At 49.5% G+C, this 111,181-nt stretch overlaps 4 protein-coding genes across 9 annotated transcripts; 2 read left to right on the top strand and 2 right to left on the bottom strand.

Annotated features, from left to right (window-relative positions):
* Nucleotides 1–7,963: 7,963 nt before the first annotated feature.
* On the bottom strand, nucleotides 7,964–14,705 carry GPR108 (G protein-coupled receptor 108). 4 transcript variants are annotated; one of them, XM_087425622.1, is made up of 18 exons: nucleotides 14,560–14,704; nucleotides 13,698–13,817; nucleotides 12,831–12,881; nucleotides 12,547–12,623; nucleotides 11,702–11,826; nucleotides 11,536–11,597; nucleotides 11,367–11,435; nucleotides 11,169–11,273; nucleotides 10,774–10,907; nucleotides 10,597–10,672; nucleotides 10,007–10,080; nucleotides 9,799–9,916; nucleotides 9,571–9,701; nucleotides 9,422–9,465; nucleotides 9,121–9,170; nucleotides 8,831–8,914; nucleotides 8,600–8,724; nucleotides 7,964–8,190 (listed from the first exon to the last, which is right to left on the bottom strand). In XM_087425622.1, the coding sequence occupies exons 1-18, from the start codon at nucleotides 14,677–14,679 to the stop codon at nucleotides 8,118–8,120; spliced, it is 1,638 nt and encodes a 545-aa protein (XP_087281748.1). In that variant the 5' UTR covers nucleotides 14,680–14,704; the 3' UTR covers nucleotides 7,964–8,117. The 4 variants fall into 4 exon arrangements, with proteins under 4 accessions (XP_087281748.1, XP_087281750.1, XP_087281749.1 ...); XM_087425624.1 differs by lacking the exon at nucleotides 14,560–14,704 and adding an exon at nucleotides 14,350–14,397; XM_087425623.1 differs by lacking the exon at nucleotides 12,831–12,881 and having other exon boundaries at nucleotides 14,560–14,705.
* Nucleotides 14,706–16,807: 2,102 nt separating this feature from the next.
* Nucleotides 16,808–25,342, top strand: TRIP10 (thyroid hormone receptor interactor 10). 2 transcript variants are annotated; one of them, XM_004441238.3, is made up of 14 exons: nucleotides 16,808–16,889; nucleotides 18,067–18,182; nucleotides 18,271–18,327; nucleotides 19,124–19,271; nucleotides 19,357–19,419; nucleotides 19,610–19,714; nucleotides 19,805–19,933; nucleotides 20,541–20,687; nucleotides 20,797–20,991; nucleotides 22,428–22,537; nucleotides 24,125–24,257; nucleotides 24,476–24,618; nucleotides 24,700–24,821; nucleotides 24,934–25,342. In XM_004441238.3, the coding sequence occupies exons 1-14, from the start codon at nucleotides 16,866–16,868 to the stop codon at nucleotides 25,080–25,082; spliced, it is 1,641 nt and encodes a 546-aa protein (XP_004441295.1). In that variant the 5' UTR covers nucleotides 16,808–16,865; the 3' UTR covers nucleotides 25,083–25,342. The 2 variants fall into 2 exon arrangements, with proteins under 2 accessions (XP_004441295.1, XP_087281747.1); XM_087425621.1 differs by lacking the exon at nucleotides 20,541–20,687.
* On the bottom strand, nucleotides 25,240–35,850 carry SH2D3A (SH2 domain containing 3A). Its single transcript, XM_087425620.1, has 10 exons — nucleotides 35,790–35,850; nucleotides 32,914–33,050; nucleotides 31,281–31,630; nucleotides 30,863–30,924; nucleotides 28,819–29,306; nucleotides 28,591–28,706; nucleotides 28,256–28,430; nucleotides 28,056–28,167; nucleotides 27,088–27,273; nucleotides 25,240–26,251 (listed from the first exon to the last, which is right to left on the bottom strand). Exons 2-10 carry the CDS (start codon nucleotides 32,980–32,982, stop codon nucleotides 26,091–26,093), a joined length of 1,719 nt encoding a protein of 572 aa, XP_087281746.1. The 5' UTR covers nucleotides 32,983–33,050; nucleotides 35,790–35,850; the 3' UTR covers nucleotides 25,240–26,090.
* A 2,422-nt stretch (nucleotides 35,851–38,272) lies between these two features.
* On the top strand, nucleotides 38,273–97,904 carry VAV1 (vav guanine nucleotide exchange factor 1). 2 transcript variants are annotated; one of them, XM_087425619.1, is made up of 27 exons: nucleotides 38,273–38,828; nucleotides 71,635–71,751; nucleotides 72,257–72,315; nucleotides 72,436–72,504; nucleotides 72,818–72,926; nucleotides 73,020–73,115; nucleotides 74,115–74,183; nucleotides 74,369–74,472; nucleotides 75,059–75,158; nucleotides 75,903–75,998; nucleotides 76,243–76,311; nucleotides 76,626–76,712; nucleotides 76,817–76,902; nucleotides 77,262–77,394; nucleotides 77,720–77,829; nucleotides 78,536–78,637; nucleotides 78,879–78,976; nucleotides 79,062–79,084; nucleotides 79,259–79,304; nucleotides 81,647–81,783; nucleotides 82,131–82,196; nucleotides 86,038–86,069; nucleotides 90,090–90,206; nucleotides 91,499–91,586; nucleotides 93,520–93,634; nucleotides 94,981–95,129; nucleotides 97,598–97,904. In XM_087425619.1, the coding sequence occupies exons 1-27, from the start codon at nucleotides 38,625–38,627 to the stop codon at nucleotides 97,649–97,651; spliced, it is 2,535 nt and encodes an 844-aa protein (XP_087281745.1). In that variant the 5' UTR covers nucleotides 38,273–38,624; the 3' UTR covers nucleotides 97,652–97,904. The 2 variants fall into 2 exon arrangements, with proteins under 2 accessions (XP_087281745.1, XP_004441289.1); XM_004441232.3 differs by having other exon boundaries at nucleotides 38,275–38,828; nucleotides 94,978–95,129.
* The last annotated feature ends 13,277 nt before the right edge of the window (nucleotides 97,905–111,181 follow it).

The following is a 111,181-nucleotide window of genomic DNA, read 5'->3' as shown; positions in this document are numbered from 1 at the left end:
CGCTGAAACTCATAAATCCTCAGACTGCAAACTCCCAAATCCTGTGACATCCAGACCTCCGAGACTCCACATCACCCCATACACAGAATCACTGCATACCCCACGCACTCTAAACCTACAGACACCCAGTTCTATAAACATCTGACGCCCCCATCCCACAACACCTGAATTCCACACACACCCAACCCATAAATACTCAACCTCACAGGCAGCCTGAATTTATAAACATCCCGACCCCTCATCCCTGCATCCACAGACACCCAAATGCACCCTGAATTCTAAAGCCACCTGTCCCCACACATGCCCACTCCTACTTCAGAAGCAGCCTTATGTGGGGTGGCGTCGTGACTACTTACAAGGGATCCCCCTGGGCCAGGGAGACGCTGCTCAGCAGAAGCAGCAGCAGGCTGGGACCTGAGGCAGGCCCCATGGTGCAGGGTCGGTGGAGGGACAGAGGGACAGAGGGACTGAGGGAGAGCACGGGGAGGAGTGAGCAGAGATCTCTGGAAGCCTCCTTTTATCCTCCTCCTCCCTCTAAGCCCAGCCCTCCACTCCCTGTGGCCTCTTCCCTCCCTGGGACTGCCCCCAGATTTCTCAACGCCATTTTCTAAATTTTTCAATCCCTGAGGCCAGCACAGCCTGGGGTAAATAACCTGAGGGCATGTCCTCCTGCAACATGAACACAACTGCCCCCTGCCCTGGACTCCCTCAGGTTCAAGGCCAGCTGGTGATCAGGGACCTTTCCCTGTTACATCCACTTTGTAGTGGAGGAATACTCAGGACCAGAGAGCCCCCCACCTCAGATATCTGGGCCCGGCCTCCAGTCCACTTGAGACCATGCATTTATTAACCAACTCTTCCCATGAGTCCATCTCTATGCGGGTAGCTAGAGTTCCACTTCCATGCTGGGCTGGGGGTGGGGGACAGAGTCCAGCACAGACACTCCTGGCCCCATGGAGTGTCTTCCCCAGGGGAGAAGAAGAACTCTGCTTCTTGGAGGGTCAGGGAAGGCTTCGTGGTGGAGAGGACATTTCAGCTGGGCATTGAAGTATGTGTAGGAGTTCACCACCCAGACAGGAGCTCGCTTTGCCTACCCTTCTCAAGATGCCTGAGTAGCTATGATGGTTAAGACAAGTCCTCATTGAGGAAGGTCCCCATTGCTAGCTTTTGTATCTGTCTTACATCAACATTCTCTTATGATGTTACTATTATTATAAATTGTATTTAATTTTGTGTGTGTGAATAGATGATATATTCATAAGGTTCAACATCTAAAGGGTATAAGTAGATATACAGGAAAAGGGAATCTTCCTGGCATTTTTGCTGCCAGCCATCCAGGTCTCAGATGTGACCAGGTAACCAAATGTTGAGTTTCTTTGCAGAGGTATCTTATGCCTTTACAAAGTTTTGCAAGTCATAAAAACCACTATCAGCACGCTCTATATACTATTCTTCTTTGTCTTCCTGGGTTACACCTTGCTTTTTTTTAAAAAGTTCTTTTATTGAGGTAATATTAGCTTATAACATTGTGTAAATTTCAAGTGTACATTATTATACATGAGTTCCTGTATAGACTGCATCTTGCTCAGCACCAATAGTCTAGTTTTTATCTGTCATCAAACATAGGTGCCCCTTGACCCCTTTCACCCTCCCCTGACCCCCTTCTCCTCTGGTAACCACTAATCTGTTCTCCTTATCCTTGTGTTTGTTCATCTTCCACACATGAGTGAAATCATATGGTGTTTGTCTTTCTCTGTCTGGCTTATTTTTCTCAGCATAATACCCTCAAGGTCCATCTATGTTGTTGCAAATGGGATGTTTTTTATGGCTGAGTAGTATTCCATTATACATATATATATACCACATCTTCTTTATCCATTCCTCAGTTGATGGGCACTTGGGTTGCTTCCACATCTTGGCTATTGTGAACAATGCTGCAAGGAACATAGGGGTGTGTAAATTTCTTTGAGTTGTTGATTGCATATTCTTTGGATAAACACGCAGTAGTGGGATAGCTGTATCATACGGTAGTTTTTCTCTTCTTAATTTTTTGAGAAATCTCCATACCGTTTTCCATAGTGGCTGCACCAGTGTACATTCCCACCAGCAGTGTATGAGGGTTCCCTTTTCTCCACATCCTCGCCAACATTTGTTATTTCTTGCCTTATTAATTGTACCCATTCTAACAGGTGTAAGGTGATATCTCATTGTAGTTTTGATTTGCATTTCCCTAATAATTAGTGATGTTGAACATTTTTGCATGTGCCCATTGGCCATCTGTATATCTTCTTTGGAAAAACATCTGCCCGTTTTTTGATCAGGTTGTTTGTTTTTTTTGTTGTTGAGTTGTACGTGTTCTTTATATATTTCGGAAACTAACCCCTTGTCAGATATATGATTTGCAAATATTTTCCCCCAGAAAGTGGTTTCTCTTTTCGTTTTGTTCATGGTTTCCTCTGCCTTGCAGAAGCTTTTCAGTCCGATGTAGTCCCATTTGTTTATTTTTTCCCTTGTTTCCTTTGCCTGAGTAGACGTGGTATTCAAAAAGATATTGCTAAGACCGATGTCAAAGAGTGTACGGCCTATATTTTCTTCTAGGAGTTTTATGGTTTCAGGCCTTACATTCAAGTCCTTAATCCATTTTGAGTTAATTTTTGTGTATGGTACAAGAAAATGATTACTTTCATTCTTTTGCATGTGGCTGTCCAATTTTCTCAACACCATTTATTGAAGAAACTTTCCTTTCTCCATCGTATGTTCTTGGCTCCTTTGTCAAAGATTAGCCATCCATAGATGATACCTTGCTCTTTCATAAACGATATACCTTAGAGATTATTTCATATCAGTGCGCAGAGAGCTTCCTTGTTCTTACAGGCAACTGCCCCATATTACATTGTGTGAAAGTAACCAGCTTCCTGCTGGCGGACAGACAGACTGCCATGGTTACAACCCACACGCTCTCCACTGAGTTATCTTGAGCGTGCCTCAGTTTCCAACCCTGACACTTATTAGGGGTGTCAAACTACTGGTAATCACTCTGACCTTCACTTTGCTCGTGTAAAATGGGGTTATAACAGCACCAACTTCACAGGGTTGTTATTGCCATGAAAGGAGATAAGCCTGGATCAAAATCTGTAGGATTAGTAATCTTGCTAGATACCGCTGAATTCCCCTCCATAACTGTATTGATTTACATACTTGCCGGCCCTGCACGAAATTGCCAATTTCCCCACTGCAAAGCTTTGGATCATTGCCCCAGTGTCATTTTAATTTGCATCTCTCTGATTCCCAGCAAGGTTGCGCATCTGAGGTAGGGAGTGTGTGAAGTCCGTGGTGTAGAGGGGAATGGGGTGTGTGTGGGGGGGCCCTGATCCCTGGACGGCTGGTTTCCAAAGCCCCATCAAGGGGTTAACAGGGAATTGGCCTGATTTCCTGTAAGCAGGGCTCTTTTACTGGCCTTGCCCTCATGCCTGGGTGGGGGAGGCCTGGAGAAACAGAACAAACCTGGCTTCTGTCTGCTTTGATTTCGACATCCTTTCTTTGAAAGGAGGAGGAGGAGGCAGAGTGGAAACACCTGCTTGCTCCCCCGAAGCATGGGGATTCAACTTCTGAAATGGGGGGTGTGGTACCTGCCGGTACTTTATTCTGTTTTCCTCTCCCATAGCCCCCCCAAACCCCATCCCATTTCCTGGTCTCATTATAGCCTTAAGCATTTGGGCTCTGTGGTTTGAAAACCTTGAGAGAGAATTCCTGCGGCCTCTGTCTCCCTGCAAGGTGGGGTTCTTCCTTTCTCTGAGCCTCAGTTAATCCATCTGAAAAATGGGACTGGGGGTAGTTTCTGCTGTTTTGACACTTAAAGGAGCCGAGATGCTTGGAAGACCCTGGGCTCAGAAGGAAGGCTCATGCCTACAGTGCTGGAGGTCTGGGAAGAGTCCTGGCCCTGACTTCCAAGGACTGACCAGAGGGATGCTGGCGAAAATGGAGTAAGGCCCATTGGGAGGGGAGGAGGTGGCAGGAGGAATTCTTCATGACTTTTTCCTAGGGGATGTGCATTTGTGCCCAGAAGTTTGGGAGGAGGATGTTGGGAAAGATAAGCCAGCAGAGGAGAGAGAGAAGGTGGCTGGGGGGACGGGACTTCCAGTTAGCAAGCTTTTGGGCGTGGAAGGCCAGGGAGGAAGGCTGCCTGGGATGCAGAATGGGATAACTGGGACCTACTTAGTACAAAGTATACATAGTCACATGCCTGCCAGATGGCTATAATTAACAAGGCAAGAAATAACAACTCTTGGATAGGATGTGGAGAGAAGGGAACCCTCCTACACTGCTGGTGGGAATGCAAACTGGTGCAGCCACCATGGAAAACAGTATGGAGATTCCTCAAAAAATTAAGAATAGGCCTGCCATACCATCCAGCTATTCCACTGCTGGGTATTTATCCAAAGAACATGAAAACATGAATGTGTAAAGATATATGCACCCCTATGTTCATTGCAGCATGATTCACAATAGCCAAGACTTGAAAGCCACCTAGGTGCCCATCAAGGGACGAATGGATAAAGAAGATGTGGTATATATACACAATGGAATACCACTCAGCCATAAAAAAGGATGAAATCTTGCCTTTTGCGACAACATGGATGGACCTTGAGCGTATTATGCTAAGAAAAACGTCAGAGGCAGAAAGTCAAATACAGTATGCTTTCACTCCTAAATAGAAGATAAAAACAAACACACACAGAGAGACAGCAATCGGATTGGTGGTTACGGGGAAGGGAGGAGGGAAGAGGGTCAAAGGGATGATTAGGCACAGGTGTACTGTGATGGATGGTAATTAGTCTTTGGGTGGTGAACATGATGTAATCTACACAGAAATCGAAATATAATGATGTACACCTGAAATTCACATAATGTTATGAACCAGTGTTACCTCAATAAAAAAAATGACAATGGATGAGAAAAAAAATTTAACTAGGCACCCTATATTTTGTCTGACAACCCAAGCTGGGGTGCAAGGAGAGGCTAAGAGGAAGTGGGGGTGATTTCTGGGTGTGTGGGGGGGTCCAGGCGCCCCCCTCCCCCATCCACCCCTGCCTGGGTGCAGTTATCTCCCTGCTGCACCCTCGCCCCCTATCCTTTTCCCACAGAGGCGTGACCAGGCCTAGGAACAGCAGGGACCACCCCCCTCCCTCCTGGCCCCCCATTTCCAGGATGGGGTCCTTGCAACACTGCTTTCTGAGGATTTCCAATCAGGTCCCATGACCAGGCCCCCTCTCTTCCCGCCACACAGCCTAGGCTTTCTCTTTTCCCCAGACTCATTACTTATTAACTCTCGGGTAACTTTGACCTGGTTGAATCGATTCATCTGCCCTGTGGCTCCTTCCTCGCCAATGCCTCAGGCATATTTAGCAGAGGCCTGGGCACAGGGTCCCCCACCCTGGAGACACAGTGGGGGTCAGAGCTTTTGGTTCCGGCTCTGTCTTCTCCCAGCCTCATTTCCTAATCTGTAAACTGGACATTCACAGCCATGGAACCTCCGTCTGGGTTGGGATGACAAGCCGGTGGCACCAGGCAAGCAGAATGCTCATCCTCATGCCCACACACAGTGAGCGCTGGACATGGTTGAACCGTATTTTTATTTTTACAAACACCTGCCTCGTCCCTCTTGCCTTATTTTGGTGACAGCCCCACCAGACCTCCAAGCCAGCGTCCCTTCTTCCTCCCTCTCCCTCACCCCGTGTCTAGCCCTCGCCACCCCCTGGACTGTCTCTCCCAGATAATCCTTCTCTCCATCCCTGTAGTCCTTGGCTTCCCTGCGATAGACTCGTGTCTTCCAGTTCATTCACAGCAACTGCGGATTTTTTTTCTAAAACACACTTTTGTATTCTTTTCACAAAATTATGATGTATAATACACAAATATGCGCTAATGACAGTGAACGTCTCTGTGAGGCTCAGTAGCAGCATCTTGTCAATTTCATGTATCTTAACTTGTTTATCCCGCAAGCTGTAGGTGCTGTTACTACGCCCATTTTACAGACAAAGAAACTGAGGGCTTTGGCCACTTGCCCAAGATCCTCTAGCTGGTAAGAGCTGGGATTGGGACCCAGGCAGCTGGGCTCCAGAGTTCATGCTCCTAAATGGTATGTGTTTCCGACGCTACTGTAACAAATGACCACAAACCACAAACACCTATTTACTATCTTAACAGTTCTGGAAGGCAGAAGTCTGAAATCAAGGTTTCAGAAGGGCTGTGTTCCTTCCGGAGGTTTTGGCAGGGGAGAATCCGTTCCTCACCTTTTCCAGCTTCTAGATGCCGCCTGCATTCCTTGGCTCATGGCTCCTTCCTCCATCTTCAAAGGTCCTCATTCTAGCCTCTATTTCCATCCTCCCTCTTACAAGGACCCTTGTGAAGACATTGGGACCCCCTGAATGATCCAGGATAATCCCCCATTCTAAGATCTTGAACTTAATCATAGCTACAAAGTATCTCTTCTCAGGTAATGCAACATATTCACAGGTTCTGGGTGTTAGGATGTGGACATCTTTGGGGGCCATGACTCTGCCTACACCAGCATGTACGTGGAATGAAACATCCACCCTGTATGGCCACGTCCCTCCCTGCTTTAAACTCTTCCTTGGATCTTATGGGCCCTGGTGTGAAGTCCAGGCGTGTCTGCCCGTCTTTAGGCTTCTGCCAGCTGCCCTTGACCTCCCACTGGCCCCAGCCAGCTCAGCAGTGGGATTGCGAGCTATTCCGGGTTTCTCTGCCTTGCTCGCATAACTTCCTCAGTCTGCAATGCCTCCCCACTTCCTTCTTTGGTTGCTGGGCTATTTATTCATCCAGGCCCCAGTTAGACTTGTTTCTGTCTGTAGGAAGCCTTGACCCCAGCCCGACTCCCCACCCTTGTGCCGTGCCTGCGGCCCCCAATGAAGAATGTTTCTCAGAGCCCCAAAAGAGGTTCTGGGTGATCTAGTTAAAGGGTGAGGTGGTGCTGGGGAGAAAATGCATCTTGGGAGCCTCTCAACAGGCGTGTACACAGGTGTATCTCTAACCTGAGGTCACTGCTGGATTCAGGGCAATCCTTGAAAGATCAGGCTGTGTTGCTGGGCACTAATGCTGATAGATGATACTCAATGACTTACGGGACCCGCATTTTACATGCAAGGAAACAGAGAGGTTAAACGACATATCCAGGGCCACACAGCAAATGAGGGCAAGGTGGAGAGGTTTGGTGGCAGGGAGTTTAGGCGCAGCGGGGCAGTGCACACCGAGGTAAAGAACAGCTCTGGAAACAGATGGCCAATGTTTTGAGTCCTGAGTCGCCTGCCAACTCGTTAGCTGTGTGACCTTGAGCAAGTTACATAGCCTCCCTGTGTTTCACAGGCTTTTTAATGAGTTATGGTCCACAGAAGCCTTAGAATAGGGTGTGGCATATGGCAATAGTGTTACCTACTATTATGTATACTCTTCAGCCTGAGCCACTCACGTGTCTTCGAATCGCCACTTTTTTCTCATTTCCAGTCTTTGGCCACGCTGTCCCCTCATCTGGGCCTGTGTCCTCCCCCCTCCCCACTGTAAGCCCCTTGAGGGCTGGGATTGAGAGGGTCTTAGTCACTGCTCTGTCCTCAGCACACAGCATAGGGCCCAGCACACAGTAGCTGCTCAAATAATATTTATTGAATGTGTAAAGCAATGGATACTGCAACCCCCACTACCCTCACTCCCCCACCCCTCACCCCCACCCTCCCAACCCTCACCCCTCCCCGCGAATATGGGTTTCTAAATTGTAAACACACCCCTGGGTTAGACCTCAACCCCCAGAAAGGCAAGAAACCAGGATAGCAAAACACATTGGTCATTACTGTATAGCTGCCTCTAGGGGGAGGTCCCCGGGTGAGGACAGGGCTGCCCAATACCTGGGGGTAAGAGGCGCTGTCTGTCTTTTTCTGAACGGGCTCTGGGAACTCAGGTCCCAGGGCTCTGCGTGCCGTTGGAGCACCGGGTCCCCCCTCTTCCTCCCCACACACGCTTTTGGGAGAAGAGCTGGAGTGAGGAATGTGTGTGCGGAGAGGAGGACGAAGGAGGGTCAAGGAGGACTGTCCAAGATGGGGAGATGATCACAATAGCTCCCGTCCACTGGCTGATTGGTTGACTTTGGACAGGCCTTCCCGGAACCCAGAATCGGTCATTCTAAAGGCAGAAAACAAGGAGGCGATCCAGAAGTTGAGGGGCTCTAGGCCCTATCCAGTTGGCCCCACCAAATCCACCCTCCAGCCTCCTGGCCCCGGCCCCTAGCCCTAGAGCTGCCCACGCTCTGCTCTCCACCTCCAGAGATAACCTGGCCCCGCCCACTCCTCCCCAGAGATGCCCCGGCCCCGCCCACCATAACCCCGCCCCTGTTGCCTACGCCCCGCCCACTCCACCCCAGAGCTCCCTGGGCCCGCCCACCCTGGCCCCGCCCCTGCAGCCTCAGCCCCGCCCCACCCTGGCCCCGCCCCTGCTGCCCCAGCCCCGCCCACCCTGGCCCCACCCCACTGCCCAGACTTTGCCCACTCCGTCCCCAGAGCCCCCCAAGCCCCACCCAGCCCAGGGAGCTCACATTTCCGCCACCTGCAAGTCCTCCTCGTCCTCCTGGGGCAGCTGCAGGTAGGGGTTGTCGCCTGCAGGCTGGAACTTGTAGCCCGTGAGCACGAAGAAGGCAAGAGTGGAGACCTCCACCAAGAGCTGGGGGGGCGAGGGGGCAAAGCGGGAGTGTCGGGCACACACCCCCTCGCCCCCACCTTCATTGTCTGGCCCACCCTCCCACCCCACCTGGGGCCTCCAAGCTCACCTGGTACAGCCACTGCCACTGGAAGGGCATGGCCACCTGCAGCAGGATGGCGATGATCCGCGTGAAGTAGACGTAACAGATGACCTGCAGGGACACGGGTGGGAATGGGGCCAAGGGACCACCAGGGCGGTGAGACCACCAGGACCAGTGGGGATGCCTGGGGTGGGGGCCCGGGGTGGGCAGAGGGGCAGGGCTCAGAGGGGCTGCAGGTGGAGGAGTTAGGTGGGGGTGCCAATGGGCTGGTCGTCTCCCCCCAGAACTCCCCTCACGAGTGAGAATGGGGTTCCTACCATGACGTAGTAATGCCGGAAGAGCTTCAGTTTGGCTAGGTTCACTGCCACTGAGGGGTGGACACAGAAGGGGACTGTCAGGGGAAGGAGGCTCAGGGCAGGACGAAAGGGAGAGGGGTGGAGGAGAGCTGGGGACAGGGAGGACGTTTGGGGGAGTGTCCACGAGGCACAAAATCTGGAGGGGAATGTCCAGGGCACGGTAGAGAGGCAGGAGGGGACAGTCAGGGGGGAACGAAGGGACATCCAGAAGTCAGCAAGAAGGGCCTGGGAGCACAGAGGGTCCCGGGGAGCAGCGCCTCACCCTTTCCGTCGGTGCCAGACGCGTCCTGGAGATGCCGGATGGACCTGGGACGGGGTGGGGGACACAGGGTGCGGTCAGCACTACCTCCATCCACCTCCGCGGGGGGCGGGGTCTCGGTCTCCAGCTGGGGTCGACTGCGGGGTCCTCACCAGACCACAGGGAAGAGGATGGCGCCGCAGCAGATGAGATCCACCAGGAAAAAGATCTCCTTCCAGAGCCCGTAGTCGCTGGCGCCCTCCTCGCGGGACTCGATGACGACGTAGGCCACGTTGGCCAGGACCTTCGGGGGCGGGGGCGGGACGGGGTGGGGTGGGTGGGCGTGCCCGACATGCGCGCATGCGCCATGCCCGCCTGCCCGCCCCGGGCCCCATCCGCACCTGCAGCGGAATGACGATGCCAAAAATCTTCTTCTCCTTATCGGACAGGACGTACTTCACGAAGGCCCAGCCGGAGCCGATCAAGGCGATGGTGATGAAGAGGAGGGCGCCCTTCAGTCTGGGGGAGGCAGGTAGGGGGTGGTGGATGGGGGAGCCCAGTCCTCCGCTGCCCGCCTCCCCCACCTGCCGGGCACAGAAGGGCACTCACAGGTGCGTGATGTAGTGCATGACAGCGAGGCCTTCGATGGGATGGCCCTGGCTGTTGATGAAGTAGTAGTTGATCTGGAGGTGGATGGACGGATGGATAGTCAGACAGATGGGCAGGAGGGTGGGCGAGCGGGTGGGTGCCGGTTACAACTAGGTGGGTGGTGACGGTTTGGCGACATGGATAATCACTATGAGATGGGTAGTCAGGAAGCTGAAAGAACTAACAGTTACGATCAGGATGGCGAGTGGACTCAGAAAGGGGCAGTTACAGCCAGAACAATGGATGGACAGACCGCTGGACTGGGGGACGGCCAGTCACGGCTGCAGCAATGGAGGAAGGTCATAGTTGATGGATGGGCAGTGCGACAATGAATCGGGTGGACGGTCACAGCTGGACAGAAGGACAGGCAGAGAGATGAGTTGGACGGACAGTTGGACACAATGATAAAATGGACGGACACGTGGGCAGTTGGACAAATGGAAGCCCCAAGTCCAGGGTCTGTAAGGATTTGGGGAGTGGCCTGTATGGGCTTCTTCCTGGACCCAGAGACCCCAGCCCGCCCCCTCGTGCTCCCGGCCCGAGGCTCTCACGCTGTGGAAAAGAAGGGAGATGCTCTTGGTGAAAGCCAGGGCCGCCATGAGCCAGTGGATCTTGAAGACCTTGTATCTGCCAGAACGGACAGAAGGGGGTGGGGGAACATCAGTCAAGGGCAAGGATGGGAGAGTCTGAAGAGGGGAGGTGGGGAACCCCGGGGACAAGGGCATTACGTGTTCTTGCAGAGGATGGACACCCAGAAGATGCCAGCAGCCAGGAAGCAGGCAGACATGACCATGTAAAGCTTGAAGAGGGGAATTTCCGCTGCCGACAGGAAGCCCTCGGGGTTCTTCTCCCGGATCATGACCTGGGGAGGGGCCAGTGGTGGGCGGTGGGGGTTGCACGGTAGCTCTGGACTTGCAGACCCTTGAGTGTGAGTCCCCAGCTCTCCCACTCTCTAGCTGGGTGACCCCCTCTCTGTGCCTTAGTCTTCCCATCTCCCAAATGGGTATATCAACATTCATTTCATAGCACAGCAGCAAGGATGATCTGAAGCAACTAAAGTCTGCGTGGTACACCTGGCCTATAGTTAGCGCTCCATTAACCTGCTGCTGTCTGCTTCACTCACCGTGATGTTGAATGGATGCTCTCTTCCTGGGATCAAGTTGTAGCAATTGTGGAAGGTGAGGCTGTATTGGCCTTCCTCGGCCCTAGAGCCAATCACCACGTGGAACTGGATGGTTGGGGGGAGACAGGAGAGGAGGCCTCAGCTTGGGGGCCCCTGCTCTGGGGAGAGGTGGGGCAGCGGGCGCTCACAGATACTCACGCTGAAGTTGTAGGAGTTGTTGAGATGGCCCAGCCCCAATATCAGCTCCTTGTCCTGCCCACTGAGGTCCTGAGGGGACAGAGCACCTTCACTGAGCAACATCCGGCCCCGGGTTCCCACACGCCCCCTGGGGTAGCCCTTCCTCCCACCTGCCCTGGCTTCCCCGAACCTGCTGGTCTCCTTGAGACGCTGTGGGTTTTGACTTGTCCTTGTCGAGCGTGGTGTTGGTCCCTGTAGGGGACAAGTGAATGAGTTTAGAAATGGCCGGCAGAGGGACAGCAGAAAAATGGGGGTACACGCAGAGCGGCCCTGCCCACACAGCCAGCCTGACTCACCGCTGTCCACCTTGGGGGAGATCATGTGCTCTGGCTTTGGGAGCCCTGGTTTGGGGGGCGCTTCAGGGAGGAGCCCAGGAGAGATAAACAGCTTCTTCTGCTCCCCATACCTTTGCACCTGGACCCTGGAGTGAGGGTGGAGGGTAGGGGAGGAAGAGACTGGGAGACTGAAGGCTCAGGTCAGGCACACCACCTGTGCCGAGGGACTCAGTGGCCCCTCGGGCCCTCGGGGTTTCCTCTCTGGTGTCGGGCTGATCAGTGGTCACAAAGTTCTAGCATTTGGGCACCAGCCACTGAGATGGCTGCCACATCTGTGCGCTGCCTGCACCAGCAATTATGTGTCATTTTCCATGACATCGACTCCCTCATTCTACTGAAGTACAGAAAACGCTGATACACACAGAGAGGCGACACGGTATCACTGGACCCAGGTGCCAGGCTGCCTGGGTCCAAATTCTAGTTCTTGGGTGTCCATTTTCTCATCTTTAGAATGGGGATAAGAGCAGTAGAAGGGATTGACGAGTTGATGCCTGTAAAGCTCGCAGGACACTGCCTGAAGTGTAGGAAGCAGCAAACAAGTGTGAGCAACCGTTATTAATTCTCACAACACCCCTGTGTCCGGCTCTTCTGTTCTGAAACCCAACACTCCCCGGGCACCCCTTCCCCCTCTCCCTCCTTCCCAGAAGGTTTGAAAGTGAAATTAAAAAGTGAGCAGCTTTCTTCCTAAGGGTGCCAAGGTTCTTTCTGGCTGGCGTCTCCTTTCCACCTGATCAGCTCATGGGGGTATTGCATCAAGGGAAACTCAAAGGATGGATCTTTTGGGGAGCCCCCCGCCCCCAACTCACTGCAGATCCTTGGTGTTGATGAGGAAGAGAACCAGGAGGTTGGTACTGTTTTTCTGAAGAGGACAGACTTCAAGGTCCTGGGTCAGGGGAGTGGGCGAGACGGAGCCTTAGTTAATTCCTCCCACTGCCTAGCCTCACCCTGCTCCTCCCCATCCTGCAAGGGAGGGTCTCTTCCTGCTTCGCCCTCTGGGAAAGAACAGGGGCCTTTGGGTTCCAGATGCAGAAGACGGACAACCCTCCCCCCAAATCCCAGCCCCGCTTTGCTCCCTCCCCCCTCCACTCACTGAGTAGGATTGAATGCTGCCAGATCGAACCCGGGTCAGACTGAACCCCACCTGACATGTGGGAAGAAAAGGGAAGGATGTGAGGAACTCCAGTGGAGACCCCCCCCCCCAAGCCACCTCTTTCAGTATCAATAGAAACATAATCTCGAATTTACTGACCACCCACTATGTGCTAGATTCCACATTCACTCACTGAATTTTCCAGCAATCCATCCTGTCCCCGGCCCCCCAAGCCCCTTTAACTCCTCACCATCCTGTGCCACTCAACTTGGATGTCACTTCATCAGGGAGACCTTCGCTGGTCCTCTGGACCTAGCCTCCCCTGTGTTCTCCAATTAAAATGTTGATGTAAAAAAAAAAAAATCAAAAAATAATAAGATAAAAGTTGCTGGCTTCCTGCCTTGGGCTGTGGAATCCAGCATACTTGAATGTACATCCAGGATCTGTGACTCTGAGCAAGCCACACACCTCCGAGCCTATGTAAACACCTCTAAGATTGGATTTACAGGTGTAAAACTGTCAGAGCATCCTTGAGAGGTGGCTATGTGGGAACAGACCCATGGAAATTGCTTTGCATGGTACCTGGTACCCAGTGGATGCTCCATGAATGCTAGCTACTCATTTTGCCTGCAGGAATTGGGGCTGTCTTGTTCACTGGCATGCTCTCTCTCCCCCACCCCACCCCAGCTCAATGAGATATTATTATTCCCATGTTGCAGATGAGGAAACTGAGGCTCAGAGAGGCCAAGGGACTTGCCCAAGATCACATGAGTGAGAGGCAGGGCTAGGATGTGAATCCAGAACTAGGGGGGCCTCGGAAACTTGTGCACCTCGCCCTCTTCCAGCAAAGTCCTCAAAGCCCCTCACCAGTGGCTGCTTCTCTTCCGTCTTCTGGAGGCCCAGCTGCAGGAGGCTCATGTCCACCTCCAGGGAGCCGTTGGTGTAGAAGCCAAAGTTGTTCAATGGGATATCTGCTCGCTTCTCCCCCTGCCGGAGATCAAGGATGCAGAAGTAGCTCAGACTTCCCGCCAGCCCAGCCCCAGGGTTGGGGCACGAGGCTCCCCCGAGGGCCTCGGCCCCCTCCTCTTATCCCCATATTTAGGACAGGTCCAAAGGGTGACAGGAGAGGCTGAGAGGGCCTTCCTGGTGGCCGAGACCCCAGACCCATCCCAGGCAGGGACAGGGTGGCCCCTGATCCTGTGGCCACTGTTCTGAAAGCCCAGGAAGAGAAAGCCTGGGGCACCTGGAAGTCCCCCACTGAGTGAACACCGGCCAGAGAGCAGAGTTATTCATCTCGGTGTGCCTGCCCCCACCTTCCGGAAAATTTTTAAATTCCATCTGAGCCCCCAGCGTGCCGAGATTTCAACTGAGCCCCCAAGATCCCAATGAGTGCCTAGAGGACCCCATTCTAGAACCCCCAGGGTCTCCCATGGGCGGGGCCAAGGTCCCTAGCGCCCCCAAACCGATCCCGAGAATTTGGAAGGCCAAAAGTCAAGGCTCCCGGGACATGAAGCCCCACCCCCGACGGGCACGGTCGACCGGGCAACTCCATCGGGAGGACAGAGGGGGCTACCAAGACGAGCCCACTCCGGGCCCGGAAGCGGGGGGCGCCGGACCGCTCCATCCCGCGTAAGGAGCAGGGGAGGTAGGACGAGACCACTCCAAGCCAGAGGCTTCTCCGGGACAAAGCTGCGTCCCCCACCCCGGACTGCAGCGCGGCGGGACTCACCGTCAGCACCAGCCGGTGGATGCGCCCAGAGCAGCCGCCACATAGCAGCAGCAGAAGGAGCCGCTGCCCCCACTCAGCGGGGCTCCAGCGGGCGAGCCCCCTCCTCTCGCTCACTGCCATTTCTGGAGCCACCGCCTCCCCTAACACCGCCTCTGACTCCCCTAAGCCCGCCTACCCGTGAGCCAATCGCTGCACGGTGGGCCCCGACCCTTCGGCTTTGTCAGCCCGTCTAACCAATCAGCGATCGTCTCCTCGAAACCCGCCCCCGCACAACGCCAAATGGACAACACCAGCTCCGAATAGGAGTGCCGATACTGCTTAACCCCGCCTCCCCTTTCACCAATCACTAGGAATATTGTTCCGGATGTAATTTGATGAACAGTCCATCTAACCAATTGTGATGGATCCGATATCCGGCCCTTGAAGCGGAATTCCTCAATCCACGCTTAACTGACAGACCGGTCCGAGACTACATTACCCAGAATGCAGCGCAACAGGGCAGTCAATAAACTTCACTTCCCAGTATCCCCAAGGACGGACATCCCCCGTCTTATCCCAGGGATGTGGCTCCCAGCCAGAACTGAGGCTTTTGGTAAACACACGCATCTGCTGCGGCCTGTCCTGTTCTCCTAATCTTCCTGATCCACCGAGAGGCCTAAACCTGGCCCCAGGCTAACTCTTGACCGTAGGATAACCTATGACCTCAGGCTGAGTCCCCAGCCGTAGGCGGAACCTCCTATCCCAGAGTGAGGCAACTGGAGGCCCACCTGCAGATCCCAGGCTGGGCTTGATTATGGGCTGAACCCTGACCCCGGGCTGGGCTGAACAACCTCCCTGCAACTCCGCCCAGACCTCAGCCTGAAACCCAGACTCCCCCACCTCCTTCTGACCTTCGACCTACACTGAGCCTCAGTCTCTGGTTGAGCCCCCTACTTGGACTGAGCCCTGACCCTTAGGCCCTAGTTTGAGTCCCAGACCCCCAACTGGATTGCTGAACCCGCTGCTAAGCCTGCGACCCCATTCTGAGACCCCATCCCAGCTGTGGTGGCGATCTGGGATGAATCCGAAATTCGGTTTGAGTTGGAGACCAGGGTTGAGACCCTAATCCCAAGCTGAGTCCCTGACTCCATCTGATCCCCAGCCTCTGGAGCACAGCCCACTTTGCACCTTGAGGTTTCCTAGCTCAGAAGCCACCAGCAGGGGGGGCCAGGTCCCCGCAGAGCCATCTGTCCCAGTGTGAGCTCCAGGGAGCTATCCTCCTAGGTTCACCAGTCTGTGTACTGGGAGCCTGGGGGCTCAGAGCCTACTCCTCCCCGGGGACCTGGGGGCCCCAGCCCCAGCAGGGCGTCTGTCACCTCTGTAGCCACAAAGTACCAAAGGCAGGAGAAAGTGAGGGTGGGAGCTGCTGGGACCTCTGCCCTTTCATCCCAGTGCCTCAAAGGGATTAACAAGGTGTGAACAGACTTTTATGAGGGAGGCGACAGACTTCCAAGCCCCAGGGCTCGAGTATCTGGGGGGAGGTGCGGAGACGGAGTTAGAATCCCAGGGTCTGTGCAGACAATTAAACCTGACTGGGCCTTAATGGATGCGACTGGAAACTGGGCAGGTGCAAGCGTGAACTGGATGGGAGCTGGGGAAAGGCCTGGGCCGGGCGCTCCAAGGACGGCCCGTCCTCAGTTTCCCGGCGATTTTCGGGGGGGCGGGGGGGGGAGAGGCAGGATGCGGTGGGGGCGCTAATGGACCCGGCCTTGGCAGAGGCGCGTCCTGGACAGGATCGAAGTCCTCCCATCCGCCCTGTGGCCGGAGGGACCAGACCATTAGCGAGACGAGTGTAGAGCTCTGGAGCCGGGCCGGCCCGCAAGAGCCGGGTGACCTCAGGTTCTCTCTGCGACGGGGTGGGGGAAGGACTTCTTGGGTTGGAGTTTTAGTGTCTTGGCCCTTTAAGGAATGGTTGAATGGAAAGAGGGAAGGAGGAACAGTTCGGGGCGGGGCACGGGTGGGGAGGATAAGAGGTGCCCGGGGGATTTGGAAAATGGGTGGGGGTCCTTTAAGGGGTCGGTCCGGTGGCCACGTTCCTTTAAAAGGGGGCGGAGCGTCCGCCGGGCCCCGCCTCCTCGGGGGCCCCACCTTTAGGGCGCTGTGCTGGGTTCTGCGAGGTGGAGGCGTGGCTGAGCCTTTGGGGGCGTGGCCTAGTGGGGAGTGGGCGGGGTCGGGGCGGGGCCGGAGCACCGCCCTGCGCTGAGTCTCCTGGCGGGTGGCGGCGGGCGGCGGGGACCGGGCGCGGCTGCGGCCTCGGCGGGAGCAGCATGGACTGGGGCACCGAGCTGTGGGTGAGTCCTATCGGTCCGGCTCCATGCTCCCCCTTCCTGGGGTCCAGACCCCCCAACTTTGCCCCTGTAGTAGCTTAGCGGGGGCTCCGCGCCTTCGCTTCCACCGATCCTTGGAGTCTCCGCTCTCCGCCCTCTCTCGGAGTGTCCCAGGGCGTTTCAGGACGCCCGGGGGCAAAGGGCGACCTTGCAGGAGCGGCGTAGGGAAACTGAGGCACGGGGTGCAGAGTGAGGAGGGCCCAGAAGTCCTGGGACCAGGCCGGGGCGGCCGGGCGAGGTCACCTATTTTGAGCGTCCTGGCTGGGCCAGCGGCTTATCTTACGGCCCCTGGGTCCCTGCCCGCCGCCCGCCTGTCCGGCTGGTGGGGGGGAGGGGACCCTCTGGCCACTTGCAACCCCACGTGGGACCTAGAAGTCCTGACCGCCCTTTCTGTCGCCTCTAATCAACACCTAGGGGCTTGGGACCCTCTAGGGGAGGAGGGGGCTGCAAGGCTCGGCCTCAGCCCCGTCCCCCTGCCCGCCCCAGGCCAGGGAGGGGCCGCCCCCAGGCCGCCTCTAACCTCAGCTCAGGAAGCCCCAGGAATTTCCCCCTATCCTAGCCGGGACCTCTGTCCCCTCCTCTTTCTGGAGGCGGTGGCATCCCTGGGTTCCTGGGTGTAGCGAGGTAACCAGATCCTCCCTCCCTCAACACTGGGATTTCTTTTGGAGGTGCAGTGGAGTCAGTAGGGGAAACTGAGTCACCCATCGGGGGACCCGGCGAAGCATGGCGACCTGGGGGACCTGGTGCCTGCTGCCTGGCCATTCTGGGGCCCCCAAGCCGCAGGGAACCCTGCCCCTCTGGCCCTGACTCACGCCGGGCCGGCCGGATTTTCCGGAATCTGGGGGGAATTAGAAGAGCTGGGGCAGGGGGAGTGGCCCTGCCCCATTCCACACCCCGCTTGGCCGTCCGGAGACGGGGACCCTGCGGTCCGGCTGGGGCCCCGCCCCTGTTCCCTGGCTCTTCCCGGGAAGGGGAGGGGGTTCCCGCCGGTTTCCTGTCTCCCCCCGCGCTGCGCCGGGGCGGGGCCGGGAAGTCACTCCTTCTCGGAGCTGGAGCCTCGAGGCAGCCGGGGCGCCTGGTCCGCAGGCCGTGGGGTCCCAAGGTCTTGACCCCGGCCCTTCCTCGTCCTCCTTCCGGCCAGGATCAGTTTGAGGTGCTCGAACGGCACACCCAGTGGGGGCTGGACCTGTTGGACAGATACGTGAAGTTCGTGAAAGAGCGGACCGAGGTGGAACAGGCTTATGCCAAACAGCTTCGGTGAGACCCTAGGGTGGGCGCGCCCTGGGGCTTGGGGGAGCCGTTGGAGGGCTGGGGGCTCAGCCTTCCTGTCTCTCTCTCCCCTTAGGAACCTGGTGAAAAAATATTTGCCCAAGAGACCTGCCAAAGATGACCCTGAGTCCAAGTAAGGATGGAGAGGGGATGCAGGGCTAGATTTGGGGGTGGAAAGGGGGTGTGGGCTCTAGTTCCTCCTCCTCGGCTGAGCCTCCCAAGCAAGTCCCTCACCTCTCACCTCAATTCCTACCTAGAGATAAGAGCATGGTTGCAGGGTCCAGCTACCTGGATTGGAATCCTAAATCCACTACTTTCTACCCTAACTGCTTTGGGCCATTGACTCAAGTTCTCCGCCTCTGTTTTCCCCCGCCTAATACATGAGGGAGACTCCAGCAGTTACTAAATGATAGACTCTAGGCAAGTGAGTTTGTGCCTCTGTTTTCCTCATCTGTGAAATGGGGATGATGACGATGACCTTGTAGGGCTCAAGGGAAGATTAACCGAGATAATGGGTTAAAACAGTGCCCAGTCTGTAGTAAGTGCGTAGGAACATTTCACTTTATTCCGCATCCCGGGTTCCAGAATCCAGAAAGCTCTAGACATCAAAAGTTTTTCCAGCAACTTGATTGGAGGCAACCTCTGACCTGAACTGACTTGATGGTAATTACGTTAATTACGGTCTTCGTTTTTATCCCAGTTAGTGTGAATATTAATACCTCTCACTGCAAAAATATTTATGGTGTTTGATTGCAGGATGCCGCCCAACCACTGGGGTCATGCATAAAAGTGGTATAAGCATCATATTCCCTTGCTAAAACCCGAAAAATTCTGAGTTCCGAAATGCATCACTCTGGGGTTGGGGGTCAGGGATGTGGACCCGAATTTATCTTTGCTTCCCAATGAGTGTCCGTCCCACCCGTCCCCAGGTTCAGCCAGCATCAGTCCTTCGTGCAAATTCTACAGGAGGTAAACGACTTTGCGGGCCAGCGGGAGCTGGTGGCTGAGAACCTCAGCGTCCGCGTGTGTCTCGAGCTGGCTAAGTACTCGCAGGAGATGAAACAGGAGAGAAAGATGGTGAGTGATTCCCGCCCCCCACCCCCGGGACTTCTGGAGGGTTCCTGCCGCAACCCAGGTGAGCTTATGGCTTCTCTTACCATAGCACTTCCAGGAAGGCCGTCGGGCCCAACAGCAGCTGGAAAGTGGCTTCAAACAGCTGGAGAATGTGAGTTTGTGGGCATGGAGGGTGGTTCTGGCCCCTGATCCACTGACCTTCCCCCTTTGTCTGTGGGTTTCCAGCATGCCCTTTGTCCCACATTTGCTAGGTGACTTCCTCCATTCCCTGAAACCGTGGTTTCCCACCTCCCTACCTCGGGGACGGGGGCTCCTTCATTGTGGTTCTGTCCCCAATACAGAGTAAGCGTAAATTTGAGCGAGACTGCCGGGAGGCGGAAAAGGCGGCTCAGACGGCTGAGCGGCTAGACCAGGATATCAACGCCACCAAGGCTGATGTGGAGAAGGTGCTTGTGGGGTCTGGGACAGGCTTGGGGGTCAGTCAGGGTGAGACGGGGCCAGAACCTGGCAGGAACCCCCTCCCCAATATTCCTCAGGCCAAGCAACAAGCCCACCTTCGGAGTCACATGGCAGAAGAAAGCAAAAATGAGTACGCGGCCCAACTACAGCGCTTCAATCGAGACCAGGCCCACTTCTATTTTTCCCAGATGCCCCAGATATTTGATGTGAGTGCTCCAAGCCCCCAGCCCCACCTTCCCAAAAAACCCCCAAAGTTCACCAACTCCTACCCATTTGTCAAAACCCCAGCTGCAATGTCCCAGTCTCTAAATTGAAAGGGATTCAGAAACAAATAGGAACAGTGAGCTCTGCCTTTACTCAAGCTGTTTTTTTTCTGCCAGGGATATCTTTCTTTCCTTTTGAAACTCCTATTCATTCTTCAAAGCCCCAGCACCAACAACCGCTCTGAAGGGTCTTGAATTTCCCCTCTTCTGTTTCAGCTGCGTATTCCACTCTCTGCTCCAACCCTGGGACGGGCAGTAACTATGCTGGGTTTGCTTTTTCTTCAAAGCCCTGGCTCCGTTGTCACCTCCTTTGAGAAGCATTTCCCAACTCCCTAGGCAAGAGGGCGGTCCTCCAAGTCCCCTCTGAAATCTCCCCAGCCCTGTGTCTCTCCCCTGACCTCACTGGGCTGGAAGTCTCTGTGCTCGATTCTGTGTTTTCCCCACCAGACTGGGCTTGGGGCTGGGGCCAGTGTGGATCTCCATCATGTTTGCGGAGTGACTCATTCTGCTACCGCCCCCTCCGTTAGCACTTCTGTCCCTGTCCCCACAGAAGTTGCAAGACATGGATGAGCGCCGGGCCACCCACCTGGGGGCTGGGTACGGGCTCCTGTCAGAGGCTGAGCTCCAGGTGGTACCCATCATCGCCAAGTGTTTAGAGGGCATGCAGGTGGCTGCGGATGCCGTGGATGCCAAGCATGTGGGTGCCTGGTCGCGGGCCAGTGACCACGGGGTGGGCAGAAGGAGGATCCCGAGGGCTAGACACCTGTCTTACCCCTCACTGTCCCCCCGCCGTCCCCTCCCCGCAGGACTCCCAGGTCCTCATCGAGCTGCACAAGTCAGGCTTTGCCCGCCCTGGCGACGTGGAATTCGAAGACTTCAGCCAGCCCATGAACCGCGCGCCCTCAGACAGCAGCCTGGGTACCCCTTCCGATGGACGGCCTGAGCTCCGAGGCCCGGGCCGCAGCCGTGCCAAACGCTGGCCCTTCAGCAAGAAGAACAAGGTGGGGGCCGGGGCCCTTGGGGTGGGGGTGTGGGTGTGAGCAGGGACAGCGGGGGCCCCCACTGAGTCAGCCGTAGCTGCCGGAACGCTGAGTCCCGGGCAGGAATTTTCCTCTTGGCTGCCAGCCCGGGCTGGAGGGAAGGAAGGCCGCCGGGCGATTGGCCTGGGAGTCCCCCGAGGCGGAGCGGGGGTGGGAGGGGGACCCGTGGCGTCTCTCTGCTGTTTCTCAGGATGCTGGGAGCAGACCTGCTTGTGGGATTCAGGGCTGGGCGAGGGCGCGGGATGCTGGCCCTCGGGACACCCCGAGTGTCTCTCCGTCCTGCCGATGGGTCCCTGACCCTCAGGCTGTTTTTTCTGGGGATTTTTGGCTTTCAATGTCAAGCACATACCTGGACACCCCTGGTTTACACCTTCGACACTCCCCGACGTTTATGCCTTTTACTCTGTTTTATACCCCCTGGTCCCTCTTGATATATTCTTTGATACTCTTTAATTTCTACGTGCACGCCCCGGCTTAAACCCCACCTGTAACCCATCTGATATTTCATGCCTTTGACCCCTTTCTCAGCTTGCCCTTGACCTCTGTGGCCCCATACCTGTCTGAGACCTAGATTCCTGCATGCATCTCCCTCCACCTTCTGGACTGTGAGCCCAGAAAGCTGGGGGGACACAAACATGGGCCTCCCTGCACCCCCAGGTCCCATTCTAGGTACTGGACGTAGGATGCAGGGAACCTGGGACATATGGGGGTGAGGGAGGGATCTGGCCTTCTGGCTCACAGTCTAATGCCCTCCCTGCCACCTCCCAGATTTTTGTGTTGCTCTCTGCATGCGTTTTCTGTGTGTGACGTGGATCTTGAGTTGTGGTTTTCTTACCGTTTTTTTTCTTTTCTCCATTTTGTTTTTTCCTTTTTTCTTTATTGCGTCCGTCCATCCGTCCGTCCATCCTTATTCTCTCCATCCTCCCACTCCTCCTGATCCATCCCCTCCCCGGCCCCCGTCGGTAGCCGCGTCCCCCACCCCTCTCCCCCCTGGGGGGCCCCCTGCCCTCGGCAATGCCTAACGGACCCCCGTCCCCCCGCTCCGGCCTCGACCCCTTGGCCATACTGAGTGAGATCAGTAAGTCGGTCAAACCGCGGCTAGCATCCTTCCGCAGCCTTCGAGGCAGCCGTGGGGTAAGTGAGGCCAGCGGGGGAGGAGGAGGGGGCAGCCCCAGCCCGCCCAGCGGCCGGGTGGCGGGACCCTGGGCTCGCTTCCTGCCGCTGGCTGGGCCCCCTCCTCCCATTGCCCGACCAGGACCCGCTTCGCTCCGTGCATGGCTTTGCCCCCCAAGAACCTTGGGTGGGGAGGAAGGTGGACTTGTGTGTCTTAGGAATATCTTGGAGCCTGGAAGCTCAGCCTCCTTGATCCCAAACTCAGTCCCCTTCCCACCTTACAGACAGTGGTGACCGAGGATTTTAGCCACTTGCCTCCAGAGCAGCAGAGAAAGCGGCTTCAGCACCAGTTGGAAGAACGTAATCGGGAGCTACAGAAGGAGGTCGACCAGAGGTAAGGTGAGGGGGTGGGCAGGTAAGGAACAAAGTAAAATAATCAATGAATTATATTGAAATGGTCCTCAAAAATCTCCCCCCAGCAAACCCCAGACCCCGATGGTTGTACAGGTGATTCCTACATGTATAAGAAACAGTTACTTCCCATCTTATACTTTTACCACATGTATAAGAAACAGTTACTTCCCATCTTCTACGAGTCATTCCAGCAAACAGAAAAAGAGTAAAAGCCGCCAGCTCATTAAAGAGGCTGGTAGAATCTCAGTTCCAAAATCAGTTAGCAAGAATGCAAGAAAATAAAATTACGGGCTCATTTGACTTCACTTATAATCTTAGGCGCAAAATCGTAGCCAAGCAAATACAATGACGTATTAAAAAATAACACACCACGTGGTGGGGATGGTTGCACAACAATGTGAATGTACTTAATGCCGTGGAACTGTACACGTAACAAAGGTCCAAATGGGAAATTTTATGTTATGTATATTTTACCATGATAAAGAAAAAATAATTTAAAAAAAAAGACTTCAAAAAAATATATCATGTTCCGTTGGGTCTTATCCCAGTAATGCAAAGATGGTTCAATATCAAAAAATCTATCCATCTCATTCACCACATTATAAGAAAAAAAAAAAGCATATGGTTATTCATTTAATAACTCAAACCCTTAAAACCTTAACAATAAAAAATCAGCCAGAATAAAAAAAGGAAATCTTTACTCAGTCTTTCCAGGCAACAAGATCCTCTTCCCAGTGCTCTTACATAATAGGAACAATGTTTGCCACTTGAGGACAGGCGGCCAAATTATATTTTGCCATTTGCACAGAACCTCCTGTACAAAACGGCTTTTATTGGTGTCAAGTTCCATTCAGAACTCTGTAGCTGCTGAGTTTTTATGGTGCAGGGGTTAAGGCTTTGGCTGCATGCTCTGGAGTCAGGACAGACTGGCCTCGAATTCCAGCTGTTTTGCCTGTCTGTGCCTCAGTTTCCTCATCTGTAACAGGCACCAGCTGTTAGGACTGGAAAGAAGCTGAACCCAGGTTTGACATATTGCAAAGATCTATGCTTGTAACCATTACTGCCTGTATATATAGATGTGATAATAATAACGTCTAGCATTTATAGAGTGCTTACTGTATGCCAGGCATTATTCCTAATGCTTCACATGGATTCGCTGGAATTCCCAAGTTTTCCTGAGAGACTGAGCAGATGTAGGATCCTGACTATCTTGTTTAGTGCCATATTTCTGATGCCCGGAACAGTATGTGATATGCAGTAGGTACTCAATATGTGTCTGAATAAATAAAGGCACTGTTCTAATCTTCACAGCCACTCACATGAGGTAGATATATCATCCTCATTTTCAAGATTAGCATACTGAGACAGAGTTTCAATAACTTAGGCCAAACTCATACAACTAGGAAGTACCCAGACTGGGATTTGACCCCACACACTGAAGCACCAGCATTCGAGTGTTCACCACTGTCCTATCTTGTTATTTGCTTCTTGAAGCAAAGCCCATGTTTTTTGCTTGTTAAATCACATGGGGCTGTTCCTTCTCGTCTGTCTGTCTGTCTCGTCCTAGGGAAGCCCTGAAGAAAATGAAGGATGTGTACGAGAAGACGCCCCAGATGGGGGATCCTGCCAGCTTGGAGCCCCGGATCACAGAAACTCTGAACAACATCGAACGGCTGAAATTGGACGTGCAGAAGTATGAGGTCAGGGAAGACCCTGGGGAGGGGCGGGGGCCCGCGGGCCTGGCTGAGTCACTGCCCGGGGGAGTGTTGGGGGGGGGCAGGGTGGTGTAGGGGGGACTCCAGCTGTTTCTCATCACAGCCTTGGGTGTGCATGGATGATCTCAGGGAACCTCCGGATCCAGAGTAGGCTGACCCCGGAGCCCTGCCCTGGAACTGACAGTATAGTCCCCTCTTCTCAGGCTTGGCTGGCAGAAGCTGAGAGCCGGGTTCTGAGCAACCGGGGGAACAGCCTGGGCCGGCACGTCCGGCCTCCAGACCCCCCAGCCAGTGCCCCCCCAGATGGCAGCAGCAACAACAACGCATCACAGGACAACAAGGAGAGGTAAGCAAGGAGGCCAAAGTGGATCCGGCCCTGGGACCCGGGAGGCCTGTCCTCCTTACCTGCCTTGCTCTCCCCAACCAGCTCTGAAGAGCCCCCCTCGGAGGAAAGTCAGGACACCCCCATCTACACGGAGTTCGATGAGGATTTTGAGGAGGAGCCCGCATCCCCCATAGGTCACTGTGTGGCCATCTACCATTTTGAAGGTGAGGACAACTTGGGTGGCCCATGAGTTGCTTTGTGGGGGGAGGGGTGTCTGGGTCGGTTTTGCTTAAATTCGCCTAAAGCAGACCTGAGCCCACCACCACCCCATGACAGGGTCCAGCGAGGGCACCATCTCCATGGCCGAGGGTGAAGACCTCAGTCTCATGGAAGAAGACAAGGGCGACGGCTGGACCCGAGTCAGACGGAAACAGGGAGGTGAGGGCTATGTGCCCACCTCCTACCTCCGGGTCACACTCAACTGAGACCTGCCCGAGGCGGGAAGAAGGGGGCTGTTGGCTGCTGCTTCTGGGCCACGGGGGGCCCCAGGACCTACGCACTTTATTTCCACCCCCGGTGGCTTCGGCTGAGACCTGTGTAACCTGCTGGCCCCCACCCCACTCCTCACCCCAAATGGATCCACTGTGCCTTCCACCATCGATGTACATACTCATGTTTCAAATCTTTTCTTCCTGCCGCTCGGCTAGGGCCATTTTTGTTTTATATAAAAAAAAAGTTATATAAAGCTCTTGGAGTCTGAGCCTTATTAGATTTACATACTGGGGCTGGACATTCAAATACCACCTGCCTGACGGGCCACACGGGGAATGACTAAGGGAGGTGAACTTGGGCACACCTGGGACAAACGCTGCCCCTTCCTGGGATTGGTGCTTGTCTGTGACTCTAGTTAGTATAGGGAGAAGGGTGCCAGACGTCGTCCCTTTGGTGTTCATAGCAGCTTACTGAGAACAGATAGGGTTTACTGAGCACCTACTGTGTGCCAGGCATTCTCCACCCAGGAACACATTTAAATGTGGAGTTTTAATCCCCACAATAACCCCTCGAAAGTATATAATCTTACTTTTATGTTGAAGGCAGGCACAGAGAGGTCAAGTGATCTGCTAGAAGTCACACGGCATTTTAAAGACATTTGAACGCTGGCTTCTTACAGAACTGCTAGTTCTCTTATCATTAAAAGGCACAGGTTCACCACTGTGGGATGTGTGCCTAGGGGTGGGGTGGGGAGTGGGAGAGGGTATCCAGAACTTCCAGACACCCGGGACTCTAGTGCGCTGGAAGCTGCCCCCAAGATTCGTGTCCATTTTGGGGGAACAGGGTGGGTTCTTGCAAACCTGGCCTCCCTCCCTTCTGTGAGGCAGGATGCGGGTCCCCACCCCTTTTGGCTGTGTGAACAACCTGGGGTGACTTCTTGGTCTCCCGCCGGGGTCCCCTGAAGCCTGGGTCTCGCAGGGTGAAGAAGAGGGTCTGCGCTTTCAGCGGTCAGGCTCCAGGCGCTGCGACAGGACGCTGAGGACGCGCTGGAACTTCTCGAGACGCGCGGCGCGGGGCGCCCCCGCGCCCCGGCTCCCCCAGAGCAGCCTCCGCACGAAGCCAGTGGTCAGCGCCTCCCTCAGCTCCGGGTTCGGACGGAATCCTGGAAGCAGGGCCAGGCGGGCTGGGGGAGTGGCCCTGGCGCCTGCCTCGCCCCTCCCCGCACCTGCCTTCCCTGGGGACTTTGACCCAGCAGGGGCCAGGAGGGTTTCAGCTCCAAGCACTCTGGACGACTGCGCGGGGCTTGGGGGCGGGGGCTCCCGAGTCTGCAGGAGTGGGGTGGAGGTGGGCTCTGCCAGGGTGCATGGGGGCGGTCTGTTCTATGGGCGAGATGCTGGGGGGCCCACCTTAGGGGCAGTGCCTGGAAATGGAGCCGCCCCAGGGGCGGGATTTGGGGTCCGGGCCGCCCCGCGCGGCAAATGCGAAGGGAAGTTGGGTCATGTGGGAGCGAGAGGAGGGCTAAGGTCGCCAGCGAGGGTGGGAATGACCCAGGTAGGGGATTCTGGAGGCTGCGCTGCCCCAGAACAGGACGGAAGAGTGGCTCTGAGCGCAGAGGGGGCGCTGTTCTCCTATCAGGTTGAAGGACTCATTTTGGAGGGAGCTGGGCGTTCTTGGGGGGATCGAGGTTCCCGGGGGGCAAAACCAGCCCAGATGGGAGAGTGGGAGTAAGACCTCGTCCCTGGGTAGGAGCGTGGCTCTGGTGGCGGGGCCGCCCCTTTTGGCGTGGAAGGCACTATTCCCGCCAACACTGCTGGTAGCAGCGCTTGCTTGGGGCGAGAACCCTCTGGGTGCGGGGCTGTCCCAATTTGGGTGGGACTCTGGGAGGCGTGGCAGGAGGCTCTAGTCCCTAGCCCGGTGGGTTTTTGGGACCCGGTTAGAGCATGCGGGGTGCTCCTAAAGTCGGGACCCTCTGACAGCTGGCGCAGTGGGGGCGCTCACCTCGCAGGCGCCCGGCCGCCGCCTTGCGGAATTTGGGCGCGTCCCGGGCCATCTGACGCGCCCCGTGCAGGGTGCGCAGCAGCCGCTCGCAGCTCTCGTCTAGCGGCCCCGGGAGTTCCTCGCCCTCTAGCAGGCGCACCGCGGGTGCCACGTGCGGCAGGGCCACCTCGCCGGGGTCGCAGGGTCCTGCGGGGGGAAAGGGCTGGGCTGGGCTGGAGTGAGGGCAAGGGGCAGGGCCTAGGGTGAAGAGGGTGGGATATGGGGCCGAGGCGGAGCCTAGGACAGAAGCGACGGGCGGGGCTTGGGGCAGACTCTGAGGCTTGAGCCCAGGGCAGAGCTGAACAGGGTCAAGGGCGTGGCCTAGGCCAGGGGCGGAGCCTAGGACAGAGTCAAGGCGGGGCCTAGGCGTGGGGTCCAGGACGGAGCCTAGCGCAGGGGGCGGAGCCTATGACCGTGTGGGCGGGGCCTAGGCGTGGGTCCAGGACGGAGTCTAGCGCAGGGGGCGGGGCCTAGGGCCGGGGCGGAGCCTAGGACAGAGTCAAGGCGGGGCCTAGGCGTGGGGTCCAGGACGGAGCCTAGCGCAGGGGGCGGGGCCTAGGGCTTGGGCGGAGCCTATGACCGTGTGGGCGGGGCCTAGGGATGGGGTCTAAGAGGGAGCCTGGCACAGAGCGGCGGGGCCTAGGGCGAAGAGGGAGGAGCCTATGGTGAAAGGACCGAGCCTAGGACAAACAGTTGGCAGAACATAGGGCCACAGTGGAGCCTAGCGCGGAAGCAAGGGGAGGGGTTTGGGAACAGGCTCAGAGGCTGGAGCCTAGCACAGAACTGGACCTGAGTCAAGAGCCGGGACAAGGGCAGGGGGCGGAGCCTAGGGCAGAGTGAGGGCGGGGCATAGGAAGAAGGGGGCGGAGCCTCTGATTGGAGTAGGATTCTGGTTAGAGTTGGTGTGGGGTCCAAATGATGCCCCTTACCGGCGCCCTCGTCCAGCGCTCGCATCAGCGGCTTCAGCTCCTGCTCGAAGGCCAGCGCAGCCTCGGTGTGGCTCCTTCGGAGCTGCCGCCACGTGTGTTCCAACCGGGACACCTGGGGGAGGAGACCTGAGCTTGCCTCCTCTCCGCTCGTCCCCATCACTTACGCTCGGGCTTCCTCGCCAGCCTTGCTTCCCACGCACCTGGGGCATGAGCAAGGCGCCCATGACGGCGGCCAGTCCGGGCAGGTCCCCCGCCGCCCCTGGCCGCAGCGCCAGCGCCAGCTCCACCAGGCCCCTCAGGGCGGCCGCGCGCTCCTCCAGAGGCCCCGCGCAGCCCAGCACCGCCAGCGCCCCGGCCAGCGCCAGCACCTCGTGCCTGCAGAGGCGGAGGGCAAGGGTCTGGGGGCAGTGGGGAGGTTTGTAATGCGGGGGTGAGGGGGCACAGGAGGTGGCATTGCCCATCCCCCCTCGTCCCTGGGGGGCCGTGAATGGGGGGGTGATTTGGACACCCTGGGGATTCCAAGTGGCTGGCTCACCTCTCCAGCAGTTCCAACCTCAAGCGGTGCCCATGGGGAAGGGTGAGCAGCTCCAGGCCAGAGGGGACCCCCATGGCGTCCCGCTGGGCCTTGGTCACTCCCAAGAGGCCTGTGGCCTAGAGGCGGGTGGAAGGCAGTGGGAAGGATAAGTGAGCAGTGAGTATATGTGTGTGAGGTGCATTAGGCCCTGCTCTGGCTTCAGCCCCTGCCTGGGGAGGAGGGACTCACCTGGCAATCCACCAATAGCAGGTGGAGGGCAGTCTTCCCAGGATGGTGCTCCAGGAACAGCCCACGGAGAGTACGCAGGACTTCAGGTTCCAGGGGCCGGTTCTGGGGGCCCAGCATGCAGAAGGGGTTGTCAGGGGGGCAGAAGGAGACCTCAGCCTGTGGTCTTGAAAAACACCTGTTCTCTTCCTCCTTCTCCTCCTCCTCAGCCTCCCACCATAGGGCCTCTGGCTGTGGGTGGCTGTGGCCAGCGGGTGTTCCCTGGGCACTGGGTACTCGGGGCACCAGCTCACAGTACGTGGGGGGACGTCCAGAGGCATCGGGCAGCATCAGGGAGGGTGTTCGAGGTGGCTTGGTTGGTGCCTTGGCATGAAGCTGCCCATCGGAGGCCCTGAGGCTGTCAGCAATGGATGCCAGGGGAGCTGGGGTCTTCAGCAACACAGGGTCACTACCCGTCCGAGGCAGGGTAGATGCAGGCACAGCGGAGGCTCCTAGGGGTCATCCAAGGGGGGCGAAAGGGGTACACAGAGAATATAGCTGGGTGGGGTCGGGGGGCTTCATGGCCTACCACCCTCCTGGTTTATCCACTTATTCAGCCAAAAATTGGGTATCCCAACCTATCTTGGTGCAGCTTCAAATTTTAACAATTTCACCGGTATAAATGCTACACACTTACCAATGGTTTGAAAATGAACTTTCTCTGACACTTACGTAGTTTTACGAATTCTGAATACTACATTTTACATTTGAAGCTTTTGTTTTTGCCCCTCTGATTGAAGATGGTAAGCCTTGACCGTACAAGATTAAAATAAAAAATAGATTATTTGAAATTCACAAAAACTACATGAGCATCAAAGAAACTGAATTTATCAAACTTTCAAATGATGTCTTCTGTTAAGTTTGTGGCCTGTTTACTTCTGAGGTTATTAGAACTTAAAAGTGAACCCAGACTTTTGGGAGACTATATTTAGCAAGTCTTTAAATAGACCCTGTTAATGGGGTGTAAAACCTTCCCATGGTTCCCAGTTCACTCTGAGTGAGGGCCAAAGTCCTTGTAGTAGCCAAAAAAGCCCTCACAATCTGAGCCTCAGATCTCTCTCTGACTTTCCCTTCACTCCCACTGCTTCAGTCACACTCACCTCGTTTTGGTTGAAGGAGCAGTTCAAACTCTTATTCTGACCACAGGACCTTTGCACTGGCTGTTCCTTCTGCCTGCGCCACCTCTCACCCCCAGTTATCCACATCATTCCTTCCCTCATCTCCTTCAGATCTTTCTCCCTTGGGCCTTTCCTGACTGCTACTTAAAATTGTCATTCTCACTCCAATCCCTATACTCCCAATCTCCGTTACTCTGTTCTGCTTTTAATTTTTACCCCCAAACATACGTAATTGACATATTTTTGTTGTTCATGATCCGTTTTCTTCTAGCAGGATTTTGGCTCCACTGGAGCAGGGATCTTTGTCTTTCTTGTTCATTGATGTGTCTCAGCACTTAGGATGGTGCCTGGCATGCAGTGAGGGCTCATGTTGAATGAGGGGGGCAGAGGAGATGGGGCAGATGGAACAGACAGGAAGGGGGAGTCCTCCTTTAGGTAGGATAGTCAGGGTCAGCAGCTTTGAGGAACTCACATTAGATGAGAAGGAGTCAGTCAGGAAAAGATTGGGGGAATGGGCTTTCCAATGGCCAGAACAGCAAGTGCAAAGGCCCTAAGGCAGGAATATGAAATATGAAATATGAAATATGAATATGAAATATGAAAGGTTCCAGCAACTGAAAGGAAGACCGTGTGATTGGAGTAAAGAGGGAATGCGGCAGGAGCTGTTAGAGAGGTCAGCCATGGTCAGAACACATAGGGCTTCTTGGAATAATCATAAACCCACATTTTTAAGCACCTGCAAAGTTCCTGTGTGTTTTTAAATCACGGTGACAACTTTAAGAGCATTATTGTCGCCATTTTCCAAGAGGTTAAGTTACATGCCCAAGATCGCTCAGGCAGTGAGTGGCAGAGCAATCTCTGAGCTGTGTGCTGTCCTGGTAGACCCTCACCTTCTCTTGACTGTCCCATGTGCTCCAAGCCTGCAGGCTGACTGTCACTCCACTTCCGAGCCCTGGGGGACAGACATGGGGACAATGTGTAGCCCTACCTTGAGCAGGGAAGCCCCCACCGATGCCCAGAAACCCCTACCTCCAGTCACTCAGGTCCAGTGGATCTCAACTACGGTGCTCTACCCCCAAGGGACAATTGGCAATGTCAGGAGACATTTTTTGGTTGTCACAACTGGAGGGTGGGGCAAGGAAGATTCTATTGGCATTTAGCGGATGGAGACCTGGGTGCTGCTCGACATCCAGCAATGCACAGGCCACCCACAACCAAGAATGATCCATCTGCAAATGTCGATAGCTCCGAGGTGGAGAAACCCCGGGGGTGTTGGGTGTCATTGGGACAGAAGGAGCTAGAGAGCACCTGAGCGGCTCTGTCTGAGCTGGGCTGTCTAGGAGGGTGTCCTCGCTAAAGCTGCGTCGAATAGGCTCCTGCCGCGTCACAGGCCTGGAGGCCACAGCCCCTGTGGCCTGGGACAGTGGACGCTGGCCGGTCACGTAGCTGCGAACCAGGGCGGGCAGGCTTGGAAAACGTTCATCCTCCAGCTGAAAGAGTGTTGTGGGCCGGCCTGGCCGGGGACGCAGGGCCACACGGAGCACTTCGAAGTGGAGGGCCAAGCCCCGCCAGCGGCAAGAGATCACAGGGTGGCCCCCACGGGACCCAGACGCACGAACCAAGAAGTCACCATCTTGCTGAAGGAGGGCCTCTGCCTTCTGGGGATGGAGGACAGGGAGCAGAGGGCTTAGGTATGAGCCCAGATCAGCAATTAACAGTAACTCCCTACCTCCACTCCCCAACTCAGGAAAAGCCACCCGAGAGACTGGGTAGTTTTGCACCAAACCATTTTCCCTTTTCCCGTGGGCATACCTCTGGACTGCATTTCCCAGGCTCCCTTGCAGTTAGAGTCATCATGCGCCACGATCTGGCCAATGGGATGAGGGGAATGTCCAGACCTGGCCCATAAAACCCTCCTGCACAATCCTACAGGTTCTGTCCCCTATCTGTCAGCTGATATTCCCAAAGCCCTGGGGGATGGCAGAGCCACAAGATGAAAAGGGCTTGGGTCCTGATTGATTGACATCTTGGGAATGTTTGTTATAGCAGATAGCCAACGCTGACTAATGCAACTTGCAATCTGAGTAAAGGCACTGGGCTTGCTATGCAAATGTGGCTTCAAGAAAAGCCATTAGCTGGATCCTTCCAAACAGATTGTGGCCTATAAATCCTCCTTTATAAAAATACTCAAGCAGTTTTATGCCAGCTGTGGCGGCTGGTGCTAAAACAGGGGCTGAGGGCCATGACGCCAGAGACAAGGCAGAGCTGGTGATGGGGGCTGGGGCCTGAACAATACATGCAGTGGACACATGTCGAGCCCTATTGTATGCCAGGCACTGCTTTAGGTGTAAAACACATGAACTCATTTAATCCTTTAGCAAGGTTAAGAGGTAGGTACCATGATCCTCATTTTACACATGGGGAAACTGAGGCCCAGAGAGGCCAAATACCTTGCCCTAGGTCACACAGGATGTAAGTTGTAGGGCTGGGATTTGAACCCAAGATGTCTGGCGCTAGGGGGTGGGTTTTAACCACTAATCTACACTGCCTCTCATGATTTCACTCCTGGGGGTGATACTTGAGCTGGAGACGAGGGTGGGGAGGCATGGAGTGAGAGGGAGATGGGGCCCTGGTGGCCACAGGTGCCTGGGACCCAGAGAGAGAGACAAGCAGAGCCAAGGGGTGTTTTGAGGGGGCATGAAGACCCTCTTCCATCTCCATCACCCTCCTCAACACCATCCCAAAGAAAGCGATAATTTAAATATAAGGAGTGACGTGCCACACCAACCACGCTTCAAGACAGTCTCCAGTCCCCCAGCCACCCCCTCCAACAGACCTTGACCCTAAGTCCCTCATCTGGGACCCAGGAGTCCCCAGTAAGTCAGGGGCATGACAGGCTCCCCATCAGATGGTGCTGAGGCCCTGCAGGAGGCAGCCATACCTGGCGGGACAGTGGGCCGTGGTACCAGGGTTGGCCAGCAAAGTCCTCTCCATCCTGTGGCACCTGCATGGAGTTCTTGGGGGCAGAGGGTGCAGGGGCTGAGCTCTGTACTGTCAACAGGCCTCAGTCTTCCGCATCTGTAAAATGGGAACAATTATTCCTGCTTCCTGAGTGGCTGGGTCGGCCCTTCCATGTTCCTCTTGGTTTTGGAGACAGTAGCCCACATCCTATCAACCTTAAAATGCAGCTCTCTCTCTCAGAGTATGTATATGTATGTGCCTATATATATAATATAAATTTTTATACATACTATATAAATATATATATCATATATTTGTAAATATATTATTTATTATATTATATAAATACATATTATATTTTAAATTAAAGTTACTCACAGTCAGATTTTATTTATATATCTATGCCAGATATATAAATATGCCAGATATTTATATTTATATACCTATGCCAGATATATTTATATATCTATGCCAGATTGAACATATTTTATATATATATATTTATTTACATTTATATACATGTATATATGTATGTATGTATATATACATTTATATATATATATATAAAATCGGGCTATGAGTAACTTTAATTTAGAATTGGCTGTGATTTAATGGAAACAGTCATGCATTCACCGGGATTCTTGCAAAGGGAGAACACCTATGCATTGCTTTCAAATGTACAGTAACGCCATTTTTATACAGATCACATAATGCTATGTTTGGTAGAAATTTAATTAATTCTCTCAAACCAATATTTACAGGGTGCCCGCTGTGTGCCAGGCACTATTCTAGGCACGAGAGACCCAGCAGTGAACAAAACAGATGGGAATCCCTGCCCTCGGGGGGCTGCAGTCTAGGGGGCGTGACGGTGGTTAAGAAAACAAATAAGTGGATGGAGGAGTAGATCAGAGAGAGCTAAGCAGAAAAACGAAACCAGTGATGGGATATGAAGATTCAAGTGGTGCAGTTAAATTTTTCTATAGGAAAAAAAAAATTTCCATAGGGTGGCCCAGGAAGGTGTCACTCAGTGATGACTGGAAGGATTTTGAGGGAGCGAGCCAGGTGGCTCTCTGGGTGAGAGAACATTCTGGGCTGGGGAGTATTTACTTGACTAATGTCCATACCTTCTTAGCAATCTTTGTGCACACTCAGCATTCTTAGGATGTAAGAAAATCTAACCCATACCTGGCTTTCCAGTGGAACACCATTTTTAAGGAGGTTAAAAGGTCACATTTTTGTAGAAATGTCAGCAAACAGCAATTTTATATTTGCAGATTCTTATATTTTTGGAGCCGACACATTTCGTTATTATTATGGTCAAATTTAGGTCTCAGATACTTTGGGACTCCCATGATCATCTCACAGGCCTCAGGCCCTGTGTGTGTCAAGTGGCTGGTGGAGAAAATTCGCCTTGGGGGGGATGGGAGGGAAGGAGGGGGTCTGCGTCTCACTGCCCCCTACCCCCCAAGGTTTTCTGAGCCTGGAGCGGTCTGCAGAGAAATAGCACCAGGATTCTTATGTCCTGAGTCAGCCCAGGCTGAGCGCCTGAAAAGGGCAGGAAGTTCCCAGACCAGCCCTAGGTGGCTTCAGGGGCAGGGAGCTGGCTCTAGGCACTGCATACCTGAGTGCCAGGTGTGTCTCCTGGAAGCCTGTGTACTTCCTGTTTGTCAGCTGCACTAGGACAGGCCTTCATCTTAAGAGTCCCCCAATTCCAGGTACCTCTGTCTCATGCCCCCCTGAGTGGGTGTGGAGGTGCACCACTGACAAGGCTCTGGTTAGTTCGGAGGGAGCTCAGGGTGGGCACAGGTCAGCCACAGGCCGACTAAATCATTCTCCTGCTCTATGCCTTTTGGAATAATCTCTGGATATTTGGGCAGGAAAAGGAGGAAGGGGGCAGAATCAGGAGAGGGGGTGGGGTAGGGGCAAGCACGGAGACAGGAGGGAGGGGATTATTTATGCCCTACAGACCACATACATGTGCACACATTTGCAGGGGGGCAGCCACCTGCACGTGGGCACGTGGACGCAGGTGGACACAGAGACTGAGACTTGACCTTGAGCAAACACTGACTGAGCCCTGACTGAATGCCAGGCGCTGTTCTAGACTCTGGAGATAAAACGATGGATGAGACGGAGGCCTTGCCCTGTGCCGTCTGGTGGGCAAGACACTCACAAACAAGCACACAATGAATGAAGAAGATGATGTCTAAGAGTAATCGAAGAAGGTGATGAAACTGGGAGCTGTGAAAAAGAAGGCTGGAGGGGACAGGCTACTTTGGCGTAGCCAGGAAGGTCTGTCCCACCAGGTGACGTTGGAGCTGAGACCTCAGCAAAGGAAAGGAGACAGTTATGCAAAGATTTGGAGAAAGAGCAGTCCAGGTGGAAGATACAGCAAGCGTAAAGGCTGGGAGGCGGGATGGAGCAAGGAGTTGAATGGAGAGGGCAGTGGGGTCAGGGAAGCCGGCAGGGGTGAGACCGTGCAGGAACTGATGGACCCCGAATTTTCACCTTAGTGGGATGGAATGGGGGCCATGGAAGGCAGGGTTTTAAGTGAGGGAAGGGCACCATCTGATTTGTGGTCTACAAACATCGCTCAGGCAAAAGTGGAAGCAAGGCGGCTTTCCGTGTTGCACAGGAAACATGCTTAGAGGAGCACGCCCAGGTACGCCCAGGTACATGGACAGGCGTGACGCACGGCGACCCAATCAGGCACCTGGCGACCCCTTCTGCGTTCGCGGACGCGCGTGGACAGACGCCCAAATCCTCCCCGCGAGCAGGTGGTCCCACCTGGAAAAGAGAGGACTCCTCACCCCAATAATTCCCTGGTCCTGGATCCGCCCGGGGCCCCTCACTCACCTGGGCCGGGACCCGCGGAGCTCCCGAGAGGCTGGGGCCGGACCGACGCCTGAGGCTCTGCGGCTCCGGGCCCCTCCCTCCCCGCCCCAGCCAGGTCCGGCCTTCCCCGGCCGCGCCTGGTGGCAGCCGAGCCCAAACACCTGGCCCCGCCCCTGGAAACCACGCCCCTACAGACCCCGCCCCCTTCGGACCCCGCCTCCAACTGTAACCACCCAGGCTCTAGCCCCGCCCCCTCGTTCCCGCCCCGCCCCCTTAGAACCTGTCTTTGCGCTAACCACGCCCCTTTAGATGACACCGCCTTCCCCGTAGACCACGCCCCCTTGGGAACTCCGTGCGTCCGGTCCAGTGGGCCCCGCCCCTTTATAACGTCACCCGCCCTCCTCCGACTGGCCACGTCCACTTAGCTCCAGGCCCCTTTCCGAGCCCCTCCCCTGAGAATTCGGCCCCTTGGTTGCCCTCAGGCTGGCCCTCGCACCCTTGGCCCCTTGGGACGGGGGAGAGTGATGTCTCCTCTCCTGGTCCCCCAGAGTTCCGGGCGGGGGCGGGGCGGCCCCTACGGGCTCTCTCGCTCGGCAGGGGGTGGCGGCAGCTGTGACGTGGAGGGGTGCGCTTCCTCCAGGCCGCCCCCCGGGGTTTCCGGGAAAGGAACCCCAGCCGAATGTCAGGTTTTGTGGAGACAGATGCGGGAACACACGACCGCTTCCTCCAGTGACAGCACGATGGAGTTGAGCTAGACTCTGGGGGGACATGGGGAGGGAAACATTCAGGTGGTTTCCCAGCTGGGAGGAAAGGAGGCGGGGAGGGGGCGTCCGTCGCGAGGCCTGGAAACAAGCATAAGAAAGGTTGGGGGCGTCTGGATCGAAAGAGACGACTCTCTGGCCACGTTTATCGAAGGCTCATCACAATAGCAACGGTATTGAAAGCGGTAGCCACAGCCAACATTTATTGAACGCTTACTGTATGCCAGCACCGTTCTGCTTGCTCGATCTGCCTCAGCGCATTTAATTTTTACACAGACTTCTCAATGAGGTAGCGACCATTTTCATCACCCCCATTTTCCAGAGGCAGAAACTGAGGCCTGGGGCAGCTCAGCCATTTGCACAAGTTGCCCCGGCGGCTTGCGAGGGGTCGAGGTGGGAGGCAAACCCGGAGCCCTGGGGCGTCATCCTGTCTTCCTCGCCTTCGCCTTTGCAGTTCCATCATCTCTGATCCCTACCGTATTTCTAAACAGTGAAGGGTACTGTCTCCCATCTTGCAGATGAGGAGATTGACGCCTAGAGAGCCAAGGATGCTGGGGGATGAAAAGTTTGGGTGCCTGTAGGATCGCAAAGCTGGGCATTTCCAGGCTGGGTTTTCCCACCCCCCCGCCCCCCTGCCAATGTGGAAGAGACTCCAGGCTCAGGAGGGGCTGAGGGGAGTGTCTTTCCCTTGACCCCCTCCCGCCTAGTCTTGGTACAGTCAGAGGGCGGGGGGTATGTCCAGTGAAGGGGTCTAGCGCCCCCTTGTGGTTATAAGAATTAAAAAAAAAAAAACAAAAACAACCCAAGGTGGGTACCAAGAGAGATGGAGAAGGGAGGTGACGGTACTCACAGTCTAGCCGGGCGGAGGTGGGGAGACAGACCTTGTAGACAAGATGATTCAGATAGTGATCAGGGCTACGGAGACAGTAAACGTTTGCTAAACGAATAAATTAACGAACGACACTATTGAACTCTGTAAGGAGAGAGACGGTGGTGGCCATGGCCGTGGGGACAAATGGATGGATTTGGGAAAAATGTCAGAGGTAGAGCCAACAGAGCTTTCAACCATTTATTCATTCAACAGCTATTTATGGAGCATGTATATGTGCCAGGTGCTGGGGGGTGAGAGGGGGGGGCATCCAGCAGCACGTAAGAGACAAATTTCTAAATAGACAATAAAGGAATAAATATAATAAAGTATCAGATTTGTCGGACAGTGATCAAGGCTTAATGTAGGGAGGTGGGATAGGGTGTGAAGGGGTGGGGAAGATCGCTGTGATTTGAAATGGGGAGGTTTGGGAAGACTTCATGAGAAGGGGACATTGAGCAAAAACCTGTAGGAAGTGAAGGAGCTAGCCAGGAAGTTGCCTAAGGCAGAGGAACAGCAGGTGCAAAGGCCCCGGGGCAGGATCGTGTATTGGAGGGACATTGAAGAGGCCTGTGTGGCTGGAGCAGAGTGAGCGAGGGGGAGAGAGGGAGGAGGGGAGGGTGGGGAGGGAATGGGGCAGGTCATGCAGGGCCTTGTGGGCTGCAGGGAGGACTTTTACCACGAATGAGGTAGGCTGTGAGAAGAGGAGGGACATCAAGACTTGACTCAGATGCTCACTGGTGCCCTCTGCTACGGGGAGGACAGACCGTGGGGGCAAGGACGGGAGCCCGGGGACCAGGGTGGAGAAGACTGCACTGGTCCAGGCTAGGATGATGGGGGCTGGACCAGGATGGGGGCAGAGGAGGGAGGAGTGAGAGGAGGACGGATTTTGGGGTGCTTATAGGTTGGCTGTGGAGGACAGGAGCAGGCCTCCATCCGGTTAGCCTGCCTCCACCTGCAGCCCCCGACTCCCAGCAGCCCAGCCTGTGTTGAGTTGGTGAAGGGCAGAGAGGGAGGTCCAGCGCGGAAGGGGCTGGGCTGGGCTGCAGGTGCTCCCCCCGCCCTCCCACCCCCCAGGGCTCCTCCCCCTCCACCCCCTCACAGGGCGACAGTTACAGGCAAAGAAGAGGAAGTGATAGTGGGAGCTAGCTAGCACAGGCAGGCAGGAGGGCAGGCCGGCGGAGGAGGCCTCGAGGGTGTGCGGGCCGGCCCGGGAAGGCAGCCGCCATGGAGCTGTGGCGCCAGTGTACCCACTGGCTGATCCAGTGCCGCGTGCTGCCTCCCAGCCACCGCGTGACCTGGGATGGGGCCCAGGTGTGCGAGCTGGCACAGGCCCTTCGGGATGGGGTCCTCCTGTGCCAGCTGCTCAACAACTTGATGCCCCACGCCATCAACTTGCGTGAGGTCAACCTGCGCCCCCAGATGTCCCAGGTGAGTCCGCCGCCCGCCGGGGTGTCAAGGGTGGGAGGTGGGGGGCACCCCGGGCGGGCACCCGGGGGGCGATGCACTGCACTTCTGGGCCGGCGATGTAGAGGAGAATATGCTCCCGACTGGGGCTGGCACAGGGGGTGTAGGGGCGGTGTCAGGGGTGGTAACGCTCTGAGGGTCTGGAATCGCCCACCCAAGCTTAACAGGGATGGGTTAATAGGCTCTGAGTTAACCCACATCGAGGCTGAGAATTGGCAAACTTAGGGTTAACAGTCCCCAGCCCCAGGCTGACTCCACTGGGGTTCAAGCCCCCAGAAGGGACCCTGTGGAGGTCTTGCGGGGTGACTAGGAAGCCCGTGGGTGGCCGACAGGGGGCCTCAAGTTTTTGACTTCTTTGAACCCCTCAGATTCCGGCTATGGGGGAGGGGCCTCCACCGACTTCTTCCCCCACATGTGTCTCCTCCTCCAGAGCCCTGGGCCCCTTCCTTCCCCTCGCATCTTCTTCCCCTTGGCTTCCTGCCTGGGCCTGGGGCGGCATGGGGCGGCTGGGGGGCTGCAGACCCGGGGCTCCGGTCTTCCTAGCTCCATCCATCCCAGGGGGGACATGGAGGCAGGACCTGGTCCTGAGCCTGGAGAGCAGGTCCTGAGGTTTTGGAGCCTAGAAATAACTGCTCTTTCTCTGTAGAGATTCTGCAAGGGCCCAGGGTCCAGGCGGAGGGAGATTTGACTGTGACCGCCCAGGGCTCAGGAAATACATTCAAATCCTTATTTGAATGCGGTTGGGGTGGGGGAGGTAGAGAGACTGGATCCTCTCTCTGAAGCTCCTTCTCTGGTTCCCTATGGCCTCCTGGGTGCTGGGTAGAAGGGCTGTATGCTGCGAGCTGGGGGCTGGGGGCGCCCTGCCTGCCCTGGGGGGCTGAGGGACACTTGCCCTCTGCCTTCGGGCTCCACTTTGGAATGAAAGCCTTGTCTTGGGGTGCTGTGGGTGTTGGGGGGTCCTCCTCTCTGGTCCAAGGTGCCACGTGCAGATGGGGGAGGGGAGGTAACTGCCTAGGGAGCGGGGCCCACGGGGGTCCCTGGGGGTGTTTCCCTGGGACAGGGCCGTGGGTGGGAGAGGTGGGTACCCCTCCCTCCCTAGCTCAGGCAGGGCTTCCTGAAAAGACGAGGGAACCTCGTCGGCCCCCTTCCCCCACGGCCAGCTCTGCTGGCCAGAGGCCATCTCAAATTTGCCTACATTTACTTGCCTCCTTCTGGCTTCCAGCACAGGAGGAAGTAGCCATAGGGACTTGGCAGGCCCCAGAGCTACAGGCAGTCAAGGTCCCCGGTGAAGCTTCAATAGCAGCCAATGGAAAAGTGGGTAGACTTAAGGATGAACTAACATCCCTGCCCACATCTTACATACAGCTGGTTCTCTGATGAAGGACAAGCGGGCCTGGCATTAATCTCTAGGAGGGCAGCTTCAGGAATGCAGGGAGGCGTCCTAATTCTCTGTGCTGAGGCCCAGGCCTGGCCCTCAAGGGGCTCCCCCTTAAGGGAGAGAGACAGACACTCCCAGCCCTTTGTTGTCAGGACTGGGGCAGAGGGAGCGACCTCTGGGCTGGGGGCCCTGGAGCAAAGGTGAGACATTTCCTGGGGGAGTTGAGCTTTATGCAAGAGGGGACATTTGGGTGGGGTTTTGAAGGGTGAGTAGGAGCTTTCTCATTGTTCTGGCTTCCTGTGCCCAGCTGTGTCAGGCCCCAGGCTGGGCAGGGGTGTTTCCTAATCTTCCCTGTCTGGGAACTCTGTGTCTTCCTCCCCGTCTGTGCCGCTTCCCTTTTTGTCTCCGTTGTCCTGAGTCCCGTTCACAGTGGGGATTTGTGCGGGAAGCTAAAAGGCAGTCACATCAAGCCAGAGGGAGGAGCCAAAGTACAGCCTCTCTGGGTTTGCAAGTCCCTGTCTGTCAACAGATCTAAGCTGGGGCCAGGAACTGCCCATGGGCTATGGAAGGGCAGAGAGAGAAAACGGAGGGTGCTCTTGATCGAGGAACAGCATACATACAGGCGTGGAGGATGGAATTAGGATGTTTCCCAGTTTCTCTCATTTTCTCTTCGTAATTCCTCTGCTCTTGCACAGTTATTTCCAGGGAAGAGGGCAGGAAGAGCATATTCATTCATTCATTCATACATTCATCAACAATTATGATGCATGCTAGGACTCTTCTTGGTGCTGAGACAGTGGGAAAAGACACACACAAACCCCTCTTGTTGAGGAGGCTGCATTCTAGTGGGGAAGACAGACAGCGAGCAAATATGGAAACAGGTACATTGTCAGGAGGTGGTATATGTTCTGAAGGAAAAAATCAGGAAAGGGGGCTCAGGAGTGTGGGGGTTGCACTTTTGAATAGGGGGTCCGGGAGGTCTCACTGATATGGTGACATTTGAGCAGAGACCCGGCGAAAGGGAGAAAATGATCCATGCAACTCTGGGGAAACAGTGTTCCTGGCAGGGGCTACTGCCAGTGCAAAGGCCCTGAGATGGGAACGTGTTAGTGCCCACATAGTCTCCCCCACACTGCAGGGCAGTCAGTGGCCTGGCTGGTGGGAATGGTTTGTAGGTGAGATTAGATTGGAGCGAGTCTCCAAGCCGGACGGTCCCCCTGAGATCTGAGATCCAGAGAGAGGATGGTTTTTATCACAGGTGGCCACAGTGACGACCAGACACCCCAACTCTCCTCCACTGCCCTCTGGGAGTCCAAATTCTGGGTTGCAGAGATGGAACATTAAGGTCAAGAGAGTGGAGAGGAAGGGACGAATGTGACAGTCATTGTGGGAAGATCCACCGGGACGTGGGAGGAGATTAGACTCAGAGTAGGTGCAGTGGCTGGGGCCGAGATGATGTCAAGGTCCCCAGCCCGTGAATGCTGGTGTCACGGGCAGAGACGGGGAAGGGAGAGGGTGAGAGAGTTAGAACAGGGGGTGGTGGCTTGGAGGAGCCAGATCTGGATTCAAATCCTGGCACCACCACTTCCTGGCTTCACCACTCCGAGCCTCAGTTTCCCCATCTGCGAAACGTGGATAAAAACAGCGCTTTTTTGGGAGGACTGTTGTGATATTTCAATACTGCTTAGCACAGCGTTTGACACCTGATAAGCCCTCACTAGAAAGTCTTTTGAGGAAGGATGTGGTGTAGTGGGAAGGTGGGCAGTGTAACAAAGCAGGTAGGAATTCGGGTTAGGGAGTGGTTCCTAACTGGGGCGATTTTGCCCCCGAGGGGGCATTTGGCTATGTCTGGAGACATTTTTTGGTTGTCACATCTGGGAGATGCTGTGGGCATCTAGAGGATAGAGGCTAGGAATGCTGCTCAACATCTTACAGGGCCACACACTGCAGAGGATTATCCTGCCCCAAATGAACAGTGCTGAGGTTGAGAGGCCCTGAGCTAGGGGACAGAGAGCCTAATAGAATCTTTAAAATATTTAACAATTTCGTTAAATAATACGTTAGCATCATTTATTTATTTATTTATTTATTTATTTTGTGAGGGAGATGGGCTCTGAGCTAACACCCGTGCCCATCTTCCTGCATTTTGTGCATGGGACGCTGCCACAGCACGGCTTGATGAGCAGTGCATCCGTCTGCAGCCGGACCGGAACCTGTGAACCCCGGGTCGCCGAAGTGGAGCGCGCAAACTTAACCACTACGCCACCACCGGGCCGGCCCCTACATTCGTATCATTTAAATATTAAAACACATAAAAAGGTGTGAGAAAGGGCGCCGGCCGGGTGGCGCAGCGGTTAAGTGTGCGCGCTCCACTGCAGCGGCCCGGGGTTCACAGGTTCGGATCCCGGGCGCGCACCGACGCACCGCTTGGCAAGCCACGCTGTGGCGGCGTCCCATATAAAGTGGAGGAAGATGAGCATGGATGTTAGCCCAGGGCCAGTCTTCCTCAGCAAAAAGAGGAGGATTGGCAGATGTTAGCTCAGGGCTGATCTTCCTCACGCACACACAAAAAAAGGTGTGAGGGACGAATTTAACTTCTAGTTCTGTACTCAAATAATACCTTCCCCCATAAGTAACTACCTTTTTTTTAAGCTGGCTGTATATCCTTCTAGAATTTCTTTATGCAAACATAAGCGAATAGGAATTTACACTCTTATTCCCTATACTCCTCCCTTAACACAGAAGATGGCACATACGACCAACTGTTTTGTAGCCTGCTTCCCTCACTTTAATCATCATCTTGGGAATCTTTCCAAATCAATACAGTACATAGAGATTGTCTTCATTCTTTAAAAGTAAAAAGCTGGGGGCCAGCCTGGTGGCGCAAGCGGTTAAGTGCGTGCGCTCCGCTTCCGCGGCCCAGAATTCGCAGGTTCGGATCCCGGGCGTGCACCTACGCCCCGCTTGTCAAGCCATGCTGTGGCGGTGTCCCATATAAAGTAGAGGAAGATGGGCACAGAGGTTATCTAAGGGCCAATCATCCCCGGCAAAAAAGAGGAGGATCAGCATCAGATGTTAGCTCAGGGCTGGTCTCCCTCACAAAAAAAATAAATAAATAAAAAAAATAAAAAATTTAAAAGCTGCATGATATTCCAGATATTCCGTTCGTTTAACAAACCACTTACATTGTGCTATGTGCCAGGGATGGGTCTAAGCCAGGGGCCAGCAAACTACAGCCCCAGGGCCCAATCTGGACCACAGCATGTTTTTATGAATAAAGTTTTATTGGCACACAGCCACACCCATTTGTTTATGTGTTGTCTATGGCTGCTTTCCAGCTAAAACTATAGAATTGAATAGAGTGTCTGGCCTGCGTTGCTGAAGATATTTACTATCCAGACGTTTGTAGAGAAAGTTCACTGATCCCTGGTCTAAAAGCTTTCTATAAATTAACTTGTTTAATCCCCATGACAACCTATGAGGTAGATGGCATCATTATCCTCATTTTTCATCTGGGGAAACTGAGGCATAGAGATGTTAAGTAACTTGCCCCGGGGCACCCAACTTGAAAGTGGCAGAGTCTGGGATTTGAACCCAGACAGCCTGGTCCTACGGTTCTTACTCTTAACAATTACGCTAAACTGCCTCTATACCATCATCTATTTGACCATCCCCCCTATCGATGGCCACTTGGATTGTGCCAGGCTTTTGTTCTGACAAGCTTACTGCAATCAATAACCTTGTCCATGAATCATTTTAAGGCTTCTCCGCTGTGTGACCTCTGTGCCTCAGTTTCCTCATCTGGAAAATGGAGATGATAAATTCCTATCTTAAAGCATTGTTGTGAGGGATAAATGAGGTACTATAAAAAAAACTAGAAATAAAATGTTGTTATGGCTGCCATACACATGAGCAAATATTTTCATGGGATAAATTCTTAGAAGGGTTTGCTGGCTCAAAGCGTATGAGTCTTTGTGTTTGTGAGAGATATTGCCAAGTTGTTTTCTGTATAGGATTGTTCCCATATGGATCTTTCCAATTATTCTACCACTAGCAATGCACGAGAGTGTTTGTCTCTCCATCGCCCCGCCAACAGACTGTTCTGTTGTCAAGCTTTTGGAGTTTTGCCAACTTGATGGGTGATGAGTAAAGCTCATTATGGCTCAACTTACATCTCTCTTATTCTGAGCGAGATCGAGCCTCTTTTCCTGTGTTTAAAAGCTATTTATACTTTCTCTCTGCAAAATAATATTTGTTGATATCATTGGCCCATTATTTTTTCCTTCCAGGACTGTCGGCTTTTTTTTCTTATTGATTTTTAGGAGCTCTTTATGTATGCAGCTGGTTTGAATTTCAAGTCAGGTACTTACTAGTTTTGTGATCTTGGAGGGAAAAAAATGACTTAACCAATCTGAGCCCTGGTTGTCTTATCTGTAAATGAGAATAGCAAGTGCTAAATTAATAGGAGTCATTCTTTTTGTTAATTTGATTTCGGCAGGTCCGAGTTGTCTGTAGGATGTGGTATAAGTCGGGGTGCATAATGTTAGCTGCTGTAACAGACTTCGTCACTTTGATGACAGTAAGAGTTTACTTCTTGCTTACATCTCAATCCAGTTTGGGTCAACTAGGGGGCTGAAAGGGTGGTTCCTCTTTACAAAGTCCCTCCAGGACCCAGGCTCTTTCCATCTCATGGCCTCATCCTCCCTCAGAGTCCTCTCTATTTAGCCAGAGGGTTGGAAAGAGAGAGTGAGGAGGGAAACCATAAGAGGCTTTCATTGGCCAGGCCCAGAAGTAGCACCATCACCTCCATTCTTGTTCCATTGGCCAGAACTCGGTCACACGGTCCCATCCAACTGCAAGAGATGCTGAGAATGTAGTTTAACTGGGAGCTGGGAAGGGTAAGGAAAAGGGTTGGATAAATATAGAGAAGTCAATGCCATTGAACCCCCGGATGATGCCTAGCTGGCTTCAGAGATGCAGGTCTGGAGGGGGCTGGCTTGGAGGAAACCTCAGTGGGATGAGGAACAAGGAGGACTCCAACCAAAGCCATGGGGGAGGGATTCAGCTGGGGACAGGGCTTGGGTGCGAGCAAATCTTAGCAAAGTGGGCTGGGTTGGGTTGGTTGAAAAACCACATCTCAAAATGTCTACTAGGGCTGATGGGGACGGAAGTCTTGGAGGGTCAATATTTGGTGCTGTGCCTTCTTTTCCATTCCGTTCTGTTCTGTTCACTGACCTCTCTGGGCCCAGTACTGGGAAATGTCATGCTTCAGGACTTTTATGGAGGATGCTGGAGAACCCTGTCCCTCCTCTGTTCTCCTAGCCCTCCCATGGCTCCCCATTGCCCTTGGAGCAAAAGACAAAGTCCTCACCATGGCCCAGAAGAGCCTATGCATTTGGCCCCTTCCCACCTCTCCACCATCATCTTCTGCCTCTCTCCCCCCCAGGTCACTCTACTCCAGCCACATGGGCCTCCCCACTGTTGCTAGAGCCCACCAGGTGCAATCCAGCCTCAGGGCCTTTGCACATGCTGTTCTTTCTCCATGGATCCCTCTTCCCCCAGATTCACTGTGATTGTTCTCTTCTCTCTTTCAGGTTTCTTATCAGATAGATCTTCCCTGGTTTTCATAGTAAAATTGCACCCCCATCCCTAGCCCCAACCCCCACACTTTCCATTCTCTTCCTTTGTTGATTTTTCTCCATAGCACTTAGCACCCACCCATCATAGTGGTAGTTGGTTAGCGGTGGTTGAGTATGGATTGCTTGGAATCAATCCTGCTTCTACTAGTTCTAGTTATGTGACTTTGAGCAAGTGGCTAGGCTTTCCCCATCTTTGTTTTTCTCATCTGTAAAATGGGAAAAATGATGATGATACTAATAATAACAATAATAATTATAATGATAATACCACCCACCTCATAGACATTTCTTTGTACTAGGTCATGTGCTGAGTGATGGAGAATTCCACAATGAATGAGACACAGATGCTCACACAGCTCATGGAACTAGGCAAGGAAATAGGCAGTGTAACACATTCAGCGATGGGTGGGTGGAACCCAGGGTATTGTGGGAGCAGAGAGGAGGGAACTCCCAGAAGCAATCAGGATGGGCTTCCTGGAGGAGGTGACATGACAATTGAGTGTGAGAGGTGGGGCATATTTGAGGGTCTAAAAGAAGTTCTGTTTGTCTCCCCTGCTAACACTAGTGGTGCCAGAAAGTAGGCAGGACCTGAGGGTGTGTTGGGTGGGTATAGCTGGGCTTCTAAAATCTCACTACATTGCAGAGATCGACTGTCCCCCTTTGATATCAGGGATGGTGTTCTGAGACCTAGGCTTTAGGAGGAACTTGGGAGTCAGGTCCCTCGGGGGAGAAATAAGGCATGTTCAGTTGGAGAAGTTTAAAGTTTGAGGAAATTCGGAGCTTAGTCTGCAGAAGTTTCAACCAAGAGTCTTACATCTGGTGACAGAATACCCAACCGAAACTGGCTTAGTCAAAAATATTTCTTAGTTCAGATAACTGAAAAGCTTAGGAGAAAATGTCCTCAGGTCCAGCTAGATCCAGGGGCTCAGACATATCTCAGGAACTCTCCTTCCCCGCCTCCACCCTCTGTCTCTTAAATCTGCTTTTTGGGGGGAATTTTCCTCCATCCTCAGTCATTCTTTCCCCTCATGAAGGCAGACAAGTGTGCCCAGATATTCCAAATTTATATTCCTACAATTCTGCCTCCAGTTGAAAATGACCACTTAAGCCAAAAATCTATCTTTCAATGGACATGATTTATTTGGCGACCACATGTCCATTCATGAACCAATTGCTGTGTCTGGGAGAATATGATGCTCTGATTGGCCAGGTCAAGGTCACATGCCCATACCTGAACTAATTACTGTGCCCAGGAGAATATGATACTCTGATTGGCCAGGCCGAGTTCTCACGCCCGTTCCGGAACCAATTACTGTGGCTGGGAGAATAGGATGATGCTCTGATTGGCCAGGCTGAGTTCTCACACCCATTCATGAACCAATTATTGTGGCCAGGAGAATACGATGCTCTGATTGGCCAGGCCAAGGTCACATGCCCATTCCTGAACCAATTACTGTGGCCAGGAGAATACGATGCTCTGATTGGCCAGGCTGAGTTCTCACGCCCATTCCTGAACCAATTACTGTGGCCAGGAGAAGACAATGCTCTGATTGGCCAGGCCAAGGTCACACGCCCATTCCTGAACCAGTTACTGTGACCAGGAGAATATGATGCTCTGATTGGTCAGGCTGAGTTCTCATGCCCATTCCTGAACTAATTACTGTGGCCAGGAGAATATAATGCTCTGATTGGCCAGGCCGAGGTCACGTGCCCATTCCTGAACCAATTACTGTGGCTGGGAGAATAGGATGATGCTCTGATTGGCCAGGCTGAGTTCTCACACCCATTCCTGAACCAATTACTGTGGCCAGGAGAACATGATACTCTGATTGGCCAGGCCAAAGTCACATGCCCATTCCTGAACCAATTACTGTGGCTGGGAGAATCGATGCTCTGATTCGCCAGGCCGAGTTCTCACACCCGTTCCTGAACCAATTTCTGTTGCCAGGAGGATACGATGATGCTCTGATTGGCCAGGCTGAGTTCTCAGGCTCATTCCTGGAGTTGGGCACAGAGTTGACTCCACCCAGAGGAGCTAGACTGAAATCAGGTGAGGGGCAGTTTCACAGGGGAAACTGAGACTGTTAGCAGGAAAAGAGGAAACACGTGTCAAGAGGCAATGGATGTTTATATTGACATCAAGTGCTAAATTTAGTCCAGCGTACTGAACATCAGCACTATTGACATTTGGAGCCCCATCATTCTGTGTCCCCCGGGGCTTCCCTGTGCACTGTAGGATGTTTGGCAGCATTCCTGACCTCCACCCTCCGGATTCCAGTAGCATTCTCTCCCCTGGAGCTGTGACAACAAAATGTCTCCAGACAATGCCAAGTGTCCCCTGGGGGGCAGAATCACCCCTAAGTGAGAGAGCCCTGTTTTGGAGGGAATGAGCTGCCTATCTCAGGCGGGATCCAAAGAGAAATGAACAATTATTGGCTGGGGATGGTGAAGAAGAGATGAGAGCTTCTTTGAGTGAGAACACTTATTTATTTTATCATCAGCAACAGGTGCTATGCTGATTGTTGGGGTTATGGGAAAGAACACAACAGATATACCGCCTGCTCCCCTGAGTTCATGGTCTTGTGGGGGAAAAGGGCAGTGTATTTGTTTCCTGTGGCTGACGTAACAAAGTGCCACAAACCGGGCGGCTGAAAACAACAGAAATGTGTTGTCTCATGGTTCTGGAGGTCAGAGGTCTGACATCAAGGTGTTGGCAGGGCTGTGCCCCATCTGGAGGCGCCAGGGGAGAATTTGTTCTCTGCCTCTTCCCGCTTCTCGTGGCTCCGGGCGTTCCTTAGCTCGTGGCTGCGTCACTCCAGCCTCTGCCTTCATCGTCACATGGCTGTCTCCTCTGTGTCTGTCTGTGTATATAAGGACACTTGTCATTTGATGTAGGGCCCACCTGGATAATCCAGAGTGATCTCTTCATCTCAAATCCTTAATTATATCTTGCAAAATCACATTCACAGGTTACAAGGATCTGATGTGGTCCTATCTTTTTGGGGGCCATCATTCAACCCACCACAGACAGTAAACAGGCAAATCAATAAGGTTTGTAATAAATTCTGCAGACAAAATAAACAAGGGAGAAGATAAACAAGATGGAGAAGAAAAAAAGGGGCATACTTTCTGGAGGGTGGTTGAGGAAACCTGAGAGCTGAAGGATGAGGAGCCAGGAAGAATGGGGCAGGGAGGGCAAAGGCCCTGTGGCTGGGAGGATCTGAATGAAGGATCTGCTGACAGAAGGTGAGTGAGTGAAGGGAGAGTGGTGGGGAATGAGGTTCGGGAGGAAGGTACTTCACTAGAGTGGCTGTGGGGATGTGCAGAATTTAAATGTGATAGGAAATCCTCGGAGGGTTTAAGCAGATTGTTGATTTAAAGAGGTCTCTCTAGCTGTTCTGTGGGGACCAGACTGTAGGGGCAATACAGGTGGCAGCAAGGGGACCTGGGAGGAGGAAGTTGATGAAGGTGTCCGAGAGAAGTGATGGTGGTCCGGACTAGGAGATGGAAATAACAAATCGGCTCACATTTTGGTGGGTGGGTGAACTGATCAGACTTGCTGACAGACTGGAGGAGGGGGGGGGGCAGAGGTGAATGAAAGGAGGTAAGAGGATGTTTAAGTTTACAACTTAGGGACCTGTGGGAGTGGGGGTATCATTTGCTAAGATGGGAAGGCTGAGAGAGGAACAGGTTTTGGGGAGTTCTGATTGGGCTGTGTTATGCTGGAGATGGAAGGCAGCACAGCATAATGGTTAGTGCAGTGGTTCTAAAACAGTAGTGAAGGGAGCGACTCTGTCCTCCCACGCAACATTTGGCAATGCCTGGAGACATTTTTCCTTGTCACTACTGGAGGGAGTGGTGTGCTATTCAACTCTAGTGGGTAGAGCCCAGAGATGCTGCCTAATGCCCAGGACAGCCCCCCAAATATTGATAATGCTGAGGCTGAGAAATCCTGTTTGAGGGGCATGGATTACAGCTGCCTGGGGGTCTGGGTTCCAATCCTGACTACAGGATCTTGGATGAGTACTGAACCTTTCCGTGACTCAGTTTCCCTATCTTTCAAGTAGGGGTGAGAATAGTCCCCTACTTTATAGGGCTGTCATAAGAATTAAATGAGTTAATAGTAGTAAAGCAAAGGGCTGCAAGCAGCACCTATTAGCCATTAGTAAATAAATCCATGGGAGGAGATGAGATCATCTGGGGATGCAGGAGAGAAAGAGAAGAAGGAGGTCTGAGGGATGAGTACTGGGGTGTAACAACATTGAGAGGATAGGGAGAGGAGGAGGAAGCAGCAAAGAAATCAGAAGAGGAGAATTCAGTGACTTAGGGGGAAAACCAGAGGGGTGTAGTGTCAAGAGGCCAAAGATGGAAGTGTATCCACGGGGAGGTCTTGGTACTTTGAAAAGAATAATTTTAATGAAGTGGACGGGAACAGATTCAGAAAGTATAATGAGTAAAAATCATTATACTTCAGAAAGTGTAATGAATAACAGAGACGGGTCCCGTTTATCGAGCACTCACTATGTGTAAATGTTGTCCTTAGTACTTATTAACTCATTTGATTTTCACAACAAACCCGTGGAGTGGGCACCTTTATTTTCTGCTTATCTATTACTGTGAAACAAACCACCCCAAACTTAGTGATGTAAGACAGCAACTATTTTATAATTCGTACCGATTCTGTGAGTCAGGAATTCAGACGGGGCGTGGAGACGATGGTTTGTCAGCTCCATGATGAGAAACCTTGACTGTCTAGGGGCTGGAATCATCTGGAGGATTCTTCACTCGCATGTTGGGTGCCCGGGCTGGGGCTGTTGACTGGAGCACCTGGCATGTGGCCTCTCTATGTGGCATGGGCTTCCTCACAACATGGTGACTGGGTTTTGAGAAGGAGCGTGGACAGGGAGCAAATGTTCCTCAAGAGACCAAGGCAGGAGCTGCAAGGTTTCTTCTGATCTACTTAGAAATCATTTGGTGTCACTTTGCTGCATTCTTAGTGACAAGCAAGTCATTAAGACCAGCGTAGATTTAAGGGGAAAGGAATTAGACTCCACTTCCTGATGGGGGTGTGACAAGCAACACTGCAGAAGAGCACGCTGGATGGGTGATATTTTTGTCACCATCTTTGGAAAGTACAAACTGTTACACGTTATCCTAATTTCACAGATGAGGAAATGGAAACATGCAAAGTTTAAGTAAGTTGCCCAAGTGAATAACTAGTTACGCTGAGATTTGAACCTAAGTGGCCAGGTCCCCAGATTTGTGGCCGTAAGCACTATAAAAATATTGCCTCTTTGCTGGCACGGTGGCAGAGCAGTTAAACGTGCATGCTCCACTTGGGTGGCTGGTGTTTGCAAGTTCGGATCCCGGTGCGCACCCACGCACCACTTGTCAAGCCGTGCTGTGGCAGCGTCCCATGTGGGTGGAGGAGGACGAGCACGGATGTTAGCGCAGGGCAAATCTTCCTCAGCAAAAAGAGGATTGGCATCGGATGTTAGCTCAGGGCTAATCTTCCTTACACAGACACACACACAAATATACATGTTGCCTCTTTGTTGGGAGGGTGGGGTATATGAGCCTGTCAAGTGGTTATGGAGATAGTCTTGGATTCAAATTTCTGGTTCTCCCAGTCCGAGCTCAACCAGGAAAGCAGAAATCATCTCAGGTCTTTCGAATAGAGAGAATTTAATTTAGAGAATTGGCTAATGGGTGATGGGAGAGCTGAGAAGCCAGAAGGGGATATTAAGGTAACCCAGACAGTAACCACTAGGCTGGAGAAACTGTAGAAGGAGGTGGTGTGACCAGGGCCACTCAATGAGAGCTAGAACCTTGAGCAAGAGCTGTCTTCAGGGAGTTGAGACCACAGAGGAGAGGTATTTGCTGCTGGAGAGGCAGCGCAAGAGAAGGAGAAATACCACTACTTCCCCCCCCCCCCCCCCGCCCCGTCTCCTGCCTGGACCTCCCATTGGCTGAAACTGCCTGGACACCAGGGTGCAAAAGGAGCCTGGGAAATGTAGTTTTCTTCCATACAGAGCAAAGCAGAGGAAGCGCGGGGAATGGATCTGAGAGCAAGGAAGATAATGACCCTCCGAGACCCTTAGCAAGTGACTGCCTCTTTGAGCTCAGTGTATTATCTCAATTAATGGGAGCTGCTGTTACAGCTATTTGTCTGAGAATTGACGAAACGCCATGGCTTTATTTCCTGTGGCAGGGTCCTCCTTAGTTCTAACGGACCTGTTGGTTTTGGGGTTTAGGTTACTCTTCAATCAAGCGCAGATCTCCTGTGTTAGGACTCTCCTTGTCACGGGCCGCCAGCACACAGCTCATCAGCCTTCCTCCAGATAGCCCATCAGAGATCTGTCTACCACGATTATGCCCCTGGCGTCCCGTGCCATCTCTAGTCCAGGCAGAACACCCGCAGCTCCCCCGTGGCTCATCAATGGGCAGTTTCCAGAACTCCACCTTGGGGTGTCTGTCTTGCACCTGTCTGCCTGGGGGATCCAGGATGACCCCAAGATGAGTGCCTCACCTGAGCACCCCAAGAGATGTGGGGCTGTTGCTTTCGTTCTGATCTGTGATTGAGCGTGGGACCAGGAGGAGGTGGGCAAAATGCTTCAAAAGGCATCAATCATTTGCGCTTCCCTCTCAGGGACTCTGGGAGATGTGGCAGGATGGCGGATGCTCGGGTGACAATCACTTGCTCATTTTGATTACACATCCCCAGTTTTGGTTAATCAGCATCTGATACTATTCTTGGTTCACTCCCTCCCATAGCCCCCTTTCTCACTCTGCTCCAGCCATACTGGCCTCCAACCTCTTCCTCCAATGCACCAGGCAGGGTCCAACCTCAGGGCCTTTGCACTGACTGTTCCCTCTGCCTGGGATGCTTCTCCTCCAGACACCCACGCGGATCATTCCCCCCTTCAAGCCTCTAATCAAATGTCATTCTCTCAACAAGACTTACCAGACCTCCTTTTTTTTTTTTTTTTTGCGGAAGATCAGCCCTGAGCTAACATCCGTGCCAATCCTCCTCCTTTTTTTCCCCCCTTTTCCCCCAAAGCCCCAGTAGATAGTTGTATGTCATAGTTGCACATCCTTCTAGTTGCTGTATGTGGGACGCGGCCTCAGCATGACCGGAGAAGTGGTGCGTTGGTGCGCACCCGGGATCCGAACCCGGGCCACCAGCAGCAGAGCGTGCGCACTTAACCACTAAGCCACGGGGCCGGCCCCAGAGCTCCTTATTTAAAATTGCACCCCCTCTGGCATCTTTTTCTCCTTTAATACTCACCACCTTCTAACAAGCTATATTCATATTCATGTAACACACTTACTATTTGTCTCCTTCTGCCAGAATGTCAGCCTCAGGAGGGCAGGGATGTGTATCTCTTCTTCACAGCTGTAACCCCAGAACTTGTACCGGTACCTGGAGCGTAGTAGATCCTCAATAGATATTTGTCGAATCAGTGAAGGGGTGGTTGAATGGTCACAGCCCCCTCCCATGCTGTTCCCTCTGCCTGGGACGTTCCCCCCGCAACACATACTCTAAGGTAAGATTTATTTGGACAGAAAGAGCACATATTTGTCTCTCATTTAGTATGTTTTATCAAGGGTAGGAACAAAAATGTGACAGGTGAGTACATTTCGTATTATTGACTCATGGTGGCTTACACCAATTTCCTTCTTTCCCACCCTCCGATCCCCTGAAAGCCCCCCTAAATCTCCTAGTTTTAGGAGAAAGACACAGCAGGCTTTTTTTTTTTTTAACAGCTATATTAACATACCATAAATGACATATTCAAATTATATGATTTGATAAATTTTGACATACGTGACCTATGAAACCAGCCCCACCATCAAGAGATGAATATATCCATCACCCCTCAAAATTTCCTCCTGCTCTTTTGTAATCCTTCCTCCCTAACCCTCTCGGTCCCCCACCTCCCGTCCCCAGGCAACCACAATCTGCTTTTAGTACCTATAGATTAGTTTGCATCTTCTAGAGTTTTATGTAAATGAGATCATACACACTGTACTTTTTCAGTCTGGTTCTTTCACTCAGCATAATTCTTTTTCAATTCATCGTACTGTTGCATATATCAGTCCTTTGCTCCTTGTTATTACTGAGTGTACTCCATCGTATGGAAGTACCATGGTTTGCTTATCCATTCTCCTGTCGATGGACATTTGGGTTGTTTCCACTTTTTGGCTATCACGATAAGGCTGCTGTGAACATTCGTGCGCAAGTCTCCACGTGAACAGTTGCTTTCGTTTCTCTTGGGTAAATGCCTGGGGATGGAATTAGGTTGTAGGGTACATGCGTGCTTAACTTTTTAAGAAACCGCCAAACCACCTTTCCAAAGTGGTTGCAACATTTGGCATCCCCACCCGCAGTGTGTGAGGGTTGCCTGGAACACTTCTCTTCTTTGCTTTGCCATCTGTTGGTCCTTGGCTTTTATCAGACACGTCTGCCACTTCACCGGATCCCATGGCCCTCCACGCTTTCCTGCACATTTTCTCGCCCAGTTGTAATCTGTCAATTATTCGCGCTACTCTCTGCTCAGTGTCCGTCTCCCTGCTGGACTATAAACACTGTGGGGACATGGTCCTGTCTGTCTTGGCCCCCACCAGGTCCTAGGGCTTGGCACACAGTAGGCACTCAGTGCATGCTTGCTGAATGAGTAGATGACCCTGCCTGGTGGGCCAGGTACCAGCGTGGAGATTTGGTTGGTATGTCCATTCCCAGTGTGAAGATAAGGAAACAGAGGCACTAGAAGGTGCCATGAGCCATCCAAGTTTTCTCAGCTTGAAGCAGCTTGGCTGGGAGTCGAAGCATGTCTTTCTGACCCCCTCAGCTGGTGCTGAGATGTTGAATGCGTGCTAGGGTGGGAGATGATGGGGGAGAAGACAGACACGCTGGCGCGTGGAGGGTTTTGAAGGCCAGGAAGAGGAGTTTATGCTCTGCACCTCTGTTTCCAAGCTTCAAAAACGGTGCGCAGCACACCCACCCCCTCTGGTCTGCAAGATGAAGTCTTGCAGCCCCAAGATTAAGGGGCTGCAGGGCTGAACGCAGAGGGCTCCCCCATCTCTGTCTCCTCGAGCAAGCCTTGGTAACAGGCATTTCCTGTTTCCTGCCGGCTCCCTGGGGCTGGGGTTGGGGGTGGGGGCGCTGATTGCTGCATTTGTGCTCAGCTCTGCGTCTCCATCTCCTGTTCCCCATCCCCAGCCACCAAAAGGGGCCCCTGGCCCTGCACACTGGTTCCCTGAAGGTGGGTGGCGAACTAGCCATCCTTTCCGGCTCTTTTGTCTTGGGCAGAGGTTGTGCTGATGGGGGACCCGCAGGCAAAGGGGAAGTGTCTGGGTGCTGATTTGCATATGGGCAAGATGCCAGCCCCACTCTGATATTCTGGTGGAAGGAGGAGGGGAGCTGAGGGGCTTATCCCCCAACAGAGAGAACACGTTCTCACATGCCCCCCTACATTGGTGTAAGGGGCCTCCTGGCCTTTGACACATTCTCCCACGCTTCGGGCTACCGGGAAGTCCTTCTGGTGGTCTGACCTCAATCACTCCTGCTGTCTGAGGGAGCCCCTTTCTTCAGCTGGTCCCACCCAGCCTGGAGGGCTGATGAGTCATACCCTTTCTCCCCCTTTGTGGTGTCACATGACTGGGGGGAAGCAGTCTCAAGGCTCAGCTGATCTCCCTGAGGTCAGGAGGGAACTTCCTCCCTCAGGCCAGATGGTGCCATCTGTTCTGTTGCCCTCGGTGATCTGTAAGCCATGTGTGGAGTCAGCCCACGACCGTGCAAAGGCTGCTGGGCTGGAGAGCGGTACATGTGGTTCCTGTCGCGTGGCCAACACCCCATTATGCTACCTCCTATGTGGCTCCAGGAGGCAGCCTGGTGTGATTCAAAGAGGTAAAGTGTTGCAGTGGTTAGGGCCATGGCCTCTGGGCTCAGAGAGCTCATGTCTGGCTCCCCATTCCTTCCTGTGTGGCCTCAGGCAGGTAGTCTCTCCTCTCTGAGCCTCAGTTGTCCCATCTGTCGAATAGGGATTCATGCATTCACTCATCAACTTTTACTGAGCGCTTACTGTGTACCAAGCATTGTACTAGGTGCTGAGGCCACAGCAGTGAACAAAATGCACGGAGAGTCTTGCCCTTATGGAGCTGATGTTCTAGTGTGTTGGGGAGTGTTGGGGTCGGGGGGGCAGAGTACAGTTAGACAGTAACAAAATAAGTAAGTGAAATCTACGTGTGTTGCAATTTTAACTAGGGTGGTTGGGAAGGTCTCACTGAGAAGTGACCTTTCATCAAAGGCCTGAGAGAGGCAAGGAATGGAGGCGCCAGGTTAATTGGGGGATGGACATTCTAAGCAGAAGAGAATAGCCCATGCAAAGGTCCTGGGGCTGGATCATGCCTGAAATTTTCTAGGAATAGTGAAGAGGGCTGTGTGGCTGGAGCAGAGTGAGCGAGGGAGAGAAGGGAGGAAGGGAGGGCAAAGAGGGGACGGGGCAGGTCGTGCAGGGTCTTGTGGGCTGCAGGAAGGCCTTGGGTTTGCATCTGGGTGGGATGAGAGTCTTGAGACGGTTTTGACAATATCACTCTGGCCGCTGCATTGAAGATAAATTGTAGGGGTTCAGGGACAGAAACAAGAAGTCCAGTGAGGATGCCATTGCAATTATCCAGGTGAGTGATGATGGTGGCTTGGACCAGAGAGGTGGAGAGAAGGGGTGGGATTCTGGGTATATTTGGAAGGTGGAACCAATAGGATTTGCTGATCGACTGGAAGTGAAGTGAGAGACAAATAGAGGAGTCGAGACGACTCTAACGTTTTGGGTCTGAATAACTGAAAAGACAGATATTATTAGAGCCCACCTTCCAGATCTTGGCAGCGACTCCGTGGAGAGGATTAAACAAAACTGTGCATGTCAAACTCTTAGTATAAGGTTTGGAAAAGGCTAAGTTCTCAGCCAATGGTGCTTTGTCCCAACAAGGGCTGGGGGCTCCGGAGGGCAGGGGCTGCTTCACACAGGCAGCGTTGATGCACCGAGTGACTCTCTAGGGACGACTTTGGGAAATGAGTCTGTAGTGAGGGTAGGAAGCTAAGTTGCGAGACAGAACAGACGGAGGCACGGAACAGTACAGGGCAACACTATGTATTGTTTGTGAGTACGTGCGTGCGTAGTAAAAGAATGGAGACACGGACAGGAACAATGCACACCCATTTCTGGATGGCGGTACCAGTGAAGAGGGAGAGAAGGAAATGAGATTAGAGAATATTGCATGTGGGCTTGAAATGTAACTATTAAAATGTATTTACACAGAGGAGTTGAAAACTTATGTTCTACACAGGAACTTGCACATGGATGTTTATAGCAGCTTTATTCATAATAGCCCAAACTTGGAAGCAACCACGATGTCCTTTGGTAGGTGAATGGATAAATCAACTGTGGGGCATCCAGACAATGGAATATTAGTCAGTGCAAAAAAGAAATGAGCTCTCAAGCCATGAAAAGACATGGAGGAACCTTCAATGCATATCACTAAGTGAAAGAAACTGATATGAAGAGGCAACATACTATAAGATTCCAACTCTATGACATTCTGGAAAAGAGGAAACTATGGAGACAGTAAAAGGATCAGTGGTTGCCAGGGGTTGGGGGGAAGGAAGGATGAAGAGACGTAGCACAGAGGATTTCTAGGGCAGTGAAACTACTCTGTATGATACGATAATGGTGGATACATGTCATTATACATTTGTCCAAACCCATAGAATGTACAGCACAAAGAGTGCACCCTAATGTCAACTGTAGACTCTGGGTGATGATGGCATGTCCATGTTGGTTCATCGATTGTAACAAATGTATCGCTCTGGTGGGAGATGTTGATAGTAGGGGAGGCTGTGCCTATGTGGGGCAGAGGGTATATGGGAAATCGCTGTACCTTCTGCTCAATTTTGCTGTGAACCTACAACTGCTCTAAAATATAAAGTCTGTTATTAAAAAAAAAAAAAAAGGAAGATGAAAGAGAGAAAGGAAGGAAGGAAGAGCCGACTAGAGCCTCTGGACTGGACTGATGGAGATGCCGTGGACGCCAAACGGGGCTGACCGGATGTTTTCTCGCCTCCCTCCAGCCTCGGTCAGCCTGCTCGTCTCTGCTCCACGTGGTCTCTCATCCTCCAGTAGGTTAACCTGAGCTCTTTAATTTGGCAGCAGCATTCCAAGAAAGCAAGAGCACAGGTTGCAATGCCTCTGGGTGCCTAAGTTCAAAACTTACACAATGTTACTTCCGCTGCATTCTATTGGCTGATGCAAGTTGCAAGACGGCCCAGACACAAAAGATGGGGAAATAGACTCCCCTTCTAGGTGGTAGGAGCTGAAAACTATTTGTAATTGATCACAACGGAAAGGGAACAATGTGTACAAGGCTTAGAGGCAAGAGAAAGTAAAATATGTTGTGTTTAGGGTTTGGCAACTATTTCTACCTGGCTGGAGCAAAGGTAGGAGATGAAGAGTGAGAAAAAAAAAAATGTTGGAGAAGTCCACAGGGGCCAAATCTTGCAGGCCATGATGAAGTTGGGCTTTATCTTAAGGGTGATGGGGAACCTTGGCTAGGTTTCAAGGGGAGAGCAACATAGTCAGATTTGCTGTGTGGATGTGGGCTGGGAGGGACATCACATGAATCAGGGAGACCACCAAGGAGGCTGTTACAGTCACAAAGGTGACAGATGATGGTGGCTGCTCTAGGATTTAGCAGTGGGGGTGGTGAGAAGAACTTGAATTTGAGAGAAATTTTGGATGTAGAATCTGAAGGACCTACTGACCAATCAGAAGTGAATTAAATGAATCGATACTTGAAAAACACATAGATGCCTTCCTGGCTTATAGGAAATACCCCACAAACTTAGTCTAACTTGATTATAAAGGATGAGCGAGTGTTGAGCATCATCCTGGGTTCCTAAGCTGAGTCACCGGGTGGTCATGGAGAGGCTGGAGCGGGAGTGAGCCTAAAGGGGCAGTGATGTCAACATCGAGCCTGTTGAGTTCGAGGTGCCAGCTGATGAATGAATGAACATGTTTTCCCAGCCATAAATGAAAAAATTGATGGTAATCAAAGAGGAGTGTTTCCAGCTGTTGTTCTGAAAATCTGACCCTGGGCTAGAAAAGAGGTCCAGACTCTTTTCTAGTTACTCCTACATTATCCATTTGTTGGGAACTACTGCAGGCCACCATGTGTCCAGATGTAGACAGATGTGACTCAACCCTGGGCCCTGCCTTCATCCGGTGGAGGGGACAGAGCTGGTCACAGACCTTGTGGTCAGGCTCTCAGTGGGGAGGGACATTGTACTAAGGGATCCTGGGGTCAGGGAATGAGAGTGAGGACTCCGCTTGGGTAAAGAAGTTAAGAGACACTTCCTGGAGGAAGAAATATTGAAGAGGGGCTTTGAAGGATGAGTAGGAGTTCACCAGGCAGATGTGAGAGGAACTTTTAGCCCTGATACCAGTCCTTTGTTCATCTCCATGTGTACAATTAGTGGAACAATTGGCAAGAGGAACTAGAATGGGCAGTTGTGGGGCCTCTGAGGATGAGACAGACTGCAGCTGGCTCTGGCCCTTAAGGGTAATGTATTGGGATAATACTAGCTGCTGTAACAAATAAGCCATTTCAGTGACTTAACACAATAGAAATTTATTTCTTGTTAACATAAGAGTCCAATGTTCCTCCTGGTACCAGGTGGGCGGCGTTTTCCCATGGGGTGATTCAGAGACCCAAGCTACTTTCATTTATGGCTTTGCCATCCCTTAGAGTCTCAACATCATTCCCATCCAGCCTGCAGGTAACAGGAAGAAGGAGGGTATGGAAAAGGCAATCTCACTTCTTAAATACATTGCCCTGAGACTGATGCACGTGGTGAATGCTCACATTCCATTGGCCAGAACTAGTCACATGACCACACTCACTTGCAAGGGAGGATGGGAAACGTAGTCCTTGGCTAGGCAGCCACTCTCCAGCAGCAATTCTGTATTATAGAAGAGAAAGCACGAATTTTGGTGGATCGTTAGTGGCCTCTGCAACAGGTAGGCAGGAGGAATAGAACTAAGACCTGGGAGGTGGCAGGAGACACCCAGTTTTCTTTGTCACCTTGAGTAAGTCCTTCTTCTCCCCCTCTGGGTTTCTCCCTCTCTCTGAGTGATGAATATTGGAGACTGGTTGATATCTGAGGTCTTTTCCAGTTCTGAAAATTGATGAGTCAGTGAATCCTTTTGGGCTTTCTAGCTGGAGCTAAGATGATGATGGTGATTACAATGGTAATGATGATGATGGTGATGATGATAATAATGATGATGATACTCATGGTGATGGTTATGATGATGAAGACGATGATGGTGATGATAATGATGGTGGTGGTGATGGTGATTATCATGGTGATATTGATGATGAGGATGATGAGGATGTTTATGGTGATGATGAAGATGATGATGGTAGTGATAATAATAATCGTGGTGTGATAATCATGATGTGATGATGGTGGGTATGATGATGGTGATAATGTGGTAATGTTGAAGATTGTGGTGATGATAATGATCATTTTCAAATATTGAAGACTCACACCATTCCAAGCCCTTTACATGCATTATTTTATTGAATTACCACAACATGACACAGTAGGCATTATGATGGTCCCCATTTTGTAGGTGAGTAAATAAGTTCAGAGAGGGGAGGTGGCTTTCCCAAAGACACACAGCAGGTAAGAGGATCTTCCCATGTTCTTTTGGATTAGGAGGCCTTTAGGGGTTTATTCTCCAACTTGTTTCCTATCTTACCATCCCAGGATCTCCTTCCTGACTCCAGGGGCTGAGGATAGTAGGTTTGAGAAAAACTTCTGGAGTCTAACGATGTTCACACCAAAGGCGCTGTAACCCGGATCAGGAGTGAATTTGCTGCTAAGAGAAATGTGTTTAGACCTCCTTCCACCTTCAGCGCCTTGCTGTCCTGTCCCAACACCTCTGGGAAGTTCCTCCTGCTCCTAGATCCCTCACTTGGACTCTTTCTGAAATCTCAATTTCTTCGAGCATGTGAGTTGCAGTCATTCTTGCAGTGAACACACTATGAAGCTCTGGAAGATTAGAGGGTGATGGAGGAGACACAAGAGAATTGTTCAGGACGCTAGCACATGCTGTGGATGCCCCTCCCATTAAGTTCTTAGCCCCATCTGGAGTCATCTACAGAGGGTTCCCAGATGGCCATCCGAGTCTGCTGACTGAGAACATTCTCTGGCTGTAGGAAGATGCCCAGCCTGCACAGGGCAGGCTGGAAGTGCCGGGAAGTTAACACCCTGGGAGGCAGCCGCAATCGACGGTGGATGGAAGTTGATGGATAAATATCTCAGAGTTCTCATTTCTCAGAAGAGGCAATTTTGGGCAGTGTCTACCCCATTTCCCAGAGGTCCCCAGAGGATTGAGCCCTAGTTTATTTCAGCAGGTCCTAATTAACACCTCCTGTGTAGATTTCCTTCTCTTCCCTGTCCCACTGCCCCGTGAGTACTTCTTGGGATCACCTCCCAGAAGATAAACTACTTGTACCCAGATCCTTCTCTCAAGGGCTGCTTCCAGGAGCCCAAACTAAAGTCGGGACCCAACTTTACTATGCTGTTCAGTTTTTAACATACGAAACACCCCCAGACAACTGTAACATATTATACAAAGAATACACGTGTGGGTGATGTATGTAATTTTAATCACCATGTGGTACAACTTACTACAGGTGGTAGCTGAGGTGACTTCAGGCAGACTATGGATACAAACAACATCAGATCACACAGTGATGAAGATTCTCTCTGATTCTTTTTCAGTCCCTCTAGTTTCATCGTGGAGAGTCTCACTTCAGTTCTATTGTCTTATATATTTTTCCTAATGGGAAATAGATCATATGTGGACAAGGGTCTATAACGTATATGTGGAACATTCAACGAATAATAAAATGAACCAAGTACCAAGTATCACTCAGGTTAAGAATTAGAACATTACCATTTCTTGGGAATCCTTAATACTGTGTTTCTCAAGCCTTTTTTTTTTTTTTTTTTTTTTACCCTAGCTATAGTAAGAAATACATTTTTTTTTGTCTTGCTGAGGAAGATTAACCCTGAGCTAACATCTGTGCCTATCTTTCTCTACTTTATATGTGGGCTGCCACCACAGCATGGCTGACGAGTGGTGTAGGTCTGTGCCCAGGATCTGAACCTGTGAACCTGGGCCGCCGAAGTGGAGGGCACTGAACTTAACCACTAGGCCATGGGGCCAGCCCCAGAAATACACTTTTTTTTTTTTTTTTTGGTGAGGAAGACTGACCCTGAGCTAACATCCATTGCCAATCTTCCTCTTTTTGTTGAGGAAGAATTGCCCTGAGCTAACATCTGTGCCAGTCTTCCTCTATTTTGTATATGGGATGCTGCCACAGCATGGCTTGATGAGTGGTGTGTAAGTCCGTGCCTGGGATTCAAACCTGTGAATCCAGGGCTGTTGAAGGGGAGCATGTGCACTTAACCACTACACCCTGGGCCGGCCCCAGAAATACACTTTTTTACATCACTCCCCAGCCCACTGCCACATGAACACATGCAACTGAAATGAAAGTGTTATGGATCCATTCCTACCTTTGCTATATTATAAACATTGGAATGTATTTCATTCCAGTCTAGTGGGATCTACTAACCTGATTCCATGACCTACAATGGGTCACAATCTACAGTTTGGAAAACAGAGCCTCAGAAGCGTCCTGTGTGCCCCTCCTTAATTGCACACCCTTCCCTTCCCCCACTCCCCAGAGGTAGCCGCTATCCTGAACTTTTAGGCAGTAACTTTTTGATATTTTTTGTAGTTTTCCTATGTGTGTATCCCTAAACATTGTACTGCTTAATTTTGCCAATTTCTATACTTGATATAAATGGAATTTTAATATATGTATGAGAGTTGCTTTTTTTTTTAATTGGTGTTTTAATAGTTTTTAACATTGTGAAATTTTGGGTTGTACATTTTTGTTTGTCCATCACCATATATATGTCTCCCTTCACCCCTTGTGCCCACCCCCCACCCCCATTGCCCCTGGTAACCACAATACAGTTTTCTCTGTCCATGTGTTGGTTTATATTCCACGTATGAGTGACATCATACAGTGTTTGTCTTTCTCCTTCTGGCTTACTTCACTTAAATAATACCCTCCAGGCCCATCCATGTTGTTGCAAATGGGACGATTTTGTCTTTTTTATGGCTGAGTAGTATTCCATTGTATATATATATCACATTTTCTTAATCCAATCGTCAGTCAAGGGACACTTAGGTTGCTTCCACTTCTTGGCTATGGTGAATAATGCTGCAATGAACATAGGGGTGCATAAGCCTCTTTGGATTGTTGATTTCAGGTTCGTTGGATAGATTCCCAGTAGTGGGATGGCTGGGTTATAGGGCATCTCTATTTTTAATTCTTTGAGGAATCTCCATACCACTTTCCATAGAGGCTGCACTAGTTTGCATTCCCACCAGCCGTGTATGAGGGTTCCTGTTTCTCCACATCCTCTCCAACACTTGTTGTTTTTGTCTTGGTGATTATGGCCATTCTAACGGGCGTGAGGTGATATCTTAGTGTTGTTTTGATTTGCATTTCCCTGATGATTAGTGATGTTGAACATCTTTTCATGTGCCTATTGGCCATCTGTATATCTTCTTTGGAGAAGTGTCTGTTCATTTCCTCTGCCCATTTTTTGATCAGGTTTGATTTTTTGTTGTTCAGTTGTGTGAGTTCTTTATATATTATGGAGATCAACCCCTTGTCAGATGTATGTTTTGCAAATATTCTCTCCCAGCTGGTGGGTTGTCTGTTCATCTTGATTCGGTTTTGTTTGTCTTATAGAAGCTCTTTAATCTGATAAAGTCTCACTTGTTTATTTTTTCTTTAGTTTCCCTAGTCTGGGTAGGCATGTCATCCAAAAAGATTCCTTTATGATATTCAATATTATGTTTTTGAAATTTATCCTCGTCTATGTATGTGGCTTTAGTTAATCCTTTTGTAATGCTGTGTAGTATTCCACTGTGTGAAATTACCACAATTCATTCATTCATTCTACCCTTCATGGATATTTGAGTTGCTTCCAGTTCAGGGCTTGTAATAGTTAGCTATTGCTGTGTAACAAATTACTCCAAGACTTAGGAGGAAATAAATATTTATTATCTCATAAAATTTCTAAGGGTTAAGAATCTGGGAACAGCTTAGCTAAGTGGATCTGGTACAGATCTCTCATGAGGTTCATTCAAGATGTTGGTCTGGGCTGCCATCATCAGGAGTTGAGATGGAAGATTAGTTTCCAAGATGCTTATTTATATGGCTGTTGGCAGGAGACCTCAGTTCCTTGCCATGAGGACCTCTCCATAGAGATGCTGGCAACATGTGTTCATCCAGGGTAGGGACAGAGAGGCCACACTGCCTTTATGAACAAGCTTCCATCTTATTCTATTCATTAGAAGCAAGTCACAGTCCTGCCCACACTCAACTGGAGGCAATTATGCAACGGTGTGAATACCAGGAGGTAGAGATCACTGGGCCATCTTTAAAGTTGGCTACAGTGGGATCCTTACAAACATTCTTGTTCTGGGCATTCTTGTACACATCTCTTGGTGCATATTCAAGTTTTCCTTATGATTTAAATCTAGAGATTTTGGGGTCAGAAGGCAGTAATGCCAAACTGTTTTTCAAAGTTTTTAAACCAATTCACACTCCAAGGAGTAGTATATAAGAGTTTCTGGGACCTTGCCTCCTTGCCAATACTTAGTATTTGCCTGCCTTTAAAAATTGTGCGTATCTCGTGGGTGGGAATTAGTATTTTGTGATTTTAATTCATATTTCTTTGATAACTACTCATGTTGACAGTCTCATCACGGGTTTTGGGGCATTTGTAATTCCACTTCAGTGAAATGCCTATTCACATCTTGCCAATTTTCTGGTTGAATTGTTTGTCTTTTTCTTATTGAACCATTAGGAATTCTTTATATATTTTGGATACAAATGTGTAGCAAATATCCATTTTCACTTTGTGGCTTGTCTTTTTTACTCCCTTCATGATGCTTTTTGATGAATAGTACTTTATTTTCTTGTAGTCAAATCTTCTCCTTTACAATTTGGGCTTTTTGTTTATTGTTTCAGAATCAGTCAGAATTCAAAGGTCATACAGATATTCTCCTAAATTGTCTTCTAAAAGTCTTGCCTTTAGCATTTAAGTCTTTAAATCATCTGGAATTGATTTTGAGTAGGACATAAGGTAGGAATGTGATTTAAAATTCTTTTGCCCTTATGGATAACCAGTTGGACCACCCATGATTATAAAATAGTACCTCTTTTTACTATGCATCTGCAATACCTGCTCAGTTATAAAACACATCTTCATATATGTGTGGTTCATTTCTGAGCCTTTTATTATGGTTTATTTGTTTTTACTCCTATATTAATTATCTATTGCCAAATAACAAATTATCCCAAAACTTAATAGTGTAAAGCAACCTTTTATTATGCTCATGAATTATTTGGCTCAAGAATTCTTAAATGGCTTGGCAGGGCTCTTCTCATTTGGGGTTTCTGGTGAGGTTGCAGTCAGACATCAGCTGGGGCTGCAATCATCTGAAGACTCGACTGGGGCTGGAGGACCCAATTCCTAGGTGGTTCAGTCATATGGAACCTCTGTTCCTCTCCAAAAGACTGACTGAGGGGCCTCACAATATGACAGCTGGCGAGCAATTCAAGAGGTTAAAGTGGAAGCTGAGTTGCATTTTATTACTTAGCCTTGAAAAATCAGATATTATTACTTCTACCCTACTCTATTAGTCACACAGGTTCAATGTGAGAGGGGATTACAAAAAGGGCATGAATACTGGAATCCACAGACCATTGGGTGCCATCTTGGAGGCTAACTACTATGATTACATTGTCTTAATTACTGTAGATTTATGATAAGTCTTGATATCTGGTCGGACTATTACTCCCAATTGATTTTTTCCTCTATCAGATTGTCTTGACTCTTTGTGACTTTGTGCTTTTCCATACAAATTTTAGGATTCATGTGTCAAGTTCACTGGAAAACCATTTGGATATTTTAACTGAAATTGCATTGAATCTGTAGCTCAATTTTGGGGAGAATGAAAATTTTAAAAATATTGAGTCTTTCTAGATAAGAATTAATATATCTTTCACTCTATTTATGTAGATCTTTCAATAACATTTTCTAATTTTCTCTATAAAGGATTTGCACTTCTTTTGGTTAGATTTGTTAGATATCACTGGCTTTTTAATTAATTTGTTTGTTTAACATTTTTAAAGGTATGGTAAATGGCATCCTGTTTAAATCGAAGTCCAATTTTCATACAGTGAAATGCTCAGTTCTTCAGTTCACCGTTCAATCAGTTCTAGCAACTGTGTACCCTTGTGCAACCTACACCCTTATCAAGACACAAAACCTTTCCATCACTTGTGGGCTTTCTGAGTCAATCTCCACCACTCCCCGCCCCAGAAGCAACCACTGATCTGATTTCTATGACCATAGGTTAGTTTTGCTTATTCTAGGATTTCACAAATGTCCTCTTCTTTAAAATATAACATTTTCTGATTGATTGTTGCTGATGCACCAACACACAGTAAACTTCGTATATTGATTTTGTATCCAGTAACATTTCTCAATTATTTTATTAATTCTAGTTATTTATCTGTATATTCTTTTGGGCTTTCTGTGCTGACAATCATATCCTCTGCAAAAATGACCATTGTATTTCTTTCTTTTCTTTTATTTCTTTGTCTTGTCTTGCAGTGCAGGCTGAGATCTTTGATACACTGTTGAGCAGAAATGGTAACAGCAGGCACCCTTGGCTTTGTTCTGATTTCAATGGGACTTTTTTCAGCATCTTACTATTAAGAATAACGTTTTGCTTTTCATTTAAAACAAAGGTTTAAGGCTTTTTGAAGATGCTTTTTATCAGGTTACAGAAGTTCCTTTCCATTCCTGCTTTGCCAAGAGGTTTCTTGTTTTTTTTTTTTTTTTTTCCTCTCTCTCTCTTTCTCTTTCTTTTATCAAGAATGGATGTTGAATTGCTACTATGTCTTTTACTGTTTCTAACTGTTGCTAATCTCTTTTTGACAGAGAGAGAACAGGCCTTGGGCAGGCCACAGGATCCAGTTAGAATTTAATAACACTGTTGACATCATATTTATTTCACACTGGCTTCTGTTTATAGCAAACCATCCTAGTTTCCTTTGATAGTAGAATGTAAAGTTCTCTTCTTAAATACATTTATTTATGTTAAGGGTAATTTAAAGTCCATGTTCCATGTATAATGGGTTAGGTAGATGGTGGATGTGGCAATAACTGAGAAGAAGACACAATCTGAAGATGGAATTGTGAAATACACAGATACAATGAACCCTGTGTATTGAGTTGATTCATATATGCAGCTATGTCATGGTGTTCAAAGTCACCCTGCCTGAATTTGCATCCTAGCTGGCGGTCTCTGGCTCAGTTCCTTATCTGTAAAATTAAGATAATAATAGTAATTACCTTGCAGGATTGTTGCAAGGATTCCATGATATATATATATATAGGGGGAGAGAGAGAGAGAGAGAGAGAGAGTCAAGCTCATAGAAGCAGACAGCAGAATGGTGGTTACCAGGGGCTGGGGGATGGGGGAAATAGGGAGATGTTGGTCAAAGGGTACAAAGTTGCGGTTTTGTAGCATGAATCAGTCTAGAGATCTAATGTACACACGTGATGACTAGACGATGACACTATATTGAATGCTGGAAATATGCTAAGAGAGTAGATTTCAGGTACACTCATCACACACAAAAATGATGACTATGTGAGGAGAAGATATGTTAATTAGCTTGACTATTAGTGAAATGACTATATAGTGAAATAACTATAGTAATCATTTCACTATGAATATATATCAAGTCATCACACAGTATACCTTAAATATATACAATATTTTAAAATATATATATAAATTAAAAAATAGAGAGAGAGTACTGAGAATTGAGTGCATGGCGGGCTCTCACGCGAGGCGATGTGATGAAGCTGTGGTCAGGAAAGTCTGCCCTAGATTCTCACCACCCTGGAATTAAATGTCACCTCTTCCACGGACTTACTCCTGCTGTTAATAATCTTGGGCAGCTTTCTTTCCCTCTCTGAGCCTGCTTCCTCATAGATAAAATGGGCATTAAAAACTCCCAGGGTTGTCATGAGAATGGAATAAATCTGAGTGCCCAACCACGTATAGGAGGCATTCCAAAAATGCAAACATTGATATTGTAGAATCACAGAGTAGGGCTTATCAAGTACATGGGAATCACGTGAAGAGCTTGTTTAAAATGCAGATTTCCAGGGGCCGGCCCCGCGGCGTAGTGGTTAGGGTCATGTGCTCTGCTTTGGTGGCCCGGGGTTCGCCAATTCGGATCCCAGGTGTGGACCTACTCATCGCTCATCAAGCCATGCTGTGGCAGGCATCCCACATATAAAGTAGAGGAAGATGGACACAGATGTTAGCTCAGAGCTAATCTTCCTCACCAAAAAAAAAAAAAAGGCAGATTTCCAGTTTGCATCGCCATTCATCCATTTAGCAAAGATTTATCCAGGGCCTATTACTATTGGAGATGATGGACATCCGCCAAGGAGCAAAGCGATGGCCCTGTCCTCCTAAAACTGACATTTTATTTGGGGGAGATGAACAGTAAAGAAAAGAAATGAAGCACAGTTAGAGGGAATAGAAAATGCCAGAAGGGGGGAGTTACGATTTTAAATAGCGTGATCAGAGGAGGCTTCATTGAGAAGGTGGCCTTTGTGCAAAGATCTGAAGGAGGTGGCAAGGAACCTTGTGTGCATTAGGGCGTATTAGCTTTCTTGGGCTGCCATAATAAAGTCCTGTAGCCTGGGGGGGGGGGGCTGCTGAAATAAGAGAAGTTTATTCTCTCACAGTTCTGGAGGCTGGAAGTCTGAGATCAAGGTGTCAGCAGGGTTGGTTTCTTCTGAGGCCTCTCTCCTTGGCTTGTAGAGGGCCGTCTTCTCCTGTGTCCTCACGTGGTCTTCCCTCTGTATGTGTCTGTGTCCTAATCTCCTCTTCTTATAAGGACACCCGTCATATTGGATTAGGGCCCACACTAAAGACCTCATTTGACCTTAATCTTACCTCTTTAAAGACCTTATCTCCAAATACAGGCACACTTTGAGGTCCTGGGAGTTAGGGCTTCAGCATATGAATTTGGGGGTAGGGGACACAATTCAGTCTGTAACACAGGGAAAAGTGCATTCCAAGAGGAGTGAATAGCTAGTGCAAAGGCCCGGGGGCATAACTGTGCCTCATGTTCTGGAGGAACAGCGAGGAGGCCCATGTGGCTGGAGGAGAGTGAGCGAAGGGGAGAGAGGGAAGAGGGGAGGGCAGGGAGGGGCCGGGGCAGGTCATGCATGGCCCGGTGGGCCACGGAGAGGACTTGGGCTTCTATCCCCCGAGGGAGGTGAGATCCCTGGAGGGCTGTGGGCAAAGGAGGGATGGGAACCTGACTCAGGTGCTCACAGACTGAGTAGGTATGAGGGTAAGGACCTGCAAGATGCATATTTTCTACTGAGATATAATTAATATACCTGAGATATAATTAATAATCGCCATTTTGGGCCAGACCTGTGGCCTGGTGGTTAAGTTTGATGTGCTCCACTTTGGTGGCCCGAGTTCAGTTCCCGGGCACGGACCTACACCACTCGTCTGTCAGTGGCCATGCTGTGGGGGCGGCTCACATATAAAAAGAGGAAGATTGGCAACAGATGTTAGCTCAGGGCCAATCTTCCTCAGCAAAAAACACCCCCCAAAACATCACCATTTTAAAGTGTATAATTCAGTGGTTTTTATATATTCACAAAATTGTGCAACCATCACCACTACCTAATTCTGGAACATTCTTATCATCCCCAAAAGAAACCCTGTCCCCATTAGCAGTCATTCCCCATTCCTCCTCCCCAGCCCCTGGTAACCACTAATCCACTTTCTGTCTCTATGGATTTGCCTATTCTGGACATTTCTTATAAACAGAATCATACAATATATGGTCTTTTGTGACTGGCTTCTTTCACTCGGCATCATGTTTTCAAGATTTATCCATGTTGTGGTGTGAAACAGTTCTCTATTCCTTTTTATGGCTGAGTAATATTCCGTTGTATGGATTTGCCTATTCTGGACATTTCATATGAATGCATTAATACAATAAGTGGCTTTGGAAGATGCAATTTAACCAGCTTTCATGATAAATCTGCTTCAGGAATCTCAGTCCACAGCAACATCATTGAGAGTCCTGGAGGCCATGGAGGTTGGTTAGAATTTAGAATCTGAGGGACCTTGGAGAGAGCTGAGCCCCTTGGGATGTCTGGATGAGCCAATACTGGGCAGGTGCAGGGATGTGAGGGCTTGTTTATACCAGAACTAAATACCCCCAAAGCCACAGTGACATCCTGTATGTCTGACAGCTGCATCAGTTAAATCTTTTGGTTGCAAGTCACAGCAACTCAACCCCAACTGGCTTAAACAAAAAAGTCATGTATTGGCTCATGAAATGGAAAAGTTCAGGGGTATTTCATATAAGTGGAATCATACAACACGTGAACTTTTGTGTCTGGTTTCTTTCACCAAGCATCATGTTTTTGAGGGCCATCCACTTTGTGGCATGTATCAGTGCTTCTCCCCTTTTTATGGCTGAATAATATTCCACTGTCTGGATATACCTCATTTTGTTTATTCAATATCTGTTGACGGACATAGGTAAGTCCATAGAGACAGAAAGCAGACTGGTGGTTGCCACAGAGAAGGCAGGAAAGTGGGGGAATGGAAAGTGACTGCTTAATGTACACGGTTTCCTTTTGGGGTGATAAAAGTGTCTTGGAACTAGATAGAGATGATGGTTGCACAACATTGTGAATGTATTAAATGCCACTGAATTGTACACTTTAAAATGGTTAATAAATTTTTTATTGTGGTAAAATACACATAATATTTATCATTTTATATAAATAAAATGATATAAATATAAATAAAAATTTATAAAATATATGAATAATGTATACATAAAATGAGAATGTTTATCATTTTAACCATTTGGAAGTGTACAATTCAGTGGGAGCAAATACATTCACAACGTTGTGTAACCATTACCACTATCTCTATCCAAAACTTTTTCATCATCACCAACTGAAACTCTATCCCCATTAAACACTAATTCCCCACCCCCCTCCCCCAACCTTTGGCCCCCACCATCTACTTTCTGTCGCTATGAATTTGACTCCTCTAGGGATCTCCTGTGAGTGGAATCACACAGTATTTTTCCTTCTGTGTCTGGCTTATTTCACTAAGCATCATGTTTTCAAGGTCCATCCATGTCATAGCATAAATCAAAATTTCTTTCCTTTTTAATGGCTGAATAATATTCCACTGCATGTATATACCACATTTTATTATCAGCTAATGGTTAGTTTTAAGTTACACGAATTTTACTTCAATAAAAAACATTGAGGGGTAGATCTGGCTTCAGGTACTGCTTGATCTTTATCAGAACACAGTGTGGTTTACTGAGAGGGGGGCTGTGCCTTTTTTCCCCTTCTGTGGCAGTCCCCAAGTCAGACTGTCCAGGGCTTAGCTTCCCCTCTGTCCTGTTAGGTACCCTCCACCCTTATCTCTTTCTCTCGCCACAGTTCCTGTGCCTTAAGAATATCCGCACCTTCTTGTCGACCTGCTGTGAAAAGTTTGGCCTCAAGCGGAGTGAACTCTTTGAGGCCTTTGACCTCTTCGATGTGCAGGATTTCGGGAAGGTGAGCTGGGGCCGAGCGGCCCGTGAGCTGGGCACACAGAGCTGGAATACCGGATTTCAATCCATTTCCATGAATGTCTACACCGGGAAAGCAAAGGGCTGCCAGAGGAAGGACAGACGAGTCAGGCCGGGCCGTACAGCAGGTGCAAAGAGCATGGCTTGGGACACGTGGAAGCATGGCTTGAGTCTCACTTCCTGTGTGACCTCAGATGTGTGGCCATGCCTCTCTGAGCCCTAGGTCCCCACTCTGTAACATAGGAATAATATCATCCTCTTCTCTCTGAGTGGTTGTGAGGTTTAAGTAGAACAAGGAGATCAAGTGGTGGGTGCCCAGTTAAGGGAACGCTGACACGGGGGATGCCAAGGTGGAGAAAATCCTGAATTAGGCTCCCAGGGGGCGTGGGGTCTCACCTCAAGATCTAGCCTCAGGTGCTTGGAGTCCCCGGTTGTGTTCTGGCGTGGGGGTGGGCAAGGGGCTCGCTGAGCAGCCACACACCTTGTCACAGGTCATCTACACCCTGTCCGCTCTGTCCTGGACTCCGATTGCGCAGAACAAGGGGATCATGTGAGTAACCATCTGAGCCGACCGCTGTGGACCCATTCGGCCCCAATCCTCCTCCTCCTTGAAGCCCCCTCCCCACTGGGCCCCCCCCGCCTCTGGCTTACACCATCCTGGCTCCCCCAGGCCCTTCCCCACTGAGGAGGAGAGTATGGGTGATGAAGACATCTACAATGGCCTGTCCGACCAGATTGAGTGAGTGTCTGGGACCACGGCCCTGCCCTGGGGGTCTGAGGGAGACATGGCCTTACTGTGGGGAGACTGAGTGGGACATGGCCCTGTCTCGGGGGTCGGAGGGGACACGGCCATGCCATGGGGGGTCTGAGGGGACATGGCCCTACCCTGGGGGAACTGAGGGGGGCATGGCCCTGTTCTGGTGGGTCTAAGAAGGACATGACCCTGCCCTGGGGGTCCGAGGGGACACGGCTTTGGGCTGGAAGGGGGGTCGGGGGTGTTCCCCGGCCTGGGGGCCCCGGTGGCTGACACTGGCTGACTCTGGCTCCCACAGCGACACAGTGGAGGAAGATGAGGACCTGTACGACTGCGTGGAGAACGAGGAGGCCGAGGGCGACGAAATCTACGAGGACCTCATGCGCTCGGAGCCGGTGCCTATGCCGGTGAGTGGGGTGGCGGGCCGGGCCTGGGCGGGCACATGCGCCGGGGGCAGCCCCTGGCCCCCCGCAACACCACCCTCTCCTCCCCGCCCTCAGCCCAAGATGACGGAGTATGACAAGCGGTGCTGCTGCCTGCGGGAGATCCAGCAGACGGAGGAGAAGTACACGGACACGCTGGGCTCCATCCAACAGGTGCGGTGCTCCGACTCAGCCCCTGCCAGGCGCATGCGCGGTAGCTGGGCGCGCAGGTGCGCAGCCACCTGTGTCGCCGCCTCCAGGGCACGTGAGAGACCTCACCTGTCCCAAGCAGGCCTGGGGAGCATCCCTGTCCCCATTGCTTTGTCTTTCTTCGTCCCTGGTTTTCCCTGTCATTCGCCCTGTCTCCTTATCTTGTCTCTCTCTTTATCTGTCTCTTTTTCTGCTTCATCTGGCTATGTTTCTCTCCTGATGTGTCTCTTTATCCCTGTCTATATCTTTCCCTGTCTCCTCATCTCTGTCTGTCTCTCTGACTTTCTATTCTCTCTATCCTTTCGCTATCCCTTTTTAAACAGTTTTATTGAGATTTAATTACTATACTATACAATTCACCCATTTAACATACACAATTCGATGGCTTTTGGTATATTCACGAGGTTGTGCAGCTGTCACCACTGTTTAATTTTAACACATTTTCATCATCCCCCCAAGAAGGCTTATACCCCTTCGCCATCACCCTCTAAGCTCCCATCCTCCCCCAGCCCATGGCAACCACTAATCTACTTTCTGTCTCTATGGATTTGCCTGTTCTGGACATTTCACGTCAATGGAATCACGTGCTATGTGGCCTTTTATGTCTGGCTTCTCTCACTGAGCATCATGTATTCAAGGTTCATCCACGGTGTAGCATGTGTCAGGGCTTCACTCCTTTTCATGGCTGAATAATATTCCAGTGAGTGGATGGACCACATTGTGTTTATCCATTCATCCATTGATGGACGTTTGGGTTGTTTCCACTGTTTGGCTATTATGAATAATTCTGCCATGAACAGTCATGTACAGGTTTTTTTGTGGACATTCTCCATCTATCTCTCTCTCTCGGTCTCTCTATTTCTATTTGTCTTTTTCTGTCTCTGTCTCCCTGTCCCTGTCTCTCTGGGACTGGGCTGGAGGGAGGGGTCTCACCTTCTTCATCCTTCTCTCCCTTCCCCACAGCACTTCATGAAGCCCCTGCAACGGTTCCTTAAACCTCAAGACATCGAGATCATCTTCATCAACATCGAGGTGAGCCTGCCAATGCCCAGCCCTCCTGGACCTCTGTCTAGTGGGGACAGTCTGCTGGCCCCACTTGTCCCTTGAGTGTGGGAGCTGGGAGTTGAGGAACATAGGGCAGGTGGATAAGCCTTGTCTTGCCTGGCCTCCTGAGCCCCCATGCTCCAGCCCCAGCCCTCATCCCTCTCTCCGAGTAGGACTTGCTTCGCGTGCACACCCACTTCCTAAGGGACATGAAGGAAGCCCTGGCTACCCTCAACGCGCCCACCCTCTACCAAGTCTTCATCAAATACAAGGAGAGGTAAGACCTAGCTGGTCAGGCTGCAGCCCTGGAGGTCACCCTGCCCTGTCCAGGCTGGGCCTGTGGGTGAACTTGCGTTGGAGACCACTAGACTGGGAGGGCTTTTCCTTGTATGCTCCTGGGCAAGAGGCTGCCCACCTCTGATTTAATTCCCAGCTCTGCCTCTTGCGAGCTGTATGGCGCTGGGAAGTCGCTTAACCTCTCTGTGCTTGTGCCACATTTATAAAATCATTGTGGTACAGGAATGTATCTCCTGGGGTTGTAGTGAGGACTGAATAAATTGATGCTTAAAGTGCTTAGCACAGGGCCTGGCACACAGTAGGTGCTCAATACGTGTTTGTTCAATAAATGAATATTGAGCAGAGATGATACGCCAGGTGCTGTGCTAAGAGTTTCTGGTGCGTTATCTCATTTAATGCTACAATAACCTCATGTGGGTGGTGCCATCGTTATGCCCATTTTACAGATGGGGAGACTGAGGCTCAGCGTCACCCAGCTGGGAAGAGGCAGGGCTGGGACTGACACCCAGATCTCCCCGACCTTGGTGCCAGGCACCATTACCTGGCCTCCTGTCCTCTTCCCGCAGGTTCCTCATCTACGGCCGCTACTGCAGCCAGGTGGAGTCGGCCAGCAAACACCTGGACCGCGTGGCCACAGCCCGGGAGGATGTGCAGATGAAGCTGGAGGTAGGGGCCAGGCCACATCTGGGGGGATCTCCCACTTCCTCCCAGGCCCTGGGGGCAGTCAGGAGGAGACTGAATTGGAGAGGGTGCCACTTGCTGCTGCAGCCCAGTCAGGGGTCTGCCTGCTGAAGTTTTGGGGAGGGAGGCGCCAAGCAGCCGGTGGTGGTGGTGGGGGGTCGTGGGAATGGAGCCGGAGGAGATGGGCCAGAGCACTGAGCCTGACTCCAGCTGAACCCCGACTCTGGGCTGAGCCCTAACACCAGGCTGAGGTCCTGTGATCCCAAACTGAACCCCAGCCCCAGGCTGAGCCCCAACCCTGGCTGCGCCCCAAGTCTGGGCTGAGCTCCAACTTCACACTGAGCCCTGATCCCACTCAAGCGCTGATCCAGGGTTAAGCCCAATCGTGGACTGAACCCCAGCCTGGACCCATATGTCTAGTGGAAGCACAGACCGGGCAGGGATGATGAGGATCCACCTGTGTGTGCGTACATCCAGCCTCTTTGGTCTCCACGGTGGGGATGCTCCAGACCCGGCCCTCTCCCTCTGTCCAGCCCCACACAACACGTGGAATCCTGGGCCTCGACCTGGGCAGCGTTTGCCGGCCTTCCAGCTGGGTGTTAAACCGCCCCTCACCCCACTGCATCCTTCCTGCCTTGTTTCCACCTGGGGAGATCTGAGGCTTCAGGTTCTAGGAAATCTGTACCTGCCACCACTTCATCTTCCTGACTTGGTTCTCTGGTCCCCCAGGAGTGTTCTCAGCGGGCGAACAATGGGAGGTTCACCTTGCGGGACCTGCTGATGGTGCCCATGCAACGGGTGCTGAAGTACCACCTCCTCCTCCAGGTGCACAAGTGGGGGCCCCTCGGCCTGGGCTTGGCGTGGCTACCTCTCTGTGTCACAGGAGTGGGGGCGGGGCTGTCTTCTGGGGGCTGGGCTCTAGGACACTCTGGGTGGGTCATTCTGGCCCTGCCCCAGCCTCCAGGGACAGAAAGAGGAGGAAGGAGGAGCTGGTGGACCAGGCTTATTTAGAAGGCCCCCCAGGAGGAGCAGGCAGCCCAGGTGACATCTGTCTCCTTGGGTCACGCAGGAGCTGGTAAAACACACACAGGACACGGTGGACAAGGAGAACCTGCGGCTGGCCCTGGATGCCATGAGGGTGAGTGGGGCACGGGGGTGATGGTCACACGCAGGGGTGATGTCACACACAGGCACATGCACATTCCAGGCAGTGCTGCGCAGTGCCATGCAGGCCCACGGTCACACCCACGGCATCACCCCCCGCCTCCGGCCCCCTCGGCCACACCCTTCTATGAGGAGTGAGTTATCCGCAGCATCCCCCTTGGGGACAGTGACATGCTGTGACACCCTCTCTATGCCTCCTGCCGGCCCTTAGTGGGGGTGGACCCCCTATCCCCGGCCAGGTAGGGGATTGGGCCTGGTGGCCCAGGCTCACCCCTGTCCCACCCCCAGGACCTGGCGCAGTGCGTGAACGAGGTCAAGCGAGACAACGAGACGCTGCGGCAGATCACCAACTTCCAGCTGTCCATCGAGAACCTGGTGAGGGGGAGGGGCAGGGAGGGCCAGGGGTGTGGCCACGTGGGGAGGGGAGGGTGTTTGGTCTCTTTGGTGGCCCCTTGCCAGACCCCCTGCCTGCTGTGTAGGACCAGTCTCTAGCCCACTACGGCCGGCCCAAGATCGACGGGGAGCTCAAGATCACGTCGGTGGAGCGGCGCTCCAAGATGGACAGGTGGGCGGAGCCAGCAGGGATCTGGGGCCCCAGCCTGGGCAGGGGCGGGGCCAGGCTCCTAGATAGGCAGGTGGGCAGGGCCAACAGTCTGGGGTGGAGCCTGGGCAGGGGCGGGGCCAGGCTCCTAGATAGGCAGGTGGGCGGAGCCAACAGGGATCTGGGGTGGAGCCTGGACAGAGGCAGGCCCAGGCTCCAAGATAGGCAGGTGGGCGGGGCCAAGTTGGCCACAGAGGAGGGGAAGGGCAGGAGTTCTAGATGGACAGCAGGCCTTGGCCAGGAAGGTGGAGGGGATCAGGCAGAGAGCTGATGGCGACTGTTGGGAGGAGCCAGACACAGACACCTGACCCAGCTGCTCCCAGGTATGCCTTCCTGCTCGACAAAGCTCTGCTCATCTGCAAGCGCCGAGGGGACTCCTACGACCTCAAGGACTTTGTGAACCTGCACAGCTTCCAAGTTCGAGACGACTCCTCCGGAGACCGGGACAACAAGAAGGTGGGGCTCTGAGGCCAGAACTGGGGAATGCAATGCTGGGGAGCCCCAATGCAATTTGAGGCTCTCCACTTGGCCTTTGGAATGTGTTTGTGTGTGTGTGTGTTTCAGACCTGAGTGTGTATATGTGTGTGTTTGATTTTAGGTTTGTGGATGTGTGTTTAGTTTTCCTGGGCAGCCCTGTACGAGCGAACCCATGCCCTTTCTGGGGGCTAGGAGGCTGTTATTGGCCTGATCCTTTTCTCCCTACAGGGATAGGGGTCGGGGGGTGTGTGGTCCCACCCTCTGCAGGGTGAGTGCCTTCATTCTGAACCCTGCTTCCCTGCAGTGGACTCACATGTTTCTCCTGATCGAGGACCAAGGTGCTCAGGGCTATGAGCTGTTCTTCAAGACACGGGAACTGAAAAAAAAGTGGATGGAGCAGTTCGAGATGGCCCTGTGAGACCCCTTCCTCCTCCGTCTTTCTGTCCTCAGAGGACTCTGTCACGTGGGTGCAGGGGTGGGAGGCAATTCTGTGCTCTAGTCTCACCTCTCTGCCTTGACGTTCTGTGGGACCACTCTGAACTTTAGTCTCATCATCTGGGAAGCGCGAGGGACAGGCTTTTAAGGCTGTCTGCACCCCCAGAATGCCAAGGTTCTGTCTAAGCTTCAGCCACCAGCCTGGAGCTCCTTCCTCCTCCTCTTCCTCCTCCTCCTCCTTCTTGAGATGAAATTCACATAACTAAAAATTAGCCGTTTTAAAGTGTACAATTCAATGGCATTTAGCACATTCAGAGTGTTGTGCAACCACCACCTCTATCTAGTTCCAAAACAGTCTCATACCCCCCAAAAGGAGGCCCTGCACTCATGAAGCATTCACTCCCCGTTCCCCAACTCCCAGCCCCTGGCAACCACTTATCTGCTTTCTATCTCCACCCAAGTTCATAGCAGCGCTATTCACAATAGCCAAAATCTGGCACCAACCAAAATGTCCATCAATGGAGGGATGGAGAAACACAATATGGTATATCCATGCAATGGAATAGTATTCAGCCACCAAAAGGAATGAAGTCCTGATGCCTCTAAGTTGCAGCGTGTATTGGTATTTCATTCCTTTTTATGGCTGAATACTATTCCATTGCATGCAATTATCTTCCCTCTCCAGCTCCAACATCTACCCTGAGAACGCCACTGCCAACGGGCATGACTTCCAGATGTATTCCTTTGAGGAGACCACATCCTGCAAAGCTTGCCAGATGCTGCTGAGGTGGGAGTCTGGGAGGATGAGCCTGTGTCCTCGTGTTGGTCAGCACTTCCTCCTTAGAGGGGCTCCCCTGGCTGTCAGTCTGCTGAGTTGGGAGGTGGGAGGCTCTCCTTTGATTTTCAGCTTCTCCATCTCTCTCCTTCTCTAAAGAGAACCCAAGGGGACCCTTCACGTTGTTGGCAAAATGATTGGCTGTGTCCCTTCAACATCTCTGACTCTCCTTTGTCTCCCCTCTGCATTCCAGAGGCACCTTCTATCAGGGCTACCGCTGTCATCGGTGCCGGGCACCTGCACACAAGGAGTGTCTGGGGAGGGTCCCTCCATGCGGCCGACATGGCCAAGGTACCAGTGGAAGAGAGGGTGGGAGCTGGGCTTGGTTCTGCATGGGGCATTTCCCATCCTAACTATTTCCTTCTCCCTCCCATAGATTCTTCAGGAACTATGAAGAAGGTAAGATCCCCATACCTCTTTCTGTGTATGAAAAATCATGATGGCTAATCAGGAAGAAGACCCAGGAGACCCCAGCAGTGGGCATGGCCCTTTGCCAGATGCTCACATGGGGGCTGAGGAGCCCCCAGGCTGGGCATGGATAGCCATTCTTGCTTTCTTGGTCTCTCCCTCCAGGACAAGCTGCATCGCCGAGCTCAGGACAAAAAGAGGAATGAGCTGGGTGAGTCGTCAGGGGGCACTGTCAAGGGCAGAAGGAAATCTGGTCCTTGCCTCCGTGATGCTGGCCCAGGGACAGGTCTCAACGATTATATGAACGACCACATAATGTCCTGCTTATAAAGCTGTGATCCGTTTGTTCCAGTCCTAGAAACTCACAAGGAATTTAAAAATAACAGACTCAAATTCTTTACTTGCTTTGCTCAAACACTGTGAAGGGCATGCATGGAGCACAGCAATCCTGGTTCAGATCCTTTTTCTCTTCTGTGTGCTTTTCTTTTTCCTCTATCCACCAACTCTTTTTTTTTTTTTTTTTTCACTTGCTGACAAACCCCTGAGTAGTCTCAGCCAGCCAGGTACACTTCTGAGAGTTCTCTTCATTCCTTCTCCTCTTGATTCTGCATCACCAAATCTTACAATATGGTGGTTGCAGCAAAGTGTCCTCCACCTGGAGGATGGGGGAGCGGAAGATACAGCTTGGCTGAGCCAGAATTGTTTTTAGCCCGATGTCAGGGGAACAGGCTGGATTCCTTCATATGTTAGTGAGTTTTGTGGAGTCACAGCGTTGATGGGTGACTTTTATTCAGCATCTACTGTCTATATCCTTTGGGGCGAATGATGACTAAAACAGTTGTGCTCCTCGCCCTCCCAAAGCTGCCAGGCAGTAGTCGGAGACAGACTTTGGTTAAGGCATTACAGCTGGAAGTAGAGGGTTTTCTGGAGCATAAAACTGGGGGACCTGATGAATCTGAGTGTTCAGGGAAGGCTTCTCAGAGGAGGAGACATTTAAGTGGACACTTGAAGGATGAGGAGGAGTGGGACAGGTGAGGAGGAGGGCAGGAGTGTTCCAGGCAGAGGGAACAGTATGTGCAAAGGCTAGGAAGTAGGAGGGCAGGGCAATATGAAAGAAATGAGAACACTTTGGTGTAGCTGGGAGAAATCACCTCTTTGCTCATAGTTATACAGAGTCGGTGTAAAGACTCAGATTTCATATCTATCTATCTACCTATCTATATTGATAGATAGGTATCTATAGATAGATAGATATAGATATACCAGCTTTATTTGCAATAGTCAAAAATTAGCAACAACTCAAATGTTCTCAATAGGAGGAATATATATATATATAATATTTATATATAATATAATAATAATATATAATCAGCTTTATACAAAAATGTATATATCAGCTTTATTTGTCAAAAACTAGAAACAGCCCAAATGTCCTCAATAGGAAGAAATATATGTGAGTGTATGTGTATGTGTGTATGTATCCATTATGTATGTATATATTTAAACATATCCTATATATATGTACATATATATGCTTTACTTATCATATATATATATCGTACACACACTTATACATATCCATTATATATATATATATATATATACACACACTTTTTATTGAGTATGACTGTAGATTGCATAAAGTGAATAAATCTTAAGTGTACGGCTCTGTGAATTTCTACCCACGTAAGCAACACTCAGTTCAATGTATAGAACATATCCGTCACTCTAGAACTGGACTATCCAATATAAAATAAAAATAATTAAAATTAAATAATCTTAAAAATTTTTTTACTCGGTCACACTAGTGACATTTCAAGTGCTCAATAGCCACCTCTGGCTAATGGCTACTGTATCGAACAGCACGTATTATCGAGCACTTCCATCATCACAGAAAATTTTATTCAATAGCACTGCTGATCATGCACTGCTAGTCAGTCCCCACCTACCTCCCAGAGGGAACTACTGTCTGACCTCTATCTCCATAGATTAATTTTGCCTGTTCTTGAACTTCATAAAAGTGAAATCATATGGTATGCCCTCTTACCGCATCTGGCTTCTTTTATTCAGCATAATGTTGGAGAGATTCATTGATGGGGTTGCCTGTAGCAGTAGCTTGTTCTTTTTCATTGCTTTATAGTATTCCATCGTATGATTTTTTTTTTTTTTTTTTTTATCACGTCGTGTTCATCCATCTTATTGAGGACATTTGGTTTGCTGCCAGATTTTGGCTACTGTGAATAAAGTGCTGTGAACATTCTTGTCTATGACTTTTGGTGGACATGTGTTTTCATTTCTCTTGGGTGTATATACTGGAGTGGAATTTCTGGATCACAAGGTAGATGTCTATTTAGCTTTAGTAGATACTGCCAAACAGTTTTCCAAAGTGGATTCCCACCAGCCATGTAGGAGAGTTCTAGTTGCTCCATATCCTTGCCACCACTTAGTATTGTCAGACTTTTTAATTTTCGCCATCCTGGTGGGTGGCAAGACTCAAGTTTGAAAATCCTTGACTACCAACCACGCTGTGCCACCATCTTCCCTCCCCTCCAGGCCTGCCCAAGATGGAGGTGTGTCAGGAGTACTATGGGCTTCCTCCACCCCCTGGAGCCTTTGGATCTTTTCTACGGCTCAACCCTGGAGACATCGTGGAGCTCACCAAGGCTGAGGCTGAACACAACTGGTGGGAGGTACAGGCTGGGCTGTGGGAGTGATGGAGAAGGACTTGAGTGTGGAATCATGGGTGTAGGTGACCTCAGGAAGTGGGGTCATGGCCCCATTGGACTCCAGCAAGAGAAGCCTGCTCTGGAGGAGGCACCTGGAGAGGGTGGTGTAGACAGGAATTTCTGGGGTTGGTGTGGCTCTTCTGAGCTGGCTGTCTTCCCAGAAAGTTGATACTGGCTGGTCCCTCTCGGGGTCATCCAGGCCATAGAGAGATAAATGGACGGGCAGAGTGGCCGTTGGGTAGAGTGATGGATACACACATATGCTCACAGATGCCTGTAACCCATCATGTCTTTTCTTCCCGACTTTTTAGGGCAGGAATACAGCTACGAATGAAGTTGGCTGGTTTCCATGTAACAGAGTCAAGCCCTATGTGCATGTGAGTGCCTCAAGTCTGGACAGAGCCAGGGCAAGAGGGTCCTGTGAGGGCGGGCAACCTTGGGGAGACACTGCTGGAGATAGGGAGGGGGCTGTCCATCACGGAGGGTCATTCCCAAACTCAAGATTCTGCCTGCCTCACCATCTGAGCCCAGAATGGGGAATGATGGGAATGATGACCAGTCCTTTCCTCCTTGATTCTTCTTGTATGAAGGTCCTTTTCTTCGTACATGAGAAGGAGCAGGGGTCCAGAAGGCTGGCCAGCCCCTGACTTCCTTGGGAGGCACTGAATGGGTTCCTGTGAGGTGTCATGTCCCCCATGCCTCCTTGCTTAGCTCCTGTGAACAGACCTGCCCACCGCTCTGCCCAGCCTGTCATTCTTCAGCTGTTCCCTCACTCTTTACAATGACTTCAGATCTTTCCCACTCTCCCAAACCTCAGCCATCTCTCTTCCTCCCTCCTTCACAGCGAATGACCCCAAAGCCTACTTCACAGCCCAAATAGGAGCCTGCAGAGGGAAACTCTCTCCTATTTTTGTTGCTTTAATTTTATATCATTTCAGAATTTCAGGGAAGTCTTGAGAATAATGCAAAGACCTCCGTATATCCTTTACCCAGATTCACCAGCCGTCAACATTTTATCCCGTTTGCTCTATCATTTGCTCTCTTTCTCTGCACATTTTATTTCATTTTTAAAGTTTATATAATTTTTTCCCTGAGACATTTAAAAGTAACTTTACAGACATATCTTCCCTTCACCCCTAAATACTTTTTACAAGAACCTTCTCTTACATCACCATTGCATGATTTTAAAAAACATGAAATTCAACGTTGACCTTATACTATTATTTAATCCGTAGTCTATATTTAAATTTTACTAATTTTCCCCAAAATGTCTTTTAGAGATTTTTTTTTTTTTGTCCTGGAGTTGTCCACGTTTCTCCTGTGGAGATACGTTATGAGTTTCCAACTCCACCGTTCCTTCCAAATTTATTAGCTGGTGTTCTACAGTAAGGAAGAGCTGTTTCTTCTAATCTATCTGTGTATGTATGTATCAATCAATCGTCTCTGTATCTATCTAACAATCATCTATGTATCTACCTGTGTATCTATGTATCTGTATATGTTTGTATGTATCAGTCAATCAATGTATCTGTCTAACAATCATCTATGTATCTATCTGTGTATCTGTATCTATCAATCATCTATTTATCTATCTACCTATCAATCGTCTATGTATCTAATGATCATCTATGTATCTATCATCCATGAATCTATCTATGTATCTAAGTACCTATCTATCATCTATGCATCTATGTATATAAGTATCTATCAATCATCTATGTATCTATCAATCATCTATGTATCTATGTGTCTAAGTACCTATCAATCAATCATCTATGTATGTATGTATGTACGTGTCTATCTATGTATCTATCTATGTGTCTAAGTATCTACCTATCTGTCTGTCTGTCTATCTATCTATCTATCTATCTATCTCGGGAAATGCTTGTGGATTCCTATTTTAAAATCATCCCAGGGGCCAGCCTGGTGGCTCAAGCGGTTAAGTGCGCATGCTCCGCTGCGGTGGCTCGGGGTTCGCCGGTTCCGATCCTGGGCTCGGACCGACGCACAGCTTGTCAGGCCGTGCTGTGGCGGCGTCCCATATAAAGTGGAGGAAGATGGGCATGGATATTAGCCCAGGGCCAGTCTTCCTCAGCAAAAAGAGGAGGATTGGCAGATGTTAGCTCAGGGCCGATCTCCCTCACAAAAGAAAAAAAAAATCATCCCAGCCTTGGCCAAAAGGCGCCCCTTTAGGCTGGTTCTTCTGTCCCTTTGATATGTCTTCATCATTCTTTGAGCCCTACCTTATTTTCCAGCATAATACCAAACTTATCTTACATTTTCCCTGCTTCATTCTTGGAATCAACCATTTTCCCAGGGAGCCCTGGTCCTTTCAGTGCGACATGGCATTTAGAAGCCAAAATCTGGGCATCTCTCCAATTTCTGCTTCCAAATGTAACTGCCTCTTTAAATCCACACTTATTCTTGCCTCTGCTTCTCCCATCACCAGGAAGACTCTCAGAAAACACAGAAAAAATGACAATTCTCCCCTCTATTTGAGGCTCCCCATCCTCTCAGCACCACTCATCTTACAAGATAATTACTATTATTTGTTTTTTATATGTCTGCCTAGAGTTTCTTAATGCACGTACAAATAGATAAAAATATGGATTTATATTCCCTGATGGTTTACTCAAAAGGTTCAATACTTTTGCAGCTTGCTTTTTTCTCCTACTTAACGTATCTTAGGATCTTTGCATATCACTATACATAGAACATTGCATTCTTTTTTCTCCCTTTTTAAAAAATTGAGGTGAAATTTGCACAACATAACCTTAAGCATTGTAAAGTGTACACTTCAGTGATATTTAGTACATTTTGCAAGGATTCCTTTTTTGTGCAATGTCTAAAATAGGTAAATCCATAGGAACAGAAAGCAAATTGGTAGTGTCCAGGTCCTGGGGTAGAGGGAATAGGAACTAACTGCTTACTGAGTAATGAGTGTGGGTTTTCTTTCGGGGCGATGTTTTGGAGCATTATTTTTAATTATGGTAAAATACACATAACATAAAATTTACCATTTTAACCATTTTTAAATGTACGGTTAAGTGGTACTGAGTACATTCACATGTTGTGCAACCATCATCACCATCCATCTCCAGAAACTCTTTTCATCTTGCAAAACTGAAACTCTGTACCTATGAAACACTAACTCCCCACTGCCCGCCCCCCCACCCCCCATGCCCCCCCCCCAACTCCTCAGCCCCTGCAACCACCATTCTACTTTCTGTCTCTATGAATTTGGATAATGTGGGGCTCTCCTATAAGTGGAATCATATAGTATTTGTCCTTTTGTGTCTGGCTCATGTCACTGAGCATCATATCCTCAAGGTTCATCCATGTTGCATGTTGTAGCAGGTGTCAGAATTCCCTTTCTTGTTAAGGCTGAATGATATTCCACTGTGTGTATATACCACATTGTGTTTATCCATTCACCTGTCAATGGACACTTGGGTTGCTTCCATTCTTGGCTACTGTGAATAATGCTGCAATGAATATGGGTGTACAAATATCTCTTTGAGTCCTTGCTTTCAACTCTTTTGGTTATATACCCAGAAGAGGAATTGCTGGGTCATATAGTAATTCTATTTTTAATTTTTTGAAAAACAGCCATCTGTTCTCCACAGCAACTGTACCATTTTACATTCCTACCAGTAAAGCACAAGGGTTCCAATTTCTCCATATTCTCGCCAATACTTATTATTTTCTTTATTTTTTTAATAACAGTACCCACCCTAATGGGTGTGAGGTAGTGGAAATGAGCACTTTTACATTTATTTAGATCAGGGATTGGCAAAATTTTTCTGTGAATAAATAGATAGTAAATATTTTCAGCTTCGCAGATCAGATATTCTCTCTTGTGACCACTCAACTCTGCCATAGTAGCACAAAAACAGCCACAGATGATCTGTAAATGCGTGGGCATGACTGTGTTCCCATAAAACTGAATTTATGGACCCTGTCATGTGAATTTCATATAACCTTTGCATGCCAGGAAATATTCTTCTTTTTATTTTTGTCATCCATTTAAAAATGTAAAAACCATTTTTAGCTTGAGGGTCCTGCTAAAACAGGTGGCTGGACAACCCCTGATTTATTCAATAGTGGACCAGCCTCTGAATGAATGAAGAAGGAATGAATGAATGAAGTGCCTGGCAGTCAAGATATTGCCAAGCTGTGCTCTTTGCTCTAAGTCTCTGTCTCTGTCTCTGTCCCTAGGGTCCCCCTCAAGACCTGTCTGTTCATCTCTGGTGAGTAGAACCACCTTTCTTATTTGCAACGTGGGGCCCTTTGGGGTAGGTGCCCAGGCTGGGTATGGGAGGGGCCTCCAAACCAATCAGTTATTCAATCTTCAAATCCTGGGCGTTGACTGCTGGGTCTAGCCCTGCATGGGGGGCTGCTAAGGAGAGAGCAGACAAAAGAGAGTCCTTGACTTTGGGGGATTATGGTCTCACTGGAAGGAAAATGATGGTGGTGATGGTAATGGCAGTATCCCGTTTTTTTTTTGAGCACCTATTGTGTATAGAGCAGTGAGGGGTGGAGGTTTACAGTGTTGCTTCTGGAGCCCACTGACCTGCAAATCCTGACTCTAATGTTGTGACCTTTGGCCAGTAACTCAACCTCTCTGTGCTTCGACTTTCCTTTCTGGAAAATAGATTAATACCTATATCTACTTCATATGGCTAATATGAGGACTTAAGTGCTTAGTCTGTGCCTGGCACATGTAAGCACTTTATTATCTGTATTATTAGTACTCGCTGTTATGAGCACATTTCATCGATTCTAAAATGCACATTTTTTTTTTTTTTTAAGTTTTAACATCTCTGGCACTGGAATGGCTCTTACAATCAATAGAGCCTCAGTTTTCTGCCTCATTTTATGGGTGGTAATTTTTATTTCGTAATGGCCATAAAAGAACAGTGCATTTTACAGTCCTCGGCATCTTAGACTTGGTGTAATGTGATATCGTTTTTATGGCTGTGTGTCAGCATTTTAAGGAGCACATTTAATTCTCGTAACAACCCTTTGAAGTAGGTGCTGTCCTTACTCCCTTCTTGTAAAGGAGGAAACCGAGGCTTGGAGAGGGGGACGTGATTTGTTCAATGTCACACAGTGAGGAAGGGACGGAGATGGGATTCAAACCCAAGTCTGCCTGACTCCAAAGCCGGACTTTCCTGCCTCTTGGAAGTCATGATAACACAAGGGACAGAATTCCCGAGTGTCTACCGTGTATGAAGTGCTACAACCATATTATCGCCATTGGTCAAAAATGTCACTCTGTGGTGGGTAGTTTCACCTCCTTCTTTTCAGAAGAGGAAATTGGGGCTCAGAGTGACAAAATCAGTTCCCGAGGTCACAGAATGACAAAGTGGCAGAGCCAGGATTCAAACCGTGGTCTCTGGAGGCTGTGTTCACTGTGCCCTCTGCTGCCAGGATGTGGTCACCAGCGACCAGGGCCGGGGCTGGGGTGACAAGAGCGAGGCTTTCTCTTCAGGCGCACAATTTAAGGGGCGCCAAACTCAGGCATCGAGATCCATAATATTTTAATGCAATGTTTAAAAAAATCAATCAAAAGCAAGGCAAAAAAAAAAAATCCATGGTGAGCAAGATATCAAAGTTGTAGATAATGACAGGAAATCACAGGGCTGGGAGGAGGAAGAGGTTAATCAGGCAAATGCAGAGTCGAATTTTGTCTTCATTTAAAACTTTGACATTTTGTTCATCATGGATGTTTCTTCACATTCATTTTTTTAAATTGAGGTGAAATTCACAGAACATAAAATTAGCCATTTAAAATTGCATTTATATTAATATTTACACTTATATTACATATTTACATTTATATATCATATATAATTATATATTATCTGAAGTTAATATATACTATTTATGTTATATATTTACATTTATAGCAGATATTCATATTCACATTATATTATCTATGTTATATAAAGATATATATGTCTATAATTATTATCTATATTTAATTGTATTATCTATATTATCTATAGTTAGATATATATTATCTATAATTAATATATATATTATTTTTGTTATATATTTACATTTACAGCATAAAGATATTTATATTCATATTTACATATCATCTATAATTACATATAATCTATAATTAATATATATTATATGTTATGTATTTACATTTATAGCATAAGTATATTCATATTCACATTTATATATCACAGATAATTATATATTATCTATAATTAATATATATTATTTATGTTATATATTTATATTTATAGCATAAATATATTCATATTCACATTTATATGTTATAATTATATATTATCTATATTATATATTATCTATGTTATATGTGTACATTTATAGCATAAATATATTCATATTCACATTTATAGATCATCTATAATTATATATTATCTATAATTAATGTATATTATGTTATGCATTTACATTTATAGCATAAATATATTCATATTCACATTTATGTATTATAGATAATTATATATTATCTATATTATATATTATCCATGTTATATGTTTACATTTATAGCATAAATATATTCATATTCACATTTATAGATCATCTATAATTATGTATTATCTATAATTAATGTATATTATTTATGTTATGTATTTACATTTATAGCATAAATATATTCATAGTCACATCTACATTCAATGACATTTAGTACATTCATGATGCTGTGCAAGCACCACCTCTATCTAGCTCCAGAACATTCCATCATCCTCAAAGGAAACCCCATCCTCATCAGCAGTCACTCCCCATCCCCCTACCCCAGACCCTGGCAACCACTAACCCACTTCCTGTCTCTGGATTTGCCTGTTCTGGACATTTCATATGAGTGGAATCACACAACATGTGACCTTTAGTGACCAATTTATTTCACTCGGCATCATATTTTCAACGTCCATCCACATTGTAGGACATATCAGTGCTTCATTCATATTGGTGGCTGTTTTTCCTGCCATGTGGATTTTTAAAAATATTGCATTAAAAGACTATTTATTTTATTTGTTATTATTTATCTTGATGACTGAGTGTGTTGGCTCCCCCTTTAAATTTTGTACCCGAGGCTAGTGCCTTACATTCCTCACCCTCTGTTCTGGTGACCACAGAGGTGGGCAAACAGTGGGCACTCAGTAAATGCCTGTTCAGGAATGCCAAATTCCAGAGTAAAAGAAAAAAAGGAAAACAACTGCTTTTCTATGCTCACACTCTCAACACTTCTGAAACCAAATATATGTTCTTTTCCCCACAACAAACAATTCTGCAATTCTCCGACACCCTCTGGCTGTCCTAAAATTCAATTCAATGCTGACACGGGCTACCTGGCGTTCGTGTCAGATCTCACAGGTTAAGGGCTCAGTCCTGCAAGACTGCCCCCTCTTCAGATGCCAGTCTTGAGTCCAGGTCTCTGGTACTTCTGACTGACTGGCTATAAAAAGGGGGTTCCCACAACCCCCTCCTCGGGTTCGATAATTTGCTAACGCAAACTCACAGAACTCAGAGAAACATTTTACTTAATAGATTACCAGTTTGCTATAAAAGGATACAGCTCAGGAACAGCCAGAGGGAAGAGATGTGTAGGGCAGAGTATGGGGAAGGGGCCGGGAGCCTCCCTGCCCTCTCCAGACATGCCCTCCTCCTGGCACCTCCATGTGTTCACCAACCCAGAAGCTCTCCAGACCCCCGAGGTTAGGGTTTTTAAATAGAGGCATCATTACATAGGTGTGATTGATTAAATCATTGGCCATTAGTGATTCACTCAACCTCCCTGGAGGTGGAGAAGATGGGGAAGAAAGTTCCAACCCTCTAATCACGTGGTTGGTTCTTCCTCTGCCACAGCCCCCAATCCTGAGGCTGTCTAGGAGCCCCCAGCCCCCAATCATCTCATTAGCATACAAAAAGACACTTATCTCTTCAGAGATTCCAAAGGTTTTAGGAGCCATGTGCCAGGAGCCAGGGGCAGAGACCAAATATATATTTCTTGCTGTGTCACACAAAGACACAGCCAGACCCAAAAGACTGAGTTCTCTCCTTCAATCCATGTGTCAAACGTCGGGTGTGACTTACAGAAGTCTGATGGTCACCGCCCATTTCGGGACTCTGGCCACTGCCTCCTCGAGGCTTATGTTGGTGTCTAAGCCTGTTGGACCCAGGCTATCATCAACTTAAGAAATCACAGGGGGCGGCCTCCATATAGCAACACGAGAGCCCAGGCATGGGGGCTGTGCAGACCTCTGTCCTTGGTGTGTCTTGGCAGGTACGCTGGCCCCATGGAGCGTGCGGGGGCAGAGAGCATCCTCACCAACCGCTCGGATGGGACGTTCTTGGTGCGGCAGAGGGTGAAGGACGCAGCAGAGTTTGCCATCAGCATTAAGTAACTCCTCCCTCCCTGACCCATCTCCCCTGGGACCTGGGCGCTGCAGGTGCCTGAGAGGAAGGGAATGTACAGTCATGACAGCCACCCTTTATTTTAGCCTCTGTGGGTCCTGAGTGTTTTTAAATCTTTTTTATTTCTTTTAATTGACTGACAAGAAAGAGAGATGACTCCTAGGGAGCCCCAAAAGGCTTCTAGCATACTCTAGAAAGAGGCAGAAATGCAATCTGAACCCAAGTCTTGCAGACCCTGGCTCTGCTGTGTGCAGCTTCTCTCTCATGGTGACCCATTTCCTCGTGGATTTTATAATTTTGTCTTGTGATCTTAAGTGAGGCTTTCCCTGTGGGACTCTTTTGCTGCCTGCATCTCCAGCGATTTTGCGTTTACTTCTGTGGGCATCACCAACAGGTTAATTTCTTTATCAGGTTAAAAAATTGTAGGTTGATTTCTTAGTTTCCCAGACCACACGGGTGGTTTAAGTTCAAACCCCAAACCTACGTGAGGGCAGGACTGAGGCTGTAAATTCTCAAGGGTGACTTTGGGGTCTCGGACACAGACAAGCTTTCTCATCATCCCGGCTGGGCTGATGGGTGCAATTTTTCTAGCGTAACTCTTTTCCTGCAGGCGTAGCTTTTCGCCTGTCCAGCCTTATGGGAGGGGGTCTCAGTGCCAACTCTCCACCCTACATAGACCCCGTAACTCGTCTCCTCTTTCTACATGATCATCAAGCAGGGCAAAGCTCCTTGGTTACTAATATCAGCAAGGGTTGAAATTGATGCTTACTGTTTGATTTTTAGTTCCATCCTCGTTTTTGGCCTCTGGGAATTTCCCTTATCTTTTTGAGAGCTCAGCATTTCGCCCCCCCCCCCAGCATTTCTAGGGGTTTTCTGTAGTAGATTTTTTAAATCTACTTTTACATATTTGCAGAAGTGAATATCCTTCTCATGTCCCCGCTGGTCTGTGGTCCGCCATATTGATGGAAATGGAGATCTCGTCCTCTCTATTCCAGAACATGGCTTTCTTTACGAGGTCTTTTTGACTTCTCAACAAACTTGTGAGTCAGGGAAGATGATTCCTATTATAGAGGAAGAAATGAAGGCTTAGAGCAGCAAAGGCCCCAGGGAAGGGATCCTTTTGGGACAGCAGGAGGGAGCTTCAGTCCTTGGGCTCCAGTGGTGGCCTCCTCCAGGAAGTAGCCAAGATTGCTTCCTCCATGGTTAGAGGTGTGTAGCTGGGGCTGAGACTTCGCAGGGGCTCCAAGACCATCTGGTCCTCTCTCTCTCTGCTTCCAGGTATAATGTTGAGGTCAAGCATATTAAAATTATGACAGCAGAAGGACTGTACCGGATTACAGAGAAGAAGGCTTTCCGGGGGCTTACGGTAAGGGCCAATCTACCCCTAACCCCAGCCTCCCAGAATACAGACAGGACCCTCCTTGAAGCTCTATCTTGAGAGTGCCCCCCACCCCCAACACTTACCTATATTCAGAGCAGCCCCTCCAAGGGCACTAGGGAGCAATTGGCCTTAAACTCATTCTCTTAATGACTAGCAATGAGAATATTAATAATAAATAATAGCAATGAGCATTTATGGAGAACTTATTGAGTGATGGACATGTTATAGATAGGGCTTTAGTTAATCCCCTCAATTCACTCCCTGAGTTCCCATTTCACAGATGGGTAAAACTGAGGTTTAATCCTCATCTGGCATCACAGAATTGCAGAGCCCCTATATCTATCAGACTTGAGACTCAGCTTTGTCTAATTTGCTTATTGACCATTTAACTGAGAATTCAAATGCCTTTCAATTGTTTTTGCTTCTTTTTGGTGCCCTGTAATTTTGGGCTTTTAGACATTTTAACCCCATTGCACTGAATCACATAAATCTTACCCATGGTCTATGGATTCTTGAATTCTCTGAAAGAAAATCCAGTATCTTGTACATATCTGCTTTTTTTGGGGGGGAAGGATGTCTCAGATTGCACTTGATCATCAAAGGGATCCTTGACTCCCCAGAACGTTAGGGACTGTTAATTTATTCCACAAATCTTTTTTTCCCCCCAAACTTGTTATTCTGAAAAATGTTCCCTCCATTTTGTATTTCTGAAAAATTTCGGAGAAGTTATGGAATTGTGTAATGAACATCTGTAAACCTTTCACCTAGTTTGTTAATTGTTAATATTCTGCCTGTTTTGCTTTCTCTCTCTCTCTCTCCACACACACTCACACATCTATTCTGTACTATTTAAGACTAAGTCACAGGCATTGAGATCCATCAGTCATAAATACTTTAACATGAATATCCAAAGAGCCGAGTCATTCTCACCCCTCAACACAGGATCATTATCATGCTCAGGAAGTTGAACACTGATGCAAAATTGTTATCTGATGGACAGTCCATTTCCCAAACTCCCTGATTGCCCAAATTATGTCTTTTATAGCTGTGTTTTCCCCCAGGATATAATTAAGGATCACACATTGCATTTAGTTTTATCTCTTTAGTTTATAATAGTTCCCCAGTCTTTTATTTATTTTTTTGGTCTTTCACGATATTGGCAATTTTGGAGGCTAGAACTCCAAAACACAAGATATTTTATTTTGAAGAATGTTTCTTAATTTTGACCTGATTGTTTCCCCACTATTAGAATCAGCTTGAGCATTTGTGGAAGAAATATTCATACGTGCGACAAATCTGGAAGTTGAATGCAGATCAGTCTGTAATAATACAGAAGCCAGCTCTTAGCTGCTACACTCTATTGCCCCCTCCTCTGGGGCTGAATTCCGGATCTTCCCTTTTCCAGCTGTGGGACCCTGGATGAGGAACTTGACACCTCTGTGACTCAGTTTCTCCATTTAGAAAATAGGAGAATCATGACTGTATTCACCTCTCAGTGTTATTAGGAGATTTTGATAACGTGTGATTGCATACTGGCCAGCACATAGTAGGTGCTTTAGAAACAGCATCTATTATTATTAAAATTAATTGTAAAAATAAGGCTCTTGACACCCACAGGGGGTCGATTTTGGTGAGCTGGTCATCAGGCAAGTTGGTAAATGTATCATAAAGTGAATTGGCTACTAGGAAAACTGGCTTTAGGCGATGTGATCTCTTCCCCATAAAATGGTCCTGGCTGCCCAGGAAGGGAATGAGCTCCCCATCATGGGGAATATTCAAGGAGTCACTTGTCAGGGAGGCCAGAAGGGGGCCTGCCTCACATGAAGAGTTGGATGTGGCTCCTTCTAGCTCCTTCCAGCTCTGCCCCATCGTGGGCTGGCCCCCTGGGATAGCATCTGTCCCGCTGTCCTTCTTCTAGGAGCTGGTGGAGTTTTACCAGCAGAATTCCCTAAAGGATTGTTTCAAGTCGCTGGACACCACCCTGCAGTTCCCCTTCAAGGAGCCGGAGAGGCGAGCCATTAGCAAACCACCAGGTAGGACGTCTCAGGCTGGGGGCCTGCAGCCCCAGCTCCTTTCCATTGTGGAGGGAAAGTTTGGGGGTGCCATGGACGTTCCTCCCAGTGGGTATGCAGAGGTCATATCTGTGAAACAGCGGGAACTGCTTCCCACCCCTGTCTGTCCCTTTGTTCTTGAGTGGTTTGTATATTCATTTGCTTGGATGGAAGATGGAGCAGGGGTTACTTTTGTATTTGGGAAGATGAGGACACTGGGAACAGAAGGGTCCTCTCCTGCACCTTTTAAGCCTATATTTTTGTATCAATATCAAGGATTAATTATTATCTATAACCTTGTCCTACAAAAGGCAAGACCTTTAGCTCACTTTTACTTCCCTTTTCCTTTGCATTGCTTACCCACCAGGCTTGTTGAAATTATCTGGAATGTAGGCTACAGTTTGCTATGAATTAAAACAGTTATAACATATTTTAGGAATCCTTTCTTAACAATTGCATTTAACTTTGCAAATATGGTATCAAGAATTGTTTAGACTCCATCTATATTTCTTGTTTTCCATGTTTTTCTTTATTTTTAAAATTCCTTATTGCAATTCAAATTTCATTTTGCTGGAGTACATTCTGGAGAACGTTTTTCAGAAAAGTCATACAGGTGGGATAGTGTCTGAATTCTTATGTGTCCAAAACTTTTTAAAAGAGGGATTTAAAAATTATTGTTAAAATGGCATATTTTTGAAAAAGCAACACCAATATAATATCAGGACTCCAAGACAAAAAAATTGGCCCTATTCTTATCACCCAAATGAATAAATGTTTCTTTCTGTCTGCACATTGCTTATTTGTCCTGGTGGCTATATGGGCATTCAATCTTGGCATATTTGCAGAAATACTACAAATTAATTTTATATTCTACAATGTTGCTATGAAATGTGCTATGTACTGTGCTACAATGTACTATGAAACGTTTTTTTGTATCTTTTTTTCTCTTACTTATTTTTCCCTGTTCCCTCTCTTCTTTCACCCTTGGTCCTCCTTAAGTAATTAATCTTAACAGGCTAGAATGAAATTTTCCGCGTCTTTCCTTTTTTCCTTTCATTATAAATATGGACAAAACATTTAAAAATTTATAAATGCTATTATTTTCTAAATTTGGATGCTGACTGGGCTGGAATGATGATTCCAGGAGTACAAGGGTGTCCCCACCAGAACACAGAGCACCCGACACTCCGCACAAAGAAGCACTGAGGGACCCTTCATTCTGGTGTTACCCTCCTGAGAGCATTGCCCTCCCCCATCACTCTCCCCAGTTGGTGGGCTGGTATCTGCTGTAGGTCCTTTTCCCACCTCTGCTCTTCTCTACGCAGCAGGAAGCACCAAGTATTTTGGCACCGCCAAAGCCCGCTATGACTTCTGTGCCCGGGACCGATCGGAGCTGTCCCTCAAGGAGGGTGACATCATCAAAATCCTTAATAAGAAGGGGCAACAAGGCTGGTGGCGAGGGGAGATCTATGGCCGGGTAAGTTTGTGGGGAGGTTGGCAGCCTGGGGAAAGGGGCTTGGGGTGACCTTGCCATGGTGGAGCTACCCTGGAATTGTGGAACAGAGAAGGCAGGGAGCGGCTCACGTGGAGGTCTTCCCTGGTCGGAGGGGAGGAAAGGACATTTCGTTTCGTAGATATTTCTTTCATTTATGCAACCTGCATTTATTTATTGATCACCTACTATGCACTGGGCATTCTCATGGGTGCCAAGGAGTCAGAAATGAGCGCAGTACAATCACTGCCTTTGTGAAACTCATAGTCTAGTGAGGAGGATAGACCTGTAACCAAGCAGTTACGATGTTGCGTGGCCAAGATTGAGATGGGGAATCATGGGGCAGCGTGGGAACCCCGAGGGAACCCCTGACTTGGCGCTGAGAGCAAGTCAGGGCGACTTCTGAGAGGCAAAGTTGATTGCTGAGGGATGAGTAAAGTTAGCCAGGTTAAAAGGTTCACGGGAGGGTGAGAGGAAGTATTCCAGGGAGAAAGTCCAGCATGTGCAAAGGCCCTGGGGTGAGAGAATGATTGACGTGTTTGGGGAACACAAAGGCAGGGATTTGAGTCTATCTTGTTCACTGCAGTATCACCAGTGCCTAGAACAGTGCCTGGCACATAGTAGGTACTCAATAATTATTGATTGCATGAAGAGGCAGAACTGGGACTAACCACTTTTGCCTTGTCTGCTCTTTTGCCTGCCTGAATTCAGGCTGTCAAGAAGGGACCTCAAGCTTCCTCAAAAAAGTTTGTTTCTGCCTGGTTCTTCTTATTGTTTTTTTTTTTGCTGAGGAAGATTGGCCCTGGGCTAACATCCATGCCCATCTTCCTCTGCTTTATATGGGACGCTGCCACAGCATGGCTTGACAAGCGGTGCATCGGTCCATGCCCAGGATCTGAACCTGTGAATGCCGGGCCACCAAAGCGGAGCACGCGAACTTAACCACTACTCCAACAGGCTGGCCCCTGCCTGGTTCTTATTTTTGTCTCACAAAGGCAGAGAGTCTTCTTTTTTTTTTTTTTTATAATTTTTTAAATTTATTTATTTTTCCCCCCAAAAGCCCCAGTAGATAGTTGTATGTAATAGCTGCACATCCTTCTACTTGCTGCATGTGGGACGCGGCCTCAGCATGGCCAGAGAAGCGGTGCGTCGGTGCGCGCCCGGGATTCGAACCCGGGCCGCCAGCAGCGGAGCATGCGCACTTAACCGCTAAGCCACGGGGCCGGCCCGAGAGTCTTCTTTATTTCATCTGCTGATGAATTCCTAGCCTCTAAATATTGCCTTGCCTGTACTGGTTTCTCAAAAATGTTGAGTGAAGACAAGGACACTGGTTAGGAGATTACTATCTACTAGGGGGAAACATATGTGAAAAAATGACCTGGATAATTGCTTAGGTGAACAATTCTGTTAAGAACCATGGAGGGTAAGTTTAGTGTGCAGTGGAGGACAATTAGGGTTTGAGAGAGCCTTTTGGGGTGTTTAGGAAGGGCTGAGCTGTAATGGATTCATCCATCCATCCATCATTTCATCCTTCCTTCCTTCCTTCCATCCATCCATCCATCATCCATCATCCATCCATCCATCCATCCATCCATCATCCATCCATCCATCATTTCATCCATCCATCATCCATCCATCCATCCATCCATCCATCATTCCATCCATCCATCCATCCATCATCCATCCATCCATCAATCCATCCATCCATCCATCATCCATCCATCCATCATTCCATCCATCCATCATCCATCCATCCATCCATCCATCCATCATCCATCCATCCATCATCCATCCATCCATCCATCCATCCATCCATCATTCCGTCCATCCATCCATCCATCATTCCATCCATCCATCCATCCATCATTCCATCCATCCATCCATCCATCCATCCATCCATGCATCCATTCATCCATCCATCCACCCATCCACTTATCTATCTATCTATATCTATATCTATCTATCTATCTATCCATCCATCCAACTAATATTTATTAAGTATCTGCTATGTTCCAGGAACTATTCTAGGCTCTTGGGACTCAATGATGAATAAGACAGACAAAAATCCCTGCCCTGTGGAGCTCACATTGTAGTGAGGGGAGGGGAAACAGACAACAAGGCCATAAATAAATACTATGTATAACCAATTAGATGCTGATAAGTACTATGGAGAAATATAAAGCAGAAAAAAGAGCTGAGGAGTGTTGGGGTGGGTGGGGTTTGCAGTTTTAAATAGGATGGTTAGGAAGTCCTTACTCCTAAGGTGACATGTGAGTAGAGAACTGTAGGAGGTAGGGGGGTCAGCTGTGTGTACATGAGGGGTATGTACTTTCTGGGGTAGAAGGTATGGCAGGTGCAAAGGCCCTGAGGAGGGAGGGAACCTGCCTGGTGCGTTGAGGAAAAGCAAGAGAACAGGCAGAGGCTGCCCTGACTACTTCCTTGTCTCTTTCCAGGTTGGCTGGTTCCCCTCCAACTATGTGGAAGAAGATTATTCTGAATACTGCTGAGGTTTGGCACACTGGCGGAGAGATGAACAACTCCAGCCTCTGAGCCCAGGATGAGCAGGCAGCTGGACCAGGGACTGTGACAGGTCCTGGCGGGCTGAGAATCTGGGATGGACTGCGGAGGGCCAGCGTCCAGCTGGCAGGGCTCCTGGACTGATGCCCTGTCATGGTTAATTTATAACACACTGATTTCCTCTTGGGTCCCCTCGAGAAGGCGGGGCTCAAGGCAACTGCTTTTAATAAAATGATGAATGGAGGCGCTGGTGTCGTTCAGGAGGACCTGGAAGGGGAAAGATGTGGAAAGGCACTGGGGCACCGACAAAAAGCCCTTTTTCCAATCCCTGCCTTCCAGCTTTATCACCTTTCTCTGCCGTTTAAAATAAGACCTGAAGAAGGAAATGAGACCCCTTGTAGCAGGAAAGAATTTTACACTCACAGATTCCAGATCACAAAAACATAACTCGCATTTGTTTTTTCTATAATAGAACTTAATTACAATTTGGAACTCCTCCAATTCTGCTAAGTGGTAGAAACATCATCTCAGTTAAGTCCGGATCTTCTTAGTCAATTCTCCCCAAGATCACGTTTACATTCCAGGGGATTTGGCATTGGAGTATTGGGGAGACCACTGGTACTTGGTGGTTATCTTCTATCCCACTGCCACCTGCTGAGATGTCATTGTTTCTGCCTTACCTTTGGTTCCTCTGTGTCTTCCACATCCCTCTTGGCACGTGCAGGACATCTGGCTGTTTCCCCTTAAATGCTGGGTGGTGTGACTGTACAGCCCAGTTTACCCAGGAGTCCTGGCTCTTGTCCTGGTGTAGTGGTTAATCATGATTCTTTTCATTCTCCAAAGCATCCTGGTTTGATTGATACATTGTATGGCGACTGTCTTAGGTTGGGCTTCTCCAGAAGCAGAGCCTGAGACAAGGATTTGGGCGTGCAAAGTGTGTCTGGGAGGTGATCCCAGGAAGCAGCCAGAAAGGAGTGGAGAAGAGAGATGGGAAAGGGAAGGAATCAATACAGGGAGTATTGATGAATGAGTGACAGCTGTGGGCAATGGGGGGCTCATTCTTGTTGGGGACCCCTGAAAGTCAGTGTAGAACATGCTTGGTGTTGAGGGGCAAGGGAGCTGGGGTATTTATCCACCAACATCCATCCATCATAGCTCGAGGGCTGCTTGTATGTAGGTGGTTCATGCTCTGGTGGCCACAGAACCACAGACATTTTTGGAGCCAATGAACTGTATGGATATTGGCTGTGCTGGGGACCTATGAGTGGGGCACCAACGGGGTCTGCTGCACTCTCCCTAGTACAGAGAAACTGCATCCACATGCTTTTACAGCCATCTCTACTCAATGGATGGCTGCTATATGCAGGGTATGGGGAAACGCTGTAGAACTTGCTATATCCTGGGATCTGGGGGCTCCCGGGAACCTTTTTTTCCTCATATCACCCTGAAGCCATCTAGGCTGGGGGTGGGCAGGTAGGATACATGGATGCATCTCTGAATTTAACTGTATTTTTTCCCACCCAACTCTTCCTTTCTGCATTGGGGAACCATGATCTATTTTGTTGCAAGAGAAGTTGACTCAGCCTGATAAATGCTCTTCTACATATATGGCCAGACTTTTTTTTTCTTTTTTCACTAAGACTTTATATTGTGGCAAAATACACATAACATAAAATTTACCCTCCTAACCAGTTTTACAAGTACAGATCAGGAGTGTGACATTTGCAACTACAGATCAGTGTGACATCAGTAGTGTGTCACACTGTTGTGCAACCAGTCTCCAGAATTTTTCATTTTGCAAAACGGAAACCCTGTCCCCATTAAGCAACAACTCCCCATTCTCCCCTCCCCCCCAGCCCCTGGCAACCACTCTGGCCAGACTTTCATCTGGAGTCCTTCAGGGCTTAGATTTTTGAGGCTCAAAAGCCAATATTCAGAATCTCTAAATAAGCTTTTGAAGTTCAAAAGCCAGGAAGTTGCTTCTTTGGTAAATCTCCTGCAGGCTGCAGGAATAACCATGAAGCGAAAAAACAGTAGTTCTGGGGCTGGGGAAGTGTCATGGGGTACACGTTAATTTGGGGGAAAATAGTTAATACTTCTAAATATTACCCCACCACACTAATAACGGAGGCAGCCCCCCATGCCAAGTATTCAACGTTGCCTGGTGCCGTGATAGTAAGCGCTTCATACACATTATCTAATCGAATCTCACAACTAGTTGAGCCTTGTGGTCGAGGCTCCAAGAGGATTCTGAGGTCAGCTCCATCCCTGTAAGATTAGCTGTAACATGTTGGGAAAGTGACTTCACCTCTCTGAATCAGAGAAAGATAAGAGATCACCTGTCCGAGGGCACAGAGTTAGTTTGTCACTAAGTGCAAAGCCACCCTCTTAACCATCACTTTAGTGGCTGGTGGGGACCTTGGGATTTCCCAATTCTCTCCCCAACCCCAGGTAAGCCAGTGCCCAGACAGCACTTGTGCACACCTGGCCAGGTGCAGGATCCAGACTCCGGAATCTGGTGTGAAGTGTTTTCCATGTTTGAAGGACCATGTAGCCGGAGAGCGAATGGAGTCACAAGGGGTCAGGGGCTATAAGAGGGGGCTTCTGTACTCCCCCATAACTCCCCCTGAGCCACACCATGAATTTACCTAAGGCAGCTCCCTGGGCCGCCTAGTTCAGTGGTGTCGATGAGGTTGAAGCCATGGACTCGTTCTCGGAGGTCCTGAGCATCACCATCCTCCAGCCCCAGGCTGAACTTTGACCTCACCCATGCGTTGAGCTCTCACCCCGGTCTTGGGGGTCTAGGGCTGGGCCTGTTAAACCCCAGCACAGCGCAAGCTGCATCAGTCACCTTGGGCTAAGTGTTGCTGCAGTAACAAATGTCTCTCCTAATTGCAACATCTTACAAAGCACTCCTTCAAGCATTGGCCTCAACTCTGCTGAAGAAGAAGTTTCTGGAAGGAGAAAGCACTGAACGAGTAGCACCGTTTGAGACATCCAGCCGCGGGACATGCCAGGCTCATGGTGGAAGGGAAAGAGAGATGGCAGGACTGCTCTGTGGCTCTTAACATTCCTTCTCTAGAATGGCACACCTCTCTTCCTCTCACATTTCATTGGCCAAAGCGAGTTGTATGGCCAGGAGCAACATCGACAGGGCAGAAATGTTTAATCCTCACACGAGGAGAGGCAGTGAATACTTGGAACAAACCCAGGATACTAGAGAGACCTTTATATCATTCATTCATTGATTCATTCACTCACATTTGTGATAAGCTCTTAGCAAGACCAGTTGGTATGGACTGAATTGTGCCCTTCCCACATTTGTATGTTGAAGTCCTAAATCCCCAGTGCCTCAGAATATTGCAGTTGAGATAAAGTCTTTAAATAGGTAATTAAGTTAAAATGAGGTCATCAGGGTGGGCCCTATGCCAATGTGACTGGTGTCCTTATAAGGATTGGGACACACATTCAGTGACCACATGAGGACACAGGGGGAAGAGGGCCATCTGCAAGCCAAGGAGAGAGACCTCAGAAGAAACTAGCCCTGCCGACACCTTGATCTCGGACTTCCGGCCTCTAGGACTGTGAGAAAATAAATGCCTGTTGTTTAAGCCGCCCCGTCTGTGGTCCTTTGTTCCAGCAGCCGGAGCAAACAAATACACCAGCTTAGTGCCATGTGAATGAATCAGGCGCAGATCTGCCTGCAAAGTGCGCACAATCTAACGGGCTCCTCCGACAGTCAACTAGGCTTCTAGAACACAGAGTGATGAGTTTCATGATGAGGGAAGCAAGGAGGCTGTGGGAAAAGAGACATATCTAACCCAGTCTTGGGTTGGGGGGTATAGTCAGGGAGGGCTTCCAGGAGGAGGAAACATCTCAGGTGGTACCTGAACAAGGAGTTGGAGTTATCTAAGAAAAAGGGAGGAAATTTTTTTTAGGGGGAGGTGCAAGTAAGAGCGTGCCTCGTGGGTTCTGGGAACTACAAGGGGTTTACTTTGCTTAGAGGGGAAGAGAGAGAGGGAGGGGCTGGAGAGGTTGTTGGACCAAGCCCAAGAAGGCCTGATGTAGAATCTGCCTTCTTATGTGTCCCCCAGAGGGACCAGGAAGAGAAAGGGGGTGGTGGCTTCCTGGATACACCTGCCGGAGGAGCGTGCTTCTTGCTGGGATGGTGGAGATGATGAGGGGCCTCAGGTGTGCTCTGCTGATGGTTGGGAAGCTGGATTCGAGGGAACAGCCGTCACCCCAATATGCACAGAGAGGCTCAAAGGAATCTAGGGTATAGATGTTTCTTCCTCCAGGAAGCCCTCCCTGACCATCCCTCCAAACCAAGACTGAGTTAGATATGTCACTTTTCCCATAGCCTCCTTGCTTCCCTCATCACAGAAATACTGCCCCCATTACAACAAGCCAACAGGCCCCTAACTCAGAAGTGCTCTGGCATTGGCTGTCAGTTATATCTGGCTGCCCTGGAGCACACACCCACACACACCCACACATACACACAGGTGTGCGGATGTACACGCAAGCACTGTATTAGCTTGCTCAGGCTGCCGTAACAAAGTTCCACAAACTGAGTGGCTTAACCAACAGAAATTTACTGTCTCACGGTTCTGGAGGCCGGAAGTCCAAGATCAAGGTATCGATCGGCAGGGCCGTGTTCCCTCTGAAATGCCAGAGAAGAATCTGTTCCAGGCATCTCTTAGTTTCTGCTGGTTTCTTGGCTTGCGGCAGCACAACTCCAGTGTCCACAGGGCGTCCTTCCTATGTGCGTGTCTGTGTCCAAATTTCCCCCCCTTATAAGGACACCAGTCCTATTGGATTAAGGGTCCACCCCACTCCAGTACGACCTCAGCGTTAACTCTTTACATCTGCAAAGATCCTGTTTCCAGATAAAGTCACATTCTGAGGTCCTGGGGGTTAGGACTCCAACATGTGAATTTTTAGGGGGATGCAATTTAATCTATAACAGCCCTCATAAAGATAGACCCACATGCAACAGGCCAAACAGACGCACGGATTGTCACGAGGAAACACAGTCGCCCAAATATACACAAACGGCAAATCTACCAAATAGGGATTCGTGAATATATATGTTCCCCGCCCTCCTCACATGACTGGCAAGCAAGCGCACAGACGGACACAGACACAGACAGACAAAAGGTGTTTGCTGCATACAGTAGGAGGCAGACAGCTCTACAGATGCAGAGGCACAGAAATACTGCCCCCATTGCAACAAGCCAACAGGCTCCAGACTCAAATACTCCCCACCCGCCACAGAAACATCAAAAACAGACTGAAAAATAACTACGAAAACACACAGATGCAAAAATGCCAACAGGCAATTGCGTGGGCTCGCATATGCACACGTGCACGTATAACGCTGGCTTATGTAGACGCTCAGCCAGGCACAGAAACACACCCTAAACACTCACAAGTCTACCTCCATGCACAGCGAGCGGTCCCCGAAATAGACACACACACACACACACCCCCCCTCCAATAGACTCACTCACATGCCCTGCCCTGGGAACTTACAAACTGAGATGAAGACATCCACATGTGAAATTTGTGGACAGACTTTAAACACAGATACCCACTGGATCATATAGGGACGTTTATAAGCATCCCGAGGATACAGGCGGACCTGCCTACGCCGATAGCGCCAAATTAAAGCCAAGCTTGCCGCCCGGTGGACGGCAGCAGTAGTGCATCAGCCTCCTCTGCTGATAGCTGGGAAGAGGGAGAAACCCAGAGCTGGGGGAGCCCAGAGGGATGAGAGGTTTCCTGGAAGGGGAGGCTGGATTCGGGTCTTTGAAGGATAAACATGTGTTTGTACCGTTGAGAAGGCAGAGAAACATATTGGAGGTGGAGGGGGCTTCGCCCAGAGCCTTTTGCTGTGGCCTGAAGGCTCTTCCCACTTCTTTAATCCCTTCCAGGGGGCTCAGCGTGAACTGTTGAGTCGGTACTCTGTATCTTCTGGAAAAGAAATGCTTTGATCCAAAGGAAAAACTCTCTAATGGTGGAATTTCAAAGAAGTCAGGCAAGGGGCAGATTTTCTTTCTTTCTTTTTAAAACCAGTTTACTGAGGTATGATTGACATATAAAAAGCTGTACGCGTTGAATGTATACACCGTGATGAGTTTGGGGATGTGTTTCTGCCCATAAAACCGACACCACCATCAAGGCCACAAACGTATCCATCACCTCCCAAAGTTTCCTCCTGTGGCAGATTTTTATGTGGGACCCCGTCATACTTCACGGGGACTAGTGACCCGAGTAAAGACTGTCCTCAGTGACCCCGCACTCTGTGTTTCCCTGGTGTTTGTGACTGGGGGCTCGGGGTCCAGAGATCTTTCCCCGTTGGGTCTCCACAGCGCCAATCCGAAGCTGTGTGCTGCCCCCTAGTGGCCGTCGCTGATTTGACTTCAGCACCCAAAGCTTGCTTTCGCTTAGACTGTTCCGGAAAGATCAGACCATTCAGGGCAGACTCGAAGTCAGGCTGTTGATGGGACACGGCTTGTTTCCACCTTTTGGCTATTGTGAACAGTGCTGCTTTGAACGCTGGTGTACAGATTTCTGTTTGAGTCCCTGTTTTCAATTCTTTTGAGAATATACCCAGAGGTGGAATTACTTGATCATATGATTATTTTATGTTTAACTTCTTGAGCAACTGCCAGACTGTTTTCCACAGTGGCTGCACCATTTTACGTTCCCACCAGCAATGGGCAAGCGTTCCAATTTCTCCACGTCCTCACCAACATTTGCTATTTTCTGTTTTTTTTCTTTTACTTTCCTCCCTCCCTCTCTCCCTCCCTCCCTCTCTCTCTCTCTCTCACTCTCTCTCTCTCTCTCTCTCTCTCTCTCTCTTTCTTTTCTTTCATAATAGTCATCCCAATGGGTCTGAAGTGGCTTCTCATTGTGGCTTTGATTTGCATTTCCCTAATGCTTAGCGATGTTGAGCTAAGCTCGGTGAAATCTGACTGCCTTTTTACGGATGCAGGGTTTTGAGAGAGAATTCAGATTTAAGAATGGGAGTGGCTGACTTGGAATTAGTATCAGGTGTTTGATCTACACTTTTCCGGGATGACTTGAAAACTGGGGCAGAATCTTTATACTAAAGGGTTCCCTCCCCTTCTCTGTCTCCCTACGATGTTTTAAAAAAAAAAGCAAACACGGGGCCGGCCCCGTGGTGTGGCGGTTAAGTGCGCGCGCTCTGCTGCTGGCAGCCTGGGTTCTGATCCCAGGTGCGCACGGATGCACCGCTTGTCAGGCCATGCTGTGGCGGCGTCCAGTATAGAGTGGAGGAAGATGGGCACAGACGTTAGCCCAGGGCCAGTCTTCCTCAGCAAACAGAGGAGGATTGGCACGGATGTTAGCTCAGGGCTGATCTTCCTCACACACACACACAAAAAGCAAACAGCACTGAATTTTGCAAGCTCTGTCTGACCCTGTGGCTAGTTCTCGGGAGCTTTAATTCATCTTGGTTCTCAGTCCCTTGTTGCCCTTTCTCTGTGATAAAGATGAAAAGTGGTAAACAGGATTTGAAGACTTCCGCTTTGTCAGTTGTCTGTAACCTTGACAATGGTGCCCCTCAGTAATGGGGCCAATTGCTTTCTTCTTCTTGTACTCGGAACTTAGGAAGGCTTCCGTTTTCTCTGTCAGTTCTCGTTGGCCCAGCCCGTTGTAGGCTGTGGTCTTTCCAACGTCTCCTTTTGGGTTCTTGCCTCTCCCATGTCCTGGTCCCTGGCTGCCATCATTCTCCCGGTTGGTTTTTCTCTTTACCTCCTGGCCAGTCTTTTCCAATTTATTTTGTGAGCCCCGTCTCTGCTCCTGTCTTCTCCAAATGCTCTGTTTTAGACTTTCCTCTTTCTACACTCTGGATGTTTTATTTAGGGTAGATAATGGTAGCTGCTGTAACAAACAAGTCCTCAACTCCCAATGGCTTAACACAATAGCTTATTTCTCACTTAGTAGTCCAATGTGAGTGTTCTCGGTTGGGTGGCTCTCCCAAGTAGATCTCGTCCAGCAGTCATTCAGGGACCCAGCCTTCTGCCGTCTCACGGCTCTGTCATCCCCTAGACCCCCCACCCCCCGATATCCTCTGCCGGGTCCTGTATCTGGCTGGCAGATGGGGCAAGAGAGAAAGTGGAGGTTTGGAAGATGGGCAGATGTTTCTATGGGCCGTGCCTGGAAACAGTGTCCGTCACTTCCCCTTGTGTTCCCATTGGCTGGATCTCGGTCACCTGGCCATACCTGACTGCAAAGGAGGCTGGGAAATGAACCATAGCTGTGTACCTATAAACAAAGGGAAAACAGTTTGCTGAACAACTAGTGAGTCTCCGACCCGGTAAGAGATCTTATTCACACTGTGGATACAATTTCTCTCTGTGTGCTCTTTAAACTTTCTATCTGCAGCCTCACATTTCTGAGTCTAGATCTGTGGTAGATTAAAGATGGTTGTCTGCTGGCTCGGGGTGAGGAGAGCCGCAGTTCAGGGGCCTGAGAGAAGGAGAGAAGCTTAATCAACATTTGGTTAACAAGCATTTTGTTCTGATTGATCAGTGGGGACAAGCAGTTCAGCTAATCATTTATGAGGCAAAGAATGGGAATTTGGGGGGGGGGTCTGTGTCTGGCTGTGTCATTGGTCAACAACGGGGGCATCCGTGAGCCTTATCTAGGATATACAGGAATAGTGGTTCCTTGCAGTTTTATGGAACACAAAGAATGTGGGAGGGGCATGATTTCTTAAGCTTCCCTTTTTCCAGGATCATAGGACTCAGATAAAATTCAACATTGTCAGAGGGAACTCGCTCCTCAGTCCCCAATGGCCCCCACTCGGGGTTTTCCCAGCTAATAACTCTCAACAAAAAATCCCCCAATTTTTAACCTCAACTCCTATATGCCTTGAGATTGGGTGTTGAGCTACATAAAAATCTGCCACAGGAGGAAACTTTGGGAAGTGACGGATGTATTTATGACCTTGTTGGTGGTGATGGTTTCATGGGCAGAAACACATCCTCAAATCCATCGCAATGTATACATTCAACACGTACAGCTTTTTATATGTCAATCATACCTCAGTAAACTGGTTTTAAAAAGAGAGAAAGAAAATCTGCCTCATGCCTGACTTCTTTGAAATTCCACCATTAGTGAGTCATTCCTTTGGATCAAAGCATTTCTCTTCCAGAAGATACAGAGTACTGACTCAACAGTTCATGCTGAGGCCCCCTGGAAGGGATTAAAGAAGTGGGAAGAGCCTTCAAGCCACAGCCAGAAGGCTCTGGGCAGAGACCCCTCCACCTCCAATATGTTTCTCTGCCTTCTCAACAGTACAAACACGTGCCCATCGGTCAAATCTGGCTCACCTGTTTTTGTACAGCCCATGAGCTAAGAATGGTCTTTACAATTTTTTGTTGTTGTTGAGGTGAGGAGGTTCACATAACATAAAATTAACCAATTAAAGTGGAGAATTCATTAGCATTTAGTGCATTCACAGTGTGCAACCACCACCTCTATCTAGTTCCAAAATATTTTCATCACCCCAAAAGGAAACCTCATACCCTTTAACAGTCACTCCCCATTGCTCCCTTCTCCAAGCCCCTAGAAATCACTAATCAGCTTTCTATCTCTCTAGACCTACCTATTCTGGATATTTCACATGAATGAAATAATACATTTTGTGGTCTTTTGTGTCTTCTGTCACTGGACATCATGTTTTCGAGGTTCAACCACATTGTAGCACGTGTCAGTGCTTCACCCGTTTTCATGGCTGCATAATATTCCATTGTACGGCTATGCCACATTTTGTTTATCCGTTCATCCATTGATGGACATCTAGGCTCTGTTTACCTTTTGGCTATTGGGAATAGTGCTTCTGTGAATGGTTTTTACATTTTTAAATGGTGGAAGAAAGTCAAAAGAAGAATAATATTCCATGACACACCAGAAGTATATGAAATTCAAATTTTGGTGTCCACAGATAAAGTTTTATTGGCACACTGCCACATCCATTCTTAACATCTGTGGGTGCTTTCACATTATAACAACAGAGTTGCAACAGCGAGCCTATGGCTTGCAAAGTTGAAAATATTTGCTACCTGGTCCTTTACAGAAAGAGTCACTGAACCTTTGAGGAAGGAGTCACAAGGCTGATTATTAGTCATCTCCTTTGCAAGCTCTGCTTGGATGGAGTAATAAAGCTCTGTTGTTTCCTCTTATTATATTCTCCCTCATTTGGGGGCTGCAGCCAAATTAAGAGAGAGCCTCATTGTAATAGCCTGTAAAAATAATATATGTACATATTTGTATGCAGTATATAGTAATAGTGATAGTAGCTGATATATATTTACTGTGTACTTTCTACTCTGCTAAATGCTTTCCGTGTATTATTTCATTTAGTCCTAATGATAACTATGTGAAGTAGACATATATTTTTTAGTAGATGAGAAAACTGAGAGTCACAGAGACTGTCACGTGTTAAGGTCACATAGTACATGGTTGGATCTGGAATGCGGATGTTATGGCTGAATTGCGTCTCCCCAAATTCATATGTTGACGCCCTAACCCCCGGGACCTTAGAATATGACTGTATTTGGAGACAAGGCATTTAAAGAGGTGATTAAGGTAAAATGAGGTCATGAGGGTGGGTCCTAATCCAATATGAGTTGTGTCCTCATAAGAAGAGGAGATTAGGACACAGACATGCACAGAAGGGAGACCATATGAGGACACAGGGAGAAGGTGACCATCTGTAAGCCAAGAAGAGAGGCCTCAGGAGAAACCAACCCCACTGACACCTTATCTCAAAATTCCAGACTCCAGCACGGTGAGACGATAAATGTCTGTTGTTTAAACCACGTAGACTGTCATATTTTGTTACAGCAGCCCTAGCAAACTGATACTGTGAAACTCATGGTATCTGCCAGAAAAGCCAGTCCTCTAAGCTCACAGAATTTATTGTCCCTGATTTGGGCTGTACCCTTCAGACGTCCCTCTCCTTCTAGAACCTCTTCCTTCTCAGAGGCTTAGGCCTGGAGGCTCATGTTTTTTCTTCTCTAGATTCTTGCAGATCCACTTCCCTGAAATTCTGGCCAGTGGGCCCTGTGCTTGGGGAGCAAATGTGATGATGTATTATTTTCCTCTCCAAGCTTATGCACTTTCACATCTTCCTCTGGTTCTACTTCTGGGAGTGTCTGAAGGTCTAGGGTGACAGTTCCTCTAGCTGTTCCTTCTGCCTTTGAGATAGAATGATAAGTAAGAGCATTCGTGGAACTGAGTTTCTGCAGTAATCTGCAGAGGGAGCGTGTGTGTCCAGCAGGGCTTGCAAACACCAGGAATCTGCTCCAAGGGGGTGGGAAAGCAAATTGTGACACATTCACAGAACAGCACACAATGTAGATTGAAAAGAGTGTGGCCGAGCTCTAACTATCGCTGAGGAAGGGGTTTCCAAGAAATATTTCTTATCAGTCAGTGTGCAGTTAGGAAACAGAAACTGTACCCATTTTTGTTGTTTCATCTTAATTTTTAAGGAGGTATAGCTAGAGGTTGTTTCTTAGCTTTCTAAGGTCAAATGTATTTATCTTTGTGAAATGAGATCAAGACCCATATGAAAACAAATTTAGGAGACCGCGCTTCTCTGGAGAAACTCAAAACTCATGTCTTTTGGTCCCTTTATATAGCATAAAATAATTTGGTCCCTTTATGTAGAGTGTGCAATAAAATAACTTGGCAGAATGGTGGGGACTCTTTATTTTGGAAGCCAATCTTGTCAACTTTATCGAGGGATGATTCACGTACAACACGGCTTCCTTTCACAGTGTAAAATTTGCTGTGTTTTGACAACCTCTGTCACAATCAAGATAAAGAACATTTGCATTGTCCCCCTAACTTTCCTCGATCCTTTTTTCTAATCCATCCCTCCCGCTGCTTCACCCTAGGCCACCACGGATTTGTTCCTCCCCTCCCCCCTATATATGGTTTGCATCCTCTAGAATTTCCTGTTGTTGGACTGTGTGATGGCTAACTTTATGACACAGTTTGGCTACACTGTGGAGACCAGTTGTTTGGTCAAATACCAGTCTAGATGTTGCTGTGAATGTAGTTATCAGATGTGATTGACATTTAAATCAGTAGATTTTGAGAAAACCAGATGGCCCTCCATAATGTGGGTGGGCCTCATCCAATCAGTTGAAGGCCTTAAGAGCAAAGATTGAGGTTTCCCAGAGAGGAAGGAATTCCACATCCAGATGGTAATGTAGAAATATAGAAATTCTGAGTCTCTATATAGAGATCCTGAGTTTCCAGCCTTCAGACTCAAGACTACAGCATCAAGTCTCACCTGAGTCTCCAGCCTGCTGGCTCATCCTACAGATTTGAGACTTTCCAACCCCAACAATAGCATGAGCCAATTCCTTAAGATCTCTCTCTCTCTCCTCTATTGGTTTTGTTTCTCTGGAGAACCCTGACTAGTACAGAAATATTCCAGCATTTACTCTTTTGTGTCTTTTATGTCAGATTTCTTTTCCTCAGCATAATGTCTTAGAGATTCATCCACATCATTGAGCAAGTCAGCGCTTCATAGTGTAGATATATCACCTGTCAATGGACGTTTGGGTTCTTTCCAGTGTTCAGTAATTGTGAATAAAGCTGCTGTGGACATTTGTGTGTGAGTCATTCTGTGGAGGTATGTTTTTATTTCTCTTGGATAAATACCATATGATCCAGTAATCCAACTTCTGGGTACATATGCAAAGGAAATGAGAACAGGATATTGAAAAGATATCTGCACCCCCCATGTTTATTGCATCATTATTCACAATAGCCAAGATGTGGGGACAACCTGTCTGTCAACAGAAGAATGGATAAGGAACATGTGACATATATATGAGGGAATATTATTCAGCCATGAGAAAGGGGGAAATCCTGCCATTTGTGACAACATGGATGGACCTTGAGGGCATTGTGCTAAGTGAGATAAGTCAAACAGAGAAAGACAATACTGTATGACCTCACTTATAGGTGGAAACTAAGAAAAGCTGAACTTATAGAAACAGAGAGTAGAATGGTGGTTGCCAGGTGCTCGGGGGTTGGTGCAATGGGGAGATGTTGTCCAAAGGGTACAAACTTGCAGTTATAAGATGAATAAGTTCTGGGGATCTCATGCACAGCATGGTGATTACAGTCAACAATACCATATTGTATACTTGAGAGTTGCAAAGAGACTATATTTTAAATGTTCTCACCACAAAAAAGAATTGATAATCATGTGACGTGATGGAGATGTTAACTAATGCTACAGTGGTAATCATGTTACAATATATAAATGTATCAAATCAACACATTGTACATCTTAAACTTAAAAAAATATGTGGATATATTTCCGTTCTAGTTGGTAAATCACGACTTCAGTCCAGCTGCACGTCATAAGATATCCCACAATCCAGCTACTGATGAGTTAGTGGCTGGCACCAGAAGTGGCCTCTAGGATCTTGTCTCAGGCTCATAGCCAGTGTCCATTCTGT

Source organism: Ceratotherium simum, chromosome 39 (genome assembly GCF_057802395.1).
Source record: "Ceratotherium simum simum isolate JZ-2026a chromosome 39, ASM5780239v1, whole genome shotgun sequence".
Lineage (NCBI taxonomy): Eukaryota > Metazoa > Chordata > Mammalia > Perissodactyla > Rhinocerotidae > Ceratotherium > Ceratotherium simum.
This window is presented reverse-complemented; position numbering and strand designations above follow the sequence as displayed.

Coding starts and splice junctions, on each gene's coding strand:
- GPR108 (XM_087425622.1), bottom strand. CDS start 14,679: ATGGCAGTGAGCGAGAGGAGGGGGCTCGCCCGCTGGAGCCCCGCTGAG. Junction 12,882..13,697: donor CGGAAGAGAAGCAGCCACTG/GTGAGGGGCTTT, acceptor CCCACATGTCAG/GTGGGGTTCAGTCTGACCCG. Junction 9,917..10,006: donor ATGCACTACATCACGCACCT/GTGAGTGCCCTT, acceptor TGCCTCCCCCAG/ACTGAAGGGCGCCCTCCTCT.
- TRIP10 (XM_004441238.3), top strand. CDS start 16,866: ATGGACTGGGGCACCGAGCTGTGG. Junction 18,183..18,270: donor GCTTATGCCAAACAGCTTCG/GTGAGACCCTAG, acceptor CTCTCCCCTTAG/GAACCTGGTGAAAAAATATT. Junction 24,258..24,475: donor TGGACGTGCAGAAGTATGAG/GTCAGGGAAGAC, acceptor CCCTCTTCTCAG/GCTTGGCTGGCAGAAGCTGA.
- SH2D3A (XM_087425620.1), bottom strand. CDS start 32,982: ATGCAGGTGCCACAGGATGGAGAGGACTTTGCTGGCCAACCCTGGTAC. Junction 28,707..28,818: donor TGCTATTGGTGGATTGCCAG/GTGAGTCCCTCC, acceptor ACCCGCCTCTAG/GCCACAGGCCTCTTGGGAGT. Junction 26,252..27,087: donor GGCGGCCGGGCGCCTGCGAG/GTGAGCGCCCCC, acceptor CCCTGCTTCCAG/GATTCCGTCCGAACCCGGAG.
- VAV1 (XM_004441232.3), top strand. CDS start 38,625: ATGGAGCTGTGGCGCCAGTGTACCCACTGGCTGATCCAGTGCCGCGTG. Junction 72,316..72,435: donor GCGCAGAACAAGGGGATCAT/GTGAGTAACCAT, acceptor TGGCTCCCCCAG/GCCCTTCCCCACTGAGGAGG. Junction 76,312..76,625: donor TGGCCCTGGATGCCATGAGG/GTGAGTGGGGCA, acceptor TCCCACCCCCAG/GACCTGGCGCAGTGCGTGAA.